The 108,102-nt window shown below is 38.3% G+C and overlaps 1 protein-coding gene across 9 annotated transcripts; it reads right to left on the reverse strand.

Annotated features, from left to right (window-relative positions):
• Window positions 1–1,501: 1,501 nt before the first annotated feature.
• LOC117328820 lies at window positions 1,502–107,778 on the reverse strand. 9 transcript variants are annotated; one of them, XM_033886386.1, is made up of 35 exons: window positions 107,554–107,778; window positions 99,652–99,768; window positions 85,543–85,643; window positions 82,683–82,748; window positions 76,581–76,665; window positions 75,526–75,942; window positions 69,704–69,952; window positions 67,600–67,795; window positions 66,680–66,799; window positions 66,001–66,039; window positions 63,307–63,450; window positions 62,745–62,973; window positions 62,158–62,287; window positions 61,265–61,476; window positions 53,883–54,086; window positions 52,500–52,638; window positions 52,108–52,229; window positions 51,804–51,837; window positions 51,525–51,639; window positions 40,108–40,174; window positions 31,983–32,226; window positions 31,107–31,800; window positions 28,032–28,178; window positions 27,024–27,289; window positions 25,876–25,937; window positions 24,391–24,492; window positions 23,185–23,334; window positions 19,708–19,776; window positions 19,107–19,227; window positions 18,444–18,588; window positions 17,117–17,251; window positions 15,928–16,080; window positions 14,721–14,762; window positions 6,325–6,354; window positions 1,502–5,574 (listed from the first exon to the last, which is right to left on the reverse strand). In XM_033886386.1, the coding sequence occupies exons 2-35, from the start codon at window positions 99,736–99,738 to the stop codon at window positions 5,369–5,371; spliced, it is 5,322 nt and encodes a 1,773-aa protein (XP_033742277.1). In that variant the 5' UTR covers window positions 99,739–99,768; window positions 107,554–107,778; the 3' UTR covers window positions 1,502–5,368. The 9 variants fall into 9 exon arrangements, with proteins under 9 accessions (XP_033742277.1, XP_033742276.1, XP_033742279.1 ...); XM_033886385.1 differs by having other exon boundaries at window positions 27,024–27,304; XM_033886388.1 differs by lacking the exon at window positions 66,001–66,039 and having other exon boundaries at window positions 27,024–27,304.
• Between the last annotated feature and the right edge of the window lie 324 nt (window positions 107,779–108,102).

Genomic DNA, 108,102 nt, shown 5'->3' on the forward strand with positions numbered 1-108,102 from the left:
CTTTGATGTACAGTAAGGCCTCAGTAGGTCTGTCTGTGGACCTGTGATGTACAGTAAGGCCTCAATAGGTCTGTCTGTGGACCTGTGATGTACAGTAATGCCTCAATAGGTCTGTCTGTGGACCTTTGATGTACAGTAAGACCTCAGTAGGTCTGTCTGTGGACCTGTGATGTAGAGTAAGGCCTCAATAGGTCTGTCTGTGGACCTGTGATGTACAGTAAGGCCTCAATTGGTCTGTCTGTGGACCTGTGATGTACAGTAAGACCTCAGTAGGTCTGTCTGTGGACCTGTGATGTAGAGTAAGGCCTCAATAGGTCTGTCTGTGGAACTTTGATGTACAGTAAGGCCTCAGTAGGTCTGTCTGTGGACCTGTGATGTACAGTAAGGCCTCAATAGGTCTGTCTACGGACCTTTGATGTACAGTAAGGTCTCAATAGGTCTGTCTGTGGACCTGTGATGTACAGTAAGACCTCAGTAGGTCTGTCTGTGGACCTGTGATGTAGAGTAAGGCCTCAATAGGTCTGTCTGTGGAACTTTGATGTACAGTAAGGCCTCAGTAGGTCTGTCTGTGGACCTGTGATGTACAGTAAGGCCTCAATAGGTCTGTCTACGGACCTTTGATGTACAGTAAGGTCTCAATAGGTCTGTCTGTGGACCTTTGATGTACAGTAAGACCTCAGTAGGTCTGTCTGTGGACCTGTGATGTAGAGTAAGGCCTCAATAGGTCTGTCTGTGGACCTTTGATGTACAGTAAGACCTCAGTAGGTCTGTCTGTGGACCTGTGATGTACAGTAAGGCCTCAATAGGTCTGTCTGTAGACCTGTGATGTACAGTAATGCCTCAATAGGTCTGTCTGTGGACCTGTGATGTAGAGTAAGGCCTCAATAGGTCTGTCTACAGACCTGTGATGTACAGTAAGGCCTCAATAGGTCTGTCTGTAGACCTGTGATGTACAGTAAGGTCTCAATAGGTCTGTCTGTGGACCTGTGATGTACAGTAAGGCCTCAATAGGTCTGTCTGTAGACCTGTGATGTACAGTAAGGTCTCAATAGGTCTGTCTGTGGACCTGTGATGTACAGTAAGGCCTCAATGGGTGTGTCTACAGACCTGTGATGTACAGTAAGGCCTCAATAGGTCTGTCTGTAGACCTGTGATGTACAGTAAGGTCTCAATAGGTCTGTCTGTAGACCTGTGATGTACAGTAAGGTCTCAATAGGTCTGTCTGTGGACCTGTGATGTACAGTAATGCCTCAATAGGTCTGTCTGTGGACCTGTGATGTACAGTAAGGCCTCAGTAGGTCTGTCTACGGACCTTTGATGTACAGTAAGGCCTCAATAGTTTTGTCTGTGGACCTGTGATGTACAACAACACCCTGGTCAGTAATAAGTTATGAACATAACAACACCCCGGTCAGTAAGACATACCTCTGTTTGACAGGGGTGATTGCTTTATGTTTATTTCCTCATATAGAAAACCGCTAAAATAATAACAACCTCAATCTGACTTGACTTTCAAATTTTATTTGTGTGTAAATTACATTTGTATGAAAAGGACGGATTGAAACATTGTACAATTTCTGTAAAACAATAGATCTAATAAAATGACATGATTGATTCAAGCACTGTAATGTTCTCCATTAGAAATAAATAAAATGAAACAAAGTAAATGATGCTGTATTATGGAGCAAAGGATTTGTAGGTTTACGTACATCACCTAATTACTCTCAATACATACATTACCTAGTCTACTCTGATATACATACATTATTTAGTCTTTTCTCATATAACACTGATAAAAGCTTTAAAAACATGTTATATGTTATTTGTATAAAGCCCATATAATACAGTATTAATTTGAACCTGTTGAGTTCCTCGCTTGATGACTATTACAACCCTTTATTCAGATGATATATGTATCCCTTGGTGACTATTAAAACCCTTTATTCAGATGATATATGTATCAGATATAAGTATGTATATAGGGTTATCTACCAAACTCATTTCATCTCCTCTGTTAGGATAAGACATAATTCATAATACTAGTTGATGACCTGCTGTGCAGGTAGTTATTTAAATCTCCCTGTTTATTTTCCTGTCTATTTTTACACCAGAAAAACTGAGCAAGTGTTTATAACATAAAGACAATCATCAATCATCAAACAAAAAAATAATTATATAACTATATATCACTTTATCAAAAACAGCATAAAAAAAAAAAGATGAAATGTAGAGACCAAGTGAAGCACCTTGGCACATTCCTACATAGATAACAAAGTCAGTGTTTTATCTGATACATCAAAACAAGGTAAACTGGTAAAGGTAAAACATCACCAATATAAATACAATTGGTAAATTTCTATCAAATGTGGATGATACCAAATTTGTCGTTATTTCTATTCTATACATAATTTAACACCTAAAATGACCAGTAAATATTGTGATTTTTATTTATACATGTTAACTTAACACCTAAAACGACCTGTATTAAAATATTGATACTTCCATTTTATACATGTTAATTTAAAACCTAAATAACAAGTTTATGTCACACATCTCTTTTCTTCATTCACTCAACTTTTAGACCCTGTTCATTTTCAGCCATAATCATTACATTCAGCAGTTTTTCAATTTTCGGACATGAAAATAAAACATGCAAGTAAAACCACATTTATAAAGGTTTAATCATAAATTATGTTTAATATATGTATAAATAATTTCATATGAAATGCATATTACAGGTATTATATATCACAGCTTTGCTATAATCTTTACACTTAAAGACAAAAAATAAATATATGTTACCGTACCGTATTTAACCAGCAATAAGCCCATGCCTGGGAACAAGCCCACCCATATCGCAGCTCAATAATTGACAATATCTTAGTAATGCTAGTAAGTGCCATTTTATTTTCCTACAGTTGTCCACCCTCTACTTTTATCAACATGTCTGGTTATTTTAGGATAAATACGGTACTCAATCTGTACTTGATATGTACAATTACATATCATTTTCTCTCTACTCTCTTTTTGACAATAATTAATTTAGAAGGTTACATTTTAAATACAATCCTAAAACAATTAATTTTTCAGCAGTGTATTCTATCCCTCTAAGGGATACAAATGGTCTAGCTACTATAAGCATGAACAACAAACTGATAAACAGAGGAAATAAAACCTTTATAACACATATAACACAGTTTGAAATAATTCTCAAATATATGTTAAGCAGTTTGATTTGAGCTTATGATATGATATCAAAGCCCCCCTCCCCCAAACCTTGTAAAACTACTGTTAAAATACTGCTTTCTTTTTACAGCAAATTGTATCTTCAAGCACCTGAGGCCCAGTTGTCAAAATCTGAATAGTTCATGGACACATGAAAACATCAAATTATAAACAGAAACCACTTTACCAATTTAAGGAACTCAATCAAGCGGTCTCTGTATAAAGGGTGAATTAAAAGATTTCAGAAAATATATGACCTACCTAGCCACGCAAGGTGAATTATGATAAACATACGAGAGAGTCAGATCCATTCTAAATCACACAAACACTTGATCAGTATTGAAATCATAGACAATGGGATTATAATTATTCTTCAAACCTACATCTTCTATATCAAAGTGGTAATCATACTTTAGCATCAATGTTAAGTTTGCAGCTATCCTATTATAATATTTCAGTAGTAATCATATTTCAGTGGTAAGTATATTTCTGTGGTAAGCACATTTCAGCGGTAAGTATATGTCAGTGGTAAACGTATTTCTGTGATAAGCATACATGTATTTCTGTAGTAATCATATTTCTGTGGTAAGTATATTTCAGTGGTAAGTATATTTCTGTGGTAAGCATATATAATTTCTGTAGTAATCATGTTTCAGTAGTAAGCATATTTCTGTGGTAAGTGTATTTCTGTGGTAAGCATATTTCTGTGGTAAGCGTATTTCTGTGGTAAGCATATTTCTATGGTAATCATATTTCTGTGATAAGTATATTTTAGCACTTAAATTACTGCTGAATTATGGCTACACCATTGCAGTTATTGGACATCATATGTGAATACTGTTTTCTTGGACATGTATATGTTTCGTTGTTATTATTTGAAAATGTATACATAGCGATATGGTACAGATGTACTTTAGTTGTCGTCTAACAATAACAATACTTGCAGGTTTAATACTCCGGGGACACCGGTTCTCATGGATGTTTAAATAATATACAACTAAAACTTCATGATGTGTTGTAACACTCAAAGCTAATCATTTAAGTACATTGTCTCCACATCCTTGTAACATCATCAATGAATACCTCAGTCTTTAGCTGACACAGGTTTTGCCAACATATTTCAAATGTTGATACATTTCTATAAACAGGCTACTGAATCAGACTCCAGTGAATTTATAATTTATCAGAGTAAAGTCACACAACTGATTTTCCTTGTCACTTCCAGTTGAACTGTCCTTCACATATTAACAATCCAAACAAAAGGTCAGATGGAATTCCTAGTGATTCCCGAGGTAAACCGTTCTGTCCCACTTTTGGTGTGATATTAGTCCTAGTTATTCCCGAGGTAAACCCTTATGTCCGACTTTTGGTGTGATATTAGTCCTAGTGATTCCCGAGGTAAACCCTTATGTCCGACTTTTGGTGTGATATTAGTCCTAGTGATTCCCGAGGTAAACCCTTATGTCTGACTTTTGGTGTGATATTAGTCCTAGTGATTCCCGAGGTAAACCCTTCTGTCCGACTTTTGGTGTGATATTAGTCCTAATGATTCCCGAGGTAAACCGTTATGTCTGACTTTTGGTGTGATATTAGTCCTAGTGATTCCCGAGGTAAACCCTTCTGTCCGACTTTTGGTGTGATATTAGTCCTAATGTTTCCGGAGGTAAACCCTTATGTCTGACTTTTGGTGTGATATTAGTCCTAGTGATTCCCGAGGTAAACCCTTCTGTCCGACTTTTGGTGTGATATTAGTCCTAATGTTTCCGGAGGTAAACCGTTATGTCTGACTTTTGGTGTGATATTAGTCCTAGTTATTCCCGAGGTAAACCCTTATGTCCGACTTTTGGTGTGATATTAGTCCTAGTGATTCCCGAGGTAAACCCTTCTGTCTGACTTTTGGTGTGATATTAGTCCTAATGTTTCCGGAGGTAAACCATTATGTCCGACTTTTGGTGTGATATTAGTCCTAATGTTTCCGGAGGTAAACTCTTATGTCTGACTTTTGGTGTGATATTAGTCCTAGTTATTCCCGAGGTAAACCCTTCTGTCCAACTTTTGGTGTGATATTAGTCCTAGTGATTCCCGAGGTAAACCCTTATGTCTGACTTTTGGTGTGATATTAGTGTCTGTAGAAGGAATGTATTTAGTCCACTGTTGTTGTACTGCTGGTGTCACTCATGTTATCCGACACTTTCATCCGACGCTCCTTCACTGACGCCTTGATGGCGTCCAGTTTCGCTTGTTCCTGCTTATTCTGTTCAGCTCTTTCTCGCTCTCTTCGTTCCCGTTTGGAGTCGATGACAAGTTTGGCACACACTTCCAGAGGAGCTGGTTCCACAAATTCACTTCCTGTGAAACAGACAAACATAAGAATTATGTAAACTATCACACAACCAGCTAGGGTTCAATAAAAATTGAAAAATTATCTTAACTGTGCGGCAAGAGCCAAATTAAAACAAAGTATAAATGTTGGCAATGCAGATTAAGACTCAATATTACTAGGAAATATTCTTTTAAATGCATTTTAAACTCTATATATTCCAGCAAACAAATAACATTGAAGAAATTACCTTTTTTTTTTTACATGAGCCATATTTGTTATAGACTATAATTCAGGTATCAAACAACATTCTAATGTACTACTTCTACTGCAGAGTAAAGAATAGTGACAGAAACAGAACAAAGTAAAGGCGTCCATGAAAATTCATTATAAAACAAAGTAAATGGGATCAAAATAAGATGTGTGAAATCTCTTCAGAACCAAGACTCTGATCCCTCTCCCAGCCACCCAGGGAAGGAAAACAGATATTATACAGATCAATAGAATTACATTTTTTTTCTTCTATATTTCCTAAAAAGACAGAAATTTTAGAAATGAGGTGTTTCTACAGCAGTAATTTATAGTCGTTCAAAGAGATCTTCCTCATTTGAAAGTATAAGTTAGAAAGTTGAAACTGACATTTATATATATATTTTATATATATATTTTATCTTAAGATCTAGAGGTACTGATAAAAAGGAAATCTACAACAGTCATGCATATTCTTTTCTACACAATTATACACAGCTAAAATAATTCCATGTTTCTACAAGTCATACTTATTATCTCCCCTTTCTCATTGGTGAACCCTGTGAAACATAAACATTCAAAATCAACTTAGCAGCTATCATAGCAAGGGGAATAACTCTTGTAAATTATGAGAGAGAAGCAGCAGATACTACATAATCTAGACATTGTTGTATAAATTGTCAGTGGTATTTAAGGTATATAGAATGGCTCTTAGCTGTAATGACCTCAAACCACAGATAAAGCATCATTCCACACTAGTTAATTATTGTAAATTTTTAAGGAAGTTTTTAAAAGTATGATAATTTTCATGTCATTCCTACAAATGAGATAAAATTATCTAAGAAACAGAAAACTTTATTTTGGTGAAAAGGATATGTTTTGAGACCCTGAGGATGAATTTCAGGGTCTGAGCTCATTTTCATTGTCATTAAATTGATTTAAACAACAAATAGCCTTTTAAGTGTTTTCCTTTGGAGACTAGAAACTATGGTGTGAGGCCACATGACAAAGCAAATCTTCTCTAGCTGTGTACTGTAAGGACTATCCAGCAGGCCACCTTTGTCATGTTATAACTCACAAATTACACTTATATTTCCTGTCTAAAACAATTCTAAAGAAGCAGGAGATAATCCACCGTCCCCAGAACTGATCTTGGTGAAGGCCTTGTCCAACTGTATCATATGTTATACAGAAGTTCAATAGATATGTCACAATATTTATTGTCAATTCATCTTTAAAAAGATAGCTTCAGCTGTTTATTGCAAAGTAAAATGATGATTTATCTAATGACAGCTTTTGGATAATCATGTCTGATAGCGATATAATCATTGAATGAAGCTTAATCCACTGGAAACTGTGTGAAGGGACATCATCAGGCCGCCTATTATAGACTCTTAATTAGGACATCATCAGACTGTCTACTGTAGACTCTAATTAGGACATCATCAGACTGTCTATTGTAGACTCTAATTAGGACATCATCAGACTGTCTACTGTAGACTCTAATTAGGACATCATCAGACTGCCTATTGTAGACTCTAATTAGGACATCATCAGACTGTCTACTGTAGACTCTAATTAGGACATCATCAGACTGTCTATTGTAGACTCTAATTAGGACATCATCAGACTGTCTACTGTAGACTCTAATTAGGACATCACCAGACTGTCTACTGTAGACTCTAATTAGGACATCATCAGACTGTCTATTATAGACTCTAATTAGGACATCATCAGACTGTCTATTGTAGACTCTAATTAGGACATCATCAGACTGTCTACTGTAGACTCTAATTAGGACATCATCAGACTGTCTATTGTAGACTCTAATTAGGACATCATAAGACTGTCTACTGTAGACTCTAATTAGGACATCATCAGACTGTCTACTGTAGACTCTAATTAGGACATCATCAGACTGTCTACTGTAGACTCTAATTAGGACATCATCAGACCGTCTACTGTAGACTCTAATTAGGACATCATCAGACTGTCTATTGTAGACTCTAATTAGGACATCAGACTGTCTACTGTAGACTCTAATTAGGACATCATCAGACTGTCTACTGTAGACTCTAATTAGGACATCATCAGACTGTCTATTGTAGACTCTAATTAGGACATCATCAGACTGTCTATTGTAGACTCTAATTAGGACATCATAAGACTGTCTATTGTAGACTCTAATTAGGACATCATCAGACTGTCTATTGTAGACTCTAATTAGGACATCATCAGACTGTCTACTGTAGACTCTAATTAGGACATCATCAGACTGTCTACTGTAGACTCTAATTAGGACATCATCAGACTGTCTACTGTAGACTCTAATTAGGACATCATCAGACTGTCTACTGTAGACTCTAATTAGGACATCATCAGACTGTCTACTGTAGACTCTAATTAGGACATCATCAGGCCGCCTATTGTAGACTCTAATTAGGACATCATCAGACTGTCTACTGTAGACTCTAATTAGGACATCATCAGACTGTCTACTGTAGACTCTAATTAGGACATCATCAGGCCGCCTATTGTAGACTCTAATTAGGACATCATCAGACTGTCTATTGTAGACTCTAATTAGGACATCATCAGACTGTCTACTGTAGACTCTAATTAGGACATCATCAGACTGTCTACTGTAGACTCTAATTAGGACATCATCAGACTGTCTACTGTAGACTCTAATTAGGACATCATCAGACTGTCTACTGTAGACTCTAATTAGGACATCATCAGACTGTCTACTGTAGACTCTAATTAGGACATCATCAGGCCGCCTATTGTAGACTCTAATTAGGACATCATCAGACTGTCTACTGTAGACTCTAATTAGGACATCATCAGACTGTCTACTGTAGACTCTAATTAGGACATCATCAGACTGTCTACTGTAGACTCTAATTAGGACATCATCAGACCGTCTACTGTAGACTCTAATTAGGACATCATCAGACTGTCTATTGTAGACTCTAATTAGGACATCAGACTGTCTATTGTAGACTCTAATTAGGACATCATCAGACTGTCTATTGCAGACTCTAATTAGGACATCATCAGACTACCTATTGTAGACTCTAATTAGGACATCATCAGACTGTCTATTGTAGACTCTAATTAGGACATCATCAGACTGTCTACTGTAGACTCTAATTAGGACATCATCAGACTGTCTACTGTAGACTCTAATTAGGACATCATCAGACTGTCTATTGTAGACTCTAATTAGGACATCATCAGACTGTCTATTGTAGACTTTAATTAGGACATCATCAGGCTGTGTACTGTAGACTCTAATTAGGACATCATCAGACTGTCTACTGTAGACTCTAATTAGGACATCATCAGACTGTCTACTGTAGACTCTAATTAGGACATCATCAGACTGTCTATTGTAGACTCTAATTAGGACATCATCAGACTGTCTATTGTAGACTTTAATTAGGACATCATCAGGCTGTGTACTGTAGACTCAAATTAGGACATCATCAGACTGTCTATTGTAGACTCTAATTAGGACATCATCAGACTGTCTACTGTAGACTCTAATTAGGACATCATCAGACTGTCTACTGTAGACTCTAATTAGGACATCATCAGACTGTCTACTGTAGACTCTAATTAGGACATCATCAGGCTGTCTATTATAGACTCTAATTAGGACATCATCAGACTGTCTACTGTAGACTCTAATTAGGACATCACCAGACTGTCTACTGTAGACTCTAATTAGGACATCATCAGACTGTCTACTGTAGACTCTAATTAGGACATCATCAGGCTGTCTATTATAGACTCTAATTAGGACATCATCAGACTGTCTACTGTAGACTCTAATTAGGACATCATCAGACTGTCTACTGTAGACTCTAATTAGGACATCATCAGACTGTCTACTGTAGACTCTAATTAGGACATCATCAGACTGTCTACTGTAGACTCTAATTAGGACATCATCAGACTGTCTATTGTAGACTCTAATTAGGACATCATCAGACTGTCTACTGTAGACTCTAATTAGGACATCATCAGACTGTCTACTGTAGACTCTAATTAGGACATCATCAGACTGTCTATTGTAGACTCTAATTAGGACATCATCAGACTGTCTATTGTAGACTCTAATTAGGACATCATCGGACTGTCTATTGTAGACTCTAATTAGGACATCATCAGACTGTCTACTGTAGACTCTAATTAGGACATCATCGGACTGTCTACTGTAGACTCTAATTAGGACATCATCGGACTGTCTACTGTAGACTCTAATTAGGACATCATCGGACTGTCTACTGTAGACTCTAATTAGGACATCATCAGACTGTCTACTGTAGACTCTAATTAGGACATCATCAGACTGTCTACTGTAGACTCTAATTAGGACATCATCAGACCGTCTACTGTAGACTCTAATTAGGACATCATCAGACTGTCTATTGTAGACTCTAATTAGGACATCATCAGACTGTCTACTGTAGACTTTAATTAGGACATCATCAGACTGTCTATTGCAGACTCTAATTAGGACATCATCAGACTGTCTATTGTAGACTCTAATTAGGACATCATCAGGCTGTGTACTGTAGACTCAAATTAGGACATCATCAGACTGTCTATTGTAGACTCTAATTAGGACATCATCAGACTGTCTACTGTAGACTCTAATTAGGACATCATCAGACTGTCTACTGTAGACTCTAATTAGGACATCATCAGACTGTCTACTGTAGACTCTAATTAGGACATCACCAGACTGTCTACTGTAGACTCTAATTAGGACATCACCAGACTGTCTACTATAGACTCTAATTAGGACATCATCAGACTGTCTATTGTAGACTCTAATTAGGACATCATCAGACTGTCTACTGTAGACTCTAATTAGGACATCAACAGACTGTCTACTGTAGACTCTAATTAGGACATCATCAGACTGTCTACTGTAGACTCTAATTAGGACATCATCAGACTGTCTACTGTAGACTCTAATTAGGACATCATCAGGCCGCCTATTGTAGACTCTAATTAGGACATCATCAGACTGTCTACTGTAGACTCTAATTAGGACATCATCAGACTGTCTACTGTAGACTCTAATTAGGACATCATCAGGCCGCCTATTGTAGACTCTAATTAGGACATCATCAGACTGTCTACTGTAGACTCTAATTAGGACATCATCAGACTGTCTACTGTAGACTCTAATTAGGACATCATCAGGCCGCCTATTGTAGACTCTAATTAGGACATCATCAGACTGTCTATTGTAGACTCTAATTAGGACATCATCAGACTGTCTACTGTAGACTCTAATTAGGACATCATCAGACTGTCTACTGTAGACTCTAATTAGGACATCATCAGACTGTCTACTGTAGACTCTAATTAGGACATCATCAGACCGTCTACTGTAGACTCTAATTAGGACATCATCAGACTGTCTATTGTAGACTCTAATTAGGACATCAGACTGTCTATTGTAGACACTAATTAGGACATCATCAGACTGTCTACTGTAGACTCTAATTAGGACATCATCAGACTGTCTACTGTAGACTCTAATTAGGACATCATCAGACTGTCTACTGTAGACTCTAATTAGGACATCATCAGACTGTCTATTGTAGACTCTAATTAGGACATCATCAGACTGTCTACTGTAGACTCTAATTAGGACATCATCAGACTGTCTACTGTAGACTCTAATTAGGACATCATCAGACTGTCTATTGTAGACTCTAATTAGGACATCATCGGACTGTCTATTGTAGACTCTAATTAGGACATCATCGGACTGTCTATTGTAGACTCTAATTAGGACATCATCAGACTGTCTACTGTAGACTCTAATTAGGACATCATCGGACTGTCTACTGTAGACTCTAATTAGGACATCATCGGACTGTCTACTGTAGACTCTAATTAGGACATCATCGGACTGTCTACTGTAGACTCTAATTAGGACATCATCAGACTGTCTACTGTAGACTCTAATTAGGACATCATCAGACTGTCTACTGTAGACTCTAATTAGGACATCATCAGACCGTCTACTGTAGACTCTAATTAGGACATCATCAGACTGTCTATTGTAGACTCTAATTAGGACATCAGACTGTCTACTGTAGACTCTAATTAGGACATCATCAGACTGTCTATTGCAGACTCTAATTAGGACATCATCAGATTACCTATTGTAGACTCTAATTAGGACATCATCAGACTGTCTATTGTAGACTCTAATTAGGACATCATCAGACTGTCTATTGTAGACTCTAATTAGGACATCATCAGGCTGTGTACTGTAGACTCAAATTAGGACATCATCAGACTGTCTATTGTAGACTCTAATTAGGACATCATCAGACTGTCTACTGTAGACTCTAATTAGGACATCATCAGACTGTCTACTGTAGACTCTAATTAGGACATCATCAGACTGTCTACTGTAGACTCTAATTAGGACATCACCAGACTGTCTACTGTAGACTCTAATTAGGACATCACCAGACTGTCTACTATAGACTCTAATTAGGACATCATCAGACTGTCTATTGTAGACTCTAATTAGGACATCATCAGACTGTCTACTGTAGACTCTAATTAGGACATCATCAGACTGTCTACTGTAGACTCTAATTAGGACATCATCAGACTGTCTACTGTAGACTCTAATTAGGACATCATCAGACTGTCTACTGTAGACTCTAATTAGGACATCATCAGGCCGCCTATTGTAGACTCTAATTAGGACATCACCAGACTGTCTACTGTAGACTCTAATTAGGACATCATCAGACTGTCTACTGTAGACTCTAATTAGGACATCATCAGGCCGCCTATTGTAGACTCTAATTAGGACATCATCAGACTGTCTATTGTAGACTCTAATTAGGACATCATCAGACTGTCTACTGTAGACTCTAATTAGGACATCATCAGACTGTCTACTGTAGACTCTAATTAGGACATCATCAGACTGTCTACTGTAGACTCTAATTAGGACATCATCAGACTGTCTACTGTAGACTCTAATTAGGACATCATCAGACCGTCTACTGTAGACTCTAATTAGGACATCATCAGACCGTCTACTGTAGACTCTAATTAGGACATCATCAGACTGTCTATTGTAGACTCTAATTAGGACATCATCAGACTGTCTACTGTAGACTCTAATTAGGACATCATCAGACTGTCTACTGTAGACTCTAATTAGGACATCATCAGACTGTCTACTGTAGACTCTAATTAGGACATCATCAGACTGTCTACTGTAGACTCTAATTAGGACATCATCAGACTGTCTACTGTAGACTCTAATTAGGACATCATCAGGCCGCCTATTGTAGACTCTAATTAGGACATCACCAGACTGTCTACTGTAGACTCTAATTAGGACATCATCAGACTGTCTACTGTAGACTCTAATTAGGACATCATCAGGCCGCCTATTGTAGACTCTAATTAGGACATCATCAGACTGTCTATTGTAGACTCTAATTAGGACATCATCAGACTGTCTACTGTAGACTCTAATTAGGACATCATCAGACTGTCTACTGTAGACTCTAATTAGGACATCATCAGACTGTCTACTGTAGACTCTAATTAGGACATCATCAGACCGTCTACTGTAGACTCTAATTAGGACATCATCAGACCGTCTACTGTAGACTCTAATTAGGACATCATCAGACTGTCTATTGTAGACTCTAATTAGGACATCATCAGACTGTCTACTGTAGACTCTAATTAGGACATCATCAGACTGTCTACTGTAGACTCTAATTAGGACATCATCAGACTGTCTACTGTAGACTCTAATTAGGACATCATCAGACTGTCTACTGTAGACTCTAATTAGGACATCATCAGGCCGCCTATTGTAGACTCTAATTAGGACATCATCAGACTGTCTACTGTAGACTCTAATTAGGACATCATCAGACTGTCTACTGTAGACTCTAATTAGGACATCATCAGGCCGCCTACTGTAGTATCTAATTAGGACATCATCAGACTCTATTGTAGACTCTAATTAGGACATCATCAGACTGTCTACTGTAGACTCTAATTAGGACATCATCAGACTGTCTACTGTAGACTCTAATTAGGACATCATCAGACTGTCTACTGTAGACTCTAATTAGGACATCATCAGACCGTCTACTGTAGACTCTAATTAGGACATCATCAGACCGTCTACTGTAGACTCTAATTAGGACATCATCAGACTGTCTACTGTAGACTCTAATTAGGACATCATCAGACTGTCTACTGTAGACTCTAATTAGGACATCATCAGACTCAGATTTAGCAACATTTAGTTTTACCTTGAAGTCTATAGAACAAAGACCTTTACTATATATATAATTAGTTGATAACCTTTAGCCAGGGTTTATTATAAAGTTAGAATCTACAGGTCAACTAAGTTAATACTATAAAAGGGGACAGTTTTGCTTGTTGATATTTTTTGCATTGTTTTTAGATGTTTCAATTGTGGATGCCAAAACCAGGCACATCCTTAAATGACCCTGGCGATTAATAGGATGTTAAACAAAATAAACCAGGATGTCTGCTACATTACAAAACTTTGTGTGTAATATCATTACAGTAGCTAAGATATATAGTCCTGAAATAGTCTCCATGTCACAGTAAGGTAGCATACAGCTTTAATTAATTCAGTAACATCTTATCAATTTTACACATTGTTTCATTAATGAATTAAATGCATCATCAGCTTTATTACATACACTTAAACAAGTAGTATATACTCATTTTCGTATTGGTAAGATTGTTTCCAGGAAGCAAGATAAAATGCTTCATTGAGTTGATGCAAGATAATTTCTTCATGCAAAACTATCCACTTTGACCGTGTATAAAGGTATGGGGATGGATTACATATATATATATTCTTAACCTGAGATTTTTAACAACTCCTTTTTAGATGAAGATGAATATCCTGCAAGACAAAATGTGATAAATGATATTCCTTCAGGAGCTCACAGTGTAGAAAAAAACAATAAAATAAACTCACATTTAAATCTATGCTTACCTCTGCTCATTTAGGTAATACTCATATAATTTCCAGCGCATTAACATTGTATAAAAAGTACATCTGAATATATTTTCATTAAATCAAATGTTTGATACTATACTGTACTGCAAAACAATAATTATCTCAGCTGTAATCTTATCTTAGGGCTCTCTGTACTGGAAGTATTCCACTTATTTATATGTGTCAATTACATTTCTTAATATTGTGTGATATGTCAAGTATTTTGGATGTGCATCATTGACCATCTATCAAAATTAGGTTATGTTTTGAGTGAGATAAAATAAACATGTTTCCAGTAGGCTGCCCACAAACAGGCCCTCCTACAAACAGGTCCTCTCACAAACAGACCCTCCTACAAAGAGGCCCACCCCCCAAACAGGCCCGCCCACAAACAGACCCATCCACAAACAGACCCACCCACAAACAGACCCACCCACAAACAAGCCCGCCCACAAACAGGCCCACCCACAAACAGGCCCGCCCACAAACAGGCTCGCCCACAAACAGACCCACCCACAAACAGACCCACCCACAAACAAAGCCCATTCTTAAATCTTGAGAATCTTCAATTTTAAAACAGTTACCAAACTTGCTTTAAAAAACTTGGAACTGAAATGTTGTGCTAGTAGAGGGGGCTCATTTGAGAATGAATATGGAATATATTTTTCCCAGAAGAATTTTGTGAACAAATCTATGTCTACTTCTACCATGCCCTGATTGTTGTGTCATACAGAACACATTTGTAGGTGGGGACTGGACCTATTGTGAACATTACATTATACTCCTGTTGATTATAAAGTCACAATGAGGATGCTACAGAGCCAACAGGACTTCAGGAACATGTAACTATATATTTTTTTACTTTAATTGCATAACATGATTATGTCATAAAAAGGATTTTGAATTTTCTACACATTTTAAACAAGTTTGATAGCACACACGATTGCATTTCACCTCAACTCACCAGAATGAGTCTTGCTTCATTTTATATCAAATGGAAACTTATAACATCATAAATTATATATGATTTGAAAAACCTTGACAACTGAGATTTGACATGATGTCGTACCTAGCAATTTACGAGCCTCTACTCCGTCGATGATGGGATTCATCCACGTGGACTGGCGAGTGTTCTTCAGACCTGTCGCCTTAGGAACATAGATGTAGAAGACCAGTTCCAACATTTCAGACTTCTTCAACCCACGTCTTTTGTTTACTTGACCTGAAAATATTAATATAACAAGTTTATAACGTAATACAACCTACATGAATACCTGAATGCTTTATAACACAACTGCTGTAAATGAAGCAACAAAACAGATTTCTTTGGAAACAAAACGATATGAAGGATGTGAACAAGATGTAAAACTCTGTTTCTGAGTCATCAACATCTAAAGACAAGAGTCTTGGGAATTAACTAGAGGTAAGAGTATTGGGGAACTAGAGGTAAGAGTATTAGGGAAGTAGATCTTGAGGTAAGAGTATTGGGGAACTAGGGGTAAGAGTATTGGGGAAGTAGATCTTGAGGTAAGAGTATTGGGGAACTAGGGGTAAGAGTATTGGGGAAGTAGATCTTGAGGTAAGAGTATTGGGGAACTAGAGGTAAGAGTATTGGGGAACTAGAGGTAAGAGTATTGGGGAAGTAGATCTCGAGGTAAGAGTATTGGGGAACTAGGGGTAAGAGTATTGGGGAAGTAGATCTTGAGGTAAGAGTATTGGGGAACTAGAGGTAAGAGTATTGGGGAACTAGAGGTAAGAGTATTGGGGAAGTAGATCTCGAGGTAAGAGTATTGGGGAACTAGGGGTAAGAGTATTGGGGAAGTAGATCTTGAGGTAAGAGTATTGGGGAACTAGAGGTAAGAGTATTGGGGAACTAGAGGTTAGAGTATTGGGGAAGTAGATCTCGAGGTAAGAGTATTGGGAAACTAGGGGTTAGAGTATTGGGGAAGTAGATCTTGAGGTAAGAGTATTGGGGAACTAGAGGTTAGAGTATTAGGGAAGTAGATCTTGATGTAAGAGTATTGGGGAACTAGAGGTAAGAGTATTGGGGAACTAGAGGTAAGAGTATTGGGGAACTAGAGGTAAGAGTATTCGGGAACTAGAGGTATGATGTGAGTATTTTTGCCCCCAGCGTCATTTCAACCATGATTCAAAATACCATGCTACATGTACATTGGCAATGTTCCTGGATCAGACTTGAAAGTTTATTAAGGTGATTCCATGGTGATATTATCACACATATTCTGAGGTAACCTTACCTTGCAAGATCACATCAATTCCCTCATCAATTTCAGTCCTCGATGGGTAAAGATCGCATTCACGGAAAAACTGATCCATGTCGGAGACCTCTAGCTCACCTCCATAAGCTTTCTTGTCAAACACACTCTCATACCCTGTAAAATAGACAGATCACAACATAATACAAACACACTCTCGTACCCTGTAAAATAGACAGATCACAACATAATACAAACACACTCTCGTACCCTGTAAAATAGACAGATCACAACATAATACAAACACACTCTCGTACCCTGTAAAATAGACAGATCACAACATAATACAAACACACTCTCGTACCCTGTAAAATAGACAGATCACAACATAATACAAACACACTCTCGTACCCTGTAAAATAGACAGATCACAACATAATACAAACACACTCTCATACCCTGTAAAATAGACAGATCACAACATAATACAAACACACTCTCGTACCCTGTAAAATAGACAGATCACAACATAATACAAACACACTCTCGTACCCTGTAAAATAGACAGATCACAACATAATACAAACACACTCTCGTACCCTGTAAAATAGACAGATCACAACATAATACAAACACACTCTCGTACCCTGTAAAATAGACAGATCACAACATAATACAAACACACTCTCATACCCTGTAAAATAGACAGATCACAACATAATACAAACACACTCTCGTACCCTGTAAAATAGACAGATCACAACATAATACAAACACACTCTCGTACCCTGTAAAATAGACAGATCACAACATAATACAAACACACTCTCGTACCCTGTAAAATAGACAGATCACAACATAATACAAACACACTCTCGTACCCTGTAAAATAGACAGATCACAACATAATACAAACACACTCTCGTACCCTGTAAAATAGGCAGATCACAACATAATACAAACATATGACTGGGGTGGACAGTTTTAAGGTACAGAACATGTCAATTAAGGATTAATTTAGTTAAGTATGGCTAACAAAAAGGAATTTTTCACTTCTTTCATACAAACTGAATTATCTAACCAAATTCATTCTTTGTAAGATTAAATCTTTTTATCAAGAAAATCTTATTTTTTATCTGATTCTAATCTATTTGTGCATTTTCTGATCTTAGTTAGTTACATTTTACTTGCTAAATTAAACAAACAAAAACCTAGCATTAAAAATCATCTTGAATCTTTCAGCACATTTTTCACTGCTCTCCATTTCCATGGAATCACACAGTTTCCAAAACAATCTAACATTTACACCAAAGTAACCAAAGTAACCCAAGTAACCAAAGTAACCAAAGTAACCCAAGTCAATCATTACTTCTCCTCATGTCCATGTAGTCACTCATGTCCTTGAATGTGAATGGTGTCCTTGCACGCTCGACGCCATGTCTACGCTGACAGCGTGCCAGTGTTCCCTTGTAATCCCTCACCATCTTCTGCCATGTTGTTCCGTACCACTTAGCCTGAAAGTTTCAAGATTAGACGCTGAATTGTCATCAGTCCTAACAATATCTAAGGTTTAATTTCTAGATTTCCATAAAAATACTACAATACCTAAATGTTTGTGGCCATGGTTACCAAAGTTTTCTCTTGTAACCACAGTCACAACACCTAAGATGGCTGGATGGGGCTGTGGAGAGAATATTTCCCTTTCACCAAGGCAATCAAGATTTCCTGCTTGGGTTGGGAATGGAGGCAACCTGCCTGACCATGTAGGTTTCCTCTTAACTCTCCGGTTCCCCTCACATAGAGGCCAAAGTGAGCTACCATCGGGGCCAACAAGAGTGAAGTAATATAAATTTATATTACTTGTTTTATAATATAATTCCCATTTATATGATAAAGCCTTGGTATTAATCTTTTTACAATCTTTAAAGATCTTCTCAATGCTCAATATCAGAATCTAAAATGGTATATCACATGACAATATAACTGATTATAATACAGTCATATCAGGTAACCATGGTGATGAGACAAATACCTTTCTCTTCAACTTCTCAAACTTTTTCCTGACTAGGAAGCCTCGGATGTGTCTCTGTATATGTGTGGCAGAGTGGGACAACTCCTGTTTTGTTGGCCCCACCTGCTTTGGATGGTAGATTCTGAAATGGTTAAATAGCATCTCCTGTGTATCTGTCAATGAAACTTCACAATAAATCGGTATCATATAAAGCTATGGCAACAAAATTACCACACTGATTTAGTAATTTTAAAAGCCAATTTAAGAACAAAATTATCAATATTACAAAACAACATTTAATTTCTCCATAAAAATAATAACTATATATATATACTCCTATCTATGTTTGTTTGTTTAGTTGTTGAGTTTATCACCCCATGAACAGCCAGGGTCATTTTGAGGCAGGATCTCCTTGTAGTAGTTGGTGACTACTTCACTGAACAACTGTATGATTATCTTTGGCAGTTTCAGTTTGAGAAAATGCATTTCAACAAAAAGCTATGTTTTGGAAAAATGTATTTCTAAATTTAAGCTACAATTGATTTTCAGTTTTGAGAAATGATTTCATTCTGTTTTAGGAATTCTGCCAATTTTCATTCTGTATTAAATATATCATACTTACTCATATATGTTTACATGCGGTCCAATGACGGAGAGCTTTGACGAGGCTTGAAGGAAGTTTTTAGCGTTTCTGGAGGTTAGAAGCCAAACAAGCATAACATTCCCATCACCAACACAGACAATACATTAGTAAACAGATTCAACACAGATTAATTAGTATCATCAGCAAGTCTGTAAGTATCATATCATATGGAGAAGATTCTTATTCTTAATAATTTATTTTGGTTGTTTAATATCTGTTAAAACGCCAAAGTATAGGATTGTTAAAAAAAAATCATAACTTCAAATACTTTTTTAAACATCTCTAAGTGTTTTTAAGTGCTGATTAAATTTGTGTGGTAATTCTAATATAAGATAGAGGACTAACCTCCCTAGATCATACCGTTAACATATAATATATATATCGTATAATGTACAGTATACACTCAATATACTTTACTAAATAAACACACGCTGGAAATCAGATTTTTTTTTTTTTAACTTGTTCGTGCTAATTGATTTCTGGCTATAATGACCTAGAGCATCTGAGAATACTGTAGTAACTTACACAGACCTACAGTGTATCTGAGAATACTGTAGTAACTTATACAGACCTACAGTGTATCTGAGAATACCGTTGTAACTTACACAGACCTACAGTGTATCTGAGAATACTGTAGTAACTTACACAGACCTACAGTGTATCTGAGAATACCGTAGTAACTTATACAGACCTACAGTGTATCTGAGAATACCGTAGTAACTTATACAGACCTACAGTGTATCTGAGAATACTGTAGTAACTTATACAGACCTACAGTGTATCTGAGAATACTGTAGCAACTTACACAGACCTACAGTGTATCTGAGAATACTGTAGTAACTTATACAGACCTAGTGTATCTGAGAATACTGTAGTAACTTACACAGACCTACAGTGTATCTGAGAATACCGTAACTTACACAGACCTACAGTGTATCTGAGAATACTGTAGTAACTTATACAGACTCACAGTGTATCTGAGAATACTGTAGTAACTTATACAGACCTACAGTGTATCTGAGAATACCGTAGTAACTTATACAGACCTACAGTGTATCTGAGAATACCGTAGTAACTTATACAGACCTACAGTGTATCTGAGAATACCGTTGTAACTTATACAGACCTACAGTGTATCTGAGAATACCGTAGTAACTTATACAGACCTACAGTGTATCTGAGAATACCGTAGTAACTTATACAGACCTACAGTGTATCTGAGAATACTGTAGTAACTTACACAGACCTACAGTGTATCTGAGAATACTGTAGTAACTTACACAGACCTACAGTGTATCTGAGAATACCTGTAGTAACTTATACAGACCTACAGTGTATCTGAGAATACTGTAGTAACTTATACAGACCTACAGTGTATCTGAGAATACTGTAGTAACTTACACAGACCTACAGTGTATCTGAGAATACCGTAGTAACTTACACAGACCTACAGTGTATCTGAGAATACCTTAGTAACTTACGCAGACCTACAAAGTATCGGAGAATACCGTAGTAACTTACGCAGACCTACAGTGTATGTCGTAGTGTCAACATCAATCTTGTTTATTGTTACAGAGATTAAGGTTTTTATAAATATCAACATTGAATTTAAAAGTATATGTCAATATGTCAAGGTTATATCAGTTTTTAGTGTTACAGACACTTAAGTTGAGGCTCCGGAGAGCTGAAGTCAACTGTACCATAATGGTACGTCGTTAAGTTACAGACTCTTAAGTTGAGGCTCCGGAGGGCTGAAGTCTATTGTACCATAATGGTACGTCGTTAAGTTACAGACTTTAAGTTGAGGCTCCGGAGAGCTGAAGTCTATTGTACCATAATGGTACGTCGTTAAGTTACAGATTTTAAGTTGAGGCTCCGGAGAGCTGAAGTCAACTGTACCATAATGGTACGTCATGAAGTTACAAACAAAGCACCTCTCTTTATCTTTCTTGTCCACTATGGTCAAACGATTTTATCAAAAATTCATTCCGCAGTATGTATGCTGGATAATTTAACTGTTCTCAATTCAAGTTAATTTAACTAATTTAGTAACATACCAGAAGGTCCCATTTTGTTACCATACCTACATATATATATATATAGCGACACTTTAAGGTGTCTGTTGTAATACAATAGATTAAGTGAGTAATGTTTTATTTATGTTAAAATTTAGTATGGGGTTTCAGAACTTATATCAAATTATTACAGGTTACAAATATAGCTTTGATCCTTTATGAGGGATATAATAACAAGATTTAGTCATGTAAATGAATTTAAAACATTAATATTTAAATTGACTGAAAATGAAAACAATTATGAGTTTCAGTTCAACAGGCATGCATGGTACAAAGCTTGAAGCTTCAAATTCATTCTAACGCATGTTAACTTGTTAAAGATTAAACATCTCATTAATATGTAACAAGAGTATTAGATTTAAAGACAGAGCAAATTAGAGAGCGTTTATTTTTATCCTGTTTGCTCCTCTATTGGGCTTGTAACATTTTCATCCCTGTTTAAGAAAAGAAAACGACTTGTGACAGATGACCGGTATAAAATCACTGTTTAGGTCAAATGTGCGAGTAACTCAAGATGAACGTAATGTCTGGAAATTTAGGAAAAGCTTGAGATTTTTTAAGTATTTCTTAAATCAAATTATCATTTACCACAATCCAAATCCTGTGGAACATTAAAACATTTCACAGATCATGTTTCTTAAGATGAATAAATTACTGTCAGGGTTCTGATGACGGCTACCCTATAGCCAAAACATGTCAACAACGTTCTCCAATAAATCGGACCACTGAACTCTATGTTGGGCTCGTCATATTTAATCACTCATTACTATCAGTTATGTTAAGATTTACAGTAACAACTTTAGAAGTTTAAGTGATACTCACCTTTACGTCAATCAGGAATACTGTCCTAACATCACTTTTATACAACTTTCTGATATTGTTCTTATTTCAATAACTCGACTACACACTATACACACGGAATTTTATTATATATGACCAATCATCAAAGAAGTTGATTGCAGTTTATAACCCTATGAATGCATGGCCTTACATAGAAGATATCTATATATATTTTTTTAATATAGCCGAAATATCAATTACCATGATAATCCTATTTCTGGCCTCTATGGTTCTATAACACTTTAATGTATATATATCATGTATCTGAGTTCTGATTCTACATTTATCTGATATACTGTAGAATGTTGCTTATCTGCATGCCAAAATCTGAATATGATTTTAAAATTGGAGACCGGAATATAGCAGGAAAGAAAGACCCTACAAAATACTTGTATATAAGTTCTTTGTGCACTACTGGTATTCTGATTACATCAAATGTCTTATCCCATTGACCAATCACAAACAGAAATGTCTGATCCTAGACCAATCAGAAACAGAGATGTCTGACCAATCAGAGACTAACACACAGCTAAAGACTTACTTATCTGCCAGCTCGCCCATTTTCTTCTGACGAATTTCTGCCTTCTCCTCCTTAATCTTTTTCACTTTATCTGTCCACTCCTTCTCCTCTGCTGTCCGAGGTGGGCGGTTGTATATCTCTGCTTTTGCATTTAGATGTTCTTTGTATTTTCTAAAAGATAGATAACATTTAAAAGTGATTTACATGAAAATTGATCAACCTACAATAGAGATTTCTAATATTCCTCTGTGAGGTGATGCTTAACCTTTTGGTACACATGGTCCGATGTTCCTTGTACTTTTTCAAAGGTCTTCATGCAAATCTACTCTGTCTTTCTTTTTTTTGGATTTTGCACCTGTCCACCTGTCTAATTTTATGATGCTGAGTTAGAATTAGTTTTGTTGATATGTTAGTATTCTCTGTTACTATTGTTTAAAACAAATGTCTTATTTGATGATTTTATAAATTGGAGTCTAAACCAACAAATGCAAATATTCTACATTGTAAATCTTTTTTATTTATATTATTGCTGTTTTAAATCACCCTTACATATTGCTAGCATTTTAAATAACTTTAACTTATTGCTAGCATTAAAAATACATTATAACCCCTACATATTACTAGTACTGTGAGTAACCCTTTCTTATTGCTAGAGTTGTAAATAAACCCTTACATATTAATTGCTAGAGTTGTAAATAAACCCTTACATATTAATTGCTAGCGTTATAAATCACCCTTACATATTAATTGCTAGCATTATAAACATGAGATCCCAAGTGATCTTGGTGCCCACCATTGAATAATCTTTATTGGTTCTATGTCAGACTGATCTTCTCTCTACTTTTCCCTTCTTTCTTTTTTTCCCACTAAATAATTTGATAACATGAAAAAGTGGAACCTACATGTAAAGTTTGAGGAATATCCCACCAGTACTTTTCAAGAAATAGGGATAACAAACTTCAAACTCAAAATCCAAGATGGCCGTCTGACTGCCATTTTGTTTTTCTGATCAAAAATCTTAATTTAGATGACACAACTAGGGACCAAAAGGAATATCCCTCCAGCACTTTTCCAAGAAATAGCGATAGCATACTTCGATTATCAAAATCTAAGATGGCCATTTTGTTTCTCTGATAAAATGCCTAATTCGATTGGCACAACTAAGGACCAAGGGGAACCTACACATGTACACCCTTACTTATTGCTAGCGTTATAAATCACCCTTACTTATTGTTAGCATTTTGTGCCATCCGTTCATTTTCTCTTTTCTCTGTCTCCTCTCTCAGCAGCATTTTGTATCTGTTCCTCGCTACGTATCCGCGGAATATTCTGTAAAAGTAACACCAGCAATTACTGGGAGATTCAACATTGGACCATACAACATTGGACCATACAACATTGAACCATACAACATTGGACCATACAACATTGGACCATACAACATTGAACCACACAACATTGAACCATACAACATTGGACCATCAATTTGTACACATCTCAAATCACCTGAAATAGAAAAAATTGCTGTGGATCCAAACATAGTACAAAGTAATTTAATAAGGATTTTATAATAATGAAATTAAGGCAGTCTAAATGATTATAGAAATAGAAATAAAGGCTCTCCTCTCCCTAAGGTCATGTCATATGAGGAAGAATCCAACAAAGAAATGTTTTGTACAACCTTCTCCTTATTAGTCTCACATCAGATATGTACTCCCTACCCCCCACCCCCTACCCCCACTGATATGTAAGTGTCACAATAGATATGTACCCCCACCCTCTACCCCTACTGATATGTAAGTGTCACAATAGATATGTACCCCCACCCTCTACCCCTACTGATATGTAAGTGTCACAATAGATATGTACCTACACCCTCTACCCCCACTGATATGTAAGTGTCACAATAGATATGTACCTACACCCTCTACCCCCACTGATATGTAAGTGTCACAATAGATATGTACCTACACCCTCTACCCCTACTGATATGTAAGTGTCACAATAGATATGCAGACCTGCCAACCTTTCAAATTCAAAAATAGTAATTTGGCCCATTTTTGAGCAAAAAAAGAGTAATTCTTAACAATTCTTGCCAAATCTATTGCATCAAAAAGAGTAATTTGCTACTATTTCGAGAGAAAAAAGAGTAACGACCACCACAAAATAGTAAAGATTACTATAAAATAGTAGTAGTTGGCAGGTCTGGATATGTACCTACACCCTCTACCCCCACTGATATGTAAGTGTCACAATAGATATGTACCCCCACCCTCTACCCCTACTGATATGTAAGTGTCACAATAGATATGTACCCCCACCCTCTACCCCTACTGATATGTAAGTGTCACAATAGATATGTACCCCCACCCTCTACCCCTACTGATATGTAAGTGTCACAATAGATATGTACCCCCACCCTCTACCCCCACTGATATGTAAATGTCACAATAGATATGTACTCCCTACCCCCCCACCCCCTACCCCCACTGATATGTAAGTGTCACAATAGATATGTACCCCCACCCTCTACCCCCACACTCACCCCTACCCCCTTTGATATGTATGTTTAGTACTATATTCACCTTATTAGTCTCATCACATATGTACTCCCACCCCCTACCCCCTACCCCCACCACCATCCCCACCCCCACTAATATGTATGTTTAGTACTATTTTCTCCTTATTAGTGTCACAATAGATTCCATTTACCTCTGTATGTCCACAACTGCCTTAGCCTCTCTCTGAACTTGAGCGGCGGCTTTAACTTCATCCTGGAAATAATGAAATTAATTAAATTAATTGAGCCACTACTTGAAGACATATAAAGTGTAAGGGTCTGCCCTTCTCTGGGACAGACTTATCAGGAGGTAATATTAACATCATTCTCATGCTTCCACAGAAGAAAAGGAAATATTCTCAACTTCGCAAGAAGGTCATTTAAGAAATAATCAACGATGATTCGTGTATTGTTGCAGGATATACAACGAGGACGAGGATATTTTGCAATTAAATTAATAACGAAGGCCGCAGCCTTCGTTATTAATTTAATTGCAAAATATCCTCGTCCTCGTTGTATATCCTGCAACAATACACGAGTCAAAGCTGATTATTTCTATTCTACCATGTACTGTTTAGTTCTGAGATCTACCTCTTTCTTATAGAAAAACGGCAAAGAAACCCCGGGAAAACATTGTAATTTATTTCTTGAGTATTGCATTATTTTGTTGATAAAATATACATTTCTTTACAGGCACTACAGTACTACAATCAAGAACACCTATCATATGGTATTGAGTTTTAAAATTAAAAAAAAAAAAGAGATGGAAAATAAAAAGCAGTCTTCGTAGGATTCGAACACGCGTCGTGATAAAAAATGAGGACTAACCCATTAGCCCACTCGGCTACAGTAACCGTATTATAGATGGGTGAACATTAAATACATATCATTGTAACAGCTGTGACTCACGAGTGTGTATTATTGGCACGAGCATGTATTACTGGCAAATAATACACGGTTTTAAACCAATCAAAACTGCCGTTGCATAGCAAACATGGTAGAATATTGAACAAAAAATTCAAATTCTTGTAGATTTGTTGAATTAATTCCATTTATTGTAGTTATTATATCATTGCCAAAAATATGAAAGTAGTTAATTAATTAAAGTGTCCTTAATCAGCTGATATCACGTCGATCATTTCTACACAGGACTAATATAACAGTAAGTAAAATGTAGCTATTTGAATGTGTTATGTTACAGAAGTACAATTAATGTTTACATTTTGGTTATGAATGACACCATTCTATAGACTAAGTATACAGAAGACAATGATTTGTTACTGTGTTCCAGGGTACCTACAGGATCTCCTATCTGTGTGTACTGGGCGATGGGTCGGCCTATGTGAGCGATGGATGTTTGTGTGAGAGTTCTATCACGACTCGAAAGAAATCCGGGATTGGTTGTTGTCTTTGATACATTGCTTTTTTCGTTATCCATTTTAAATCCAACACGTTTTGAGTTTTCTTCTGTTGCTTCCACTTGACTAGTTTGAGTTGCCTCTCTTCCTCCCTCCACTGCCTCCTCTGGCACAGTTTGTTCCCGGAGTATAGACATAGGGGGGTGACCTTTAAAGTAGTACACTAAACATGACGTATTATAAATAGCTATTTTCTAGAGATTTCTTGTAAGAACATCAGATTTCTTAACCCTATAAACCATTCACTCTGCATTATGTATCGTAAATGATGTTCAATGTGGTCTTGCAATCTGCAATTGTTACCTGCAGTCCTATAATTTTTATTAGTCACTCAGTATCAATTTGTAGCGACATTGGACCAGGTAAAGGTAGATTAAATAGTGTCTGTCCAGATTCTAGAGTTTGGTTGTCCTGGGTTCGAGTCCCAGTCCTGGTTGTTACAATTTTTCCCTCCTGTTACATTTAGTTTCTGATTTATTACCTTTCCTAGCTGTGGCCAAATGCATAAAGAGAGATAACTCTCAAATTAAACCACAAAGAGAGATAACTCTCAAATCAAACCACAAAGAGAGATAACTCTCAAATTAAACCACAAAGAGAGATAACTCTCAAATTAAACCATAAAGAGAGATAACTCTCAAATCAAACCACAAAGAACCCATAATAGCATACAGTGAAATTTTCAAATTCTATCAAATGAGTTTTTGAATAAACTGAAGCATGATTTATTAAATGCAGACTTTCAAAGCAATTAATTCAAGATATATATTATATTCAGCATAGAAAAATTTTGCTGATACCAGTGATTTTGAATTTTTTATTTTATCAAATAATGAAATAACAATTCTGAAACATCTGTTCATTGATCATTACACATCATGTCAACATACCACTGTCCCCATTATACATGTCCGGCATGGTATTCTCTCGAGACGGCACATCCAGTCGACTGACCTGTAGAGAGGCCCCGAGGGGATCATTATTCGCAAACTGACTGCCTGCTGGGGCTGACCGGATGTCCTTACGAAGATCGCTCACTGTGATAACAGACAAAATCGATATCTCATCACCTGGGAATATTAAATGATTTCTGTCTGATTCGTTTTAATGATGAACATTTTTGGTCTGTGATGAATCTACCATATATCACGGTATCTAAATTTTAAAAGATATCTCTAAATATATGTTATGTGACATGCAAAGAAGAAAAAGGTACTACTGAATTATCACTTTAACAAGGAATTCTACAAGTTTCTGAACTAAAGCATCAAAAAAAGATTTTCATTGATCAGATTTACTTAATCTATATAAACAAGTGGTAAACTAGCATATGTAGACTATGTAGAATATCATAACCTAGACAGCACTTCATATATAATCAGCTAGTACATATACTGATTTCACACTGGTACATATACTGATTTCACACTGGTATATATACTGATTTCTCACTGGTATATATACTGATTTCTCACTGGTATATATACTGATTTCACACTGGTATATATACTGATTTCACACTGGTATATATACTGATTTCTCACTTGTATATATACTGATTTCACACTGGTATATATACTGATTTCACACTGGTATATATACTGATTTCACAATGGTATACCTTATACTGATTTCACACTGGTATATATACTGATTTCACACTGGTATATATACTGATTTCACACTGGTATATATACTGATTTCACACTGGTATATATACTGATGTTACACTGGTTTATATACTGATATCTCACTGGTATATATACTGATTTCACAATGGTATATATACTGATTTCACACTGGTATATATACTGATTTCACACTGGTATATATACTGATTTCACACTGGTATATGTACTGATATCTCACTGGTATATATACTGATTTCACAATGGTATATATACTGATTTCACACTGGTATATATACTGATTTCACACTGGTATATATACTGATTTCTCACTGGTATATATACTGATTTCTCACTGGTATATATACTGATTTCTCACTGGTATATCTACTGATTTCACACTGGTATATATACTGATATCTCACTGGTATATATACTGATTTCACAATGGTATGTATACTTATTTCACACTGGTATATATACTGATTTCTCACTGGTATATATACTGATTTCACACTGGTATATACTGATTTCACACTGGTATATACTGATTTCACACTGGTATATATACTGATTTCTCACTTGTATATATACTTATTTCACACTGGTATATATACTGATTTCAGGCTGGTCTGGCCATGAAACAACATAATATAAAAAAAGCATTACTGGGTATTGTTAAAGCAATACATGTCTACTACTGGCGTCTCTTAATATAGTAATGACGATCTTGACTTTGTCCCAAAAACTGTGAAACATGAACTAAGTCAGGAAGATAATGATCTGTATTTCTGACAAAAGATTTATAAATCAAAATCTTAAAAGTGACATAATTAAAAAAAAAAAAATAATAAAAAAACAACCTTTGGTATTGATCCTGGGTATGAAGCCAGAAATATCGGTGAAGAAGTAAGTATATTAATCTAGTCTGAATATACCATATATATATATATAGTTTGGAAATATTGTATACATAAAATGTATTATAATACATGTCAACACAAGCTGCTACATATTATGATTCAATTACTGTTTCTTAGCTGTAGCTACACCACACAAATTATTTTTAATTGAAATGACAATTATTTCATTGATGACAGAATTCAGAACAACAATGAAAGATTCTAAAACCATCCAGTAAAGCATCTGGTTAGAGGTTGAAAACTGTGCACATTGACATATATATTATACACAAATTACCTCAGTGATATAAAGTCACATTGTACCATTTAATCTGTCCAGTATATTAACATACGCTATATTTGTTTTAAAACCAGTAAGTAGTATGCACATTACAGGACTTTTTGTGAAATAATTTCCCTCAGCCAATTTCATGTCCAATATACAATAATAATGTACATGTACTGTAGCATAAACCGATACATAATAATGTACATGTACTGTAGCACAAACAATACAGCAGATATATATAAACCATTACACCGTCACTTTACCTCTGGCACCTTTAGCTGTGGAAAAACATTGTCCTATATTTTATGACAAAAAATATCATCTGACAGAGTTTTATAGAATCTGCTTAATTCCAGTATTTGTTCACACCTTCCTATAATACCAATGAAGGACGTTCTATACAGAGATATCTCCCTATCTTGTCTTTCTCCAAACAAACAATCCTTTGATTTCCAGATACATTCTTTACACTCCGTTTTATATTTCATGTGCAAAAATGCAAAATTTTCAAATATTTTCATATAGAAAATAATGCCTTATATTTTGTTTAATTTATACAAATCAGTTATGTTCAGAAAAGAAACTTCAAATAACAAGGTGAGCCATAATCCCCATGTCCAGTAACGCACAATATGACCAAAGGGCCGTAACTCTGCATATGACATTAGATGAATCAGTTGACAGCAAATGAAGGGCAATAACTGTATATGGTATTATAAAAGACACGACCGGCCGGAACTATCAAATTAAGTATTCCATCATTCTCCACACAACCACATCCATAAATATCGACATGATCCGTGACAAATTTATATAATTATTAGTAAAATGGATAGATAAACTGACGCATATCTGTATATTAGTTGTTGATTCAGCTACGTTTTAATCATATACAAATTAAATAGGTCTTAAAGTATAGCCTTCAACCCATTTTACCTTTAACATTCTAAGGCTTAATGCCTTGTTTTGTCACGAAATTTGGAAAAAGAATTTAAATGGATTTAAATAATTTGATGATTTTTATAACTTTTAAAATAAATTACATGGTTATCGTCTTTTTTTTGCAAATATCGTAAAACATCAATAGGTTTCAGTAAATTTTCTCCTCTAAGCAGTAATATCAAAATCTGATTGTTCCTGACTCACCATGTTCCATGAAGTGTCGAGGACTATGAACAGACCGAGCATGATGCTCGAGTCCCGAGTTATATGTTTGTCCATAACGTGGTGACTCTTTCACGGTTCGCTGAGTATGGTAAGGACTAGGTATAGAGGGTGGAGTTCTGACAGGTGGTGCCCTCTTAAAATACTCGTTTTGCTTGCGAGCCATTCGTAACACTTGTGATGACGCACTCTGTGTACGCCCAGGCATCCTGCCAGCTGAACGTCCAATTTTTGTCGACATGCTGTCAGGAATACACTCAAAACAGTAATTTTCAGGTTTTATCGTTAATTTTGACCAGTGGAGATTTGATCCCTTCACCTGGTAGAATGGATTAACTTTCCTCCGTTCTATTAAATCGCGATCTGTCTCCACATCAGGCGAGAAGTGCCACTCCTCGGACTTGCAGAGTTCCTGGAGTGGAGTATCTCGCCGCTTTGGGGGTGTCGGTGCACGACCTCCGGGTGGAATAGAGGTCACCTCTATGTGTACCTCCCCATCGTGAAGGTCCTCAGTGTGGTGTTCTACTGGGCGTGGCACTGACGGGCCGACAGGAGTGGTTTCCCTGGAGACCTCTACATCACTCCTCTCCTCGTTAATCACACCGATATCTCGGTCAGGGTTGAGGTTCAGACGCAGCTCCTGGTCATCGGATTCCTCAAACGCTTTTCTTAAATCCTGTAAGTAATGGACAGAAATATTTTAACTGAATCTTCCCTTGTGTGAAATATAGATTTATCAAAAACAGAAACCATTTCAAAGTGATATATCCCACGACCTAATACAAGTTGCTCATGATATCTATTTCTATGCTTGAATTCCCTTTCCTGCCCCGAGAATTGATATGTGGTTTATGTTACCTCCTCCAAGTCGTCGGTCTGAGTTGTAACATCCTCCACCACCTTGAGTGAGTCATTGGACGCCTGAGGATCCTGGCTATTGGCAGGGAGAAGGAGACTGATGCGATCTGGCTCTGTTGTGTTTTCGGCCCCTTCCTCTGGCTCCGCCCCTTCCACTGGCTCCGCCCCTTCCACAGGCTTTGCCCAGTCAGCCCGAGGTGTGCAGGTTCCAGTTGTGTTCCCTTCACGCTCGTCCTCGTGTAACCTGCAAATAGATTTACAACCATTACAAACATCTTCAAATTATACTGCCATTGTTTAGTGTCAATGATCAGACATCTTCAAATTATACTGTCATTGTTGAATAGAATTTTGTACATTCTCAGTTCCTGGCTCACGCTGGAAATTTAAAGAGCATCGGTCGAAGGACACTTAGCAGAATAAAGCTATGTATATAGGGGGAAACAAAATATCAAATGAAGATATTTTACAGAGATCTGTAAACGTACAAAAAACGCTGTCTTAAAGTTAAATTGCTGCTATCTGTCAGGACAACTTTTGTTAAAGCTGAAGTTAAAAGTGTATATTCTGGTTTAAAGATTTAAACTTCAAAAGATATTTGTGTCAAGTATAAGTGTGTGAAGCAGACGTCAGTAAGTTAATTTTACACATTGTCTGATGCCTGAATATTAATAAATTACTACACTGCACTACACATGTACACTTGTGTAGTGTTCAATGCAGTACAATCAACCGTGGGTATCCGACGATGGATTTAAAGTACCAATTGACTGGCTTCATTCTGTGATACACAACAACGATGGATTATAAAGTATCAAATGACTGGCTTCATTCTGTGTTCCATAAATAATCTTTCATGGTGTATTTTAATACAATATCAAAATGAAACAGACGACTTAATCTTATAATCAGCTCAGATTTGTTGTTTTAAGTATCAAGATTGTTAAAAGTTGAAATGGTTTGGGAATGGACTTATATATAATTACTTGATAGAAACTTGATCACCAGTGTTTCGTTGAAAATATTTAGTTAGTATTAAATGGCTGGTTTTAATATCAGTAAAATAATCCAGCTGTATAAAACTTTTAACTAGGGTGTCTAACATATTTGAACCTTAGAAAGGTTAGTTACATAATTACAGTAGCTTGATCTTACAATATATCAAGGTTATATATGTCATACAGTTCTGTTTTCTTCATTAGTACAAAACTTCCATAGTGTGAAGGTACTCACTGTGTAAAGAGGGTGAACTGAAACAGAAACACTTAATAAGCTCCATTGTCACTGAAGACCATCAGAAAATCCCTTCTAGACTGTCCTTGTACTGGACCCCCCCCCCCCCCCTCCCCTAATCCAGTCCCTCTAACCTGTCCTTATACTGGACCCCTCCTCCCCTAATCCAGTCCCTCTAACCTGTCCTTATAATGGACCCCTCCTCCCCTAATCCAGTCCCTCTAACCTGTCCTTATACTGGACCCCTCCTCCCCTAATCCAGTCCCTCTAACCTGTCCTTATACTGGACCCCCCCTCCCCTAATCCAGTCCCTCTAACCTGTCCTTATACTGGACGCCTCCTCCCCTAATCCAGTCCCTCTAACCTGTCCTTATACTGGACCCTCCTCCCCTAATCCAGTCCCTCTAACCTGTCCTTATACTGGACCCCCCCTCCCCTATCCAGTCCCTCTAACCTGTCCTTATACTGGACCCCTCCTCCCCTAATCCAGTCCCTCTAACCTGTCCTTATACTGGACCCCTCCTCCCCTAATCCAGTCCCTCTAACCTGTCCTTATACTGGACCCCTCCTCCCCTAATCCAGTCCCTCTAACCTGTCCTTATACTGGACCCCCCTCCCCTAATCCAGTCCCTCTAACCTGTCCTTATACTGGACCCCCCTCCCCTAATCCAGTCCCTCTAACCTGTCCTTATACTGGACCCCCCCCTCCCCTAATCCAGTCCCTCTAACCTGTCCTTATACTGGACCCCCCCTCCCCTAATCCAGTCCCTCTAACCTGTCCTTATACTGGACCCCTCCGTCCCCCTCCCCCCTCCAGTCCCTCTAACCTGTCCTTATACTGGACCCCCCTCCCCTAATCCAGTCCCTCTAACCTGTCCTTATACTGGACCCCCCCCCCCCCCCCCCTCCAGTCCCTCTAACCTGTCCTTATACTGGACCCCTCCTCCCCTAATCCAGTCCCTCTAACCTGTCCTTATACTGGACCCCTCCTCCCCTAATCCAGTCCCTCTCACCTGTCCTTATACTGGACCCCCCCCCCCCCCCCCTCCAGTCCCTCTAACCTGTCCTTATACTGGACCCCTCCTCCCTCCAGTCCCTCTAACCTGTCCTTATACTGGACCCCTCCTCCCCTAATCCAGTCCCTCTAACCTGTCCTTATACTGAACCCCTCCTCCCCTAATCCAGTCCCTCTAACCTGTCCTTATACTGGACCCCCCTCCCCTAATCCAGTCCCTCTAACCTGTCCTTATACTGGACCCCTCCTCCCCTAATCCAGTCCCTCTAACCTGTCCTTATACTGGACCCCTCCTCCCCTAATCCAGTCCCTCTAACCTGTCCTTATACTGGACCCCCCCTCCCCTAATCCAGTCCCTCTAACCTGTCCTTATACTGGACCCCTCCTCCCCTAATCCAGTCCCTCTAACTTGTCCTTATACTGGACCCCTCCTCCCCTAATCCAGTCCCTCTAACCTGTCCTTATACTGAACCCCTCCTCCCCTAATCCAGTCCCTCTAACCTGTCCTTATACTGAACCCCTCCTCCCCTAATCCAGTCCCTCTAACCTGTCCTTGTACTGGATGCCCCCCCCCCCCCCTCCCCTAATCCAGTCCCTCTATTACCTGTCCTTATACTGGACCCCTCCTCCCCTAATCCAGTCCCTCTAACTTGTCCTTATACTGGACCCCCCCCCTCCCCCCTCCAGTCCCTCTAACCTGTCCTTATACTGGACCCCCCCCCCCCCTCCCCTAATCCAGTCCCTCTCACCTGCCCTTTTACTGGATGCCTCCCCTCTTTCATGATGTAACGGTATGTTTACCACAACATTTCAAGACATCATGAAGGATACAGGCACACTTTTCTGTGATCTGTCAAGACATTATGAGTACAAAAGAGACACACTTCTGACCATTCATTCACTCCTTGCACAGCAGTCCCCTCCAACCCCTTTCATGTACCCTTGTAATGGATATTCCTCCCTAACACAAACACTCATTGTTGGCTAACCTAACCCTGGCAACCTGCCTATCCACAGCTGGCCCTTATCCTCAAAAGTCTACCTATACCTCTTCACTTCACCCAGACTTTATCTTGGGATTTTAGATAACCCGAGATAATTTTTGTCATGATCAAGTATTTCCCCTTCTTTTCCTTTACAAATCTATACATATATATTGACCCGGTATGATATAAAATTGGCCCAAAAACATCCGGATATATTTATACCAGCACCCTGACCCGACCGAAACTATTTGTACATACTTGATATTGTTTACAGGAAAGTATTTGCTGATTTAACTCTCACCCATTTTATCCTCTTTCATGAGCAAGAAATTCATTATGATGGAGAATGTAGTGGATTTTAAGGAGAAATTAGACAAGAAGATAGTGGTCCCAAAGCCTGTCCCAGTGAAGATAGTGGTCCCAAAGCCTGTCCCAGTGAAGATAGTGGTCCCAAAGCCTGTCCCAGTGAAGATAGTGGTCCCAAAGCGTGTCTGAGTGAAGATAGTGGTCCCAAAGCGTGTCTGAGTGAAGATAGTGGTCCCAAAGCCTGTCCCAGTGAAGATAGTGGTCCCAAAGCCTGTCCCAGTGAAGATAGTGGTCCCAAAGCCTGTCCCAGTGAAGATAGTGGTCCCAAAGCCTGTCCCAGTGAAGACAGTGGTCCCAAAGCATGTCTGAGTAGAGATAGTTGTCCCAAAGCCTGTCTGAGTGAAGATAGTGGTCCCAAAGCATGTCTGAGTGAAGATAGTGGTCCCAAAGCGTGTCTGAGTGAAGATAGAGGTCCCAAAGCCTGTCCCAGTGAAGATAGTGAACCAAAAGCCTGTCCCAGTGAAGATAGTGGTCCCAAAGCATGTCCAAGTGAAGATAGTGGTCCCAAAGCCTGTCCCAGTGAAGATAATGGTCCCAAAGCGTGTCCCAGTAAAGATAGTGGTCCCAAAGCCTGTCCCAGTGAAGATAGCGGACCCAAAGCCTGTCCCAGTGAAGATAGTGGTCCCAAAGCATGTCCCAGTGAAGATAGTGGTCCCAAAGCATGTCCCAGTGAAGACAGTGGTCCCAAAGCATGTCTGAGTAGAGATAGTTGTCCCAAAGCCTGTCTGAGTGAAGATAGTGGTCCCAAAGCATGTCTGAGTGAAGATAGTAGTCCCAAAGCGTGTCTGAGTGAAGATAGAGGTCCCAAAGCCTGTCCCAGTGAAGATAGTGAACCAAAAGCCTGTCCCAGTGAAGATAGTGGTCCCAAAGCATGTCCAAGTGAAGATAGTGGTCCCAAAGCCTGTCCCAGTGAAGATAATGGTCCCAAAGCGTGTCCCAGTAAAGATAGTGGTCCCAAAGCCTGTCCCAGTGAAGATAGCGGACCCAAAGCCTGTCCCAGTGAAGATAGTGGTCCCAAAGCATGTCCCAGTGAAGACAGTGGTCCCAAAGCATGTCCCAGTGAAGACAGTGGTCCCAAAGCCTGTCCCAGTGAAGATAGTGGTCCCAAAGCCTGTCCCAGTGAAGATAGTGGTCCCAAAGCCTGTCCCAGTGAAGATAGCAGTCCCAAAGCCTGTCCCAGTGAAGATTGTGGTCCCAAAGCCTGTCCCAGTGAAGATAGTGGTCCCAAAGCCTGTCCCAGTGAAGACAGTGGTCCCAAAGCCTGTCTGAGTGAAGATAGTGGTCCCAAAGCCTGTCCCAGTGAAGATAGTGGTCCCAAAGCCTGTCCCAGTGAAGATAGTGGTCCCAAAGCCTGTCCCAGTGAAGATAGTGGTCCCAAAGCCTGTCCCAGTGAAGACAGTGGTCCCAAAGCATGTCTGAGTGAAGATAGTGGTCCCAAAGCATGTCTGAGTAGAGATAGTTGTCCCAAAGCCTGTCTGAGTGAAGATAGTGGTCCTAAAGCATGTCTGAGTGAAGATAGTGGTCCCAAAGCGTGTCTGAGTGAAGATAGAGGTCCCAAAGCCTGTCCCAGTGAAGATAGTGAACCAAAAGCCTGTCCCAGTGAAGATAGTGGTCCCAAAGCATGTCCAAGTGAAGATAGTGGTCCCAAAGCCTGTCCCAGTGAAGATAATGGTCCCAAAGCGTGTCCCAGTAAAGATAGTGGTCCCAAAGCCTGTCCCAGTGAAGATAGCGGACCCAAAGCCTGTCCCAGTGAAGATAGTGGTCCCAAAGCATGTCCCAGTGAAGATAGTGGTCCCAAAGCATGTCCCAGTGAAGACAGTGGTCCCAAAGCATGTCTGAGTAGAGATAGTTGTCCCAAAGCCTGTCTGAGTGAAGATAGTGGTCCCAAAGCATGTCCCAGTGAAGATAGTGGTCCCAAAGCATGTCCCAGTGAAGATAGTGGTCCCAAAGCATGTCCCAGTGAAGATAGTGGTCCCAAAGCCTGTCTGAGTGAAGATAGTGGTCCCAAAGCATGTCCCAGTGAAGATAGTGGTCCCAAAGCATGTCCCAGTGAAGACAGTGGTCCCAAAGCCTGTCCCAGTGAAGATAGTGGTCCCAAAGCCTGTCCCAGTGAAGATAGTGGTCCCAAAGCCTGTCCCAGTGAAGATAGCGGTCCCAAAGCCTGTCCCAGTGAAGATTGTGGTCCCAAAGCCTGTCCCAGTGAAGATAGTGGTCCCAAAGCCTGTCCCAGTGAAGACAGTGGTCCCAAAGCCTGTCCCAGTGAAGACAGTGGTCCCAAAGCCTGTCCCAGTAAAGACAGTGGTCCCAAAGCCTGTCCCAGTGAAGACAGTGGTCCCAAAGCCTGTCCCAGTGAAGATAGTGGTCACAAAGCCTGTCCCAGTGAAGATAGTGGTCCCAAAGCCTGTCCCAGTGAAGACAGTGGTCCCAAAGCCTGTCTGAGTGAAGATAGTGGTCCCAAAGCGTGTCTGAGTGAAGATAGTGGTCCCAAAGCGTGTCTGAGTGAAGATAGTGGTCCCAAAGCCTGTCCCAGTGAAGATAGTGGTCACAAAGCCTGTCCCAGTGAAGATAGTGGTCCCAAAGCCTGTCACAGTGAAGACAGTGGTCCCAAAGCCTGTCTGAGTGAAGATAGTGGTCCCAAAGCATGTCACAGTGAAGACAGTGGTCCCAAAGCGTGTCTGAGTGAAGATAGTGGTCCCAAAGCCTGTCCCAGTGAAGATAGTGGTCCCAAAGCCTGTCCCAGTGAAGATAGTGGTCCCAAAGCCTGTCCCAGTAAAGACAGTGGTCCCAAAGCCTGTCTGAGTAAAGATAGTTGTCCCAAAGCCTGTCTGAGTGAAGATAGTTGGCCTAAAGCCTGTCTGAGTGAAGATAGTGGTCCCAAAGTCTGTCCCAGTGAAGATATTGGTCCCAAAACCTGTCCCAGTGGAGATAGTGGTCCCAAAGCCTGTCCCAGTGAAGATTGTGGTCCCAGAGATGTGAATGAAATGTGTTTCTATGATGAGGTGTTACAATATTGTGTTACTATTTGTAACTATGTGTTACTATTTGTAAATATGTGTTACTATGATGAGTTTCCATCACATGGATAAGGATAGGTTCGATGCATGCAGATTTTTGTTTTACCTCTCGACACAATTTGCAAAATTTGAATTTCAAGTGAAGTGCCATCATTGATTTTTATCTAAAGGATTTTTGCCTAGAATATATTGTAGTACTGTTAGAATAATGATATAAAGTAAAGCTTATGAGAAATAAAATAACCAGTACATTAAATGTTAATCTTATCAAAGTCATAAGCTCCACAATATTCATGTGAAAAATGTATGTCCAGTTTTCAGGGAGACAACTCTCAAGTTGTATAAATGAATTTAAAAATACCTGACATAGTTTCTGGTTTCACTGTCATAACTGTAATTCATGAGATAATGAAGATTATTTCCACAAACTCATTATTATCACACTGATCATAAAATGATTACTGATTTTCAACACTCACAAACTGCATTTCTCACATTCAAGGTAAAAGAAACTTTCATACCTGTTTTTATGACATATGATATGGTTTTATCAAGTAAAACAGACATTGTTTCTGTGAGGACATATCTTAGATCCTATAACTGGACACACCATACACAGACATCCACAATACTATACAGACACAAAACTTACAAAGGATAATAACGCCATATCTAAAGTAAAGTTTATACCATATCTCATTATTGATAAATTGAAGTGAGTTTCAATGAAATTTGTGAACAGTAATATTTATATAATAATAATCAAAAATTCAAATTGAGAGAAAAGATTCCAAATTTTATACTTAATCATCACTCAGTTTATTGCACCTTGGCTGGCATTCCTATTAAGAAATACTTTTTTAAAACCACTATAGGAAAGTCAAACATACAAATATCAGACATGGGAAACGTGTGATTCGATCAGCATCCACTGTTAAAACTTAATAAACAAACTTGATACACACAATGGAAATTAGAAATAGATTAAATCTGATGTAAATCCCTTATGATATTTCAACCCTGTCATTCATCAATATTATATATAATAAGAGCAAAAGATTTAAAACATCATGTACTGAAAATAAACCTAACAAATTAATTATCATTAATGAATGAAATCAAATTTTTAAAAAAGAACAGATTTTTTAATTTTGTGTTGCTATAAAGTTTTCCAATGTCACACTCATACTTATACTTTTAAGTTTATCTTTGTATATATATCAGAAGATACAAGTAGGATATACTGAGATATATGTGTGTATGTAAAATTGTTAGAATCAGAACGTAATGATTGACAGAAACATGGGTTGGATGAGGAAGTTATAGAGAGGTTGATTTGATAGGATAGCTACATATCATGTCAACATTAAACTGATCGACTACAGTAGGTAAACTGTTCACTGTATAAGGTAGTACAACGACATAGTAATATCTCTAAGACACAGAAAATACAAAAGAAGAATCAGGAAAAATGTTTCATTCAAACAAAGCATCCAACATTGTTTACTTACTGGAAATCCTGAAACTGGCTCTCTGGTCGTTCCGAAAATCTGGAATGGCGACTTTGCGCCCTGCTATCTGTTAAAACAAACCAGACATTTAAATAGGAGGTGTTGACTTAACTCTTACTGGTACTGATCAAACAGTTTCTCTCGATTTACTGGCAGATATCATAGTATCGGTCTGTTTCAGTAAAAAAAAATCTCGATCGATTGAATAATCTGAGCTTGGTGACATGTGATTGCCTGGTTTCCGGACAAGACAAAGAATCGAGTATATAATGATTTGACACCTGAGTTCTATCTTGACGATTGGTGCCGTAAAAATCTATAAAACCCAAGTACGGGATTTATTTATGATAGACGTCTCGATCCATGTGTCAGTGTACAGCATGATTGAGTTATCATTATACACACACAAACCTCCGACAGCAGTGCCAGCTCGGACCGCCATATGTTGGTCGGCTATTTAAAACGCTGTTTATGCATTATCAGCCAAATATTTACAGAAGAAATTCAGATATTTTATGAATTACATAGTTTCATCTGGTTTGTTTGTGAAGACAACTTAAATGTTTACATGTACATATATACTTTTCACATTACAAGAACCAAAAGCTTTTATAAAAGATTGTGTCCATTATCTTATGACTACTTGTCATACAACATCTGAGGTAAATACCATAGCATTGATATTGAAAATATTCAAGTTGTGTTTGACAGTAGATATATGAAAATCATACAAAATGTAACTGTAATATTGGACGATGGGGAAAAATTTGGCGATGGGGAAAACTGAATAGCAAAACAAAGATTCAGCTGAAACTTGGAAAAACATGGAAAAACATATCTATATAATTGATTAAAAAAGATAGACATCAATTTCTGAAGCAAATATAAAGTGGAGTACTAAAATCAGTAGCCTGGGTGTGGCAGGGCAAATCATAACTTCAGTAGCCTGGGTGTGGCAGGGCAAATCATGACATCAGTAGTATTGTGTGGCAGGGCAAATCATAACATCATTAGTCTGGGTGTGGCAGGGCAAATCATGACATCAGTAGTATTGTGTGGCAGGGCAAATCATAACATCAGTAGTATTGTGTGGCAGGGCAAATCATAACATCAATAGTATTGTGTGGCAGGGCAAATCATAACACCATTAACCTGGGTGTAGCAGGGAAATCATAACATCAGTAGTATTGTGTGGCAGGGCAAATAATAACATCAGTAGTATTGTGTGGCTGGGCAAATAATAACATAAATAACCTGGGTGTGGCAGGGCAAATCATAACATCAATAGTATTGTGTGGCAGGGCAAATCATGACATCAGTAGTATTGTGTGGCAGGGCAAATAATAACATCAATAGCCTGGGTGTGGCAGGGCAAATCATAACATCAATAGTATTGTGTGGCAGGGCAAATCATGACATCAGTAGTATTGTGTGGCTGGGCAAATAATAACATCAATAGCCTGGGTGTGGCAGGGCAAATCATAACATCAATAGTATTGTGTGGCAGGGCAAATCATGACATCAGTAGTATTGTGTAGCAGGGCAAATCATAACATCAGTAGTATTGTGTAGCAGGGCAAATAATAACATCAATAGCCTGGGTGTGGCAGGGCAAATCATAACATCAGTAGTATTGTGTGGCTGGGCAAATAATAACATAAATAACCTGGGTGTGGCAGGGCAAATCATAACATCAGTAGTATTGTGTGGCAGGGCAAATCATGACATCAGTAGTATTGTGTGGCTGGGCAAATAATAACATAAATAACCTGGGTGTGGCAGGGCAAATCATGACATCAGTAGTATTGTGTGGCAGGGCAAATCATGACATCAGTAGTATTGTGTGGCTGGGCAAATCATAACATCAATAACCTGGGTGTGGCAGGGCAAATCATGACATCAGTAGTATTGTGCGGCAGGGCAAATCATAACATCAATAGTATTGTGTAGCAGGGCAAATCATAACATCAGTAGTATTGTGTAGCAGGGCAAATCATAACATCAGTAGTATTGTGTGGCAGGGCAAATAATAACATCAGTAGTATTGTGTAGCAGGGCAAATCATAACATCAGTAGTATTGTGTGGCAGGGCAAATAATAACATCATTAGCCTGGGTGTGGCAGGGCAAATCATAACATCAATAACCTGGGTGTGGCAGGGCAAATCATGACATCAGTAGTATTGTGTAGCAGGGCAAATTATAACATCAGTAGTATTGTGTAGCAGGGCAAATGAGAAGTACAAATAAACATAACTTCAGTACAAACTTTGTATGAGAAATTTAGCACCTGTAATAATACAATAACATATTGTTGTATAAAAATGTAATCTGTACAAGGATCAAAAGCTTCTATATCTTCTGTGATTCTGTTGTATAGTTTTAATCATTTGTCAGTCTCGATCTCCAGCTATCATACCTCACCTGGTGGCAGGTGTGAAAACGAGTCATAAAGTCTCACTTATAAATCTCAGGGCTAATTGTCTGTTCTGACCGTAGTGGACACAGTACAGACTTACAATGACCCTATATCACCCAATACAACCAACTGTAAACAAAAAGGTGTTCAGATAGGTAAATATAAGAGACACTAGCCTCTGGTTGTAAATCCATATTTGTATTCTCAACTCTCCGATAACTTGTCAATCCGAGTGCATTAACTTACGGTAAAAGTGAGTAACATTTGAAAACAAAAATTTCCATAAAATCAGCGATAGGTTATCTGCTTCCTACAGCTGGACTTGTCATAAACGCGAAAGAAAATAAATTGAAAGGGTTAAAAAAATTCAGATAATTAAAGAAAAGTCCCTTGGCTTCAGGTTTTCTTTGCAAAAATGTCCCTTAATTTCTCGGGGCTTGTTACCAAAAGAATCTTTTAGGGCTGTTACCAAAAAAGTCCTTCAGGGCTTGTTACCAAAAGAATCCATAAGTCCATACGACCTGTAAGAGCAGTGGTTTCAGGGTCCATTACCAAAATATCTTTTGGATTAACTAATAATCCTGTACGTTTCTACCATATAGAATGATTAAAATAAATTCAAAACTTGTTAAAAAGAAAAAGTTTTATTAAAATTAAAATCTTATTTAAATTTTTTGGCCATGTATATAATTACCCAATATGGGGACATTACATTAATAGGAACATAATAGGATCATAATTATGACATTGATTCTCGTCCCTGTGTAACTACCGTTAAAAGACATCAACATTTAGATTAAACCTTTAAGCTGTTAAGCTAGAACACACAACAAAGCCATTTTAAGTAGTCATGTGACATACAAAGTATACTAAAGAGTCACATTTCAGTTTCCTACCTTACTAACTGTCCTCTGACAGCTTGTTTCAAAGTTTTCAAATAAGGTTTTCAAAATTCCTTATCACATATGAGTTTTTTAACCTTAGGTTCCAGAGTTGTGTCCACATGCCTTGGTTCATGGGGACTAACACCTGTATGTAGTGAGCCCTGAGTCAGGTTTTAAAGTAACTAGAAAAAAGTTATTAATTATGCTGTCACCATTTTCAGAAAGTGCTCTATGGTGATTTTTAACATAGCTCCATTAAGATGCTACCGAGATTACAGGAATACACGTCAGACAGACCTAATATCAAACTTTTTCACAAGTTTATTTACAAAGTTATACACATCTGTAGCTGGGACAAAGATATGCACATAATTATACAGTCGGGTATCAATACACAGACTTTCAACAAGTTAACATATGGGTAGAAATAAACTCTTTAGATTTGTAGAAGTGAGGTAAAATGTTTGATAACATTGGTAAACATACTTATGACATCATGATATTTATACAACAGAGGAGTCTTCTATTTATTGGCATTCTTATTCAAACAAACTTTAAACTTCTGAAATTTTCAAACAATTTATTTGAATAAATCTATGTTGTTTAAAAGATTTAACATTTGAATTAAATATAAATTGGAAAAAATCTTTCATTACATTCAAATTACGGTACTAAAACATATTCAAATGAGTTTTAAAAAACGGCTTATAAATTGTTGATTGTTTTATCCTGCAATAAACATATATCTTTATTGGATAAGTTAACTTGTTCCTGAACTTTAATATATTTATATATTTTTTTAAAACTTCGTCATTTATTTACTGTGTTGAATAAGAACAATATTCTTCAGAACTATATACACATTAAAATTTTAATGGTGTAACATAGTTATTATACATATAATAACTGATGTAGATTTGTAACATCATTAGCTTCATGTTCTCAATATCTTATAGCTCTGGCTTTACTAAACAATGAATTCATATCTGTAACAAAAAATAAAAGTGAATTGTGATCACCTGTACCTTTCTACAGTATCACACAATCTCACACGATCTACACAATCTAACACATGGCACACACTTATTTGCCTCATCATTGATTATTTCTATTTCTGTACCCAATACTCTATAGAAGACCCTTACCTTTACTTCCAAATCTACACGCTCAGTCCATGTGGTTTGTGTAAAGGTCTCTAAGACACAGCCAGCCAAAATCCACAGTAATGTCCGTCAATGGTAAAATTCACATACACATACACATACCTGTGCAGGTAATTCAGTAGAAATCTAGAGGGCTTGTTCTAATAACCTTATGACCACTTTGCCCGATACCAACTGTAAATCCCAAGGATTAGTCCTAAGTATTGGTGAAAGTCGAGGCAATAAAGAGATTTCTATCCATCAAACTTGCTGTTACCTTTACAAACACCAGTCAGATCCATTGGCAAAGCCTGGCTTATAACACACTAAATGTGGCATATTTTATTGCAATTTCTCAAATCTTTTCTCCTCAAGTGTCAGTCAAAATGAAAATTTATTACAGTGACAATTCGTCATTTTTCTGGTTCACGTAATCTTACATTTATATATTAATGTTTCTTTTATGAAAGATGAAAACGATTTTAAAAAGTTCTTTTTTTTCAATAACATGTTATCTTAGTTTTGCATTGCTTCCCAATCTAACATACATATGACAACTTTATCTAATATTCACAAAGATACAACTACCGGGTGACACCAACACTAACAATATGTAATGAACCGACTTAAAAATCACAAAAAATCGGAAAAATATTTCTGTCCATTTTATAAAACTTCAACTGTCTACAGTAGACCTTACAGAGGCAATTCATGTTTATTTCTATAGCAACCGTCACTTTTGTAATACAGACATCTGCTAATATTTCACAACAAAAATAAAATGCAGGAGATTTTAAAACAATCTAGCTACTTTTCAGTCAGCATTTGATAAATGTTTTGATCCCTGATTTCTAGCACTATAGTAGCAGAGTGGTTCAGCTCAGTAATAATGACTATATAGCAGAGCCTTAACGGTCACTGTTTTCCTATATAAAGCATGTAGGTGTTTTTTTCACTGATGCATGACAGGTCACCGTTTTCCTATATAAAGCATGTAGGTGTTTTTTCACTGATGCATGACAGGTCACCGTTTTCCTATATAAAGCATGTAGGTTTTTTTTTCACTGATGCATGACAGGTCACCGTTTTCCTATATAAAGCATGTAGGTGTTTTTTCACTGATGCATGACAGGTCACCGTTTTCCTATATAAAGCATGTAGGTGTTTTTTCACTGATGCATGACAGGTCACCGTTTTCCTGTATAAAGCAGGTAGGTGTTTTTTCACTGATGCATGACAGGTCACCGTTTTCCTGTATAAAGCATGTAGGTGTTTTTTCACTGATGCATGACAGGTCACCGTTTTCCTATATAAAGCATGTAGGTGTTTTTTCACTGATGCATGACAGGTCACCGTTTTCCTATATGAAGCATGTAGGTGTTTTTTCACTGATGCATGACAGGTCACCGTTTTCCTGTATAAAGCATGTAGGTGTTTTTTCACTGATGCATGACAGGTCACCGTTTTCCTGTATAAAGCATGTAGGTGTTTTTTCACTGATGCATGTAAGGTCACCGTTTTCCTATATAAAGCATGTAGGTGGTTTTTTTACTGATACATGACAAAGACATTACAGGAAATAATTAAATTTTTACCAAACCCTTCAGGTTCCAAGCCTTAAGCAGCAATTTGACCCACTTTTGTCCCTTAGGACTGTTGATAGTATTTCACTAATATCGTTTATCTTTGATTGTTATTCTAGTAGATGTCAAGTGTTTATATATACATTAGGCAACAGATCATATGTGATTATAATAAGTCTCTCAAGGTCCTCTGGTGACCTATATACAGCCATCACCATAAACAAACTGTTAATACCACTTGTTAACATTGCTGTAACTTCTTCCATCACCTTCATGCACATTCACGTATACTACATGTACAACACAGCTGTGATGAAGCCATCGATTGAAAATTATCCAACAATGTCATACTGTTACTGATGTCAAATAGTCAACAATGTCATACTGTCTCTAATGTCAAAGTCAACAATGTCATACTCTCACTGATGTCAAACTGTCAATGTCATACTGTTACTGATGACAAATAGTCAACAATGTCATACTGTTACTGATGACAAATAGTCAACAATGTCATACTGTTACTGATGACAAATAGTCAACAATGTCATACTGTTACTGACATCAAATAGTCAACAAAGTCATACTCTCACTGATGTCAAACTGTAAACAATATCATAATCTCACTGATATCAAATAGTCAACAAAGTCATACTGTCACTGATCTCAAATAGTCAACAAGGTAACATTTCCACTGATGTAAAATAGTCAACAATGTCATACTCTCACTGATGTCAAAGTTATCAATGTCATACTCTCACTGATGTCAAATAGTTATCAATGTCATACTCTCACTGATGTCAAAAAGTCAACAAAGTCATACTCTCACTGATGTCAAATAGGCAACAATGTCAATCTCACTGATGTCAAATAGTCAACAAAGTCATACTCTCACTGATGCCATATAATCAACAATGTCATACCCTCACTGATGTCAAATAGTCAACAATGTCATACTCTCACTGATGTCAAATAGTCAACAATGTCATACTCTCACTGATGTCAAATAGTTATCAATGTCATACTCTCACTGATGTCAAATAGTTATCAATGTCATACTCTCACTGATGTCAAAAAGTCAACAAAGTCATACTCTCACTGATGTCAAATAGTCAACAATGTCAATCTCACTGATGTCAAATAGTCAACAAAGTCATACTCTCACTGATGCCATATAATCAACAATGTCATACCCTCACTGATGTCAAATAGTCAACAATGTCATACTCTCACTGATGTCAAATAGTCAACAATGTCATACTCTCACTGATGTCAAATAGTCAACAAAGTCATACTTTCACTGATGTCAAATAGTCAACAAAGTAACATTTTCACTGATGTCAAATAGTCAACAATGTCATACTGTTACTGACATCAAATAGTCAACAAAGTAACATTTTCACTGATGCCATATAATCAACAATGTCATACCCTCACTGATGTCAAATAGTCAACAATGTCATACTCTCACTGATGTCAAATAGTCAACAATGTCATACTCTCACTGATGTCAAATAGTTATCAATGTCATACTCTCACTGATGTCAAATAGTTATCAATGTCATACTCTCACTGATGTCAAAAAGTCAACAAAGTCATACTCTCACTGATGTCAAATAGTCAACAATGTCAATCTCACTGATGTCAAATAGTCAACAAAGTCATACTCTCACTGATGCCATATAATCAACAATGTCATACCCTCACTGATGTCAAATAGTCAACAATGTCATACTCTCACTGATGTCAAATAGTCAACAATGTCATACTCTCACTGATGTCAAATAGTCAACAAAGTCATACTTTCACTGATGTCAAATAGTCAACAAAGTAACATTTTCACTGATGTCAAATAGTCAACAATGTCATACTCTCACTGATGTCAAATAGTCAACAAAGTAACATTTTCACTGATGTCAAATAGTCAACAAAGTAACATTTTCACTGATGTCAAATAGTCAACAAAGTCATACTCTCACTGATATCAAATAGTCAACAATGTCATACTCTCACTGATGTCAAATAGTCCACAATGTCATACTGTCACTGATATCAAATAGTCAACAATGTCATACTCTCACTGATGTCAAATAGTCCACAATGTCATACTGTCACTGATGTCGAATAGTCAACAATGTCATACTCTCACTGATGTCAAATAGCCAACAAAGTCATACTCTCACTGATGTCAAATAGTCAACAATGTCATACTCTCACTGATATCAAATAGTCAACAATGTCATACTCTCACTGATATCAAATAGTCAACAATGTCATACTCTCACTGATGTCAAATAGTCAACAATGTCATACTGCTATACTACTGTAGTCCTTGATTTCAAACTGTAATAGAGGTCAATATCACAGATGATTGAGGTCAATATCACAGATGGTTGAGGTCACTATCACCGATGATTGAGGTCACTATCACAGATGATTGAGGTCACTATCAATATGATTGAGGTCACTATCACTGATGAATGAGGTCACTATCACCGATGATTGAGGTCACTATCACCGATAATTGAGGTCACTATCACAGATGATTGAGGTCACTATCACAGATGATTGAGGTCACTATCACAGATGATTGAGGTCACTATCACAGATGATTGAGGTCAATATCACAGATGATTGAGGTCACTATCACCTATAATTGAGGTCACTATCACAGATGATTGAGGTCACTATCACAGATGATTGAGGTCACTGTCACAGATGATTGAGGTCACTATCACAAATGATTGAGGTCACTATCACAGATGATTGAGGTCAATATCACAGATAATTGAGGTCACTATCACCTATAATTGAGGTCACTATCACCTATAATTGAGGTCACTATCACAGATGATTGAGGTCACTATCACCGATAATTGAGGTCACTATCACCTATAATTGAGGTCACTATCACCTATAATTGAGGTCACTATCACAGATGATTGAGGTCACTATCACCGATAACTGAGGTCACTATCACCTATAATTGAGGTCACTATCACAGATGATTGAGGTCACTATCACCGATAATTGAGGTCACTATCACAGATGATTGAGGTCACTATCACAGATGACTGAGGTCACTATCACAGATGATTGAGGTCACTATCACAGATGATTGAGGTCACTATCACCGATAATTGAGGTCACTATCACAGATGATTGAGGTCACTATCACAGATGACTGAGGTCACTATCACCGATAATTGAGGTCACTATCACCTATAATTGAGGTCACTATCACAGATGATTGAGGTCACTATCACCTATAATTGAGGTCACTATCACAGATGATTGAGGTCACTATCACAGATTATTGAGGTCAATATCACCGATAATTGAGGTCACTATCACAGATGATTGAGGTCACTATCACAGATGACTGAGGTCACTATCACCGATAATTGAGGTCACTATCACCGATGATTGAGGTCATTATCACAGATGATTGAGGTCAATATCACCGATGATTGAGGTCATTATCACAGATGATTGAGGTCACTATCACAGATGATTGAGGTCAATATCACCGATGATTGAGGTCACTATCACAGATGATTGAGGTCACTATCAATATGATTGAGGTCACTATCACAGATGATTGAGGTCACTATCACCGATGATTGAGGTCACTATCACCGATGATTGAGGTCACTATCACAGATGATTGAGGTCACTATCACAGATGATTGAGGTCACTATCACAGATGATTGAGGTCACTATCACCTATAATTGAGGTCACTATCACAGATGATTGAGGTCACTATCACCGATAATTGAGGTCACTATCACAGATGATTGAGGTCACTTTCACTGATGATTGAGGTCACTATCACCGATGATTGAGGTCACTATCACCGATGACTGAGGTCAATATCACAGATGATTGAGGTCACTATCACCGATGATTGAGGTCACTTTCACTGATGATTGGTCATTCATAACGTGAGCTATTTAAGGTGAGTATACATAACAGATTTTGGCATAAAATAGAGAGTAGATACAAGGTAATTATGACTGACTTGTTTGACTTCAATATGGCTGACTTTTAATGAACTTTCTAGCAACAACTGGAAGGTCACAGGTCACGGTGTATACCAAGCTGAAACATGACAAAACTATGGTTCCCCTAGGCCTGCTGTACCAAGGCCACACCCCCATCAGACTGTCACACACCACACTGTCTTTTGTAGCTTCAGCAAATCAATGTAAGCTCCTTTTTTTTAAGAGTAAAATCTTAAGCATTCCATTTCCACCAAAACCCATTTTCCTTTTCTGTGATGATGATTTCAGTAGAATGCAACATATCCAAACAAAGGTCATAAATCCAAACAAAGGTCATAAATCCAAATAAAGGTCATAAATCCAAACAAAGGTCATAAATCCAAATAAAGGTCATATATTTAAAAATACAACCATGCCAGCTTCTGTTTTCTGTTGTAAAAGTTTACCTCACATATCTGAATGAATCGTATCTATATAGCCAAACAAATTATATGTCTCGTGATAAGTTTGGATATGTTACATTCTACTGTATTGAAGAGTTATATAAACTCTTACATTAAATGAGCCTGTATATGTAGTGATGCAACAGCTTATATATAGTTATCATACTTACACCGTCCTTTCTTTTTAGGATTTTTTTTACCTTTTGTGTCAAAAAATTGTTTAATATACAAACATATATTAAAGCCTTCACTGATGAGTATTAATATAACAATAGCCAGTCTAAACTAGAGCCAGGATCAATGTGTTCAAAGGTAAGTAAGGAACATACCTGGGTACATATACTTATAATTTACAAATATTCAATTAACATATGTATCTTTGGTTAAAGTGACTAAAATGGAACCAAAACAACATTCCCAGAAATTAAATAATAAATTTATATAAAATCAACCAATATCTCATTTAAGGCCTATTGATCAACTGTGAAGGTCACCAGACACACCAGTTGTACAGAAGGACATCCCACTATCCAGTCTGACACTGTGAAGGTGAAGGTCACCAGAAACACCAGTTGTACAGAAGGACATCCCACTATCCAATCAGTGGTGACAGTGCGAAGGTGAAGGTCACCAGAAACACCAGTTGTACAGAAGGACATCCCACTATCCAATCAGTGGTGACAGTGCGAAGGTGAAGGTCACCAAAAACACCAGTTGTACAGTAGGACATCCCACTATCCAGTCTGACAGTGTGAAGGTGAAGGTCACCAGATACACCAGTTGTACAGAAGGACATCCCACTATCCAGTCAGTGGTGACAGTGTGAAGGTGAAGGTCATCAAAAACACCAGTTGTACAGTAGACCTTTAATACATGGTGCACCTTTAATACACGCAGAAAGAAGAACCAAAGAACTACAAACCAAAGCAGGACTGATGACTTACCGATGATGGAGCGTGGAGCATTTGACACAATTGATACATATTCCATGGGAACAGGGGTGTTAGCCATGGTGGTCATAGTGGAGGAATGCTTCATATGGAAGGATCTCAGGAACTCCTACAGTAAATACCATACATAACTGGTAAAATCAGACATTAATTATAGCAGGGTTTTCATAATATCCAAAAATTCTATATTTCTGTGATCTTACCAAATACTCTCAGTCTCATATTTACTATTAATTCTGATATAAATATGTATTGTATCTCCCCTTAACTTACCTCATCTAGAAACAGGTCACCATAGGATCCCATTCTGAAAGTGAAACAAAACAGAATAAAGAATGATTCTATTTCAACTAGAATAATTGCATCATATTGATTTCAACTGTTGATTTAAGACAATCACCTCCCAGCAGATTTACTACCTATTGACATATATAATGAGTTTTTGGTTAACTCATCCTGAATCATTTATTATTATACACAACAAAAATTTTCATTTTCATTTCTTGTGCTCTAGAAACCTGAGAATGTTTACTGACCTTTAACCTCATCTTAAGTCACTAATAACCTTTGACCTTACCTCGAGTCACTACTGCCGAGGATGTGCTGTACTACCATCATGGAGTCAACAGCTTCCTGATCAACCTGCATCATACTGTTGGTCGCCGCCTGTGATGCGATTCGGGTATTCTGGTCGCTTGGCTACACAAATAATATATGTCTGTATCAGTATAACTAAGTAAGGAACTGACTCTAATAATATATGTCTGTATCAGTATAACTAAGTAAGGAACTGACTCTAATAATATATGTCTGTATCAGTATAACTAAGTAAGGAACTGATTTCATCTTATCTCCTGATATACACAAAGTAAACTATAAACTTAAGTATAATTCAATAGGATTTTGTAATAACAATTAAAGGTAAACATGTTTAACCGAGAGTAGAACAATAAAGACCAAATCTCTAACCTTTTCTGTTTTCCAACGTTCTCGTGCAGTGACAGGTGCTGTACGGGGTCGCTTGCCTGCATGCGTAGCTCCTACAGGGCGCTTTGACTTGGCCAGGTTTTTCACATAAGTGTGACCACCGAACCGTGTGGCTTGCCACCTGAATGAGGGAAGACAACTCAATTACAGACCTCCAATTTGATGTCTTGTATTTTGTCAGATCACAAAAAGATATTTCATTCCTATTTAAATCAAATATGCAAAGAGATGTGAAAAAAAGCTAGAAAAATGTTTGTGAAATACATATGTTGTCCAGCTTTGAAAGAAATTGAGTCATACAAAACAATATACCTCTTGGTGAAGGCATAAAACATATTTAAAAAGTCTAAATAATCCTAAATCTAATTTCCTTCAGTAATATTTGAAACTAGTGTATTGAAGGGCTAACAAATCTGAATTGTTGATCATCAGTAATGTGATTTTATGATCACTGAAACATCTAATGTTAAATATAGTGCCACTCAATACACAGGTACTTTTATATTAACACTTACAATTTTATACATCAAAGCAATCTTAGGCCAAATATAAGGTTACTATTTATGTCATTTTCCTGAATAGTACCTGGTAAATGTAAGGTAAGTATTTATATCTTTTTCCTAAAGAGTACAGTTGTACCTGGTAAATGGTTAAGTCCAGCACTGATAAGTTACAATTAATTGTTATGTTAGAAATACTGTGTCATCTAAGATATGTATTAATCATTTATATAGCTGAGTTAGTATATTGCATCCTTAACCAGCATGCTTCCATGAATTTACAATCCCTGATTATATTGTTATATATTCATATAAACAGTTATATCCTTTAGGTATCTAACATCTAAAGATGAAAACAAGCATTGCTACAGACATATAAAAGTTGGTGTTTAAATATTCTTAGCATTACTATTTTTAACAGTAGACTTGTAAAGAACACATACAAAATAGATAAAATGGAAACTGCTTCCATAGCTTACGGTAAAGAATTAGAATTTAATTTCTGATCAAAACAAATTATAAATAATTGTAGATTTTTGTAACCAAGACATTGTCACCAGACTATGAATTCTGGGTAACAACAGTTTTCTCCCTTTACATGACTGAAGTGATTGAACCATCTAGATGGTACCAGTTTAGAGTCAGAATAGAACATTAAAGGTAAGTCAGTTTCCAGAATTAACCACATCAACAATAATCAGAAAAATCCACTTATCAATTACTTGAAAAATTAATGAAAGATTTCTACAGAAATTTATCAAACATTTCTGAATTAATTCTAGAAACTTTAGACTTGTTTTAGTTTTAGATTGGTTCAACAACTTCTTTCAGAAAATTTGCAGTCCTTGACGTTGTTTGTGCTCACTTGTATCGCATGGAGTCCGGGATGATTTTGCCTCGCCAGTCTATGGCCTGAATCACAGAGTTAGTTGGTGTGGAAACAGACTTTTGGGGAGTGAATTTTTCAGGTGCATCAGGAGAGGGTATGAGTATATCACGGCTTGTGAATGGGTTAGAGGTCAGGAAGAAAGGTCGTGACACGACAACATCGGCAGATGCGACTGGCTGACTGATAACAAGAAGGATGACATCAGAAACAATGACATAGATATCAATACTTTATCAGATCAAATACAAATGTTGGCAAAATGGGTAAAACATTTCTTTAAAATAAATCATTGCACAGTAAAATCAATTGTTTGGGAAAAAAAATACATATTTGTATACAATATCTAACCTGATTGTAATATCGAATTTTCACATACAAATATGCATATCTCAGCTAATTTTAGTTAAGATTTTTTGTTTTTTTCTTCTTTTTTAAACTTCAAAAGATTTCATTGTGAATATATATTCTAAAAGAGAAAACAGATCATCTGAAATCTATTTTACTGTTCCACACTATAAATACAATGTACTACAAATTACTTTTATATTCATATCCGAGTACAATTTCATCATAAAATATGAAGCTTTATTGAACCAAAAAAAACATTTTAATTTTTTTTTAAATAATTATATTATTAAATAATTCACCAGTTATTTGACAAAAACTGATACTATTAAATAACAGTGTCTACACCTACTGATCACATGTCATTACCACGTAACACACCAGTGTCATAAATACAATGTACCGTATGTCATTACCACGTAACACACCAGTGTCATAAATACAATGTACCGTATGTCATTACCACGTAACACACCAGTGTCATAAGTACAATGTACCGTTGTCATAAGTACAATGTACCGTATGTCATTACCACGTAACACACCAGTGTCATAAATACAATGTACCGTATGTCATTACCACGTAACACACCAGTGTCATCAATACAATGTACTGTATGTCATTACCACGTAACACACCAGTGTCATAAATACAATGTACCGTATGTCATTACCACGTAACACACCAGTGTCATAAATACAATGTACTGTATGTCAAGACCACGTAACACACCAGTGTCATAAATACAATGTACCGTATGTCATTACCACATAACACACCAGTGTCATAAATACAATGTACCACATGTCATTACCACGTAACACACCAGTGTCATAAATACAATGTACTGTATGTCATTACCACGTAACACACCAGTGTCATCAATACAATGTACTGTATGTCAAGACCACGTAACACACCAGTGTCATCAATACAATGTACTGTATGTCAAGACCACGTAACACACCAGTGTCATAAATACAATGTACCGTATGTCTTTACAACGTAACACACCAGTGTCATAAATACAATGTACTGTATGTCATTACCACGTAACACACCAGTGTCATAAATACAATGTACCGTATGTCATTACCACATAACACACCAGTGTCATAATACAAAGTACCGTATGTCAAGACCACGTAACACACCAGTGTCATAAATACAATGTACCGTATGTCATTACCACGTAACACACCAGTGTCATCAATACAATGTACCACATGTCATTACCACGTAACACACCAGTGTCATAAATACAATGTACCGTGTGACAGAGGTGTAATAACATTATACTGTCAGATCATTTATAAATTACACAATGGTCACAGTAAAATCTAAGTTGAACTTTGCCTCTGTTAGGAAAATTAATTTCAGAGTTTTGACTTGTTTATTTATTAATATGAGTTGTGATGAATAGAATCTCATACTTGTGTCAATTTGATAAGCAATTTATTAAACTTGTTAAAAGTTAGATATGATACTTTTCTAAAGCCTGAATTAATTGAAATTGTTCAATGAAGTCCATATTATATTTACAATGTATACATCATTATACTATTAATGAGGTGTATGCTTGAGTCAAGGTTATAAGTGGCAATACTGGTAGACTAGAGTCAAATTATAAACTGGAAAAAATGCTATGTAAACTGGAATTATTTTGCTTTTTAGAAAATCAGGTCATATCTTCAACAAACAGGGCACTTTATTCACAACAACTGACATGTGAACATCTAAAATCTTATTATTGTTTTGTTTTAATTTCTATCTTAAATACCTAAAGTTCTGGTTATAATTGTAACCAAATTAAGACAATAAATTAAACCCTGAAATGTGAATAAACTGAGAGATTCCTGGTCACATTTCGAAAAAGCCTCCACCCCAGATACTAGATCCACTACTGACTCCTCCCCAGATACTAGATCCACTACTGTCTCCTCCCCAGATACTAGATCCACTACTGCCTCCTCCCCAGACACTAGATCCACTACTGCCTCCTCCCCAGACACTAGATCCACTACTGCCTCCTCCTCAGATACTAGATCCACTACAGCCTCCTCCCCAGATACTAGATCCACTACTGCCTCCTCCCCAGATACTAGATCCACTACTACCTCCTCCCTAGATACTAGATCCACTACTGCCTCCTCCCTAGATACTAGATCCACTACTTTCTCCTCCCCAGATACTAGATCCACTACTGCCTCCTCCCCAGATACTAGATCCACTACTTTCTCCTCCCCAGACACTAGATCCACTACTGCCTCCTCCCCAGATACTAGATCCACTACTGCCTCCTCCCTAGATACTAGATCCACTACTTTCTCCTCCCCAGACACTAGATCCACTACTGCCTCCTCCCCAGATACTAGATCCACTACTGCCTCCTCCCCAGATACTAGATCCACTACTTTCTCCTCCCCAGACACTAGATCCACTACTGCCTCCTCCCCAGATACTAGATCCACTACTGCCTCCTCCCTAGATACTAGATCCTCTACTGCCTCCTCCCCAGATACTAGATCCACTACTTTCTCCTCCCCAGATACTAGATCCACTACTGCCTCCTCCCCAGATACTAGATCCACTACTGCCTCCTCCCCAGATACTAGATCCTCTACTGCCTCCTCCCCGGATACTAGATCCACTACTGTCTCCTCCCCGGATACTAGATCCACTACTTTCTCCTCCCCAGACACTAGATCCACTACTGCCTCCTCCCCAGATACTAGATCCACTACTGTCTCCTCCCCAGATACTAGATCCACTACTGTCTCCTCCCCAGACACTAGATCCACTACTGCCTCCTCCCCAGACACTAGATCCACTACTTTCTCCTCCCCAGACACTAGATCCTCTACTGCCTCCTCCCCAGATACTAGATCCACTACTGCCTCCTCCCCAGATACTAGATCCACTACTGCCTCCTCCCCAGACACTAGATCCACTACTTTCTCCTCCCCAGATACTAGATCCACTACTGCCTCCTCCCCAGATACTAGATCCACTACTGTCTCCTCCCCAGATACTAGATCCTCTACTGCCTCCTCCCCAGATACTAGATCCACTACTGTCTCCTCCCCAGACACTAGATCCACTACTGACTCCTCCCCAGACACTAGATCCACTACTGCCTCCTCCCCAGACACTAGATCCACTACTGCCTCCTCCCCAGACACTAGATCCACTACTGCCTCCTCCCCAGATACTAGATCCACTACTGCCTCCTCCCCAGATACTAGATCCACTACTGCCTCCTCCCCAGATACTAGATCCACTACTGCCTCCTCCAGAGACACTAGATCCACTACTGCCTCCTCCCCAGATACTAGATCCACTACTGCCTCCTCCCCAGATACTAGATCCACTACTACCTCCTCCCTAGACACTAGATCCACTACTGCCTCCTCCCCAGATACTAGATCCACTACTGCCTCCTCCCCAGACACTAGATCCACTACTGCCTCCTCCCCAGATACTAGATCCACTACTGCCTCCTCCCCAGATACTAGATCCACTACTGCCTCCTCCCCAGATACTAGATCCACTACTGCCTCCTCCAGAGACACTAGATCCACTACTGCCTCCTCCCCAGATACTAGATCCACTACTGCCTCCTCCCCAGATACTAGATCCACTACTACCTCCTCCCTAGACACTAGATCCACTACTGCCTCCTCCCCAGATACTAGATCCACTACTGCCTCCTCCCCACACACTAGATCCACTACTGCCTCCTCCCCAGATACTAGATCCACTACTGCCTCCTCCCCAGATACTAGATCCACTACTACCTCCCCCCCTAGATACTAGATCCACTACTGCCTCCTCCCCAGATACTAGATCCACTACTGCCTCCTCCCCAGATACTAGATACACTACTGTCTCCTCCCCAGATACTAGATCCACTACTGCCTCCTCCCCAGATACTAGATCCACTACTGCCTCCTCCCCAGATACTAGATCTACTACTGCCTCCTCCCCAGACACTAGATCCACTACTGCCTCCTCCTTAGATACTAGATCCACTACTGCCTCCTCCCCAGACACTAGATCCACTACTGCCTCCTCCCCAGATACTAGATCTACTACTGCCTCCTCCCTAGACACTAGATCCACTACTGCCTCCTCCCCAGACACTAGATCCACTACTGCCTCCTCCCCAGACACTAGATCCACTACTGCCTCCTCCCCAGACACTAGATCCACTACTGCCTCCTCCCCAGATACTAGATCCACTACTGTCTCCTCCCCAGATACTAGATCCACTACAGCCTCCTCCCCAGATACTAGATCCACTACTGCCTCCTCCCCAGATACTAGATCCACTACTGCCTCCTCCCCAGATACTAGATCCACTACTGCCTCCTCCCCAGACACTAGATCCACTACTGCCTCCTCCCCAGACACTAGATCCACTACTGCCTCCTCCCCAGACACTTGATCCACTACTGCCTCCTCCCCAGATACTAGATCCACTACAGCCTCCTCCCCAGATACTAGATCCACTACTGCCTCCTCCCCAGATACTAGATCCACTACTGCCTCCTCCCCAGATACTAGATCCACTACTGCCTCCTCCCCAGATACTAGATCCACTACTGCCTCCTCCCTAGATACTAGATCCACTACTGTCTCCTCCCCAGATACTAGATCCACTACTGTCTCCTCCCCAGATACTAGATCCACTACTGCCTCCTCCCCAGATACTAGATCCACTACTGCCTCCTCCCCAGATACTAGATCCACTACTGCCTCCTCCAGAGACACTAGATCCACTACTACCTCCTCCCTAGATACTAGATCCACTACTGCCTCCTCCCTAGATACTAGATCCACTACTGACTCCTCCAGAGACACTAGATCCACTACTGCCTCCTCCCCAGATACTAGATCCACTACTGCCTCCTCCCTAGATACTAGATCCACTACTGCCTCCTCCCCAGACACTAGATCCACTACTGCCTCCTCCCCAGACACTAGATCCACTACTGCCTCCTCCCCAGATACTAGATCCACTACTGCCTCCTCCAGAGACACTAGATCCACTACTGCCTCCTCCCCAGATACTAGATCCACTACTGCCTCCTCCCCAGATACTAGATCCACTACTGCCTCCTCCCTAGATACTAGATCCACTACTGCCTCCTCCCCAGATACTAGATCCACTACTGCCTCCTCCCCAGATACTAGATCCACTACTGCCTCCTCCCCACATACTAGATCCACTACTGCCTCCTCCCCAGATACTAGATCCACTACTGCCTCCACCCCAGACACTAGATCCACTACTGCCTCCTCCCCAGATACTAGATCCACTACTGCCTCCTCCAGAGACACTAGATCCACTACTGCCTCCTCCCCAGATACTAGATCCACTACTGCCTCCTCCCCAGATACTAGATCCACTACTGCCTCCTCCCCAGATACTAGATCCACTACTGCCTCCTCCCCAGATACTAGATCCACTACTGCCTCCTCCCTAGATACTAGATCCACTACTGTCTCCTCCCCAGATACTAGATCCACTACTGCCTCCTCCCCAGATACTAGATCCACTACTGCCTCCTCCCCAGATACTAGATCCACTACTGCCTCCTCCCCAGACACTAGATCCACTACTGCCTCCTCCCCAGACACTAGATCTACTACTGCCTCCTCCCCAGACACTAGATCCACTACTGCCTCCTCCCCAGATACTAGATCCACTACTGCCTCCTCCCTAGATACTAGATCCACTACTGCCTCCTCCCCAGATACTAGATCCACTACTGCCTCCTCCCCAGACACTAGATCCACTACTGCCTCCTCCCCAGATACTAGATCCACTACTGCCTCCTCCAGAGACACTAGATCCACTACTGCCTCCTCCCCAGATACTAGATCCACTACTGCCTCCTCCCCAGATACTAGATCCACTACTACCTCCTCCCTAGATACTAGATCCACTACTGCCTCCTCCCCAGATACTAGATCCACTACTGCCTCCTCCCCAGATACTAGATCCACTACTGCCTCCTCCCCACATACTAGATCCACTACTGCCTCCTCCCCAGATACTAGATCCACTACTGCCTCCACCCCAGACACTAGATCCACTACTGCCTCCTCCCCAGATACTAGATCCACTACTGCCTCCTCCAGAGACACTAGATCCACTACTGCCTCCTCCCCAGATACTAGATCCACTACTGCCTCCTCCCCAGATACTAGATCCACTACTGCCTCCTCCCCAGATACTAGATCCACTACTGCCTCCTCCCCAGATACTAGATCCACTACTGCCTCCTCCCTAGATACTAGATCCACTACTGTCTCCTCCCCAGATACTAGATCCACTACTGCCTCCTCCCCAGATACTAGATCCACTACTGCCTCCTCCCCAGATACTAGATCCACTACTGCCTCCTCCCCAGATACTAGATCCACTACTGCCTCCTCCAGAGACACTAGATCCACTACTGTCTCCTCCCCAGATACTAGATCCACTACTGCCTCCTCCCCAGACACTAGATCCACTACTGCCTCCTCCCCAGACACTAGATCTACTACTGCCTCCTCCCCAGACACTAGATCCACTACTGCCTCCTCCCCAGATACTAGATCCACTACTGCCTCCTCCCTAGATACTAGATCCACTACTGCCTCCTCCCCAGATACTAGATCCACTACTGACTCCCCAGATACTAGATCCACTACTGCCTCCTCCCCAGATACTAGATCCACTACTGCCTCCTCCCCAGACACTAGATCCACTACTGCCTCCTCCAGAGACACTAGATCCACTACAGCCTCCTCCCCAGATACTAGATCCACTACTGCCTCCTCCAGAGACACTAGATCCACTACAGCCTCCTCCCCAGATACTAGATCCACTACTGCCTCCTCCCCAGATACTAGATCCACTACTGTCTCCTCCCCAGACACTAGATCCACTACTGCCTCCTGTTGTCATCAGAATAGGTGTAACAGTTTAACACTCTGATGTACACGAGGCGTATGGTACTTACGTTGGTGTGTTGGACCGCTGTACTGGACTAGTAGACCGCATGGCATTGTGGACGTGGAAAGTTGGTGATGCAGACCTCATCCCCTGGGGGTAGCCGGTGACAACAGGGCTGGCTGATCGAACCCCAGTGGCAGTACTGGGGCGAGACAGAGGTCTCATGGGAACACCCATACTGGAAGGCTGACGGAACCCAGGCTGTGGGGTCGGGGCAAGCTGTGGCAGAACTCATAGACATCAATGGAAAATATCTTCATCATTATATATCTACATATAAATAAAGCAGCAATTTACAGTAAGGTCAATAGCAGTGTGATCATTACTCCATACTTACTTGTTACAGAAATAAACAATTTTTCACAAACAAATATTTTGGGAATGAACTTGATTTGTAAATTGGTTCTAGAAATGCCATCAAACCAGCTGACTAATTAAATACCCCCACTTCCAAATCCAACCTGATTTCCACTCTGTCACCAGAATTGCTGACTAATACCATGGCTCTCAAATCCACCCAATTCTTACTCTTCCCCAAACATTTGTTAATTAATTAATGTCAAGAATGTGTAGAATTTAAAGATTTTGTCTATACAAAGATCATTACTGTCATAAAATGGTTGAATCATAACCAGACAGATGAGTTTAAGGAAGTTTAGTAAGCTTAGATGAAAACTGTGAAGACCACATAAAGACATTTCACGAAATTTGGATAAAAAACTGCAGGCCAGTTGCATGATTCCAACACAGATTAATGGTCAAACTGAAGCCAACAGCCTACCCCTCGACAGTATAATATGTATTTTATTTCAGCTACAGTATATTTGTTTATCTAAAGAACTCCCCCCCCCCCCCCCCCCCCCCCCCCCCCCCCAAGTTACATGTCTGCTGCAGACTGACCTTCTCTTTATAGTGAGCCATATCCTCTGTTACATCATCTATCATTGTGACCACTTGGTCCAGTCGAACCAAATGACCAGTACCAACAACCTCTAGCTCCTTCTCTTCAGAAGGCTTTTCCTCATTTTCTCTGTAAAAATACCACATGGAAATAGAAATATTCATGTTCGTAAATAATCAACAAAGAATACTGACATAACAACAAAACCATAAATCCATCTCAAAATTGATTAACATGCAATGGCCTAATATCAACAAAAAAGTAGAAGAATAAGGCCACATGGTAAGTAAGAGTAGGCGTCTCTTGTCGACGACAACCGCCAAACAAATCTAGGTCAAACCAAGACACAATCTCAAAATGAGAGCATATCGACAAGCATTAAATATGTTGAACTTCAAATGGAATATTTCCAAATGAGATCATGTCGACCACCAAACTTTCCTGTCGTCTTCATCAACCTGCATCTCTCGAAACCTTGTCATATTAATTTCTCCTGTTTCATTTCCACAAAATAGTAGGACTCAAGTAATTTTCTAAATGCCTCATTATACATTCAATATCCAGGGGAGTGACAAGGTAAACTGACTTGTTGTTGAGAAGCCTCCTGCCCAGTGGCTGCACTTTTTGTTGTATTTTGTGCTCCGTCTTTTTGTCCTTGACCTCTGACCTGGGAGAGGATTTACTGGGTGAGGAGTAGGGTCGGTACTTTGGTAGTTTTGCTGGGTAATGGCCATCTGTAAACTGGTAGAACTCTTCTAGTTCCTGATGATTGATTGATTTAACAGGATTGACCTCGATTGGCAGGGGTCCCAATACTGTTAAAGAAAATCACACAGTAGGGAAGTTATTCAGAAGTTCTTAATACACACATATCTATCTAAATGTTTACTTTGATGTCACCTTTTGTTTTATTTCACTCACTGTACAAATACAATGTGATAAATAATAATATAAAATCTTCACTGGATTCATATAGAACTTTTTTTTTTTAAATCTGTCTCCAGTAAAATTATCATAAGAAGTACATCTCATTGTTATAAGACGTAGTAAGTATATACTGGCAATGATAGATTTGTACAGGGATATAAGAAATCAACATTGATGTAGGGATGACTGGTCAGTTTAAACCCTGGTTTTAGATGAGGTACCTTCAGGCTCCTTGTTGTCAGGGTTCTGGGAGGTGTAGAAAGCCAGAACCTGTGGGGTCTCAGACTCCGGAGCCTCACCCTGATCATGGGCGGCATAACGCACGTCAATCGCAGTACCACTACGTCCGACAAAGTTCAGCTTACCTGTCATTAGATGAATCTCACAGCAATTACAAAGATAATTAATTATCAATTTTATGCTTAATTCATTCTGAAGGAGATTAGAAATTGTCTTCACACTCAAACTCCTTAATAATAAATGTCTGACAACATATTTTCAATTCTCTTAAAAGTATGATAATTCATCTTTTGATTTCAGATATAGAAAGATTTACCTTTTACATGGTAAAAAACAATGTACCTAACATGCAAAGATATTAACACACATAATTATAAATCAATCTTTTTCAAGAGTCACTAAACATACCACTTTCTTAATTATAGCTTTTGTTTCTTATAGAAACATTTACATAAAAAAACAAGTAGGGAAAAGAATTAAATGCTCAAACATGTAAAAGTAGGTGTTAAGTAACAGACTTGGAAGTGAATTTATAAACAAAAAATAAAACTGAACACATGATACTGAGGTTTAAAGAAATAGATATAAAGTTGTGTTTGATATGCAATGTACAATGGCTGCAGTTATGGCAATATCAAGCTGTATGAGTTTCATAAATTCTGGCCTTCCAAAAATAAAAGTCACCTTTGAACTTAATTTGATCCATATTTCTATGGACTTCATTCAGACATAATTGAACTCTGACCATTATCTCCATTAGTTTAACACACTGTTTTCAGTTATCTCCCTTAGTTTAAACATACTATTTTCAGTTATCTCCCTTAGTTTAACATGCTATTTTCAGTTATCTCCCTTAGTTTAACATACTATTTTCAGTTATCTCCCTTACATTAAACATACTGTTTTCAGTTATCTCCTTAGTTTCAACATACTGTTTTCAGTTATCTCCTTAGATTAAACATACTGTTTTCAGTTATCTCCTTAGTTTAAACATACTGTTTTCAGTTATCTCCTTAGTTTAAACATACTGTTTTCAGTTATCTCCTTAGATTAAACATACTGTTTTCAGTTATCTCCTTAGTTTAAACATACTGTTTTCAGTTATCTCCTTAGTTTAAACATACTGTTTTCAGTTATCTCCTTAGATTAAACATACTGTTTTCAGTTATCTTCCTTAGTTTAAACATACTGTTTTCAGTTATCTCCCTTAGTTTAAACATACTGTTTTCAGTTATCTCCCTTAGTTTAAACATACTGTTTTCAGTTATCTCCCTTAGTTTAAACATACTCTTTTCAGTTTTCGCCCTTAATTTAAACATACTGTTTTCAGTTTTCTCCCTTAGTTTAAACATGTTTTCAGTTATCCCCCTTAGTTTAAACATGTTTTCAGTTATCTCCCTTAGTTTAAACATGAATTCAGTTGTTTCCCTTAGTTTAAACATGTTTTCAGTTATCTCCCTTAGTTTAAATTTAAACATGTATTCAGTTGTTTCCCTTAGTTTAAACATGTTTTCAGTTTTCTCCCTTAGTTTAAACATGTTTTCAGTTATCTCACTTAACTAAAACATGTTTTCAGTTATCTCCCTTAGTTTAAATGTGATGTTTTTATTTATCACCCTTAATTAAACATGTTTTCATTTATCTTCCTTAGTTTAAACAAAACACTTTGTTCATATTAAGAAAGCAACATACACATATAAGAAACAAATATACATCGATAGAATCACATAAACTAGTAACCAAACTTCTACAAAGTGATCAAAGTAAATTAATAATATGCTATAAAAGAAAACAAACTAATTATAAGCGTAAAGTAAATAAAGACCATCACCATTTCTAAGCCATAAAACTTTTGTAAGTATTCCTATCCGTCTAAAATCTAAAACTGGAATTGGTCACCTTTATTCTCATAGCTGTTTTGTTGGTATAATATTTAAAGACTCATTCTTTACAGAAGGTCAAACTATAACATATCTGACCAATCATTCAACTTTCAAACATTTAAAGTAACAAACTTCTGATTAAAATAAAATACACCAGTCCTACTTCAGTTCAGCAGATTTGAAAACAGAAACATTTATACACTGACAGTTATTTATTTGAGTCAGTTGATGTTTTCAGTACAGAAATCCACAATTTCACAACCAGAATTGAAATGTCACCAGATGATGACCCAAAACTGTTTACTTATCCTACACAAGAGAAACAGAGTGAAGAGTTTGGTTTGAATGATCAATTCCAATGCTAGATCTTCATCAAACAATGTTTTTACACTCTCATTATTAAATACATAACTATACACATTTGTAAGGACTACCAGTGTAACATCACAAACCCCCAAGTACAGACATAACCACTTAATCACAGTCATAAACAAGTATAAATCTATTCATCACCATCTCCAAATACAGCATTTTATGATAAAAAAACATTCTTCTCCAATCTTTTCTGTGCATGAAATTACATATATTCAACTGAAATAACAACGTGTGGTTGTGTAAATTATGGTAAAACTGGTATCAGGACTTTAATTGGTAAAGGTGTACAGAAATTCATTTAAACAAATCAAACAGTTGGAAAGGTGATGTTAAGACAATGTTGGATAATCAATAAAATAAAGACAAAAACATGTCACCATGACAACAGAGAGCTAGCCCCCTCACGGTGCTCATTACCTTTAGGGTAAGCCCTACAACTCGGGCTTACATTACTTCCTAGGTGGCCAGGAAGGAAAAAAAATAGTTTTATTTTGTGTTAACATTTCTTAACAAGAGTAAAACACTGGACGTTATAACAGAACAAATGTGTGTCCTCCTATCAGATATACTGTATTATACTGTATATATATCAACATCATTGTTTGGATCATAAATTCTTCCAAAATATGGCATTAAGTCACAATGTTATTACAGCAATTTTATTTTTTGTGAAACAAAGATTTCAACTTGTAGGAAAAGCCTTGAACCTCGCTTGTGAAAGAGATTATTTTACACGACTTTAAACTTCAAGGAAATGAAAAATATTAGCTGAACATATTGGTTTCTCATGTGATTGGTTTGATTTTCTTTGATTTATTACAACATAATAAAAATATTTGTCAACAACTGTGACCCACATCTTGTCAAAGCATCACTTCTCATGTTACTCTGGACGGTTATAAGACAACTACCTCTTTCCTGGTCAAATTTATGGAGGAAAATCAATTCATTCATTCAAAATTTTCAAAAAGGGGTCACAAATGAATAATGTAAACTAACCATCAATAAATTGCTACAGACATTCATTGATATTTTCAGGGTTACGTTTTATTGATTGTATAGTTGGAGATAAATATCAGTAACACATTGTACATACTTAGAATATCTTGGCCATATGTCCAGTCCTTGTTGAATGACTTCCAGTTCTCAATTTTTGGACTCCCGGTTGTTGGTCTAAATATAGGTAAACCATCTCTATGATGATGACCTTCACCTACTATATACAAAAGATAAGTATTACTGACTGACATAGAATGGTACCACACCAAACTAATAACATACACAAAAGTACCATCTCAGTGAACCAAACAATTCAAAGTTTAACATAAAATATGGAGCTAAACCCAACAGTCTCACACAGGACAACTGTCACACTGATACTGACGGTAAGATATGGCTTATTGAACTAATTGTATCAAACTACTTTGAGAGAATTTAATGACTATAAAAGTAGCCATTGGGGAAGAACAATACAAGATTAATCACTGGTGGCCATGTTGTATTTAGATCGAGCTTGTAAAAAAGGCAAGTAATCATTGTATGAAGTTTGACAGAATCAAGAGAATTAATCTTATTCCAACTTAAGTCAAATTCTTTTTAAAGTAACTGTGACCTTTGACCTATCAACATGAAAAGTGCCCAGATGTACTAAACATCACAATGAGGAAGCACTGAAGGAAGCTTGAGCTTCAAAGAAGCTCACTATATTGGGAAGAGTTCAATTTTATTCATAGAATTCACCCTTTATTGTGAGTTTGATGAGCACAACAGAACCAAAAATACTGCAAACCTATTATATATACTGATAAAAAGTTACTTTGTCTTTCAAACCTGAAATGCAATCCAAGCAAACCCTTATAGGAAAAACTGACTTCATTCTATAAAATGTTGTTGTACCATTCAAGATAATTAGCATATCAAGAAGTTTTCAGACTGTTGAACTAATAGTTTAACATCTTAAATGAAACAATTTATATACTAGATTTACAGAGTACCCACTTCTGACACCTATATTACCATGCTGCTGTTGATGCCGACTCTTGCTCCCAGACAACACCCTCATGGATGATGCCATGTTTTCTCGAGCAGCAACATATTCCTGTTCTGCTTGCTCAGCCTCCTGAGCCGCCAGCTGTGCGTGAGGGTTCACCAGACTCGCTATCGGGTGTATCATCTTCTTGGGCAGGAATGCAGCATTGGACACATTGGAGGACTAAAATATCAACATCAAACATAAATCATAACAAAAACTTACAAATACGGTGAAATCATGTTATCTCAAACTCTGATAGCTGAAAGATACTGCTTAACTTGAAGTAAATATTCAGTTCCGACACTAAAATTCTTTGTAAAATATACTTGGTTATTTTCAATACTCAGGATTTCTCAAAGTTTGTTCATGATACCACCATGTTCAAGAAAGCAAGGTTAAAATGAATAACCATTCAATCATTTTAATTTAATGGCAGAAAACATTATACAATGACTAAAGTTATGGTGACAGACAAGAAATCTGATGAAGTTAAACATTCCTTAGTTACTTCAACATCTCTTTGAATGCAGGAAATTCACACCGTAGCATGCCATTACTGAGCCAATAGGGGGACGCATGATTTATTAATTTTGGTTCTGTAGATGTTTGGATAATGATTTATTTTAGTTCTGTAGATGTTTGGATAGATGATTTATTTTGTTGTGTAGATGTTTGGATATATGATTTATTTTGTTCTGTAGATATTTAGATATATGATTTATTTTGTTGTGTAGATGTTTGATATATGATATATTTTGTTGTGTAGATGTTTGATATATGATTTATTTGGTTCTGTAGATGTTTGGATATATGATTTATTTTGTTGTGTAGATGTTTGATATATGATATATTTTGTTGTGTAGATGTTTGATATATGATTTATTTGGTTCTGTAGATGTTTGGATATATGATTTATTTTGTTGTGTAGATGTTTGATATATGATTTATTTTGTTCTGTAGATGTTTGGATATATGATTTATTTTGTTGTGTAGATGTTTGATATATGATTTATTTTGTTCTGTAGATGTTTGATATATGATTTATTTTGTTCTGTAGATATTTAGATATATGATTTATTTTGTTGTGTCTTTAGACATATGGATGAACCTTTTTGTTTTCTTTACTCATTAAGGACTTCTTTATACTCATTAAAAAAGAAATTGACAGATGTGGATGTGTCGCCTGCACAACAAGCTAGGATTTGAATTTTAAAACAAGCAACCACTTCCTATAAGAAAGCAATGCATCAAGTTTGAGTTTGATTGGCCCAAGGGATCTCAAGTTATCGCAAGCAAACCTATTTTCTATTTATAGTACATGTAACAAGGACCTTTGACCTTTGAACCTGAAAAGCAATCCTAAGTGAGCACTTTTGGTAAGGAAGAACTGTGTGAAGTTTGAGTTTGATTGGCTGAAGGGAACTTACATTATTGCATGGAACCAATCTTCTATTAATAATAACAGTGACCTTGACTTTTGACCTTTGAACCTGAAAAGCGATCCCAAGCAAGCACTTTTGGTAAGGAAGCACTGTGTGAAGTTTGACTTTGATTGGCCGAAGGTAACTCAAGTTATTGCATGGAAACCAATTTTCTATTAATAGAAAACAACAGTGACCTTGACCTTTGACCTTTGAACCTGAAAAGCAATCCCAAGCAAGCACTTTTGGTAAGGAAACACTGTATGAAGTTTGAGTTTGATTGGCCAAAGGGAACTCAAGTTATATTGTTATTATTGCACGGAAACCATTGTGCGGACGACGACGACGCCACCGACACAGATGTCGCCAACGCCGACATAGTAATGCCTATATGTCACCTTTTCAAGGCGACACAAAAATTGCATGTTTCTTATTCAAATCTGATATTGTGTTCTAGATCACAATATGACACGAAGCAGGATCCATATGTAAGTATCATACATAGTAAAGTTTTATTTATATATTAAACTATAAACATCTGTGGTCTATTATAGGAGTCTTCCGTCAACTTTTGGAAAGTCAAGGAGCAATGAATGAGACCGAAGCTTACAGGAAATAAGGTTAATAATCACCATATAGTAACTAACAGTTCCCGTCCAACACCTACCCTGTCTGTGATGGTCGGCCTAATACTGGCAGAAGGAGTTTGGGCACGAGATAATTTTCGCCTTGTCTCAGGAAAATCCATGTCCTCGGCATCCGTGTTCACAACCTCATCATCGAGGTCCTTATCACCACGGTGACTCTCACTGATGAGGCTCTCGATATAATGAGGAGTGATGTTAGAGGCGTCGTCTAATTCCCGGTGTGGAGTGTCATCACCGATATCATCCTGTGGGGATGCCAGGCGCTGTAACTGTGGAAAATAAGAAGGAAAGGGTTTAGGCCAGAAATATATCTCCGAACGCTGTAACTGTGGAAAATAAGAAGGAAAGGGTTTAGGCCAGAAATATATCTTCGAACACATTGTAGATTTTGTATTAACTGTTATAAAGTCAATTGTTGGAAGTTTACGTGTCATTAATTCAGACACAGCGGAGTGAACCCTAATAAGTCACTATTATGACGTAAAGATTCACTCCACTAAAGATAAATATCATGGTGATTTTGTTGTTAACAACAGGATGCATGCACATCTTTCCTTGTTTGACAGCCTGTGGTTCCAACAATCTTCAACAAAAACCAAAATCTTATTGCCAACCTGACCTAATTAAAAACAAACGAGGAAACAAATATAAAGCAAATGTCATTCCAGATCTGTTTAAGTTACAATACAAATTCTTACCTTTTCTGTTTAAAGACAGTATTGATCAATGTCGCTGGTTCTAGACACAGCGTTCGTCAATATTAATAGCTGAATGTACAAATAGAACGTTATAAAATCCAGTTCATCAAGGTAACAAAAGTACACCTCAGAAACTGGCCCAGGTTTATTACCAAAACTGGCCCAGGTTTATTACCAAAATTACCATTACAATAAACGATTGTTAGCATTGTAAAACATTCCTAATCAATGTTTTACTGGGTGTATGTATCATACTGTTTTTCTGTACGATTATTGATCCATCATTAGGTAATTGACAATATTTGATTTAGAACTGTGTAAATATACTGACTATATATAGTAACAATAATGTCACAGAAAGCAATTTGTAACTATAATAACTCCGGCTTAAAAAGGACATAATTTTCCAGCAGTTAAACTAGCATCACCTTAAGTGCCAACACCAGAATATTCTGTATACAATGTAGCAAACATCACTTAAGTTGACAGGTATGGAAGAAGTAAGTTTGTGGTATTATAACCACCATTCTAAAACCCTATCTATTCAAATCAATATTCAATTAAGGTTGTATGTCACCTTTCACTCAGCTAGAGTTACCTCCTTTAATATGTTAAATAACACTAATTTATCAATATAACATGCGATACCAACTGTACAGATGAAATTTAATTCATATCAAGACCTTCTAGGTCTTCTACAGAAATATAATATACCTGTTCCTGAATATATCTATTGTTTTAATCAATACCATACTCACCTTTCCTGAATATATCCATTGTTTTAATCAATACCATACTCACCTTTCCTGAATATATCCATTGTTTTAATCAACACCATACTCACCTTTCCTGAATATATCTATTGTTTCCATCAACAGCATACTCACCTTTCCTGATTATATCTATTGTTTTAATCAACACCATACTCACCTTTCCTGAATATATCCATTGTTTTAATCAACACCATACTCACCTTTCCTGAATATATCTATTGTTTCCATCAACAGCATACTCACCTTTCCTGAATATATCTATTGTTTTAATCAATTCAACACCATACTCACCTTTCCTGAATATATCCATTGTTTCGATCAACATCACACCATACGTATACTCACCTTTCCTGAATATATCCATTGTCTCCATCAACATCACACCATACGTATACTCACCTTTCCTGAATATATCCATTGTCTCCATCAACATCACACCATACGTATACTCACCTTTCCTGAATATATCCATTGTCTCCATCAACATCACACCATACGTACACTCACCTTTCCTGAATATATCTATTGTCTCCATCAACATCACACCATACTCACCTTTCTTGAATATATCTATTGTTTTGATCAACATCACACCATACGTACACTCACCTTTCCTGAATATATCCATTGTCTCCATCAACATCACACCATACGTATACTCACCTTTCCTGAATATATCCATTGTCTCCATCAACATCACACCATACTCACCTTTCTTGAATATATCTATTGTTTTGATCAACATCACACCATATGTATACTCACCTTTCCTGAATATATCCATTGTCTCCATCAACATCACACCATATGTATACTCACCTTTCCTGAATATATCCATTGTCTCCATCAACATCACACCATACGTATACTCACTTTTCCTGAATATATCCATTGTCTCCATCAACATCACACCATACGTATGCTCACCTTTCCTGAATATATCCATTGTTTCGATCAACATCACACCATACGTATACTCACCTTTCCTGAATATATCCATTGTTTCGATCAACATCACACCATACGTATACTCACCTTTCCTGAATATATCCATTGTCTCCATCAACATCACACCATACTCACCTTTCCTGAATATATCCATTGTCGCCATCAACATCACACCATACTCACCTTTCCTGAATATATCCATTGTCTCCATCAACATCACACCATACGTATACTCACCTTTCCTGAATATATCCATTGTTTCGATCAACATCACACCATATGTATACTCACCTTTCCTGAATATATCCATTGTCTCCATCAACATCACACCATATGTATACTCACCTTTCCTGAATATATCCATTGTCTCCATCAACATCACACCATACTCACCTTTCCTGAATATATCCATTGTCTCCATCAACATCACACCATACGTATACTCACCTTTCCTGAATATATCCATTGTCTCCATCAACATCACACCATACTCACCTTTCCTGAATATATCCATTGTCGCCATCAACATCACACCATACTCACCTTTCCTGAATATATCCATTGTCTCCATCAACATCACACCATACGTATACTCACCTTTCCTGAATATATCCATTGTCTCCATCAACATCACACCATATGTATACTCACCTTTCCTGAATATATCCATTGTCTCCATCAACATCACACCATACGTATACTCACCTTTCCTGAATATATCCATTGTCTCCATCAACATCACACCATATGTATACTCACCTTTCCTGAATATATCCATTGTCTCCATCAACATCACACCATATGTATACTCACCTTTCCTAAATATATCCATTGTCGCCATCAACATTACATTAACTTTTACACCACACAGGTATTTAAATTTTCTATTTGATGTTTTACGAAAAACTTTCAAACAGAATAAACTATTTCCATCATCATAACTCCATTTGCGGTGAACATGCATCCTAATATGAGCACTGCTTCCTCAGCAGTAGAGAACCAATATTGACAGCCTTACCTTATACACTACAGCTTGGTAAAGATTCACGTAGGCTTGATCTAAAATAATGCTCCCAACATCGATTATGATACAGAATTTACCACACAGCGAGACCACTCCAGCCTGACAACTCACACTTTACCATGTTCTTAGCAGCCAGATATGCTTTTAACTTGTTACACAAGTTTACCCATTTATCTGAACAGCACCATATCTCACAGCGACGACAAAGAGCACAACAGTGGCTGTTTACATAAAACACAAGCCAGTGGAATGGCTTATTTACCTTCTCAGCACTGTAAACAGAACAAGAACAGGCGTCCTACTGTGTTAATTCATTTTACATTGACAGTAGTTCTTCCTATTATTTTATGTAACTTAAAATCCACAAACAATCAATGTGGTATTACGGCGATCTTAAGTACAGTGTCAATTTTTGTCTGTCGTTCATTGTATAACAACAAAAGGTCCACTTGGCCCGAACTACCACCTAATTGTTATTTTTATCACATCATTATTTTCTGGCTACTCAGAGAGAATTTCTATATGGTTAAACCTGTCCTTTTTGACATCACGGCCCTTAAATGACCAGGTGCAAATATGCACAACAAAACACAAAATTGGGTTCAACAGCTTGGATTTGATTCTCAATTTATTTAAGAAATAATTAACGATGACTCGTGTATTGCTGCAGGATATACAACTCGGACTCGGATATTTTGCAATTAAATTGATAACGAAGGCCGCAGGCCTGAGTTATTAATTAAAATTGCAAAATATCCGAGTCCGAGTTGTATATCCTGCAACAATACACGAGTCAAAGTTGATTATTTCTATTCTACCATGTACTGTTTAGTTCTGAGATCGACCTCTTTCTAATAGAAAAACAGCAAAGAAACCCCAGGAAAACCTTGTAATTTATTTCTTGAGTATTGCATTATTTGTTGATGAAATATACATTTCTTTACAGGCACTACAGTACTACGATCAAGAGCATATATAATATGGCGTTGAATGTGAAAATTAAAAAAAGGGATAATGAAAAGAAAAAAAAGGGGGCCTCCGTAGGATTCGAACTCGCGTCGTGATAAAAATTTAATGAAAGACTAACCCATTAGCCCACTCGGCTATTGTAACCTTATCAGAAATAAGTGAATATTAGATATATAAAGTTGTAACAGCCGTGACTCACAAGCGTGTATTATTGGCACGAGCGTGCATTATTGGAAAATAATACATGGTTTTAAACCAATCAAAACTGCCGTTGCAAAGCAAACATGGTAGAATATAATTTCACCAATGGTTTAGCTTGGTTCATGTTCTGGTTCAGTTTGGTACATGTTTTAATTTGTAACTTTCTTGATTTGAGTACCACTGTCAATAAGTTTGGTTCTCTACACAAACCAATGTTACAGTGTACTTGCGTTAAGTACTAAATTGTAGCCTGTGTTACATACATAGATACAATGTAGGCAAAATCTGATTGGCTGACAAAATAAAACAGAACATTGAAATACAAAACAAGATGGAGGCTTCTTAACCTTGAGGGATGTCTTTATAAAATGTATTGAATCTCTTTTGTTTCAGGGGTGATGACTGGACCAAAACCACTTTTATACTATAAATCATGAAAATGATCTGTTAATGAATACATTATTCATGTCTATAAACTACTATTGTATTATGAGTCAATGTGAGACGTAGGACATGCATTGGCTCCTACACACACTCACCCTGGTCTCTAGTCAGTCAGCTGTGTTGGACATAGGACATTTATTTGTTCCTGCACACACTCACCTCGGACTCTGGTCAGTCAGTTGTGTTGGACTTAGGACATACATTGGCTCCTACACACTCACCCTGGTTTCTGGTCAGTCAGTTGTGTTGGACTTAGGACATTTATTTGTTCCTACACACTCACCCTGGTCTCTAGTCAGTCAGCTGTGTTGGACTTAGGACATTTATTTGTTCCTACACACTCACCCTGGTCTCTAGTCAGTTGTGTTGGACTTAGGACATTTATTTGTTCCTGCACACACTCACCTCGGACTCTGGTCAGTCAGTTGTGTTGGACTTAGGACATACATTGGCTCCTACACACTCACCCTGGTTTCTGGTCAGTCAGTTGTGTTGGACTTAGGACATTTATTTGTTCCTACACACTCACCCTGGTTTCTGGTCAGTCAGTTGTATTGGACTTAAGACATTTATTAGTTCCTGCACACACTCACCTTGGACTCTAGTCAGTCAGCTGTGTTGGACTTAGGACATTTATTTGTTCCTACACACACTCACCTTGGACGCTGGTCAGTCAGTTGTGTTGGACTTAGGACATTTATTTGTTCCTACACACACTCACCTTGGACGCTGGTCAGTCAGTTGTGTTGGACTTAGGACATTTATTTGTTCCTGCACACACTCACCTCGGACTCTGGTCTGTCCAGGAGTGTCGGACTTAGGACATGAATGTCATCCACAGCATTCTGAGGCAGTTGATTGACGACCACTTTTGTACCAGGGGGCATGTCCGTCACAAAATGTTGATTGAAAACAGTACTTCCATTGAAAAAACTTGCGGAGAGGTATTCACTGACATAATCTGTGTTGGACGGGAGGTCGTGTATGACTGGGGGTCCCCGATTAGGTGTTCCGCCTGCTCTGGATGAAGGTGTTTCGTTTCTGAAGAACTGACGCATACCGTCAGCAGACGACAGTCGTGTCACTTTCTGCTGCTTGGATTTGTCCTTGTCTTTTGAAGACAGTCGAGCACTTCGTGGAGTTTTCATTATTTTCTGCTTGAAATCTTCAGCTTCCTTCATTTGAAAGGACTTACCAAAGCGCTGAAAGTGAGAAAGAAATTTTTTTATAATGCATTGAATAATATAGGATGGACAGACAGGACAACAAGCAAGACAGATTAGTTGAATTGGATGGCTATGTTTACACTTTGACCAAGTACTTTTTGAACATGAACTTGCCCAAAGGACCAGTGATGTATAGTCTTTGCCTATACTATGTATGACAGCAATTTTAGAAATACTCACGGAATGTCAAGTCTTATTCTCGTACCTTTTTAAGTATCTTCACATACATATGGATGACATGGATGATTTTCTTATATATTGCCTTCATTTTGTCAATACTAAAATACAATTACTCTTTCGTTTACAATATTGAATTGTTCTACTTTGTAATAATCAAATATTCATAACAATAGATACTTACTGACAAAGTAACAATCAAACATCAGGTAGGTTTTCCTCTTAATGTTTTCTTATGATAACAAAATTGAAAAAAAAACTCATTTTTGAAATTTTCTTTTTCAAAATTTAATTTCAATAAAATTTATATTTCATTTCAACAAATAACAACTTATATAAAAAGATTTGGGAATGTTTTTAGAGGCAATATTTGATAAAAAAGTTGATAAACAATCAGTCATCACTTCTAGAACAGGTAGTATGATATGAATACTTACTGGTCTAGATGATAAAGTGTGTCTATTCGCCATGTACCAGGAATGAACTTTCTGTAAAGATTCTCTTTGTTTTGCTGTCCGTAATCTGAAAAATAAAACAATTAATTTTGGAAAATAAACAGTACACAGGAAATTTACATTGGTGGGGACACAGTATCCCTGTATACAGTACATTGGTGGGGACACAGTTTCCCTGTATACAGTACATTGGTGGGGACACAGTATCCCTGTATACAGTAAATTTACATTGGTGGGGACACAGTATCCCTGTATACAGTAAATTTACATTGGGTAGACACAGTATCCCTGTATACAGTAAATTTACATTGGTGACAACACAGTATCCCTGTATACAGTAAATTTACATTGGTGACAACAGTATCCCTGTATACAGTACATTTACATTGGTGAGGACACAGTATCCCTGTATACAGTAAATTTACATTGGTGACAACACAGTATCCCTGTATACAGTAAATTTACATTGGTGAGGACACAGTATCCCTGTATACAGTAAATTTACATTGGTGGGGACACAGTATCCCTGTATACAGTACATTGGTGAGGACACAGTATCCCTGTATACAGTAAATTTACATTGGTGGGGACACAGTATCCCTGTATACAGTAAATTTACATTGGGTAGACACAGTATCCCTGTATACAGTAAATTTACATTGGTGACAACACAGTATCCCTGTATACAGTAAATTTACATTGGTGACAACACAGTATCCCTGTATACAGTACATTTACATTGGTGAGGACACAGTATCCCTGTATACAGTAAATTTACATTGGTGACAACACAGTATCCCTGTATACAGTAAATTTACATTGGTGAGGACACAGTATCCCTGTATACAGTAAATTTACATTGGTGGGGACACAGTATCCCTGTATACAGTACATTGGTGAGGACACAGTATCCCTGTATACAGTAAATTTACATTGGTGGGGACACAGTATCCCTGTATACAGTACATTGGTGGGGACACAGTATCCCTGTATACAGTAAATTTACATTGGTGGGGACACAGTATCCCTGTATACAGTAAATTTACATTGGGTAGACACAGTATCCCTGTATACAGTAAATTTACATTGGTGACAACACAGTATCCCTGTATACAGTAAATTTACATTGGTGACAACAGTATCCCTGTATACAGTACATTTACATTGGTGAGGACACAGTATCCCTGTATACAGTAAATTTACATTGGTGACAACACAGTATCCCTGTATACAGTAAATTTACATTGGTGAGGACACAGTATCCCTGTATACAGTAAATTTACATTGGTGGGGACACAGTATCCCTGTATACAGTACATTGGTGAGGACACAGTATCCCTGTATACAGTAAATTTACATTGGTGGGGACACAGTATCCCTGTATACAGTAAATTTACATTGGGTAGACACAGTATCCCTGTATACAGTAAATTTACATTGGTGACAACACAGTATCCCTGTATACAGTAAATTTACATTGGTGACAACACAGTATCCCTGTATACAGTACATTTACATTGGTGAGGACACAGTATCCCTGTATACAGTAAATTTACATTGGTGACAACACAGTATCCCTGTATACAGTAAATTTACATTGGTGAGGACACAGTATCCCTGTATACAGTAAATTTACATTGGTGGGGACACAGTATCCCTGTATACAGTACATTGGTGAGGACACAGTATCCCTGTATACAGTAAATTTACATTGGTGGGGACACAGTATCCCTGTATACAGTACATTGGTGGGGACACAGTATCCCTGTATACAGTAAATTTACATTGGTGGGGACACAGTATCCCTGTATACAGTACATTGGTGGGGACACAGTATCCCTGTATACAGTACATTGGTGAGGACACAGTATCTCTGTATACAGTACATTGGTGGGGACACAGTATCCCTGTATACAGTACATTGGTGGGGACACAGTATCCCTGTATACAGTACATTGGTGGGGACACAGTATCCCTGTATACAGTACATTGGTGAGGACACAGTATCTCTGTATACAGTACATTGGTGGGGACACAGTATCCCTGTATACAGTACATTGGTGGGGACACAGTATCCCTGTATACAGTACATTGGTGGGGACACAGTATCCCTGTATACAGTAAATTTACATTGGTGGGGACACAGTATCCCTGTATACAGTAAATTTACATTGGTGGGGACACAGTATCCCTGTATACAGTACATTGGTGGGGACACAGTATCCCTGTATACAGTACATTGGTGGGGACACAGTATCCCTGTATACAGTACATTGGTGGGGACACAGTATCCCTGTATACAGTACATTGGTGGGGACACAGTATCCCTGTATACAGTACATTGGTGGGGACACAGTATCTCTGTATACAGTACATTGGTGGGGACACAGTATCCCTGTATACAGTACATTGGTGAGGACACAGTATCCCTGTATACAGTAAATTTACATTGGTGGGGACACAGTATCCCTGTATACAGTACATTGGTGTGTACACAGTATCCCTGTATACAGTACATTGGTGGGACACAGTATCCCTGTATACAGTACATTGGTGGGGACACAGAATCCCTGTATACAGTAAATTTACATTGGTGGGGACACAGTATCCCTGTATACAGTACATTGGTGGGGACACAGTATCCCTGTATACAGTACATTGGTGGGGACACAGTATCCCTGTATACAGTAAATTTACATTGGTGGGGACACAGTATCCCTGTATACAGTACATTGGTGGGGACACAGTATCCCTGTATACAGTACATTGGTGGGGACACAGTATCCCTGTATACAGTACATTGGTGGGACACAGTATCCCTGTATACAGTAAATTTACATTGGTGAGGACACAGTATCCCTGTATACAGTAAATTTACATTGGTGGGGACACAGTATCTCTGTATACAGTAAATTTACATTGGTGGGGACACAGTATCCCTGTATACAGTAAATTTACATTGGTGGGGACACAGTATCCCTGTATACAGTAAATTTACATTGGTGGGGACACAGTATCTCTGTATACAGTAAATTTACATTGGTGGGACACAGTATCTCTGTATACAGTACATTGGTGGGGACACAGTATCCCTGTATACAGTAAATTTACATTGGTGGGACACAGTATCTCTGTATACAGTACATTGGTGGGGACACAGTATCCCTGTATACAGTACATTGGTGGGGACACAGTATCTCTGTATACAGTACATTGGTGGGGACACAGTATCCCTGTATACAGTACATTGGTGGGGACACAGTATCTCTGTATACAGTAAATTTACATTGGTGACAACACAGTATCCCTGTATACAGTAAATTTACATTGGTGACAACACAGTATCCCTGTATACAGTAAATTTACATTGGTGAGGACACAGTATCCCTGTATACAGTAAATTTACATTGGTGGGGACACAGTATCCCTGTATACAGTAAATTTACATTGGTGGGGACACAGTATCCCTGTATACAGTAAATTTACATTGGTGGGGACACAGTATCCCTGTATACAGTACATTTACATTGGTGGGGACACAGTATCCCTGTATACAGTACATTGGTGGGGACACAGTATTCCTGTATACAGTACCTTGGTAGGGACACAGTATCCCTGTATACAGTACATTGGTGGGGACACAGTATCTCTGTATACAGTAAATTTACATTGGTGACAACACAGTATCCCTGTATACAGTAAATTTACATTGGTGACAACACAGTATCCCTGTATACAGTAAATTTACATTGGTGAGGACACAGTATCCCTGTATACAGTAAATTTACATTGGTGGGGACACAGTATCCCTGTATACAGTAAATTTACATTGGTGGGGACACAGTATCCCTGTATACAGTAAATTTACATTGGTGGGGACACAGTATCCCTGTATACAGTAAATTTACATTGGTGGGGACACAGTATCCCTGTATACAGTACATTGGTGGGGACACAGTATTCCTGTATACAGTACCTTGGTAGGGACACAGTATCCCTGTATACAGTACATTGGTGGGGACACAGTATCTCTGTATACAGTACATTGGTGGGGACACAGTATCTCTGTATACAGTACATTGGTGGGGACACAGTATGTCTGTATACAGTACATTGGTGGGGACACAGTATCCCTGTATACAGTACATTGGTGGGGACACAGTATCCCTGTATACAGTACATTGGTGAGGACACAGTATCCCTGTATACAGTACATTGGTGGGGACACAGTATCCCTGTATACAGTACATTGGTGGGGACACAGTATCCCTGTATACAGTACATTGGTGGGACACAGTATCTCTGTATACAGTACATTGGTGGGGACACAGTATCTCTGTATACAGTAAATTTACATTGGTGGGGACACAGTATCCCTGTATACAGTACATTGGTGGGGACACAGTATCTCTGTATACAGTACATTGGTGGGGACACAGTATCTCTGTATACAGTAAATTTACATTGGTGGGGACACAGTATCCCTGTATACAGTACATTGGTGGGGACACAGTATCCCTGTATACAGTACATTGGTGGGGACACAGTATCTCTGTATACAGTACATTGGTGGGGACACAGTATCTCTGTATACAGTACATTGGTGGGGACACAGTATCCCTGTATACAGTAAATTTACATTGGTGGGGACACAGTATCCCTGTATACAGTAAATTTACATTGGTGGGGATACAGTATCCCTGTATACAGTACATTGGTGGGGACACAGTATCCCTGTATACAGTACATTGGTGGGGACACAGTATCCCTGTATACAGTACATTGGTGGGGACACAGTATCCCTGTATACAGTAAATTTACATTGGTGGGGACACAGTATCCCTGTATACAGTACATTGGTGGGGACACAGTATCCCTGTATACAGTACATTGGTGGGGACACAGTATCCCTGTATACAGTACATTGGTGGGGACACAGTATCTCTGTATACAGTACATTGGTGGGGACACAGTATCTCTGTATACAGTACATTGGTGGGGACACAGTATCCCTGTATACAGTAAATTTACATTGGTGGGGACACAGTATCCCTGTATACAGTACATTGGTGGGGACACAGTATCCCTGTATACAGTAAATTTACATTGGTGGGGACACAGTATCCCTGTATACAGTACATTGGTGGGGACACAGTATCCCTGTATACAGTACATTGGTGGGGACACAGTATCCCTGTATACAGTACATTGGTGGGGACACAGTATCCCTGTATACAGTACATTGGTGGGGACACAGTATCCCTGTATACAGTAAATTTACATTGGTGGGGATACAGTATCCCTGTATACAGTACATTGGTGGGGACACAGTATCCCTGTATACAGTACATTGGTGGGGACACAGTATCCCTGTATACAGTACATTGGTGGGGACACAGTATCCCTGTATACAGTACATTGGTGGGGACACAGTATCCCTGTATACAGTAAATTTACATTGGTGGGGACACAGTATCCCTGTATACAGTACATTGGTGGGGACACAGTATCCCTGTATACAGTACATTGGTGGGGACACAGTATCCCTGTATACAGTACATTGGTGGGGACACAGTATCTCTGTATACAGTACATTGGTGGGGACACAGTATCTCTGTATACAGTACATTGGTGGGGACACAGTATCCCTGTATACAGTAAATTTACATTGGTGGGGATACAGTATCCCTGTATACAGTACATTGGTGGGGACACAGTATCCCTGTATACAGTACATTGGTGGGGACACAGTATCCCTGTATACAGTACATTGGTGGGGACACAGTATCCCTGTATACAGTAAATTTACATTGGTGGGGACACAGTATCCCTGTATACAGTACATTGGTGGGGACACAGTATCCCTGTATACAGTACATTGGTGGGGACACAGTATCCCTGTATACAGTACATTGGTGGGGACACAGTATCCCTGTATACAGTAAATTTACATTGGTGGGGACACAGTATCCCTGTATACAGTAAATTTACATTGGTGGGGACACAGTATCCCTGTATACAGTACATTGGTGGGGACACAGTATCCCTGTATAAAGGATTTACATCGGGACGACCAACACTTACTGTTTTACTTCTGATAACATTTTGACCAGGACATGATAAAACTTGGTATCTCTCGCAGCCTTTTCACTAAAACAGAAAAAAACAAAGATAAAAACTTTGTCATTTATCCACACGTCACTCTAGACATACAATATTAATTGAGACTAAATCATACAACATAATAAACAGTTAAACCATGTCTACTCTGAAATCTAGAAAAAATTCATTCTTTACGAATATTGGAGACTGGAATACTGGAGAAGGCTTGGTGGGAGGGGGGCAACGTGTTTGAGATATTTGCCTCCTCATTTAATGGATGTACGTCTTGTTGTTAAATGCTAGCAAGGCCTGTCCTGACACTAGGTATATACGAGTATTTTATGTACCTCCGTCAAACAGATCTTTGCAATTATTGTACATAAATCAATAAAAATAATCAAAAGATATTAAATCACCCACCACTGACAAAGTGGAGGAGCTAAAATTCACTGATCAATGTCTGTGTTGCTGAGGGATACAATAATGTATCTTTATCATAGTGTTGATCAACAGAGACAGAGAATCTGAGTATGCTGATAAATTTACAATTCCTTAAAATATATATTGGGAAAATAAATATGTATTGTTAAATTTTCATTCTTTTTTTTATACTTCAATTTCTTTTTAAATTAATTAACTGCCAAAGATTGTACATAAATTTGAAGGTGTAACAAATGAGAAATTGATTGTTGATGGTAGTGGCAAAAATATTTAATGTCAACACCACTACAGGAGGCAATAGACTGTTCCAGGTAAGTGAAAAGGAATTAGATCAAGTTTGAAATGAGGGGTTGAAGGATATTAAACACCCTTGTGGATAATACCAAGTTGTACATATCCCTTCTCAAACAACCTTATCAATGTATACAGAATCACACCTGCGGGGTGCCAGATCTGTGCAAGTCACGTCAGCTTATCTCAAACATTTATTGAAAATTTAAAATATGACATATACATAAAATTAAATAACTAGATATATTTTGAAAATAAAATTCCAAAAATAATTATTTATGAAAGCCTTTTATCTACATTAAACTAGTTAAAAATAATCATAACCAGAATACATTATCTGTATGGCGGCCCACTAGTACTTCTGTCCGACTATTGACTAACATTACATTTAAGATCAAGCAGACCAATCTAAGCAGAAGAAAACCCAGTGCCCCCTGTATATGTCAGGTGGTGAGATAAGTAGTGTAAATGAAGAGAATTAAATCACAGGTGATATCCAAAGTAGGATTTGTCAGGATGATCAATACGGCAGTGGTAATATTCCTACTGGTCGTAGTGTAGTCAGGATCAGGGCCTGGTATTCCTACTGGTCGTAGTGTAGTCAGGATCGGGGCCTGGTATTCCTACTGGTCGTAGTGTAGTCAGGATCGGGGCCTGGTATTCCTACTGGTCGTAGTGTAGTCAGGATCGGGGTGTGGTATTCCTACTGGTCGTAGTGTAGTCAGGATCGGGGGTCTGGTATTCCTACTGGTCGTGGTGTAGTCAGGATCAGGGCCTGGTATTCCTACTGGTCGTAGTGTAGTCAGGATCGGGGCCTGGTATTCCTACTGGTCGTAGTGTAGTCAGGATCGGGGCCTGGTATTCCTACTGGTCGTAGTGTAGTCAGGATCGGGGCCTGGTATTCCTACTGGTCGTAGTGTAGTCAGGATCGGGGCCTGGTATTCCTACTGGTCGTAGTGTAGTCAGGATGGGGGGTCTGGTATTCCTACTGGTTGTAGTGTAGTCAGGATCGGGGCCTGGTATTCCTACTGGTCGTAGTGTAGTCAGGATCGGGGTCTGGTATTCCTACTGGTCGTAGTGAAGTCAGGATCGGGACCTGGTATTCCTACTGGTCGTGGTGTAGTCAGGATCGGGGCCTGGTATTCCTACTGGTCGTAGTGTAGTCAGGATCGGGGCCTGGTATTCCTACTAGTCGTAGTGTAGTCAGGATCGGGGCCTGGTATTCCTACTGGTCGTAGTGTAGTCAGGATCGGGGCCTGGTATTCCTACTGGTCGTAGTGTAGTCAGGATCGGGGCCTGGTATTCCTACTGGTCGTAGTGTAGTCAGGATCGGGGCCTGGTAGTGCTACTGGTCGTAGTGTAGTCAGGATCGGGGGTCTGGTATTCCTACTGGTCGTAGTGTAGTCAGGATCGGGGCCTGGTATTCCTACTGGTCGTGGTGTAGTCAGGATCAGGGCCTGGTATTCCTACTGGTCATAGTGTAGTCAGGATCGGGGCCTGGTATTCCTACTGGTCGTAGTGTAGTCAGGATCGGGGCCTGGTATTCCTACTGGTCGTGGTGTAGTCAGGATCGGGGCGTGGTATTCCTACTGGTCGTAGTGTAGTCAGGAACGGGGCGTGGTATTCCTACTAAAAACCTTAATTTTTCACCTAATACTAATCTGGTTTCAATCATTTGTGGGTTATGACCTTAAATATTGGTCAAAGTAATTTCTTTTTGCAAACTGTATGTTGACTGTTATCACAGAAGCATTTTAGTCCAATATCAAGAGTAGGTCTCTAGGTTAATATGAAAAAAATATGCTATAACTATGAAATCTGTGACCTAGAATGTGTCTTTTTTTTAACAAACTTCCTGAGATTGTATTCCAGAAAACCAAATATCATGACCTACAACCTGACCTTCCTGAAAAGAAGTCACCTGAACAAAAATTGTGAGACTGGATGAGTGTCAGACTGGGGCTAAAGCTCACTTGACCTTCAAGCAGATGAGCAAAAGTTCATTGCCTTACAATCAGGTGGTTTATAAATATGGACAAGCCATCTTACAGAGATATGTCACTCTATAGAAACCACAATTTGTTTAAGAAAGGCTGATTTTATAACTTACAGGAGGTCACGAGCCTTCCCAGTCAGGTGGGCCAATTTGAGGTCACGATGGTGCTCCTCTATGGCCCCATACATGTCCTTGAACTCCTGGACTCCCATCAGCTGCAATATACAAGATACAAGTAGAATAATCATAAAGAACTGACCTTTACGTTGGACCTTGACTACCAACTCCATTATGAACAAGATAAATGTTTCTACATAATGATGAATTTTACATTATGAAAGGGTGTTGGGTCTACATCATCTGCCTGACACCATATAGGTTTCCTCTGTGAACTTCAGTTACCTCCCTAAGAAGTCTGGACATGCAGTGAGAAACACTGGACACTTCCGTCAAGGCCAACAAGAGTGATTCATATTTTATATAACTTCATGTTTTCTTCAAAATTAAAAATAATTGCTGCCCATGTGTGTTGATATTGTTGTATTATTTATTGTGTGTCAATGTTGTTGTATATTTTGTTGTGTGTCAATGTTGTATATTTTGTTGTGTGTCAATGTTGTATATTTTGTTGTGTGTCAATGTTGTTGTATATTTTGTTGTGTGTCAATGTTGTTGTATATTTTGTTGTGTGTCAATGTTGTTGTATATTTTGTTGTGTGTTATTGTTGTTGTATATTTTGCTGTGTGTCAATGTTGTTGTATATTTTGTTGTATGTCAGTGTTGTTGTATATTTTGTTGTATGTCAATGTTGTTGTATATTTTGTTGTGTATCAATGTTGTTGTATATTTTGTTGTATGTCAATGTTGTTGTATATTTTGTTGTATTTCAATGCTGTTGTATATTTTGTTGTGTATCAATGCTGTTGTATATTTTGTTGTGTGTCAATGCTGTTGTATATTTTGTTGTGTGTCAATGTTGTATATTTTGTTGTATGTCAATGTTGTTGTATATTTTGCTGTATGTCAATGTTGTTGTATATTTTGTTGTATGTCAATGTTGTATATTTTGTTGTGTGTCAATGTTGCTGTATTATTTATGGTGTGTCAATGCTGTTGTATATTTTGTTGTGCATTAATGTTGTTGTATATTTTGTTGTATGTCAATGTTGTTGTATATTTTGTTGTATTTCAATGCTGTTGTATATTTTGTTGTGTATCAATGCTGTTGTATATTTTGTTGTGTGTCAATGCTGTTGTATATTTTGTTGTGTGTCAATGTTGTATATTTTGTTGTATGTCAATGTTGTTGTATATTTTGTTGTATGTCAATGTTGTTGTATATTTTGTTGTATGTCAATGTTGTTGTATATTTTGTTGTGTGTTAATGCTGTTGTATATTTTATTGTGTGTCAATGTTGTATATTTTGTTGTGTGTCAATGCTGTTGTATATTTTGTTGTGTGTCAATGGTGTTGTATATTTTGTTGTGTGTCAATGTTGTTGTATATTTTGTTTTATGTCAATGTTGTTGTATATTTTGCTGTGTGTCAATGTTGTTGTATATTTTGTTGTGTCAGTGCTGTTGTATATTTTATTGTGTGTCAATGTTGTATATTTTGTTGTGTGTCAATGCTGTTGTATATTTTGTTGTGCGTTAATGGTGTTGTATATTTTGTTGTGTGTCAATGTTGTATATTTTGTTGTATGTCAATGTTGTTGTATATTTTGTTGTGTGTCAAATGCAATGTTGTATATTTTGTTGTATGTCAATGTTGTTGTATTATTTATTGTGTGTCAATGTTGTTGTATATTTTGTTGTGTGTCAATGTTGTATATTTTGTTGTATGTCAACGTTGTTGTATATTTTGTTGTATGTCAATGATGTTGTATTATTTATGGTGTGTCAATATTGTATATTTTGTTGTGTCAATGTTGTATATTTTGTTGTGTGTCAATGTTGTTGTATATTTTGTTGTGTGTCAATGTTGTTGTATATTTTGTTGTATGTCAATGTTGTTGTATATTTTGTTGTGTGTCAATATTGTATATTTTGTTGTGTCAATGTTGTATATTTTGTTGTGTGTCAATGTTGTTGTATATTTTGTTGTGTGTCAATGTTGTATATTTTGTTGTGTGTCAATGTTGTTGTATATTTTGCTGTATGTCAATGTTGTTGTATATTTTGTTGTGTGTCAATATTGTATATTTTGTTGTGTCAATGTTGTATATTTTGCTGTGTGTCAATGTTGTTGTATATTTTGTTGTGTGTCAATGTTGTATATTTTGTTGTGTGTCAATGTTGTTGTATATTTTGTTGTGTGTCAATGTTGTATATTTTGTTGTGTGTCAATGCTGTGATCCATTCCCTGTAATACTTGTTATCATTCAGGTAACAGAGATTAAACTGTTATAATCTATACCCACAATCTATGTAAAGCTATCCTTACATCAGATCAAATTTCCTTTTTTATCATATTCATGCCTTTCCTTTTTCGTCTGGTTTCTTTTTAATTTAACATGTATTGATCTTTTCAAGTACATATATCCAAAACCTTTGATACCGAGCAGTTTTATAAGGACTGGTGTGCTACCTAATACCTACTACTGCAGACCAATATAATATACATATTTGATTAGTGTATATAGGAGATCAAAGTACCTTGTTAAAGAAAACCCCCATAATACTGTCAAAGTAATCGTGTTTGATATAAACATGATAAATGTCTGAACAGGAAAAAATGTACAGAGACTTACGGGTGTAGCATGTACAATATATTGCATCACTGATCACTTAAATGTTTTTAGCTTGATAAAAAATGAGGAATATAATCTAAATCACTTTTTTCAACAATATACATGTATTAGTTAGAATTTATGAAATATAATAAAGTTCAAATAAAATCCAAGGTAAGAAATTAAGTAAAGCCAACAAATTACAATATTTTAATTAAGTCAATTACCTGTAAAATGTTCAATTGGTACACTGATATTTTGGAACTTATCGCCCATCACATTTAATGTTTGCTCTGATAATTACTTTGTAATTACTGTGATACCAATCATACTAAAAACTGAGAGAAATTTTTGGTAATTGATTAAAAGTCGTAACCTTTGTAATGTTTAATGGAGAGTCATACATTGTATGGCAAGATTCCGGGTCATAGTGGTCAAAGCTTTTATCTGTTTTATATAGATGTTTACATACATATGACAGCTGTAATGTGATGTGTATATCTTGTTGGCGACAGGGCTCATAGTTTATGTATTTAGCTCTTAAATAGCAAGGACTGCCTTTATCATCAAATACAATCAGTCAAAATTCAAATATTGATTTCTATATCAACATGATAAATGTACAGAGAATTTCTATAGCATATATTGAATGTGATTAAGAACAAACTTCTAATACTTACAAATGCAAGCTAAATAAAACACTATTCAACAAATATTGATATTTTAATTTAGAATCATTACGGTCACAGAAGGAATATGGTAAAAGGTTTTTGGTTTGGTGTGTAACTTTTTGAAAAGTGATCGATATACAGACTTCAGATTTATACATATTTGAATGAGAACTTTACATAACTTACAATCTGATTTACATATATTTAAACATTCTGTTAGGCTGTATATTACTGTTGTCAGTCTGAACTATAATACTTGGTATTGATCACGACACCAGACTAGAAGTTCCACTTTGAACCCCTAGCTAGCCTCTGCCCTATGGTAGTAAAATGTTTCTATATTCTACCAACCAGATTTGATGAAAATCCTTTCCATCAACCAGAAACATTTCATTTTTAGATCTCTAATTCCTGTATTGGGCCCTGTCTATCTCACAGTCCCACTGGCAGGTCCGAGTTTGTACCAGAGTCTATTCAACTCAAGGATGTTTCAAACCAAATATGGTCAAAATCCATTTAAGCATTCTAGACAAGAAGTATTATAAACAAAATATTGACAAAAGATAGATCCAGCACCATGGCAAAAGCTGTCCAAATTGTTCAAACAAGATATCTATTTCTGTTATTGATCATTCTTGTAATACCATATTCATGTCATGTAACAATACAGAAAGAAACTGTATAATCTGTGCTTTGTTTAACTGCATCAAAATGAAGTTTTGTTATATGCAGATATGTATCATCAATTTTCTGGCAAATTAGCTCTTAATATATATACACTTTTGAAGTATTCTTTGAAAGGGATGAATATATTTGTAACGAACTAATTGACTGCAGGTAGAGTGTCAGAATTGTATCTGCTGCCCTAATTGCATGAATCCTATAAGATCTGACTAAATTTGGGAACTTATCTTGTCTATTCTTTTTACAGAACATTCTCTTTCCTATTAATGTCTCAGCTAATACTGTCAAACATCTAGTTGAGGGTTTCTCTTTGAGAAAGGTTTTGGGTTCTGTCCCCTGGCCTTTAGTTAAGTGTTCCCCTGTGAGAAAGGCTTTGGGTTCTGTCCCCTGACCTTAAGCTGGGTGTTCTCCTGTGAGAAAGGCTTTGGGTTCTGTCCCCTGGCCTTTAGTATAGTGTTCCCCTGTGAGAAAGGCTTTGGGTTCTGTCCCCTGACCTTAAGCTGGGTGTTCTCCTGTGGGAAAGGCTTTGGGTTCTGTCCCCTGACCTTCAGTTAAGTGTTCCCCTGTGAGAAAGGCTTTGGGTTCTGTCCCCTGACCTTTAGTTGAGCGTGCCCCTTTGAGAAAGGCTTTGGGTTCTGTCCCCTGGCCTTTAGTTGAGTGTTTGGCTTTGGGTCCTGTCCCCTGACCTTTAGTTAGGTGTTCCTCTGTGAGAAAGGCTTTGGGTTCTGTCCCCTGACCTTTAGTTGAGCGTGCCCCTTTGAGAAAGACTTTGGGTTCTGTCCCCTGGCCTTTAGTTGAGTATTCCCCTGTGAGAAAGGCTTTGGGTTCTGTCCCCTGGCCTTTAGTTGAGTGTTCACCCCTGTGAGAAAGGCTTTGGGTTCTGACCCCTGGCCTTTAGTTGAGTGTTCCCCTGTGAAGAAGGCTTTGGGTTCTGACCCCTGGCCTTTAGTTAAGTGTTCCCCTGTGAGAAAGGCTTTGGGTTCTGTCCCCTGGCCTTTAGTTAAGTGTTCCCCTGTGAGGAAGGCTTTGGGTTCTGTCCCCTGGCCTTTAGTTGAGTATTCCCCTTTGAGAAAGGCTTTGGGTTCTGTCCCCTGGCCTTTAGTTGAGTGTTCCCCTGTGAGAAAGGCTTTGGGTTCTGTCCCCTGGCCTTTAGTTGAGTATTCCCCTGTGATGAAGGCTTTGGGTTCTGTCCCCTGGCCTTCAGTTGAGTATTCCCCTTTGAGAAAGGCTTTGGGTTCTGTCCCCTGGCCTTTAGTTTAGTGTTCCCCTGTGAGAAAGGCTTTGGGTTCTGTCCCCTGGCCTTTAGTTAAGTGTTCCCCTGTGATGAAGGCTTTGGGTTCCGTCCCCTGGTGTTTAGTTAAGTGTTCCCCTGTGATGAAGGCTTTGGGTTCTGTCCCCTGGCCTTTAGTTTAGTGTTCCCCTGTGAGAAAGACTTTGGGTTCTGTCCCCTGGCCTTTAGTTAAGTATTCCCCTGTGAGAAAGGCTTTGGGTTCTGTCCCCTGACCTTTAGTTAAGTATTCCCCTGTGAGAAAGGCTTTGGGTTCTGTCCCCTGGCCTTTAGTTGAGTGTTTCCCTGTGAGAAAGGCTTTGGGTTCTGTCCCCTGGCCTTTAGTTGAGTGTTTCCCTTTGAGAAAGGCTTTGGGTTCTGTCCCCTGGCCTTTAGTTGAGTGTTCCCCTGTGAGAAAGGCTTTGGGTTCTGTCCCCTGGCCTTTAGTTGAGTATTCCCCTGTGATGAAGGCTTTGGGTTCTGTCCCCTGGCCTTCAGTTGAGTATTCCCCTTTGAGAAAGGCTTTGGGTTCTGTCCCCTGGCCTTTAGTTTAGTGTTCCCCTGTGAGAAAGGCTTTGGGTTCTGTCCCCTGGCCTTTAGTTAAGTGTTCCCCTGTGATGAAGGCTTTGGGTTCCGTCCCCTGGTGTTTAGTTAAGTGTTCCCCTGTGATGAAGGCTTTGGGTTCTGTCCCCTGGCCTTTAGTTTAGTGTTCCCCTGTGAGAAAGGCTTTGGGTTCTGTCCCCTGGCCTTTAGTTAAGTATTCCCCTGTGAGAAAGGCTTTGGGTTCTGTCCCCTGACCTTTAGTTAAGTATTCCCCTGTGAGAAAGGCTTTGGGTTCTGTCCCCTGGCCTTTAGTTGAGTGTTTCCCTGTGAGAAAGGCTTTGGGTTCTGTCCCCTGGCCTTTAGTTGAGTGTTTCCCTTTGAGAAAGGCTTTGGGTTCTGTCCCCTGGCCTTTAGTTAAGTGTTCCCCTGTGAGAAAGGCTTTGGGTTCTGTCCCCTGGCCTTTAGTTTAGTGTTCCCCTGTGAGAAAGGCTTTGGGGTCTGTCCCCTGGCCTTTAGTTGAGTATTCCCCTGTGAGAAAGACTTTGGGTTCTGTCCCCTGGCCTTTAGTTTAGTGTTCCCCTGTGAGAAAGGCTTTGGGTTCTGTCCCCTGGCCTTTAGTTGAGTATTCCCCTGTGAGGAAGGCTTTGGGTTCTGTCCCCTGGCCTTTAGTTGAGTATTCCCCTGTGAGGAAGGCTTTGGGTTCTGTCCCCTGGCCTTTAGTTGAGCGTGCCCCTTTGAGAAAGGCTTTGGGTTCTGTCCTGATCAAAAAGTCTATAGAAATGGTACTTGTTACTCCTGCTTAGCACTGAGCTTTTTTGGGAGTTGGTCGTCTGCTTTGCCCATTGTCAGGATAAAGTGACCAGGTGGGCTGGTGGGGTGTACATGTTCTGCTGGTTGTCTTTGGCAGTATGCTTCAGTGAGGCAGCACTATACAGTCCATAAATGACAATAGCTGTTGATAGGGCATTAACAATACAAACAAAACCTTTTATACTGAGAAAAGTTCTATTTTTGTCTAATTTATTACATTGACTAAAACAGGAAGGACATCAATATGCATGGCACACTGAATTTAAACATTGAAGTCAACTTTAAAAATTGTTAGTCTTAACACTGCCGTTTTGGTTGAAGGCTTCCCATAGGTACAAGAACACAAAGTTTTGGTTATATAACACCATCCATGGTGGACATTACGACAGCTGTATACACATTGATCAGATTCTAATACTGTATAGCCTATTATTGTTAGTCTATCACAATACTGATCAAATAATCCTCTACAGTTCAGACGGCAGTTTCTCACCAGGCCTATAAAGGTAGAGGGTTCTGTCACCTAGCAAATTTAATTTCACACACTTGTAGACTGTATTTTGTAGAACCTTCCCCCGTTTAACACTCATTAATTATTCTGAATGTACCATGAATCCCCGTCAATTTCCAAACTATGCGACAACAAATCAACTTAAACGTATAATACTTCAGGACTTTTGGAATTATATAGTTAGATCAATGTAAACAAATTTCCTCTACAATTTGTATCTGTGTGACAGGTTGTATTTATGTGACAGGTTGTATCTGTGTGACAGGTTGTATCTGTGTGACAGGTTGTATCTGTGTGACAGGTTGTATGTGTGTGACAAGTTGTATCTGTGTGACAGGTTGTATCTGTGTACATTGTATTTGTGTGACAGGTTGTATCTGTGTGACAGGTTGTATCTGTGTGACAGGTTGTACCTGTGTGACAGGTTGTATCTGTGTGACAGGTTGTATCTGTGTGACAGGTGGTATCTGTGTGACAGGTTGTACCTGTGTGACAGGTTGTATCTGTGTGACAGGTTGTATCTGTGTGACAGGTTGTACCTGTGTGACAGGTTGTATCTGTGTGACAGGTGGTACCTGTGTGACAGGTGGTATCTGTGTGACAGGTGGTACCTGTGTGACAGGTTGTACCTGTGTGACAGGTTGTACCTGTGTGACAGGTGGTATCTGTGTGACAGGTTGTACCTGTGTGACAGGTTGTATCTGTGTGACAGGTTGTATCTGTGTGACAGGTTGTATCTGTGTGACAGGTGGTATCTGTGTGACAGTTTGTACCTGTGTGACAGGTTGTATCTGTGTGACAGGTTGTATCTGTGTGACAGGTTGTACCTGTGTGACAGGTTGTATCTGTGTGACAGGTGGTACCTGTGTGACAGGTGGTATCTGTGTGACAGGTGGTACCTGTGTGACAGGTTGTACCTGTGTGACAGGTTGTACCTGTGTGACAGGTGGTATCTGTGTGACAGGTTGTACCTGTGTGACAGGTGGTATCTGTGTGACAGGTTGTATCTATGTGACAGGTTGTACCGGTGTGACAGGTTATATTTGTGTGACAGGTTGTATCAGTGTGACAGGTTGTATGTGTGTGACAGGTTGTACCTGTGTGACAGGTGGTATCTGTGTGACAGGTTGTACCTGTGTGACAGGTTGTATCTGTGTGACAGGTTGTACCTGTGTGACAGGTTGTATCTATGTGACAGGTGGTATCTGTGTGACAGGTTGTACCTGTGTGACAGGTGGTATCTGTGTGACAGGTTGTATCTGTGTGACAGGTTGTATCTGTGTGACGGGTTGTTTCTGTGTGACAGGTTGTACCGGTGTGACAGGTTATATTTGTGTGACAGGTTGTACCTGTGTGACAGGTGGTATCTGTGTGACAGGTTGTATCTATGTGACAGGTTGTACCTGTGTGACAGGTTGTATCTATGTGACAGGTGGTACCTGTGTGACAGGTTGTACCTGTGTGACAGGTTGTACCTGTGTGACAGGTTGTTGTGACAGGTTGTTTCTGTGTGACAGGTTGTGACAGGTTGTACCTATGTGACAGGTTGTATCTGTGTGACAGGTTGTATCTGTGTGACAGGTTGTATCTGTGTGACAGGTTGTGACAGGTTGTACCTGTGACAGGTTATACCTATGTGACAGGTTGTATCTGTGTGACAGGTTGTATCAGTGTGACAGGTTGTACCTGTGACAGGTTGTACCTATGTGACAGGTTGTACCTGTGTGACAGGTTGTATCTGTGTGACAGGTTGTATCTGTGTGACGGGTTGTTTCTGTGTGACAGGTTGTACCTGTGTGACAGGTGGTATCTGTGTGACAGGTTGTACCTGTGTGACATGTTGTATCTGTGTGACAGGTTGTGTCTATGTGACAGGTTGTACCTGTGTGACAGGTGGTATCTGTGTGACAGGTTGTACCTGTGTGACAGGTTGTACCTGTGTGACATGTTGTATCTGTGTGACAGGTTGTATCTGTGTGACAGGTTGTATATGTGTGACAGGTTGTATTTATGTGACAGGTGGTATCTGTGTGACAGGTTGTATCTGTGTGACAGGTTATATCTGTGTGACAGGTTGTATGTGTGTGACAGGTTGTACCTGTGTGACAGGTTGTATCTGTGTGACAGCTTATATCTGTGTGACAGGTTGTACCTGTGTGACAGGTTGTATCAGTGTGACAGGTTGTATCTGTGTGACAGGTTGTATCAGTGTGACAGGTTGTATCTGTGTGACAGGTTGTACCTGTGTGGGTTGTACCTGTGTGACAGGTTGTACATGTGTGACAGGTTGTACCTGTGTGACAGGTCATATCTGTGTGACAGGTTGTATCTGTGTGACAGGTGGTATCTGTGTGACAGGTTGTTTCTGTGTTACAGGTTGTTTCTGTGTGACAGGTTGTACCTGTGTGACAGGTTGTATCTGTGTGACAGGTTGTATCTGTGTGACAGGTTGTGTCTGTGTGACAGGTTGTACGTGTGTGACAGGTTGTACCTGTGTGACAGGTTGTATCTGTGTGACAGGTTGTATCTGTGTGACAGGTTGTGTCTGTGTGACAGGTTGTATGTGTGTGACAGGTTGTACCTGTGAGACAGGTGGTATCTGTGTGACAGGTTGTGACAGGTTGTATCTGTGTGACAGGTGGTACCTGTGTGACAGGTTGTACCTGTGTGACAGGTTGTATCTGTGTGACAGGTTGTGTCTATGTGACAGGTTGTATCTGTGTGACAGGTTGTACGTGTGTGACAGTTTGTACCTGTGTGACAGGTGGTATCTGTGTGACAGGTTGTACCTGTGTGACAGGTTGTACCTGTGTGACATGTTGTATCTGTGTGACAGGTTGTATCTGTGTGACAGGTTGTATCTGTGTGACAGGTTGTATCTGTGTGACAGGTTGTGACAGGTTGTGACAGGTTGTATCTGTGTGACAGGTTGTATGTGTGTGACAGGTTGTATCTGTGTGACAGGTTGTACCTGTGTGACAGGTTGTACCAGTGTGACAGGTGGTACCAGTGTGACAGGTTGTATCTGTGTGACAGGTTGTATATGTGTGACAGGTTGTGACAGGTTGTACCTGTGTGATAGGTTGTATCTGTGTGACAGGTTGTATCTGTGTGACAGGTTGTATCTGTGTGACAGGTTGTATGTGTGTGACAGGTTGTATCTGTGTGACAGGTTGTACCTTTGTGACAGGTTGTATCTGTTTGATAGGTTGTGACAGGTTGTATCTGTGTGACAGGTTGTATCTGTGTGACAGGTTGTATCTGTGTGACAGGTTGTACCTGTGTGACAGGTTGTATCTGTGTGACAGGTTGTACCTGTGTGACAGGTGGTACCTGTGTGACAGGTTGTATCTGTGTGACAGGTTGTACCTGTATGTGTGACAGGTTGTATCTGTGTGACAGGTTGTATGTGTGTGACAGGTTGTATCTGTGTGACAGGTTGTATCTGTATGACAGGTTGTACCTTTGTGACAGGTTGTATCTGTCTGATAGGTGGTATCTGTGTGACAGGTTGTGACAGGTTGTGACAGGTTGTGACAGGTTGTATCTGTGTGACAGGTTGTGACAGGTTGTATCTGTGCGACAGGTTGTACCTGTGTGACAGGTGGTACCTGTGTGACAGGTTGTATCTGTGTGACAGGTTGTACCTGTGTGACAGGTGGTACCTGTGTGACAGGTTGTGTCTGTGTGACAGGTTGTATGTGTGTGACAGGTTGTATCTGTGTGACAGGTTGTATCTGTATGACAGGTGGTATCTGTGTGACAGGTTGTGACAGGTTGTTTCTGTGTGACAGGTCCACTCTATATATCTACAATATTGGACTATATCATTACAGATCTAGACATGGATACAAGTTAATGGACTGCCTGAAATATTCAGCAAAGTGCAAATCAGTACAATCAGCTTTGAACAGATTTTTGAAAAGATGCCAGAATTAAGTTTATCTGAACACAAGCATTTAGATTCTAGGTCAAGTTAGAACTTTTGTCACCTTTTGTATTAAATGCCTAGATTGTTGTTTATCTAAATCCTCTAGCTACAGTAGCTGTAAGGTCGAGGGCATTTCAACATACGTAAGTCACTGGTGCCCAGTAGTGAAGCTCAATGACTTCATACATAGATCCAGATTTTAACCAAGGTATAACCATGATCATAATATCAATATGGTTTTAGGACAGACAACTGGTCAAGTCTAATTAGCATTCCATAAACACACTGATGATGTTGAAGTGAAATCAAAACAAGTAATTTTTACTGGAACCCTCGTATCATCATTGTGTAAGTGGTAAGGTATATCTGTATAATCAGTCTGTTCCTCTGGCTTCAGGACTCTTTAAACTTACATAAATTCCTCTTTGATGAAAAAGACTGTGATAATTGTGATTTGCTTACCCTGATTCTTGTCTTAAACTTAGAATCTTAAACCTCATTGTTTGTGTGTTCAGTCAATACTGTTTTAACCTTAAACAATACCTACAATACCTAAAAAAACTATAAACAATAATTCAAAAGATTGCAACTGTGTTTTGAATGTTTTCATATCTTCAAAGAATTATCAAATATAACATATCTATATTATTTTAAACTCTAAAAAGTAATTTAAACCCTCTTTATATATACACCTGTAATAAGCAATTTGTATATAGGGTAAAAAGACAAAAGGTGTACATGCAATAGCTATAATTGTTTTACTAATTAGAACAGGTACTGGTATATCGTTAAGTTCAAAATATGTATTATTTTACAGCTGCCGAATATACTTATATATATACAATAAGTATATGTTTAAAGTTTATACTTTACACAATGTTTAAAATGAATAATAGAATATTGTGAATTTTAGTGAATTTGAATTTAAAGAAGACAGGCTAGCTGTTTTGGGCAACAATTGCAATTGACTCTCATCTTGTACTGGTGACATTAAACAAGGGAGGCTGTTTTGGGACGACACCTGACTCTCATCTTGTACTAGTGACATTAAACAAGGGAGGCTGTTTTGGGACGACACCTGACCTACATCTTGTACTAGTGACATTAAACAAGAGAGGCTGTTTTGGGACGACACCTGACTCTCATCTTGTACTAGTGACATTAAACAAGGGAGGCTGTTTTGGGACGACACCTGACCTACATCTTGTACTAGTGACATTAAACAAGAGAGGCTGTTTTGGGACGACACCTGACTCTCATCTTGTACTAGTGACATTAAACAAGGGAGGCTGTTTTGGGACGACACCTGACCTACATCTTGTACTAGTGACATTAAACAAGAGAGGCTGTTTTGGGACGACACCTGACTCTCATCTTGTACTAGTGACATTAAACAAGGGAGGCTGTTTTGGGACGACACCTGACCTACATCTTGTACTAGTGACATTAAACAAGAGAGGCTGTTTTGGGACGACACCTGACTCTCATCTTGTACTAGTGACATTAAACAAGGGAGGCTGTTTTGGGACGACACCTGACTCTCATCTTGTACTGCTGACATTAATCAAGAGAGGCTGTTTTGGGACGTCACCTGACCTACATCTTGTACTAGTGACTTTAAACAAGGGAGGCTGTTTTGGGACGACACCTGACTCTCATCTTGTACTAGTGACTTTAAACAAGGGAGGCTGTTTTGGGACGACACCTGACCTACATCTTGTACTAGTGACATTAAACAAGGGAGGCTGTTTTGGGACGACACCTGACTCTCATCTTGTACTAGTGACTTTAAACAAGAGAGGCTGTTTTTGGACGACACCTGACCTACATCTTGTACTAGTGACTTTAAACAAGAGAGGCTGTTTTTGGACGACACCTGACCTACATCTTGTACTAGTGACTTTAAACAAGAGGCTGTTTTGGGACGACACCTGACCTACATCTTGTACTAGTGACTTTAAACAAGAGGCTGTTTTGGGACGACACCTGACCTACATCTTGTGCTAGTGAATTTAAACAAGAGAGGCTGTTTTGGGATGACACCCGACTCCCATCTTGTACTAGTGAATTTAAACAAGAGGCTGTTTTGGGACGACACCTGACCTACATCTTGTGCTAGTGAATTTAAACAAGAGAGACTGTTTTGGGATGACACCCAACTCCCATCTTCAAACAAGGGAGGCTGTTTTGGGACGACACCCGACTCCCATCTTTAAACAAGGGAGGCTGTTTGGGGACGACACCTGACCCTCATCTTGTACTAGTGACTTTAAACAAGAGAGGCGGTTTTTTGGATGACACCTGACCCTCATCTTGTACTAGTGACTTTAAACAAGAGAGGCGGTTTTTGGGATGACACCTGACTCTCATCTTGTTCACATTCTGTACCATTTATATTAGCAGTATAAGAATAACTTTGGAACAGTGTCAACAAGATCTGGACTGACCTTATATACATGTACCTTTAAACTGGAAATCTGATTTCTTACCTACACAACGCTTAACTTTTAAGGATTGTGATTGTAAAGAACATAGGTTTTATTTATTGATCTTTTGTTTATTTTTTATCTGAGTGTTAATCTAAAGCTATCAATAACGAAGGATTTAACAAAGGGTTGCAGCCGACCAATCACAAAGATTCCGACTTAACAGCTGGGATAATTTAATGTTGATTGCTGTAAAAGGATTTTAATCATTGTAAAGCCATTGTAACTTAAAGAATTAACATAACACCATCTCCAAAATCTCAACTTGGCACAAAACAACAAAAAAAGCGAGGATGTTTAGCCTATATTTGTCATTGTGTACCCTATATAACACAACTAGGTACCTGCTAATGCTATTGGTAAGTCAAAACTCCAACAGTTCATGATCAAAAATCAAGAAAAGTCTTGTGATTTAATTGGTGAATTTTCAGAATGTACATAAATGTTTTGTAGGGTACTTATATAATTATGATTATTGACTTTTTGGGTACTTATGATTTTGGTTTTTAACTTTGGGTACTGTTTTGATTTTTAACTTTGGATACTGTTTTGATTTGAATAATATTACGGTAAGTTTTCATACTTACACGTGACCTTTTAAGATCCTTGAGTCCCGTCTCCAGTGTTCCCAGCTCGGTCTGCATCACTAGAGTACCCATAATTCCACAGTACATGTAAACACTAATCCATCAAGTTACAGACACCTGTAACAAAATCATATTACATTTTATTAAAGCCCCTTCATAACTTACCATCATGATTTAGTAGAATGTTATTTTTATAACTGCAATCCAGATGAAGTGTTTGTAAGGATATAAAATCTATTGATAGCATTTATTTCTGTATTCAAACTTTTAAGCCCCAGTCACACCGGACCTACGACCAGGTTACGACCTAGTTGCGACCGAAGAAAATCGGAATCGCAGGGAAATCGTAGCATGAGCGCACGACTAGTCGCAGTGGTCGTGGGTGATCGCACACGCAAAATCAGTCGCAGCAAGGTCGATGGTCATGTTCAAAACTTCTGACCTGCGATTCTAAATCGCAAGTGGTCGCAGAACGGTCGTACCACCAGTCGCACATGAACGCAGGACCAGTCATGCATGATCGGGGGCCAAGTAGTCACAAATTGGTCGTGCTACTGGTCGTGCCACTCTACGATTGGTGGTACCACCGATCGTACGACCTCACAATTGGTCGTACGATCAGTCACGACCTGTCCGGAGTGTTTGCACGACCTTACGATCGGTCGCACCACCAGTCTTTACCTCGCAAACCACTTTCCTGGGTACAGGTAACAAAATGGCGGATATACAAGCAATGTTGTTACTGCAGCATCAGCAACAACAACTGGGTGCAGTGGCTGCCGCAGCACTTCTACTGCGTCGAAACCAACGACGAGCGAGAAGGCGACAGTACTGGGTACTGGGTGATGGTGTGAGCAGTCGCAGGTTGCCACGACTGATCGTGCGAGCAGTCGCAGGTTGCCACGACTGATCGTGTGATTGGTCACTCATCGCACCACTCATCGCACGATTGCCTACGATTGCCTTCGATTGCCTACGATTGATCTTGCGATCAATCTTCTGCAATCGTAAGTCATTGCGCGACCAAGCGCACCACCAATCGTACGATGACCTACCACCAGTCGTAGGACCAATCGCAATATGCGATCGCGAATAGACATCGCAACAAACATTGCCGATCGGTCGTAGCTCGGCCAAATCGCCCCCAATCGCACGATTCAGAAATCGTACGATCTGGTGTGACTATAGCTTGAGAGACATATGTTTAAACTTTGACTATTCTTTCATAAAATGGTGCAAAAGATTGTCAAAAATATTGTACATTTCCAAAAAGTTTAAATGATTCTAACTACAGAGTTATTTTCCTATTGGTGATCATTGTGTTTGTACCCAGATTTACTCTATCAGAGGAAAACTTAACCTGTTCATGTACATAGATCAGATTACTTTATTTTTTGTGGGTTTTTTTTTCATTAATTTATGAATTTTATAAGTATTGAGCAAGAGTTCTTGATCCAAATAATGGAGTTACTTAGCTGGTACACATTAATATACAAAATATATACATACAGTTAGGTAAATATGCTGCATTGAAAATATAATAGAAATGTTGATTCATGACAGTTAAATATGTTCAACATTTATCAATATGCATTATGTACATTGTAAAATACATACATTATGTGCAGTGTAAATCACATACATTATGTACAGTGTAAATCACATACATTATGTACAGTGTAAATCACATACATTATGTACATTGTAAATCATACATTATTTACATTGTAAATAACATACATTATGTACATTGTAAATCACATACATTATTTACATTGTAAATCACATACATTATGTACATTGTAAATCATATATTTACATTGTAAATCATATATTTACATTGTAAATCACATACATTATGTACATTGTAAATCACATACATTATGTACATTGTAAATCACATACATTATTTACATTGTAAATCACATACATTATTTACATTGTAAATCACATACATTATGTACATTGTAAATCACATACATTATGTACATTGTAAATCACATACATTATGTTCATTGTAAATCACATACATTATGTACATTAATTTTTTTTGTAAGTCACATACATTATGTACATTGTAAATCACATACATTATGTACAGTGTAAATCACATACATTATGTACAGTGTAAATCACATACATTATGTACATTGTAAATTACATACATTATGTACATTGTAAATCACATACATTATGTACAGTGTAAATCACATACATTATGTACAGTGTAAATCACATACATTATGTACAGTGTAAGTCACATACATTATGTACAGTGTAAATCACATACATTATGTACAGTGTAAATCACATACATTATGTACATTGTAAATCACATACATTATGTACATTGTAGGTCACATACATTATTTACAGTGTAAATCACATACATTATGTACAGTGTAAATCACATACATTATGTACAGTGTAAATCACATACATTATGTACATTGTAAATCACATACATTATGTACATTGTAAATCACATACATTATGTACAGTATAAATCACATACATTATGTACAGTATAAATCACATACATTATGTACAGTATAAATCACATACATTATGTACATTGTAAATCACATACATTATGTACATTGTAAGTCACATAAATTATGTACATTGTAAGTCACATACATTATGTACAGTGTAAATCACATACATTATGTACATTGTAAATTACATACATTATGTACATTGTAAATCACATACATTATGTAGTGTAAATCACATACATTATGTACATTGTAGGTCACATACATTATGTACAGTGTAAATCACATACATTATGTACAGTGTAAATCACATACATTATGTACATTGTAAATCACATACATTATGTACATTGTAAATCACATACGTATATACTCTGAGTTTTGGAAGTAGAAGGAATCTATTTACATGTATATAAAATACGAACATCTGAAAATCAGTTTTCCATAAACGATGAGATTGACCATGAACCCCGATATACATTTAATTGATGCATTAATATTGATAAGCATATTACTTACAATAAGCCTCTGATCAAAGTTTTTCATACATATGTAATATATATATAGCAATCTGCTAATCTACACATGTACACATACTACAAAGTAACAAAGTCTTATGAGATGGGAGGTCAACCTTATATTAATACAGGGTACAATACAAGCTATTTAACTTCAGTTTTAAGTAACCATCAAATGTTCCCACAGTTCTTATACACCCAGTAGACATTGACCTCTCACCTTTTTCTATGGTGAAACTGTTGAGGCCCTAGCTAAGTTCCTAGAAAACCCTACTTGACACCTAATCCATCGCCCTGTCACATATATATAGCAGCCATGAAACACGCCCTTGAATAAATTCAGTTTAACTTTACACATGTACACATCCTACAATGAATATTTTCTGGACATCCAGTGAGCATTACTGGTCCAGCTTGATTTACCTTCAGTAAAATCTAGTCATCACTCACCTACAATAGCTTTAAGGGCTTGTAAAAGGCAATATGGTCCCTTGCATCAGGACATGTAGAAGACCGTCTGGCCCATTACATCAGGACATGTAGAAGACAATATATCCCCTTACATCAGACTTGTAGAAGACAATATGGCCCCTTGTATCAGGACTTGTAAAAGGCAATATGGTCCCTTGCATCAGGACATGTAGAAGACAATATGGCCCCTTGTATCAGGACTTGAAGAAGACCATATGGCCCCTTGTATCAGGACTTGTAGAAGACCGTCTGGCCCATTACATCAGGACTTGTAGAAGACAATATGGCCCCTTGTATCAGGACTTGTAGAAGACAATATGGCCCCTTGTATCAGGACTTGTAGAAGACAATATGGCCCCTTGTATCAGGACTTGTAGAAGACAATATGGCCCCTTGTATCAGGACTTGTAGAAGACAATATGGCCCCTTGTATCAGGACTTGAAGAAGACAATATGGCCCCTTGTATCAGGACTTGTAGAAGACAATATGGCCCCTTGTATCAGGACTTGAAGAAGACAATATGGCCTCTTGTATGATCAGGACATGTAGAAGACCGTCTGGCCCATTACATCAGGACTTGTAGAAGACCGTCTGGCCCCTTGTATCAGGCCTTGTAGAAGACAATATGGCCCCTTGTATCTGGTCTTTCAGTAATACGTAATCCATATTAGACCAAGATCGATTCTATCCTATTTTCAATATGTACATCATGAGGTACATTCTACCACAATTTTCAATAAACTGTAAGGTACATTTTATAAGGGCTTCCAACAATATGATTGAACTCTCCCACAGTAAGTTTGGACTCCCCATTTGAACAATAAGCCTGGACTCCCTCACAACAAGTTTGGACTCCCAACAATAAGTTTGGACTCCTCACAAGAAGTGTGGCCACCCCACAATAAGTTTGGACTTTCCCATGATAGATTTTGTCTCTCTCACAATACATTTGGACTCACCACAATAAGTTTGGACTTCCCCACAATATGTTTGGACTCCTCACAAGAATTATGGACTCCCTATTATAAGTTTTCACTCCGAACAATAAGTTTGGACTCCTCCACAAAAGTTTGGACTTCCTCACAATATGTTTGGACTCCCTCACAATAAGTTTGAACTTCCCACAATAAGTTTGAACTCCTAGCAATAAGTCTAGACAAGTACTCCCAACAAAAAGTTTTGAAACCCTGCAATAAGTTTGGACTTCCCCACAATAAGTTTGGACTTCCCACAATAACTTTAATCGGCTCCTCAAAATAAGTTTGCTCTCCCATCAATAAGTTTGAAATTTAGACTCCCCAACAATGAGGATGGACTCACAATAAGTTTGGACTCCCCAACAATGAGGATGGACGCCTCACAATAAGTTTGGACTCCCCAACAATGAGGATGGATGCCTCACAATAAGTTTGGACACCCCAACAATGAGGATGGACGCCTCACAATAAGTTTGGACTCCCCAACAATGAGGATGGACGCCTCACAATAAGTTTGGACTCCCCAACAATGAGGATGGACGCCTCACAATAAGTTTGGACTCCCCAACAATGAGGATGGACGCCTCACAATAAGTTTGGACTCCCCAACAATGAGGATGGATGCCTCACAATAAGTTTAGACTCCCCAATAATGAGGATGGACGCCTCACAATAAGTTTGGACTCCCCAACAATGAGGATGGACTCCTCACAATAAGTTTGGACTCTCTGTTGTTTTGAAGGGAATAGTTCTATCTATTTTGAAACTTCAGATTTCAAGAAAAGGGTGATTTGACTTCTGGTATTGCTAAATATCAAACTTCAAATTTAACTCCTACTACTGCACTTGTAACCAATTATCTAGATATTTCCATTTCCATCTGTCACCATCTTAATCCTAGGGATATCCTAGGGACCAAAATCAGGAAGATCAATTTTATTGATAATTTTAATATTCTAGAGACAGGGGGCCAGTCTACAAAAAATTTGGCTGCTAAACAATTATATATGTGTGCTATCATGGTATATATAATATACAGTACATATTGTGCTAGTCAAACTCATTTCTTTACACTGGATTCTGCTGTGTATCAAATTACCATCCACCCACAGCCAAACGGTGGGTTTACACAGTGTACGCCTCAGACAATGCTCAATTCATTATCCACCTAAATCCCTCCGATATTGTCTATTGTCAGATTGTCAACAGAATTTTTATAATCAGAGAATATCGGATTTGAACGTCTGCTGGCCAATGTTTGGCATACTTCTAATACAACCACACTCTACTTCACACACCAGCTGTAATACAGATTTGGAATTCGTTATTCAAGGACTGCAAGCTTATTTTAGTGCATTGTAACCCGAGTACATTTATTTAAAAATATTACCTCCCTGGATCTACAAGGAACTTAATTTGAAGTTTAATTATATTTTATTCTTCACTATTATAATTTGTATTGCTTACTTGTACTTGTATGTGTTTTTATTAACTTAATTAATTATAAAGTTTATTATGATAAGTTAGAATATCTAATGACCCTTGCCAGTATCAAATATAAAATACTTGTTCGAAGTCCAAACTCTCCAGAAATATCACATCTTTTGATTTAAATATTGTCTTTATGGGTCTAAACCAACCATGGTAGTCCACCAATCCTACACTTAATTAACTTAGGGTGTTATCAAGGAATAAAAGCTTGACACATGTACAATGGCAACCAAAGAAAACTGCAAGTAGAACAACGTCCCCATTGGAAAAATGTATCCTCTATCACCGACGATAATACTCAGTTAAAAACGTAGTTCTGTGATGAACTTTCTGGCAAAATTGTTGCTGAATTAGTTAAAAGTCATATCTTAAGGGTTTAGTTCCTACATCATGTTTCAGATATAACTTCCAAACAGTAGCGGTTCATAACATCACTGTCAATGACAGAAATCTGGATTTTAATGACCAGACAGCGTCCAAGTAGTGGAAAATATGGAAAATGTAAATGATAAACTTCATTCATTTTTCAACAATTGTAAAACAAGTTACATCAAATTCTATTGATCATTTTTGTTGGCCCGGAGGGAAGCGTGCGAAGCGACTTATAGGTAAACCCACGTGATCCGGAAGGTGTCACCCGGTAACTTTTGTCACACCCTTATATTTAGAAGAAAGAAACCCAAGCCACCTAGGAGAAAGACAAGTGTGTTACCAGCTGTGTCATCCGACCCCGCCTATGGAAGGTGCAGGAGGGGAGCTCAAGTTTCCTTTGACCCTACACCAACATGTTTACCATGCAACCCTCCCAATTTGGGAAGTAGACTCACACGTTTGGAGTGTAAATTTCAACATTGATTAACACCAAAACTTTGAAACAAAACAAGATCAGCCTAAAATATGTAGATTTATGTTATCAGTTTGTCATCAGGATGTTGTTTAATGTTATCAGTTTGTCATCAGGATGTTGTTTAATATTATCAGTTTGTCATCAGGATGTTGTTTAATGTTATCAGTTTGTCATCAGGATGTTGTTTAATATTATCAGTTTGTCATCAGGATGTTGTTTAATATTATCAGTTTGTCATCAGGATGTTGTTTAATGTTATCAGTTTGTCATCAGGATGTTGTTTAATGTTATCAGTTTGTCATCAGGATGTTGTTTAATATTATCAGTTTGTCATCAGGATGTTGTTTAATATTATCAGTTTGTCATCAGGATGTTGTTTAATGTTATCAGTGGAAACTCTGAGAACTTGGCAAGCATATTCCCAGTTCAAATAGATGTCAACCAGGCATTTTTAATGTTTGGATTTGAGGTTGTCTGAATGATTATTTCTTTCTCTCAGCTTTTAAATACTTTATCTATCTACAGTCTATATCAAACTGGATTAATATAGACAGTCAGAATCGTTCGGACTATGTCTAGTGTATGGTCAGAGGAGACTTTGGGGTTGACACCACTGTACAGTAAATAGACAAGCTAGGGGCAGAGACATATATAGAACTCTATCCATAGAACTCTCTATATATGTCTCTGCTAGTGGCAATGAGGGTTTCCAGATTCCCAAGAAAACTAACCAATAAACTAATTATACATATTTTCACAATTGTCACAATCTCACTTCCCCTTGGCCACTCGTGATATACACAATACTCCTGTGGTCTATTCAATACCAGGGATTGTGATTGTAAATAACTTTAAAATATGTGCAGCAAAGCTGTGTGGTGCCAACCACCTCTCCAAACTCAATTCAATTCATTTCCACATAGCACAACAATCCCATATCGCCACACATAACAAGCACTATAAATTAACACGTGTAATTAATCAACTGATGAATTAAATCAATCATTGTGAACAGCTAACGAGATGATAGTACCAATTGGTGATTAAGTACGTCCGATATTCTAGCTGGCCTGGTGATCATACTGTGGCTACTACTCACATAAACACATGGGTACCACCAACACAGGTGCCCGTCGGCACGGCTAGCTCGGCGGGTAAATCCGGTCTAGACACAAACTACGAGCATATCCCTGTAACTAATCATTTGATTGTGTAATCCAGATCACTTTAGAATCTGTGTAAACCTGGTCTCTATCTCCGACACATTACCATTTACTTGGACACCTTTCTAGGTGGGAGAGTAACTTTACTTGACAACTCCGGGCTTCATCACGTGACTTTTGTTGACTACTGTTCGGAACTACTCGGATTTTTTACACCAACATAGTTATTTTGGCGCGAAAATATTTTTAGCCAAACACAAACGGGTATAAAATATAAAATATCGAAAGAATAAAATATGGAAAACATTTTAAATTGTCATTCCCGTCCATACTGGGTATAAGATCCTATATCCAGGAGCACCAAAACGTAGAATTTATGATGAGGATAAATCTACGAATAAGTAGTAAAACTTAATAATGAGACTTTTGACGTTGATTGAAATGAAAGTCATAGAAAGTATTTCAAGTGTTGCCAGATTTCATAT

The sequence above is a fragment of the Pecten maximus genome, chromosome 6 (genome assembly GCF_902652985.1).
Source record: "Pecten maximus chromosome 6, xPecMax1.1, whole genome shotgun sequence".
Classification (NCBI taxonomy): Eukaryota; Metazoa; Mollusca; class Bivalvia; order Pectinida; family Pectinidae; genus Pecten; species Pecten maximus.

What these genes read in the sequence shown, in the direction of transcription:
- LOC117328820 (XM_033886385.1), bottom strand. Translation starts at nt 99,738, where the DNA reads ATGTACTGTGGAATTATGGGTACTCTAGTGATGCAGACCGAGCTGGGA. An exon ending in AGACCGACGACTTGGAGGAG is followed by an intron (nt 31,801 to 31,982) that starts GTAACATAAACC and finishes CATTACTTACAG; the next exon opens with GATTTAAGAAAAGCGTTTGA. An exon ending in TCGACACTTCATGGAACATG is followed by an intron (nt 28,179 to 31,106) that starts GTGAGTCAGGAA and finishes CTGTTATCACAG; the next exon opens with TGAGCGATCTTCGTAAGGAC.